Source organism: Benincasa hispida, chromosome 1, assembly GCF_009727055.1.
Source record: "Benincasa hispida cultivar B227 chromosome 1, ASM972705v1, whole genome shotgun sequence".
Classification (NCBI taxonomy): Eukaryota; Viridiplantae; Streptophyta; class Magnoliopsida; order Cucurbitales; family Cucurbitaceae; genus Benincasa; species Benincasa hispida.
The window spans coordinates 60,926,289-61,070,467 of record NC_052349.1 but is presented as its reverse complement, the minus strand read 5'-3'; the positions used below and the strand labels follow the sequence as shown (position 1 = coordinate 61,070,467).

Here is a 144,179-nt window from a genome sequence, read left to right as displayed (position 1 = left end):
TTTATACCCTAAAACTCATAGATAGTAAATATTATTAATTGACCATCATCAATAAAGAGTTATAGATGTTAATTCAATAAATGTTATTGTTTGTGTTGTTTATCTATTTTTGTCTTAATAACCCTAAATCCAATAAACTAACATCCAAGGTTGCCTTATGAGTCTTGAACTATATGTGGAGATATACAAGGATCAATGTTAAAGTTACAACTTGAAGGGTCTATAGTATAGGGATAAGGTTGGGTACCTTATCCTTGTAACATTATGTACGACCCACTTTGTATTTTATATAAATATAATGATCCAACGTGTTCGTGTAGTTGACATGCGAGTGGAGGTATCCTATGCAATGAGTTTGTATAAGACTACCGCAAAATAGTAACCACTAGATGTAACACCGTTAACTAGTTAGATTCTTATTTCAATAGGATGATCTAAACAACTTAGTTTTAATCTTGAGTATATTTTGAACTCCTATTCACGAGAGATTGTCTTTTGATTTGTATGGGTAAGGGTAGCCAGTTAGCCGACCCAATATGCCTACTATTTTGGGAACAAGACCGAGGTGGAAGTTGGGAATATAATAATACAAGATGGAATTCACTCATTTCTGTCTTAAGGGTAAGTAGATGAGTGTTCCTCAAGTGGTGTCTTCGGGACTTGAACAAAAAGTCCTACCCATTTATTGGTTCGAGAAGGGTTTCTGTTTATTGGTTGGACCATAAACAAGTTGTTCATTAGAGGAGCATTAATACATAAGGAGTTAGAGGTAACCCAAGGGTAAAACAGTAATTTGACCTAGTTGGAGTTACGAACACTTGTGAAGGACTAACTTGTTATTGGTCAATATCCGTGGATACAAAAATATATTCGTATTGAGAAGAGTACAGTCGTGGGTCTTTAGTGGAGTATACCCACAATTAACAAATATTGATTAACTTGGTTAATGAGTTTAGCCAATTAATCTCATATCGTTTGAGTTTTTGATCTACAGGTCCACCAAGTCCCCTGTTAGCTCACTAGAGGATATTTAAGAGGGATGATTTGAATTGTTCAAGTTAATTTGAGAAAATCATATATTAATGTGATTAATATTTGATTATGAATATGATCTATAATTCAAATTAAATTGGAAAGTAATATTTGAATAAGATTCAGTTAATTAATTCAAGTGAATTAGTTTCACAAAGAATTAATAATAGAGGTATTGCACATATACATATGGTGTTTATGATAATTAAATATATACACATTAAATAAAAATAAATTTATAAATAGTAATTTAATTAATGTGCAAATTAAATTAAATAAATATTATTTAATTGTGCTAATTAATTAAATATGTGGAAAAAGGAAATAGGAAAATGATTAGGAAAAGGGCTTAGCCCTTTTCCATATAAAAACCTCTCAGTGGCCCCTTTGGGAGACACAAACATTGACAATACACAACACATAAGTGTTATTATTCAAAATTTTTCCTAAGCCACAAACAGAATCCTCTATACTCTCCAAAACCGTTTTCTCCTCCCCTTCTCTCTCTCCTAATAGTTGGATACTACCTATCCCTCTATTGGAATCCTAGAGAATAATATGGTTACTCTCGTTGTAGTGTTCGAGGTTGTTCAAGAAATCATTCGTCATCAAGATCGTTGGAGGAGTCGTTCGTTGGAACTTAAAGAGGATTGTTCGTGAAGTTTGGGAATCTACAAAGGTAAGAATGATTCTAATCTTTTTCCCTAAAGCATGCTATATTACATGTTTATATTCTATTTTAGTATACTGAATTTGTTTACGTAAAAATCGAATTGGTATGCAAAGTGTTCACAATGCTTCTGCTGCGGGATTCGATCACTTCAATTGTATCATGAGGTTACTAGAGAAAACTTCTCTTCAATTGGATCAATTATCCGAAGGGTAGACACAACTTCAAGATTTGGTAAATCCCACCCAAATAATTAAAGTCGAAAGGAATCTTGTTGATCAAGAACGACAACAGAATACCTACCAACCTCAAATATTTCCAAGAAACATCCAAGAACCTATTATACATGTTCAATAAAAATCAAGATTAAATGTTCATCAGAGAAGACAAGGAAAAGTTGAAGAATTATCCAACAATGAAGAGAATAGGGAGTGGAACATGGATGGAAGAGCTCGTAGACCACAATTTCAAGGAGAAGAATACAATGATTACAAAACTATTTTCAAATTGGAGCTTGCGTGACTCAAATTGGAAAGAAAATTGATGTCCAAAATGGAGAAAATGTTGGATTTGGTATTCTAAATCTCATATATCTTGTAGTTTGTAAACACAAATTATATATATTTAATAGAATAAGAGGTATTTTATTAACATTTAGACTACATTAATTCAATGCAATAAACTAAGATCCAAGGTTATATTATATAACTTAAACATTATATGGAGACATACAAGTAATAACCTAAATGGTCTATAGTTGATGGATAAGGTCGGGTACCTTATCCTCGTGACACTATTAATATGACCCACTTTGTAGTTATTACAACTATTGTAGAGTGCTGCAAATTATCTGATCCTAATTATTCATGTGAAGACATGTGAGCGGAGGTATCCTATACAAAGAGTTTGTATAAGATCGGACCATGAAATGAATAGTCTCTCTTTATAATACTGTTACTAGAAAGGAGCTTACATTTCACCAAGATGACTATAGGTGACTTGACCTGAATCTTGAGTAAGTTATGAACTTCTGCCTATAAGCGTGGTCCTTTGATTTGCATTGGTGAGAGTGCCCAGTTTCGCCGACTTAATATGCTTACCAATTTGGGGATTCGTCTAATTAGGGAGCTAGGGACGCAAATATACAAGAAGAAATTTACTCATTCCCGACCTTAGGAAAAGTACATAAATTGCTCCCTTAACAGCTAATTTCGAATCTTGAACAATGAGAACTCAACCTCTCACTAGCTTGAGAGGTGTTAGTTTATAGTTGGACTATAAATCGATTGTTCATTAAAGGAACTAGTGGTACTTAAGGAGTTAGATGTAACTATAGGGATAAAATGGTAATTTGACCCAACTATAATTATGAGTAATTTGTGAAGGGTCAACTCATTATGGAGCGTCCGATAGTTAATGAATATTGATTAATTTAATTAAAGAATTTAAGTAATTAATCTCATATCATTGGAGCTTCTAATTTGCAGGTCCATAAGGTCCCCTGTTAGCTCGTTAAGGATAGTAATGATGAATGATTTTAATTATTCAAATTACTTAGAGGAATTTCATATTAATATGATTAGTATATAGTGTATGCTGATACATTATAGAATATGATTAATTATAGATATGATCTATGATCCAACTATATAAGAGAGATATATTTGGAATGAGATTCGAATATTAAATTCATATGAATTGGATTCATATAGAATTACAGTATTAGAGAGATATATCTGAATGAGATTAGAAAATTAAATTCATATGAATCAGATTCATATAGAATTATAGTATTAGAGAGATGTATTTGAATGAGATTCAAATATTAGATTTATATGAATTGGATTCATAAAGAGATGTATGCATATAAATATGTGATATTTATATGTTAATTAATTAATATTATATTAAATATGAGTTATTATATAGTTATTTATTAATTTATATGTTAATTGATTAATTAATCAATAAATGATGGAGAATAGAGGCTAGTATGAATATATGATATTTATGTTAATTAATTAACTATATATTAAATATGATTTAATATATAGTTATTTAATTTATATGTTAATTAATTAATTAGTAGTTAATTAATCAATTAACAAATGATGAAAAGTGGGAAGACTTGGAGAGGGGTTACCCTCTCCCTATAAATGTACCATTTTAACCCTTTTAGGTAAGGGATTTTGTGAAAAATTGTCCCAGCCTCCATTCTTATATTCTCTCTACTCTACTCTCTCAAGAACATTCCTTCTACCTTCATTCCCTCTTCTAAGGTGTTAAAGCTCACACATCTAGCTCATTGGAATCCTAGAGCATAACAGGGAAGCTTGTGTGGTGGTGTCTTTGTTCGTTGAGAGGTTTGAATTTGTTCGTGTGAAAAGGAGAGGAAATCGTGAAGAAAGGAGAATCTTTAAGGGTGAGTTTTCTTCTTCTCTTTCTTTTCTTCTTCTTCATTATAAGCATACTTAGGTTTATTTAATGTTTACCTTATTTTATGTGAATTATGTTTTTAAATCGATTTTCAAATGGCATGGCGATTATAGGCTTCCGCGGGAATCTGATTCCCTTCAGAAAAGTGACTCGACCCAATAATCTCACCACAACATATGAAATGTTGAAATCCAAGCCCTTGGAGAGGTAGAAGAAGAGAATACCTGTGGGCAGACTTAAGAAACTTGAAAACCTAATCAAGTCGATTGAGAAGTAACGTGGGAGATGACATGTCTGGGATCGAAAAAAATGTTGGTATTCTGATGAAATCGCCAGCAAGGCTGAGGTGGTTAAATTGATTGAACCGACAGACCTGATGAAGAAAGAAGAAGAAGAAGAAGATTGTGTGGTTGATGAAGGAGATCATTCGAGGTTGGTTGACATCCCATTCACAGTTGTTTACGAGAAAGAAGAAGATGAAGCAACATGAGGTGAATTATTTTGCAATTTTTCCCACCGGCATTATTTTTGTAAAATTGACCCAAATTCTTTTTTCGAACTGGCCCATTACCAATACTTTTATTTTAATGATCTTGGAGATTGTGTAATGCTTACTCTCAAACTATTTGTTTATACAATAGTAATATTCTTTTTTTCTTCATTTTCGAATTCCTATCTAATGACCCGGGACGTAACGCGGGGCATGAAGAATAAAAAAAAAATCAGATTTTTTTCCTTGCTTGATTTTGACTTTGAAACTAAGATTTTTTTTAGACTTGGTTATGCGGCAATGGATCTCTTGAACAACTTAATTCTTGGATTAATCCATGAGTATTTTGCTGAAGAATTTAGTCTATTTCAAACGACAAGTCATAGCTCAACTTGTGCAATTTGGATGTCCTTGATATTAGTTTTTCAGAGTTTTTTTACTTGCTAAAGTGGCTTACCTTTTTATTTTTACCTTCATTTTCATTTCAAAACTCGATGACGAGTTGTTTTTTTTTTTTTTTTTGAGGGATTGAATGATGTAGGAGGATTAGGGTCTTATGATCAAATCCTTAATTTATTAGGATTAGGATTAGTTTCTTTGATTTATTAGGATTAGGATTAGTTTCTTTGATTTATTAGGATTGAGATTAGTTTTCTTTTCAATTATAAATAGAGTACTTTCTTGTATTCACAACTTTTGATCATTAATAAAATTCTCTCTTTTGATATACACAATTTTTTTTCTAAATAATAATAATAATTACTATTATTATGATTGTTTTTATATAATTTTTATAAACTTATAGAACCAGTAGAAATAATATTTGAATGAATACTTTCTGTATTAATTTGAGATTTCCATAAGCAATTTATACAAAAAGAACTATGAACTAATTTCTTAATCTAAAGCCTAAATATATGCATAATACATAATTTAAGGCATAAATATCTCAACACCCTCCCTCAAATTCAAGGTGGTAGAGACAACTTGAGATTATGAATGGATAATCTGAAGCAATTGCATGACAAATTGAAGCAATTCTGAATCAAATCACAATAGATTTGGGCATGAAACAAAAACCCATGAACAACTAGAACACAAAGAACTTTTGGACTACGAACAGGAACTCACGAACTTCTAGGTTGGAAAAAAAGACCTATATAAAGATATAAAACAAAACTCATGAACTTTTGAGCTGAAAACAGAGATCTACGCAAAGATTGTTATTAAATCCTCTCATTGCATTTACCTCTTGCTTGAAGTTTGGGTAGACATCAGCAATATAGCCAACCATTGAACAAATCTAGCACGTCACCATTGATTAATTCTTCTCCAACATCATCTGTTTCACAATAGCAACGAAGTCAGAAATTTGATTTTTTAAATTAACTTACCTCATTTGAAGATTTAATATTGACTGAAGATTTTGTTCCGACTTGCTGAGTATTTTCAATCATCTATGAAGCACAAATACTTCACGTGAGGCAAGGAATCAGTATCAGACACGTATCGGATACTGATACTTCCAGATACTTCCCAGATACGTAGCGATTTGACGTATCTATTTCTATGTGAACTTTTTTTTGAAAGAAAAAAGACAAGCAACTCATCTAATCTTTCAAAATCTAAAATTAGGCAACCTGTTTAAAAAACTTACTACTCGAGTCCAAAACTAAGAGAAAAAAAAAAATAACAGACCAAACCCTAGACTAGAATTATCTAATCTCCATCTTCACATTTGAGTCCCCACAAAGTCTACCAAAATATAAATCATATGAATATCTTCAACAATTCAATGAAGAAGTTCTTCGTTTATCGTCATACTTCTCCCTCTAATCTTCTTATTCTTTTTCTTTGCACTATGAGTCATTTTTCTATTGCATTTTATTAACTATTGTACCTTAACATCTTAGATGTTAGTTTTTTTTGCATTGTAGTTCAGTGTTTGTATTCTATTTTATGCTATTGTTATTAACTTGTATGCTAAATTTATCTATAACCTAGACTTTTTAAAGAAAAAGAAAATGTATATTCAACGTATCAGTATCCTCGTATTAGGAATATATTAATATATATATATATATATATATATATATTAAAAAATATATATAAAAAATGACGCATACTTAGACGTATCCATCTGTATCTTAGTTTTTTAGAAATTGATGAATCGCCATATCCAATTGTATTCATATCGTGTAGTCGTATCTGTGTCTGTACTTCATAGGCAGCCATAGTAGAAATGAGCTTCTTTGCCTCAGATGGAGTTTCGTTTACCAAAGCTCCTCCTACTGCAGCATCAACATTACTCTTATCTTGTTGCAACAACCCTACATAGAAGTACTGAATGAGCATTTGATAAAAAATCTAATGATGAGGAAAACTCCCATAGATTCTCTTGAATCTCTCCTAGTACTCATAAAGTGACTCCCCTTGGACTTGCACAATTGAATAAATCTGCTTTCTGATACTTACAGCACGAGAAGTTGGGAAAATTTTCTCTACAAACTGCTTCTTCATGTCAACAAATGTTGTAATGCTACCGAATGGTAAATAATATAATCAGTCATTTGCTTCATCCTTCAATGAAAAGAAGAATGCCCTCAAATTAATCTGCTCTTCAATGACTCCATATGGTCGCATCTTATCACATACTATGTGGAACTCCTGGAGATTCTTATGCAAATCCTCTCCTGCACGACCATGAAAAGTTGGAAGTAAAGGAATTCTTATCAAAGAGAACCCATGAGCAGAAGCAAGATTTTTCCAAGCCCATTGTGACAGAATTAAAGGCATTTACAAACATACAAACTAGTTATGCATCTTCTAACAAATTACAACATGCTTTCAAAATTAAATGCAAAAGGGACGAGAGACATACCTTCAAAGAACTCTTCTTCTACTGATCTCTCGCTCTCGTGAATACTTGGAACAACAATCTCTCGCTCTCGCCCAAATCACCTACCCAATCGTCTAGTGGTCACAAACAATCTTCTCCACGAACAAACACCCTCTTAGACACCAACACTCGGTAACCTTGGTATTATCGGAGTGAGAATCCAAGAGGTGTGGGCTCTGTTGGATTTGGTACAGAGATGGAGGAAACAACGATCGAACTATACGATCAAGCAAGTGGGAGAATAAACTGTCTATCGTATAGACTTTGTGTGCTTGATCGTTTAGTAAAATTTAACAGGTACACGATCGTTTAGAAAAATAGGCTTGATCATTTAGAGAATCTTGCATGCCACGCGGTCGCTTAGTAAATCGCTTTACACGATCGTCTAGTAAATGGCGCTAGTACACAATCGTTTACAAAATCACTTGAAAGCTATCATATAGTCTCTCGTGAGCTAAACGATAAGTCATGCTCTTAATGAAGCGATTCTTTTCAAAATGAAATTTTTTTTCATTTTATCCTTCAGTTATGAAAACTGAACATAAACTCTTACTTTCACGCACAGTTAAAGCTGTCTCTTATACACATCTAGATGTGTATAAGAGACAGCTTCAAACTTACCCAAAAACTGATTCTCAACTTGAATTCATTGAGCTACTAAGAGGACCTTATAGACCTGTAGCTTGAAGCTCCAACGGTACGTGAATAGCTGACTAAACTCTTTAATCACAAGATCCACCACACGTTAACTGTCGAGCACTCCACTAAAGACCGACAGCTGCACTCTTCTCACTACAGATATATTTTTGTGTCATCGGATATAAGTAGTCAACAATATAATAACACTTCACAGATCGCTCGTAAGTACAGCTGGGCCAATTTACCATTTTGCGCATGTAGTTATATCTAACTTCTTAAGTACCACGGATCTCTCTAATGAACAATACATCATAGCCCTACTATGAGTGGACACCTCTTGGGCCATGGGAAGGTATGTGGCGCCACATTCTTCAAGTCCCAGTATCAGCCCTTAAAAGAGCAATCTATCTACTTACTCCTGCTTCGGGGAAGAAGTGAATTAGGTCTTGTGTAGCTGAGTTCCCAACTCCTCAATCAGATGAATCTCCAAAGTGGTAGGTTGAGTCGGAAATCTGGCCACTCGCACCCATGCAAATCAAATCACCGCCCTCATAGGCAGGAGTTCCCAACTCACTTAGGATTAAGGTCATGTAACCTATGGTCATCATAGTGAAACGAAATTCTCTATCATGAACAGCGTTATATAACGAGACTAAACACTTCGTGGTCCGGTCTTATACAAACTCCTTCGTATAGGACACCTCTGCTCACATGTCTCCACATGAATGATCAGGATCAGACCATCTATAGCACGTCACAACACTTGTAACTATTTACAAAGAGAGTCGTATTCGTAGTATCACCAGGATAAGGTTTCCCTCCTATATCCATATACTACAGACCATTTAGGTTATCACTTAAGACATGATCCACTTGTATGTCTCCACATACATGTTTAAGTTACAACGACAACCAGGGATCTTAGTTTATTGGTTTGTGGTAAATGAAAATAAAATATCTCATATTTCATAGACAACAGTGAAGAAAATATCTCATATTTTTACATCACAAACGTTTGTTCATACATGTATTTACAAACTACAGAACTCTCTGAGAGTTTAAAGCATCAATCCCAACAGGGAGTAAATGAATTAAACCTGTTTTCAACTCAAACATACCTGTAGTTTCAGGATATATTATGTACAGAGGTTGACGAGTTGTATTAGGAGTTGCTAGCTCTCTCATAGTGCGTTCAGGTTGCTCAGCAATTTCAATCTCTTGTGCAACCTCCTCTAAATCCTCTTCCAAATTTTCTTCAATCTCTTGTGTGTCTTCTACGCTAATTTGATCAATTTGTGTAGCTCGCACTTTTTCTTCTCTTTGAATTCACCTTTCCTCTCTTTTTATATCTTCAAATATAACAAACTAGAGTTTCCAGAGAAACGAGTCATATACAACAAGGAAAAAACAACAATTTTTTCAAGGGAAAAATATCAAGGTTCCCAGGCAATGGCGTCAATTTGACGAGCTGAAAGTTTTTTAGGCTTATGAGTCGATTAAATAATTGTTCGATTGACTACTCTAATTTCGTAGTATGAAGGTAGTAACGGGTCGATCCACAAAAATTAGATGTTGATTGGATTAACATTATCAATGAAACAAAACCTAACCCAGGATAAATTGGGATTATTCTTAATTTTCTACTCAATTATCGATTAGTTACATAAGTACCATGCAATATTATTGATTTAAACTTAACCAATCACTTCTTGAAAAGCTAGAAGGATGTCCAATTAATCAAAGAAATTTTTGTGTCTAGAGGAAAAGCCTCCTAAACATGCGAACTAGTTAGCATTAAGATCTAGGGCAATTTCTAAGATAGACAAAATAATTAGGAAAATCCTAATTAAGTATTTAATGTGAATTTCTCCTAAGTTAGATGAATATTATTTGATTGGAAAAAGTCAAATCAACATACAACTCTAACTTAATTCTTGTTACTTGCGGATCTAAGAACCTAATGATTACGTATTAAGCGTAGATCTATAATGATAATTAAACATGCATGAATAATTTGTCTAATATTCTCAAACACTTTTGATCTTTGAATAAGAATGAGGAGAAAATTCAATAATCCATAAAATAGCAAGAGTACAATAGTTCATAATCTCATGAGTTCACAAATTAAGAAGTAAAACCCTAAATCTTGTCTTTGATAATAGTACCTTAGCCTTGATATATGCTCAAATCCACAAAAAAAAAAAATGATTAAGAGAGGTTTTAATTTAGTGGGGAAGATGGAATTCAGAGGAGAGAAGAAAAGAATAGGGAGAGATTTGTATAATTTTCGTGTTAAAAAATGCAGGTGACTAAGGCAATTTAAAGAAATTCGCGATAGCGCCACGACACTTGGAAGCAGCACTGGAATGCTCCATGTATAGCGTGCCTTGGATCTCCATTGAATTTCTATAACACTGCGTTGCCATAAGGCAGCGCCGCGACACTGCACCAAAATTGTAACTATTGGTAAAAGCGTCAGGCATTGGTATCGCAGCGCTATGCTACTATGCCTTTAGGAGCATTTTCGTCACTTTTGCTACTTTAAAACCCAAGTTGACCTCTTCAACTTCCAAATCTGCTTTTTTATTCCGAAATTGATGCCAAGGGTCGAATCTACCTAAAGTATGCTCAATGCCTACAAAATCATGAATAATCATGTGAAATATGAGAACAATCCCGAATTAAGAAGAATGAGATAACATGTACTCTATATAATGGGGGAGGGGGGTGTAGATAGGCGCTATCAATTCTTCAAAAGATCTATCTGAGCTCTAAATGATTTGATCAACAACTATTTGATTCTTTTTTCAACTTAGAGATATTAAAATCGATTCATAATAAAATTCGTTCACTTTAATATATCAGTTTTTATATATAAATAAATAAATAATAGAGATTTGAGTAGTAATGCCAGAGGAATCATTATCATAGGGGCACAGAGGGGGTTCATAAGTGTTTATATCGTAAAATTGATTTTCAACAAAATGAAAAAAAAAACATATATGGTAGAATTGTAACCATAAATACAACCCTAGTCGACATGTATGTGTTTGTCTCATACATTATGGGCTGTTGGTAAAAGATATATTTTACATCCCAGAAGGACTATTGTGATGCCACAGGCCCAGGATTCAAAATTTAGATTCGGTACCTAATGACTTCGGCTTTCTCCTGCATCCTCTACAACCTGGAAAGGTCATCCTTATTTATCTTAAGTTGCTTCCACGAGTGAAGACTATCCCCACAAACCAACACGAATCCTTTTAACATGCTTTGTCCTCACTCACATACTTCCTAGAAAAATTCCCAATGCTCAAAGCTAAGTGTCACAGTCCTACTTCTCCAACCGTGCAGCACCATGATTCACCTGTGATCATAGTCAGCCTTAAGGGATGTTCAAGTCCTAATTCACTTTTTGCTCGACTCTTTGAAGCTTCATCGGACCTTAGGCGATGTTATTCCATCCTCAACCGAACTTTACTCATGCAGAACTGAACTTCATTCAGCCATACATGTCGCTCATACGTGTATTTCCCCTTATGTGCGACTCTAGCCGACTTGACCTTACCCATATATGAGGCTAAGGTCATCACAATGAAACGTCACATCTCTCTTCGTTATCTTGGTTACAACACGTCCCTCATACTTCAACATCGCTTTGGAACTTCACCGAGATGAGTTTTGACCCTTTATTGGGCCAAAACAGACTTATAAATCTATATTAGGGCTTACCGGGTGATTCAGACACTTTTGAGGCTTTTCGGGATATAACAATGCTTATTGTACTTTATCGACCTACTTTAACACCTACCAGGTTTCTATCGGCCTAATGATCGCCTACTGGGTTTTACCGAGCCACTACAATACTTATCGGGACAACTCGAGCAAGTATCAGGCCAACCAAGAACTATCAAGTCCCACTGATGCTTTAAGATGTCACATCGAGTGTCGGGATATCATCGGCTTTCTCTCTCCTATTCAGCCATGCTTAAAGAGAACCATCATCAACTGATCCATGAGCAATAATTCAACTTGGGACTTCTCGGACATCTATCCATCCAAACATAATTGAGATTTAGGCCCTTCTAAGCCCTTGTCGAATCAAAACGGCATATCGGGTGCTACATCAAACCTCTGGTCCATGGGAAGTGGCGCAATGTCGGCACACCCGCCGTCCGACACTGTCCATGTGATCCCATTCTCGATGGAAGATGCCCAAGACACTTGTCTTGTAATGCTCGCCCACACCATGACACACGCATGTGCCATGGGGTAGCTCACTTAGACCATAGGGCCCAAGGGTGGTGGAGAGCTGACACCATGCCTCCCTCTATAGTGCATTCTGTACATTTTTCTTTTTACCACCCATGCATATCAAATGTGGCGAACTGTCACTCACCAACGTAGAGCGCCCATCTAAACTCCGATTGACATGAAATTCGACGTGATTGCATATCTTATCAATATGCATCTAACTCTAGAGTTGCTCGTCCAAACTCGCGATGAAATCCCACCTTCCGAGGTCATGGCTCGGGGCTAGAGGAGCTTGTTACTGACACCACCGATGACATGGTTGCTTGTCTTTCTGCTTAATGTTCAACATGGCATGCTTGCCCACTTATCTTGGTGTGTTGGATGATGCACCGTTCTCCTCAGTCGCATCATGGCACTTCTCTTGGACCTCTGTCTTTGCCAGATATGTCGGTACTCACGTGTCGCCACTGCACTGTCTGCACAAATGGGTTCAAAATCTATTATCTCAAAGTTAGATTATGACACTAAGCACACTTTAATTTGGAGTTCCTATGATTAAGCCGCCTAAAAGTAAGGTGCATCACACTACAGGAAATCTGAATTCTCCCGACGTCACATTTCATCGAGAAGGTGTGGAAATCTTCGAAATGTTAAAAAATTCAAATAATATTTTAATGGGTATAATATTGATGGGCATGATTTGTACAAAAATTTCAGAAAATTAACAAAAGCGAATATGATATTTAACACATTTTAATGGGCATTTCACATGATTTAAATAAATATACAAGATAAAATAAAATGAAAAAATTATCGGCGAGGAGATGACGGCAGCGAAGGGCAGTTAATTGCAGCGGCAGCGGCAGCAAAAATTGATTGAAGAAAAGGGAGAAATGGAAGAAAAAATTTATGGGAAAAATAGAAAGTGTAAAAGGATGGAAGAAAAGGGAGAAATGGAAGAAAAAATTGATTGAAAAAATGGAAGAAAAGTTGGATGGAAAAAATGGAGAAAATGGGAGTTAAAGTGTAAAATGATGAGAAAATAGGGAAAGGGAGGAAGAATGGTGAAGAAAAAGGAGGAAAATGGGAGAAAGAGAGAAAATTTTGAGAGGGAGAGGAAGAAAATAGGGGTGACAACGGTGGGGGCTTAGGGTTTTTTGAGAGGGAGAGAAATAAAAAATAGGGGGAGTGGGAAAGAATGAGGGGTCTGGTTTAAACCAGACCCCTCTCCCGACGTCACCCGACGGGCGTTGGAAGATCCGTCGGGAGTTCACGGTTAACACCCGACGTCGGGAGTTCTCCGGCCACTCCAGACGTCGTTTTAATGCGTCGGGAGTTCTCGAAGGAACTCCTGACACCAGTTTGGATGGGTCGGGAGTTCCCCGAGAACTCCCGACAAAACTTTACGGTGTCAGGAGTGCCCGGGGAACTCCCGGCGGTCCTTTACTTCGTCGGGAGAAACTGTCTCTTCCGACGACCTAACTCCCGACGCTCTATTTAGGTGTCGGGAGAACTCCTTTTTCTTGTAGTGTCATGTTGGTATAGGTAGTAACCTTCAGTTCTTTTTAAGCATTTATTAACCATACTTTCGTACCATTAAAATCCTTCTCATTCAAATGGGATCTTGGTTCATTCATTCCCCCTCCTAAAGTCGGGGTGTTACAACTATAATTGGAGATATTATTGTTTCTAATATAGAAGTTCCTATAAAAATGGAAAATCCTCTACTTATAAGTATGGTTTGAACTATTGATTTATGTAATTGAAAGTAATAAATTAGGTTTACGAGAAACCTAGAAATCTCTTATTAATCCAATTTGTGCCTCCACAAGATAGACTTCAATAGAAAACTGAAGAGTAGGGACAGAACATATCAATTATTAAATATCGGATGATCTATTATTAACCACTTCTTTTCAATTCTTCATTGTAAAAGAATACCATATTTTATATTTCCAACTAGCTCAACCAAGACAAAGAAATAAAGATAAAATTGTTTAGAGATATTATAATATGTTCCAATATGGTAATTAGGTTAATGAATCATGGTCAACAAACACGAGCTACAAAGTACATTAGTCAAGATTTCATCATTACTTTCAAAAGATAAAAAGTACACCTCATTTGAAAGAAGTGGACACAATTCCAAAGCATAAAATGACACTATTCCAAACTGTTTGGACATGTTTTTAAAACTTTATGTCACACCAAGGGTAATGGAAACCTTTTTACTTTTAGTGTTGGCCATCTTCCCAATTCGATTAATGTATATATCAATACTAAAATGAATAATATTTAGATGCATTTTAGGTTGTACATATCTTTGTGTATTTTATTAAATTGTTAGATCTTGATATGTTACATGACAAATCTTTTACTTCATTTTTTAAAAATATTTTAATTCATTATTCATATGTGTGATGAAAATGAGATGCATAAAATTGAAATATATCCAAATATTGCCATCTTCTAAAACTAATAATATGCAAAAGGTGGAATTTGATCATGGACCACACTTTATTTGTCTTCTTCACTCAAATTATTGGTGGCATTTTGTGGTGTTAAATCATGTAAGCCCATTCCATTCTTGGGTAGTCCCACACTTTAACGAGCCTCAACCTCAACTGTTGGAATTTCATAATCAAACACAAAAAAGGTGATAGTGATTGCAATTCAAACTTTTAATCTTCTAATTACTGAAATATGTATTAATCAATTGAACTAAATACAGATTGGTTTAATCACTTGACTAGTCTCATCTTCATCAGTTATATATATTTAATCATTAAATTATAATGTCACCATTTTGTATCATTATTACACGAGTAGCTTTCAAATACTCTATCAAAGTATTTTCTTTCAAAACGTGAATGCTTAAATATGAGGTGTATATGAAACCAAAGAAGACTGCTAGAGTAAGACAAGCGACAAGTGGATTTTTTATTTATTTATTTTTTTAATACTTTCTAGCTAGGTGTGTCTAGCTCTTAAGAATATAGTTTAATTCCTTCAAAAGAAGAGAAAGAAAAGGGTTATATCCGATTTTGTGAACAACCCCTTCTTGTGAAAAAGCATCCATTGCTAGCTAAGATTTCTTTATCCTGATGGATAAAAGTAAATTTATTTAGATATGATAACGGGTGAGAATGACACTTATCCATGTTAAACTAAGTTAAAGTTTATGTTTAAGAAAATTGTTCCATTTTGTTTAGTTTTTTTTTTTTTTTTTTTTTTTTTTTTTTTTTTAGTTATCAAATATATCTTTAAACTATGGTCAATATCAATTACATCCAAATTTTGAAAAGATTCATTTTTCATTATTTTTTATGGGTCGATTTTAAAAAGTTCTATTTTAATCCTAAGGCTTTTATCGTTATATTCATGGAAGAAAAGATTTATTCTCTAAGGATTAAAATGAAAATTTGCAAATATACAGTGGTAGAATTAAAACCAACTCGGGTATTTTAGAAATGTCGTCTTTAGCGTTGCTTTACCAAAAACATTAAAATCTAATTTATTTTAATATATATAATTCCATTACAAACATAGCTTGACAAGATTAAGCAGCTTCCCCAAGCCATGAATACAAAAAGAGGGCTTAAAGAAAAGAAAAAGAGGAAAAAGGAGCAAACAGAAACTAATTGCATATTTTCACAAACTTATAGAAAACCAAATTCTATCAAACTCAAACGCTTTTAGACTTCACTTGTATTCCAAAATCATGTTGTTCTCAGGTGCCAACCCAACACAAGCTCTCATTATATTCTCCAGCATCGCACGCTGCTTCGATAAAGCGTTCACCACAGGCGTGCCTGGTGGTACCTGTTTTTGCAATTAACCGTTTCTCGATTCAGACATAAGTTCAAATCATCGAATGAAAATTCAAAATTCAGAAAAGACAATGAGGTTGTAATGAAAAACTTACAAGAGGAGCCTTTGTAAGGTAACTGAGGATGGTGGCCACAGGGTGGAAAGAGTGGAATTTTCCCTACAAAACACAAAATTTCACTTCGATTTTAGATTGATTCATTTCAAAATGGAAAACAGAATATATGTTTTTCTTAGGTGACACTAATCAAACCAACCTCTCCTTCAGCCTTGAACTGAATGCGAGTGCTGAGTTCAGCAAGAAGAACCAAATCAAGTATGATTGGAGCGGCCAAGAGAGAGTCCTCACATGTGTTGTGCAACACTATGGTGCTTTTCCCACCCATGAATATCTCCGAAGTGTACTCATCCATGGCCCTCTTACTGTCCCCCACGTAAGGAACATACTGAAATTTTCCATTTCAATAGCAGGGAGGATTTAACAAAGTTTCAGTTCACAACATAATCAGATGTATATAGTTTTCTCTATCATACAATATTTTGGCATTAGACAGTTCATATCCAAGGTATTCGAATTTCGTCTTCGATGAAGTATAGTTTCAAATTCAACAAGCTTTAATGATTATACCTTGATGACCACCACATGGTCAGGATGCTCGCCAGGCTCATAGAGAATGCCATTACTAGAGACCATGTCATCGACAACATTACTCTTTGAGATCTCCTTGGATCTGAAGGTTTGAGGAGCTGAGAGGTTCATTCCATCATTGTTTCCCAGATGGTTGTAACTCACTATTGATGTTGGCTGGCGTCAAAGTCCACAACATATTTTAGAACACCAAAAATTTCAAAAGACTAGGAATAGATCTCAACGTTTAATTAACAGAGTGGGGTACCTTAATACCAGCACCAACAAGAAAGTCTACCAGAACAGATTTCATCTTGGTTTGACCACTCTTAAAATCATCCCCACCAATCAAACTATTTCTATGAATGGCCAAGTCAATCAACCCTATAAACAAGGTCCCACAAATATGAGTAAATTCTAAGGTAAAAATTAGCCAGTTTGGCAGTTTTATGAGGATAAGAAAGGTACCTGGGACAAAAGTGTTCTGTGGGCTACCATTGATGAAAGGGACATTTTCAAGGACACAAGCAATTGCATACAGTGTAGAAGGAGATATCTCCGACTCGTTTTTGTCCACAGAAGCCAGAAGATTTTCCATTGTGTCATTTAGCCCCACAATCACATTACTATACCTCTCTGTGTTGGCAGTCCACAGCACTACAATTTTGTCCACCTTACTCTTCTCCTTAAATTCCCTAATAAATTACAACATAATAATTTTCAAAATTGTAAAACTGGACTTCTCACTACCATACATATTGTCCTAATTAAAGATATTTTGAAAGGATAAAAAGACAAAAAGTACAGCAGCTGCCCCCCATATGATTCAGAGTGAATTTTGTCAAGATATTAGGTGGTGAAGAAAAGCAACACACATCATTAGTACTCCAGAAGTTATTTAAAGAAAAAGTACAACTCCAAATCATCTCAAACACTCACTTTTAGAAGTCATTACATGGTCTTATTCAGATTTTTTTTCCTTAAAAAAAAAAGGAATTAATATGCAGTCAAATATAATGGGAAACTTTAAAATAATAATTTTTGAACTGACATATACTGAAAAAGTATATACCTGATATCTTTAATAATTTGCTGAAGTTGCTCTTTCTTGGTTCCTTTGATAACGTTATTGGCTCGTGAGCCCTGATTAGCAGCAACAAAATCAGGATCGAAGATTCCAGGAAGCGGGACCATGGATTCCATGTAAGGTCTCAATTGCTTTTGTAGATCAATATCAAGGACCTTAGCTCTGGCCATGGCGTCAGCCAAGTTCATATCACTTATGTCCCACCCGCCAAACACAATATCATCAGGATTGACCTAGGAGAAGAGATTTAAATCATTTTGCTAAGCTCAAAATCATAATATAATCACTATATCACAAACCCATCAATCTCCAATTAACTAAAAACAGATATTTACTGTTCTGATATAATTATTACCATTGGAAGGAGGCTCTTAAATGGAGCATAGATCTCCTCACCATCAATAGAGCCAACCCTGATGGAAGATGCTTGAGTTAAGGACCCAAAATAATTAGCTTGTTGAACTTTATCCTTGGTTGCCCAAGAAATCCCTCTGAAAAACAATACCCATCATCCAAATATAAGAAACTATATATCATTATTATATTACATAAATTAGAATACAACAAGAAGATATGGTTATGGGCAGAATTAAAAAGTTGTTTATATCCGAAAGAAAAACTTACTCTCGGTTGGCTATGATACCTCCAGTGAGAGTACAGCCATTATTTCCACCCCATCCAACAAGCATCATCCTATGAAATTCAAAAGTTAGGGTTAAAGAAAGAAAATGGAAGGAGGGGAATTGAGAAAAAAAGAGAACGAACCCTAATTTGGGAACACGAATATCAGTCTTGAATTCATATTGAACGGATTTGGGTTTGACAATCCACTGATAAGTTCCATTTCTGTTCTCATGAAGGAGCTCTGTAGTGTCGTAATTGTAGATGGAATGAATCTCATGATCGGAGTATGTAACATTGGGGGATTCAACCTTAAAACTGTCGATGAACATTTTTAAATTTTTTGACGAAAGAAACAAAATCCAGGGAAGGGAGAAGAAGGAAGAAGAAGAAGAAGAAGGCGCAAAAATAGAAAGATGTTCCCTGGATTTGGTGTTTCTGAAACTCTCTCAAGTGGGTATGGAGAATGTTGGTGCGGTGCTCACCGCTAAGAACGGGAACTCCGAATTTATAGACGAAAAGGGAAGGGGGAAATCGACACGCGTCGCAAGATGTGTAGGTGGTGAAGAGACCCCACTGTTGATGTTGATGATCTTCTTCTTCGCCCTCCATGAAAACAGAACAGAGCGTGAAATGGAAGAAGATAGCTGTAAAAAGATACCGTCTTTTTGTATGGGTTTACATTACACGTCTAACAGGAACGTCGAGAAGATGACATTTTTGACGAGGTGGTCCTCCAAGCTACCCAAACAATAAACAAATGTTTGTAAAAGTTTGGTTAAGAGTCCATTTGTTCCGAATATACTTTGGGTTATGAGACATTTAGGACAAGAATTATCATCAACATATAATAACCATCTCTTACTACTGTCAAAATTATTTCAAAACTTCTAATTAACTACCATCAATGCTATTTCAAAACCTCCATTTGCTACAACATTTACTATTTACTACAATTTTTACTATTTTACCTTCATCATTATTTTATTATTTGTTACTTTGTTTTCTTCTCAAACTCAATTAATTTTTGTACTTCAAACACATTCTATTATAATGCAAACTAAAATAATCTATACCCAAACGCAAACTATCATAATCCATCATTGTCTCAAATGTCTCCTAACTTATTATTATAGGTGGTGGTTATTATATTGAGTATTTTTAGATAAATTATATTTACAGATGTAGCTATTCTTGTCAAAGTCAAAAATATCATGATAGTTAGATCTGTTTTTATATGGAGAATATTTTTTTCTTATTTGTTGCAAATTTCTGGCAGTATCTTTTCCTTTTTGTTTCAGACTTTTAGTAAAGTTTTTCTTTCTTTGGAGTTGTTTTCTTTTGTTGCATATATTTATTTGTAGCCCGAGTGATTTCTAAAATTAGTCCATTCTTTTATTTAATGAGTGATTTGTAAATGTGAGATATTATCTTCAATATTAGGGTGTGAACTTCTCTATGTCGTCTGCCATTGGAGTTCGACTCAGGAATTCTTTCTTGTTTCTACTTCAGTGAAAAAGGTGATATTTTGGTACATACTTAAAGGATCTAAGTTCGATTATGTTGGGGTTGATATCCAAAATCTCGTGGGTCCGATAGTTTGTAATTGCAATGTACAAATGATTTATTTATTTAATAAAATATGGGATTTTTTTTCGATATTTAATAGTATTAACTCACAAAACCAATAAACTAATATCTAAGGTTATCTTATGTAGTTTAAACATGTATGTAAAGACATACATGTGGATCATGTTTAAGTAATAATCTAAATGGTCTATAGTAAATAGATAAGGTTGGATATCTTATCCTTGTGACATTACGAATATGGCCCGTTTTGTAGATATTACAATTGTTGTAAAGTGCTACAAATGATATGATCCTGATCATTCATGTAAAGACATGTGAGCGAGAGTATTCTATAAAAAAGGGTTTGTATAAGACCAGACCACAAAATGAATAATTTCTTTATATAACGTCGTCAATATTAGAGACTTACATTTCATCAGGATGACCATAGGTGACATGACTTGAATCTTGAGTGAGTTATGAACTCCTGCCTATAAAGGCGGTCCTTTGATTTGTATGTGTGAGAATGGCCAGATCGCCGATTCAATAAGCCTACAATTTTGGGGATTCATCTAATTGGGGAGCTGGGAACACAGTTACACAAGACGGAATTCACTTCTTCCTTAATGTCAGGGTAAATAGATAAATGGCTCCCTTAAGGGTCGATTCCGGAGCTTGAATAATGTAGCGCCACACTTTCTCTTGGCTCAAGAGTGATTTGGTCATAGTTGGGCTATGAGTTATTGTTCATTAAAGGGATTAGTGGTACTTAAGAAGTTAGATGTAACTAGAGGGGAAAACGGTATGGCCCAACTGTACTTACGAGTAATTTGTGAAGGGTCATCGCACTGTTGATCGGTTATATTCAATATACACAAAAATATATCGGTAGTGTGAAGAGTGCAGTTATCAGTCTTTAATGGAGTGACTGGTAGTTAATGGATGTTGAATAATTTAATTGAAGGAGTTTAATTAATTATTCAAGTACCATTGGAGCTTCAATCTACAGATCCATAAAGTGTTGAGGTTGATGCCTTAAATCTCGTAGGGTTCTGTAGTTTGTAAACATTTGTATGAACAAACATTTTGTTATTTATGATATATGATATTTTATTCAATTCTGTCTATAAAATATTTGATATTTTAGTTACATTAACCACAAACCAATAAACTAAGATCCATGGTTATTATTGTAACTTAAACATGTATGTGAAGACATACAAGTGGATTGTGTTTTAAGTGATAACCTAAATGGTCTGTAGTATATGGATAAGGTTGGATACCTTATCCTGGTGACATTACGAGTATGACTTGCTTTGTAGGTGTTACAAATGTTGTAAAATGCTACAAATGATCTGATCCTTATCATTCATGTATTAGACATGAAAGTAGAGATATTCTATACAAAGGAGTTTTTATAAGACCGACCACGAAATGTTTAGTCTCGTTATATAACATTGTTCATAATTGAGACTTTCATTTCACTAGAATGACCATAGATAACATGACCTTAATCCCTAGTGAGTTGTGAACTCTTGCTTATGAGGGTGGTCCTTTGATTTGTATGGGTGAGAGTGGCCAGATCGCCAACTCAACAAGCCTACCATTTTGGGGATTCGTCTGATTGGGGAGCTGGGAACTCAACTACACAATATGGAATTTACTCCTTCCCCAAAGCAGGGGTAAGTAGATAAATTGCTCCCTTAAGGGTTGATTCCAAGTCTTGAACAATGTGGCGTCACATCCTTTCTTGGCCCGAGAGGGGTTTGGTCATAGTGGGACTATGATCTATTGTTCATTAGAGGGATCAGTGGTACTTAAGGAGTTAGATGTAACTACAGGGGTAAAACGGTAATTTGGTCCAGTTGTACTTACGAGCGATTTGTGAAGGGTCATCATACTATTGATTGGTTATATCCAATGGACACAACAATATATTTGTAGTGTGAAAAGTGCAGCTGTTGGTCTTTAGTGGAGTGTCTGGCAGTTAACGGATGGTGGATAATGTGATTAAATAGTTTAGTCAGTTATTCACGTATCATTGGAGCTTCAAGCTACAGGTCCATAAGATCTCCTTGTTAACTCAATGGATTCAAGTTGAGAATCAGTTTTTTGGTTAATTTGAAATGTTCAAATTAATAAAAGTGAATTTGATTATATATGTGATATAATTAAATTAATTAAATTATATATGATATAATTGATATAATATATTTGATACATTATTGTTATGTTTGGAGGAATTAATATTTGAATATGATTCAAATATAATTTCCATGAATTAGATTCATAATCATTAAATTTAATATAAATATGATTTATATCAAATGCCATAAAATAAAGAAAACGAACTATGGTTTATATATTGTATATGATGCAATATTAAAACTATAGATTATATAGATATAATATGATAAGTTAGTTATCATATTTATTAATTATTTGATAATTAAAAATCGTTTTCACAATAACCACACTTAGTGGGTAATTGCACGGTTTTATGGAAAGTTTGGGATAAAATGAAATTTAATTTCAAAATCTCACGACGTCTCATATTATTAGCAATCGAGTAAAAACGTTTTACTACACGATCACTTCAAAGACTAAATGATTGAGTTGCCTGTCTATGCGATAGACTTTCATCTACACGATAGTGTTATCGTTTACTCGATCGTCTTCTTCACTCTAAATCTTCCCTCAAACCAAAATAAGCCAGAGTCTACCACTCCTGGATTCTTACACCGAGAATACCAAGGTAATCTTGTGGTTGTGTCTGGTTTGTTCAAAGATTGAGTTTCTGCTCATTGCTATTCGAGGGACATTTTCTTGCTCGTTACGTTCGTGTTTGATCGAGGGATATACTTGAAGAAAGGTTCTTCAGATGTATAGTTTCTTGATCTTTTGTTTTTATTTCAAGAAGCATGTTGTAATATAAGTTATGTGCATAACCTGTTCTGTTCAATTGTAAATGTATGAGTTCTTTCACAATGGAGTTTGGACGATCCGCTTCCACTCAAAGATCCTCTGTAATTAGAGTTCCTTCAATTGGTATCAGAGCCAGGTTTTTCTGATTTCCAAATTTCATTGCCATATTGACTTTCGCTTATAGTATTGGTGGGTTTTAAGTATTCTGCAATGCATTTAAGTGTTAAGTGTTTTGTAGATGTTGTTAATGGCTGTTTTCGGGATAATTGTCTTTGTTTAAAGTTTTCCTTTACTTTTACAAAAGTTAATTTGTAGGGCCCCTGCGTTTTTGGGCATAATAACTTGCAATGGAGTCTGTATTCTTTTTAGTTTTTTGAGTCGTTCGTGAATAAGCTTCAGAAACAAGAAGTTGTTGTTCGCTTCGAGGGAGAAGACGAAATGATGGTCGCATGTGTAGCTCAAGCTAAACGATCGTTTAGATTTGGCTATGCGATCGTGTAGAAATGTTCTACTCGAGCGTGTAGTATTTGTTAAACGATCGCATAGCTAATATTACGCGATTATGTAAAGAGTTTACTCGATCGTGTTGCGTTTGTTACATGATCGCATAGACGCTCGGGGGTAAACGATCACATACTATTTAATACTCGACGTAAGGCATGTATGCTAAATGATCGTATAGGCTATCATGCTCATCATATAGTCATTAGCTACACGATCATAGAGTAAACAATACTCAGCACTTGCTACTCGATCGTGTAGGCTATCATGCTCATCGCATAGTCGTTAGCTACACGATCACAAGGCATGTGTTACTCGAAGTGCGATTCAAGACCCGGTTCACCTGTTCGAACCGGTTGACTCCAATCTTTTGTAATAGTTTAGCTTTTATTTCTGGTTTTGAGGCATATTATCCCGGTCCATCAACTTTTATTAAATGTACATGTGATGTATGTTTAGTTTATATGCCACAATGTATGTCACATAGTTTTAAAACCCATCATAGGTTAAGCATTTTTTCATGCATCATCTTTATATTATAAGCGTTATAATGTAGTAGTTTGCATGATTAAATTACATTAAAGCATGTTCATGCATCATATAATATAAGAGTTATAATATATGCATGCATTAAAGCATATCCATTCATCATTTATATTATAATACTTATAATATAAGGTTATATGTTAGCATGGAATGTATGCTTAGTTCATTACTTGTTATATAAAAGTTATATATTAGTAATGAATAAACATTGCATGAAGCATGACACTTAGATTTATTTATAAAAGTTATAAATACATTGTGAATGACTAGCTAAGCAATGTGGATGGTTTTAATTGTTTCATTCTTTATAAGAGTTATAATTAATGAAATTAGAATTAAAATTAATAATAAAGAGTTGCATGCACACCTTAGGTTTTAATCATGTTTTAAAAGTGTTTTAAAATTTGATTTAAATAGACCTAGGATCACATTTCTAATAAGATTAGAAACCTAGTTTAATCTTTTAATTACGTTTAATAGGATTAAATTGACTAATAAAAGATTAAATATGTAACAAGTGTATTTATTAGAGACCTTTTGGCTAAGGCTCATTCTGGCTAGGCTGGGGTACTTAAGTCAATGGTAACGTTGTGCCCCTACCACCTGGAAAGATGAATTAGATAGATTTATTACATGCATGCAAATTGGATGAAAGTCTGTTAAAGTGTTTAATAAGATTTGAATCAAACTTGTTTAATCATCAAAAGCAAGTGTTGTTTTTTAGCAAATTAAACAAACCACTTAGTTAAAATTAGTAGTCAAATTTTCTAAGTTAATGAATCCCTAGGTAGAACATTTAGTGGGAGATAATTAGGGTATATAATACTTCACTTTACCTCTACACGTTTCTCTCTAAAAATTTCACATCGTGAGATCTATCCTCGGCCTTGAGGCACCCTGTAAGTATCTTCCTAAAGGATGGCATTTGGTAGGTCAATACCAAGGTGAATAGAGAGAATGTTCATACTAAGTGGGAGGGGGACGTGTGACAACATATCCCTCGATCTCTCTCATTAGATTGGATAAATTTTTAGTGCATCGCCTCGAGGCACCTTGGGAGTGTCCCCCTAAAGGATGGTTGTATTTGCACAACTCTTTATCTGATCTCTAGAGATGGATAGGGTTGCTTTAGTCTCTTGTCCTAATCTGCTTTTCTCTACGGTTGGTGCATTAGGGCGGGACTTTTGGGCCTAAATGAGGGGTTACACTTACACAGAATTGTCAAGGATGTTAACAAATTCTGGACCAAACAATGGTGACTGTTAGATTCAATTACAAGAAGTTGTTTCTGTCTAATGGTTGAAATTGTCTCATTCCAGTGAAAGGGCACTTGATCACCCTATGGTGACTTTTGTCCTACCTCACTGGAGCATCATTGCAAAATAGATGTCATTTAGGGTACAATGTAACTATTTTGCTAAAACTTAATTGGTGTTAAAAATGGTTTAATGCAAGTAGACTTATTAAGTTTATTCTTTTTTCAGCAACTTTTAAATTATGGCTATCACTACTCTTTCACTTCTGGTCGTAGATAAATTGATTGGCGAGAATTACGTTAGTTGAAAAAATCCCATCAACATGATACTTATCATCAGTGACTTAAGGTTCGTTCTTATGGAGAAGTGTCCTCCTATTCCACCTCCTAACACCGCTCGAAACGTTCGAGACGCCTACGAACGATGGACACGGGCTAACGAAAAGGTTCGAGCATATATTTTGGCCAGCCTTAAAGAATTTTGGCCAAGAAGCAAGAACCCATGATCACTGCACGTGAGATCATGGAATCCCTGAAGGGAATGTTCGGACAACCGTCTACGCAACTCAGGCACAACGCTCTTAAGTACATCTTCAACTCACAGATGAAGAAGGGGATATCTATTCAGAAACATGTTCTCTATATGATGGTCCACTTCAACGTGGTGAAGATGAATGGGTCGAGTATCGATGAGGCCAGCCAGGTTAGCATTATTCTGAAGTCGTTACCAGAAAGTCTCCTTCACTTCGTAAGAAACAATATTCTGAACAGGGTTGATTACAACCTTACAACTCTACTCAACAAGTTGCAGACTTTTCAATCTTTGCTGAAAAGCAAGGAAAAGAAGATTGGCAAGGCAAATGTTGTTTCATCTTCCAAAAAAATTATACAAAGGTTCAACCTCTGGAACTAAGTATGCACCTTCTACTTCCAGCACCAGCAAGTGGAAGAAGAAGAAGGGACGTAAGGGGAAGACACCTACTAACCCACAACCTCCTGCTCCGCGGGGTAGGCAACCTATGTGGGTTGACAAGGGAAAGTGTTTCTACTGCAACCAAGATGCGCACTGGAAGCGGAACTGCCCACATTATTTGGCTGAGAAGAAGAAAACCAAACAAGGTAAATACAATTTACTGGTTTTGAAAACTTGTTTAGGGAGAATAATGATTTTTCCTGGATTATTGACTCTGTGGCCACTAACCATGTTTGTCCTTCATTTCAGGGAATTAGATCCTGGCAGCAGCTTGGTGCTGGTGAGATGACGAAACAAGTTGGAACTGGGCATGTCGTCTCAGTTATGGCATTGAGAGGTCTCCAGTTGACTTTACAGAATATTTTATCATTTTGAATGATGTTTATGTTGTTCTCGAGGTAAAGAGGAACTTAATTTCTGTAAAGTCTTTGCTTGAATATAATTATACACTAAATTTTTCTATTTTAGATCCTTACAGGATACACTGACTCTGATTTTCAGATTGATAAGGATTCTCGAAAATCAACTTCAGGATCAGTGTTCACTCTTAACAGAGGAGTTGTAGTTTGGTGAAGAACCAAGTAAGGGTGCATAGGGGACTCCACGATGGAGACCAAATATATAGCGACTTGTGAAGCTGCTAAGGAGGCCGTTTGACTTAGAAAATTCCTGACTGATCTGAAAGTTGTTCCAGACATATCTAACTCCACCACCTTTTATTGTGATAATAGTGGTGCTATGGCGAATTTCCGTGCCTTGGAGTCATAAATACGGCAAGCACATTGAGCGAAAATAAAAGAGAATTAAAAAAATTGTAAAAAAAAATAAAAATAAAATTTGACCAAACAATCAATTTTTTTTAAAAAAAGAAAAGGAGAGGAAAAAAATTAAAAATATGCTTTTGTAAGCTTCCATTTAGAGATTAAGATATATATTTCTCTTGCGTTTTAATTTTCAATCTCCACGTTTCTATTTAACTTTTTTTTTTATTTATTAATCCAATGGCCTAAACTAATATCTAATTTTTACCCTATTTTCTTCTCTTTTTAAACTTCATCTTCCCAAAATTTTCAAGAACTTTTTTCACAATTTTACAATCCTCAAAAATTTCAAAAGGCCATCATTGTTGCTCTGTCTCTAAGCTCTTAAATTTATTTTTTTTTCATCTTATTCTAGAGAGATATCTTTATTGTATTATGAAGATTAAATATCGTGAGCTCAAATTTATATATCTACTCTTTTTAAAGAGTTTTATTGAGTGTTTTAAAGCTTCAAGAATATTGTACAACTGGATCCTAACCCGTGGAAAGGATCGAGTTTGCTCTTAAAACCATAAAATGAGTAAGGTAGCAGTTTTGCTCTCATCCATCGTAAGAGTTAAAGGAGATTTTAAATTAAAATCTCAAAAGGTACTTGGAAAAGTAGATGTAGGTCGAGTTTGACCAAACCACTATAAAAATTACGTGCCTTTTTCTCTAACTCTTTCCTAATTATTTTTGCATTTAATTTTAATTGTATGCTTTTGTTAGTTGAGAATGATTGAGTATATTGTTACATAATTTTTATCAATCTTGTTATTTAGTATAATTAGAGTTTTTATTAATTTAATTTTAAAATATTCAATTAGTTTAAATTGAGCATATTTAGGAAAATTTTTAATTAAACCCTATTCATCTCCTCTAGGGTTGCCATACCGGTCCAATAGTGGATACCCTAAGACAATATATATAACTTGAGTTAATGTTATCACATCACTTCACTTTGTCCTAACCATTTTCCTTGTTGAGTATATGTTGTTACCTTGTTAAGTTAAATTGACCATTTAATTTTAGCATGTTAATTGTGTCTTAATGCTGAGAAGGTTAAAATAAAAATGAATTTCACAAAGGAAGATGTGACTAAGAACCTAGACATAAGTTGTCATGTAATCTTAGACATAAAGTACACAATAGGACTTAGAAATCGCACGAATCTGAATTTTAGTTAGTCATAAAAAATATAGGACTAGCTACGTAGACTTCTAAAGGAACTCATGAACAAGATTGACTAGGAGTAGTTTTCTATCCATTATTGGGTTGATGTTGACTTGATTTAGCCACATAGCTCAAAGTATAAAGTATGAAGATTTAAAGTTGATTGTTAATCCATGTTGTCATCTACTGTTTAATTTAATATTCAACACACCACCAAAAATCTCACTTTATATTGAGTTGTAAGGAAAGATTTCGATTTTTGAACTTCGTATGGAACATTATGGGATTCTATACTTTAACTAAAAGTTTTGAATCTTGTTTGGTTTTGTTGAGAAAATTGGTCTAAGGAATTAATAAATAAAGGGGGGAAATGAGAATATATGCATATGACTATATTAACGGTCCAAATATTTTTATACTTTTGACTATATTTGACTATATTAACGATGCAAATATTCTTAAGGGCTAGTTGCCTAAATGGTATTCAAGCCCAAAATAATAGAATATGTAGTACAAGGATAAAATAATTGCATATATAGAACAACAAAATGGTAAACGATTAAAAAGCCCAAGTCCAGCCACCATTTTATGAGCTTCTTTCCAATTTTCTCAAATTAAAAGCTATCACTGATAGTAGCTACCAATGTAGCCACTGATAGCTACTATCACTGATAGATTTCAATTCGAGAAATATTATTACAACCTTAAAATATTAGCTTTCAATTTGTTATCAATTATTAGTGGTTATCATTGATACACTGTAAATAATCAAGGTATTTTGATTAATCTGTCGATATATGTAGTATGTTTGTATGTTACTGATGCATAAAGGTATAAAATGATATCCTTCTACATTGATAGCCATAAAAGATGTCATTGATAGCTATTGTTAGTGATATCTTCTATTGCCATCAACTTTCAAAGATTAACACTTAAAGCTATCTGTGATAGAAGTGTTGGGGTTGATGCCCTAAACCTCACAGGGTCCTATAGTTTGTAAATGTATTGAACAAACTCATTGTCTATTTAATAAAATATATGATATTGTATTTCATATTTTAGTTGCATTAACCACAAACCAATAAACTAATATCCAAGGTTATCTTGTAACTTAAACATATATATAAAGACATATGGCTGGATCATGTTTAAGTGATAACCTAAATGATCTGTAGTAGATGGATAAGGCTGGGTACCTTATCTTGGTGACACTACGAGTATGGCCCGGTTTGTAGGTGTTACAATTGTTGTAAAATGCTACAAATGATCTGATCATGATAATTCATATATAGACATGTGAGGGGAGATATTCTATACAAAGAAGTTTGTATAAGATTGAACCACAAAATGTTTAGTCTCATTATATAACACCGTTCATAATAGAGACTTACATTTCACCAAGATGACCATATGTAACATGACCTAAATCTTGAGTGAGTTATGAACTCCTGCCTATGAAGACGATCCTTTGATTTGTATAGGTGAGAGTGGCCAGATCACCGACTCAACAAGCCTACCATTTTGGGGATTCTTCTGATTGGGGAGCTAAGAACACAACTACACAAGAAGGAATTCATTCCTTCCCCAAGGTCGGGGTAAATAGATAAATTGCTCCCTTTAGGGCTGATTCCAAGACTTGAACAATGTGGTGCCACACCTTCTCCTTGCTCGTGAAGGTTTAGTCATAGTTGGACTATGATCTATTATTCATTAAAGAGATCAGTGGTACTTAAAGAGTTAGATGTAACTACAAGGGAAAAATGGTAATTTTGGCCTAGCTGTACTTACGAGCAATTTATGAAGGGTCATCGTACTGTTGATTAGTTATATCCAATTGACACAGAAATATATCTGTAGTGCGAAGAGTGTAGCTTCGGTTTTTAGTGGAGTACCTGACAGTTAAAGGATGGTGAATAATTTAATTAAATAGTTAATTATTAATGTACCATTGGAGCTTCAAGCTACAGGTCCATGAGGTTCCCTCGGTAGCTCAATAGGATTAATTGAGAATCGGTTTTTGGATTAATTTGAATTGTTCAAATTAGTAGAGGGATTTAATTATATATGATATAATTAAGTTATTTAATTATATGTGATATAATTATTATAATGTATTTGATACATTATAACTTTAATGAGAGGAAATAAATATTTGAATAAGATTCAAAGATTATTTCTATGAATTGGATTCATAGTTGTTAAATTTAATATAAATGTAATTTATATTAAATGTCATATAAGAGAGAAAAGAAACTATAGGTTATATTGTATGTGATAAAATATTAAAACTATAGGTTATATGTTATATTTGATATAACATATAATTTAATATATATATATATATATATATATAAATGTTGTTTTTTAAAAAAATAAGGAACTCCCTTCCTCCTCTTTTCTCTCCACCCACATAAGTGGGTAGTTGTTATATTTGGAATGTTGAAAAATGAAAAGTTTCTTCTTGTTTTTTGGTTGATCAATCTTGATTGAAGAGATTGGAAAAACAACAGAAGAATTATGTGTGTGAGTTTGAGTTGTTGGTGAATAATTTCAAACTTCCATCTTACTATTAAAATTCCCTCAATCCAAAATAGCCAAAGCCTACTACTCATGGGTTCTCTACCTGAGAATACCAAGAAAGCCATTGTGGTAGTGTTCATGCTCTTGATCAAAATTTTCTTTAATAAAGTCTTCAAGACGTTCATGTGTTGTTCAAGGGATACTTGAAGAAAAGTCTTCAAAGGTAAGGTTTCTAAAACCTTTTTAATAGCATGTTGTAATTTATATAAATGCATATCTTGTTCTTTATGTACCATAAAAATTTACATTTAATGAAAAATGGATTTGGGTCGATCTTGCTTCCGCTCACAGATCTCTTCAATACGAGTTCCTTCAAGAAGACTATCAATAAAAGTCTACACATAATTATTATTGATATCTACTTAAGTCATACCACTAATATTGTTAATATCTACCTAGTTATATTGTTGGGATATTTTAAAATGAGGTATTAAGGCATATAGTATCAATAAATGTTTTTTTTTAACTTTTCTTTTTTGTAAAGTTTCAACATATGATTCATGTTGGAGATTTGGTATGTTGGCTTTATAATTTTCTCTAAGGTAGTGGTTCTGCAGATATCTCAAATTAAGTATTTGTTGAAGTTGATGCCCTAAATCTCGTGGATTCTATAGTTTGTAACTGTAATGTACAAAAAGTTTATTTATTTAATAAAATATGAGGTATTTTATTCGACATTTAGTAGCATTAACCCATAAAACAAATAAACTAACATCCAATGTTATCTTCTGTAGCTTAAACATATATGTAGAGACATACATGTGGATCATGTTTAAGTGATAACCTAAATGGCCTATAGTAGATGGATAAGATTGAGTACCTTATCTTGGTGACACTATGAATACGACCCGCTTTGTAGATATTACAATTGTTGTAAAGTGCTACAAATGATCTGATCCTGATAATCATTTAGAGACATATGAGCGGGGTATTCTATACAAAGAAGTTTGTATAAGTCTTGACCACAAAATGATTAGTCTCATTATATAACACTGTTAATAATAGAAACTTACATATCACCAGGATGACCATAGGTGACATGACCTGAATCCTGAGTGAGTTGTGAACTCCTATATGAAGGCGGTCATTTGATTTGCATGGGTGAGAGTGACCAGATCGCCGACTCAATATACCTATCATTTTGGAGATTCGTCCGATTGGGGAGTTGAGAATACAGTTACACAAGATGAAATTCACTTCTTCTCAAATGTTGAAGTAAGTAGATATTGCTCCCTTAAGGGTTGATTTCGGGCTTGAACAATATGGCGTCACATCCTCTCTTGGCCCGAGAGGGGTTTGGTCATAGTTCAGTAAAGAAATTGATGATACTTAAGGAGTTAGATGTAACTATAGGGGCAATACTGTAATTTTGGCACAACTATACTTACGAGCAATTTGTGAAGGGTCATCGCACTGTTGACTAGTTATATTGGGCATAGAAATATATTGAGTGTGAAAAGTGCAGCTGTCAGTCTTAATGGAGTGAACGGAAACTAATGAATATTGAGTAATTTAATTAAACTTCTTTAATTAAAGAAATTTAAATTAATTATTCAAGTATCATTGGAGCTTCAATCTACAGGTCCATAAGATCTCCTTTGTACCTCAACTTGGATTATTGAGAATTAATTTTAGATTAATTTGAATTACTCAAACTAATTGATGATATAATTAATTAATATAATGTATTTGATACATTATAATATAAATTTTATTTTTAGAGGAATTAAATATTTGAATATAATTCAAAATACTAATTATATGGATTGGATTCATATAATTAAATTTAATATAAATTTGACTTATATTAAATATCATGATTATTTGAGAGAATTTAAACTATAGATTATATTGTATTTGATAAAATATAAAAACTATAGGTTATGTGTTATATTCGATATAATATATAGTTTAATATGATAAGTTGGTTATTATATATATATATAACTTTTATTAAATTACATTTTGAATTTAACTTAGGAGCGAGTTATAACTCCCCCCTTTATTTTTTCTCCTTACTCAATCGTAGAAATGGGAGTTGGGTTTTTACGTTTTCTTCATCTTCTTTGCAGAAGATTTACAAACTGTCTGTGTGTGAAAAATCTCTCCCAACGTAATTCTCCTAAAAAATTCTCCTCTTAGAAAAATTCTTCCTCTCTCATCCAAAATCAACAGAGCCCACAACTCCTGTAATTCTCAACCCCTAAGGAGAATAAAGAAGGCTCACGGGTGGTGGTGTCCAACCAAATAGTGATTTGGTTTTGCTGTGGTTTTTGGTTCTGTTCGTTTTTTAAGAGTTCATGATCAGATCGAAGAGGATTAACGTGAAGAATTGATTCTTCAAAGTTTAGTATAAATCTAAACCCTAATCTCTCGGTTTAATTCTAAAAGCATGTTGTAAAATTGTTTGATATGCATAATATGTTCTTTGCAATTTTAATTCACTGTGAAAATTGAAATTGGGACACGATCCACACTTCCGCATCAGACATCAAAGTCCTTGAATATTAACATCCAATTGTGACATTAGAGTATTTTCCTACAAAATACTTTCCATATCTGGAAATATCTGTTTATGATATTTAGTCCGATATGTTCCTTTGTGATGCGCAACTTTTTATTCCCAATGAGGACTTATTTTCTTTATTGGATTCGTTTATTTAAAGTGAGTGTTGCAGACCAAGAACATTTAGGGTTGCCGCATTTGTGTAATTGAGCAAGACATTGTTCTCTACTCTGGTCGAACTATTCAATATCGTGTTCTTGGTTGTTTGCTCACTATTCTGTTGTGCATGTTCTTCATTCATTGAATGCAACACTTTGAAGAGTTTCAAGATCTTACGAAGAACCTAAGTCATTGCTGCCAGAGAAGGGATTCTAAGTCTTAGGGGGAGCCTAAGACTCAGCTTCAGAGAAAGAGTTCTCTGTCTTAAGGGACCTAAGAGTTGTCGGTGAAGGGAGTTTATGAAGGAAATCAGATTCGCGATTTTCATGAGCAGCAGAAGAAAGATAATTCCAAATCACAATCATGAATGAACATAACATTTACAGTCGACTTTAAATAAACGGTTATACAATTCATACAGAAATTATAACATAAAAAACTCAAATGAATAGAGAGCAAACTCTACGTACATTTGAAGATGCGTCTCCACGCTCCGTTGCGCGACCGCTCGAATAACAGCAACCTCGAACACTCGATCTACATGGCCACAACACAGCAACACGAACACCGCGCTCGTCCTCAGCGATCGCCTCGGTCATGAACTCCTCCGCAACAGCACAAACGGCCTCTAGAAAACCTCGACAGTGTCGAATTGAGTATGACACCACCAACAAGGCTATCTTGGTATTCTTGGTGAGAGAATCCAGAGGGTAGGCTGTATTCGGACTTGGATTGAGGCAGACGAAGGAGAAAACACCGATTTCTTATACAAATGAGAAAGTGGGAGGGGGCGGAGACCTATCGTATAGGTCGATGCCCAATCGTTTAGATAAAGCTAAGTGATCGTCTAGCAAAAGCTATGTGATCGTTTAGCTCATCGTTTAGCTTGGTCTGTTGCCTACTGACTCTACACGATCGTTTATTTTGGGCAAGTGATCGTCTAGCAAAACTATGCGATCGTTTGGTAAAAACTTTGTGATCGTTTAGCTCGCCACTGCACAATCGTTTAGCTCGCCCTAGTCTTCGTTTAGTAAATCCGTATTTACTTGATGACTACGTGAGTTTCTTTTGTACGAAAGAGAAAACTCAAAAAACTTTTTACCATGTAAATATTCTTTTCAAAATAGGAAAATTACTTTCCTTTTAAACTCACGGTTACCATGAATCCAATAACCACCCACTCATTTGGTTATTAAAGGAAAATAATTAATTATCCAATAATTAATATTATTATAAATATAAATGATAACCAACTTATCGTACTATATTTATAACCTATAGTTTTAATATTTCATCTCATGAAACATACAAACCATAGTTCTTTTTCTATTCCATGGTACTTAATGTAAATCTCATTTACATCAATCCTCCACTAGATGTATCTCATACATCATACCGATTATATCATATATAATCAAAATACCTCTTTTCAATTTGAACATTTCAAATCAACACCAAGAACTGATCCTCAACTGAATCCATTGAGCTACCAAGGGGACCTCATGGACCTGTAGCTCAAAGCTCCAATGGTACGTGAATAACTGACTAAACTTTTTAGTCTCGGGATCCACCATCTGTTAACTGCCAGGCACTCTACTAAAGACCGACAGCGAAACTCTCCTTACCACAGATATATTATATGTCTATCTTAACCAATCAGCAGTGTGACAACCCTTCATAGATCGCTCGTAAGTATAGCTGAGCTAATAATCGTTATATCTCTGTAGTTATATCTGTCTCCTTAAATACCACTGATCCCTTTAATGAACATAAGTATAGTCTTACTATGACTGAGTCTCCTCTTCTAAAGAGAAGTTGTGGCCACTATGTTCAAGCTCCGGAATCAGCTCTTAAGGAAACAATCTCTCTACTTATCCCTGCTTTGGGAAAGGAGTGAATTTCATCTTTTGGATTGAGTTCCCAGCTCCCAGATGAGAAAAGTCCCCAAAAAGGTAAGCATGTTGAGTTGACAATCTGGCCACTCTCACCCATACTAATCAAAGAACCGCCCTCAAAGGCAGGAGTTCTCAAAACACTCAGGATTGAGGTCGTGTCACCTATGGTCGTTTAGGTGAGATGCAAGTCTCTATTATCAATGGCGTTATATACAGAGTCTAGTCATCTCGTGGTCCAAGTCTTATACAAACTCTTTGTATAAGACAGCCCACTCGCACGTGTCCACATGAATGGTCAGGATCTACCATCTGTAGTAGTTGACAACACTTGCAAACCTTTACAAAGCGGATCGTATCCGCAATGTCACCTGGATCAAGTATCCCACCTTAATCCTTATAGTACATACCTATTTAGGTTATCACTTAAGCCATGATCCACTTGTATATCACATATACATGCTTAAGTTCACATAAGATAACTAAGGAGCTTTATTTATTGGATATGAGTAAATGCTAGAATTAAATAACATTTATTTTATTCATTAAACAATGTGTATCTTTACAAAACAACGAGACTCAAGGAGAATTAGGACACCAATCCTAACAGTTTACTGATCCAAGAGGAAGATAATCAAGTTTAGAGGAGTCTCACACACCATTGCATGTCGAAACGTCAGATGCTAATATTAACATACTTAAGAGAGTCTAAGTTTAGTTGAGAAGGAGTCTCACATCTAAGAGAAGCCTAGGTGCAGCATGAGTTAAGCTCTATGTGAGCCATTGTAGTAGTTGGTATATTACAGATAAGTACTACATTGTAAATTTCTTAACTCTTTAATATCATTGGATTATCTTTCCTGAGTTTTCTACCCCCCAAACGTAGGTGTTTATCACCAAACTAGGTTACCAAATGTTTTGTGCCTTTACTTGTTATTGGTATTATTGTTGTTACAATTGTTGTCAGTGCTTTCTGTTTAGCATCCGTATATCGAATGGCGAGTCATCTTACCGCTTTTTCAATTGATATAGAGCATGTCACCTTTATCTTAGGTGCTTCCATCATGGAAGGAAACAAGGAAGGAGGCTCTACCACTTGTCCACCTATTCTTGATGGAACAAACTATTTTTACTGGAAAGCTCGAATGACTGCCTTTTTGAAGTTGATTGATAACAAAACTTGGAAGGCTGTTATATCCTTATGGATGCATCCTACATCAAAATTTGTGATGGAAATGATATTTTAAAGTCAGAATCTCAGTGGTCTGGAGAAGAGATAAAGCCTCTTTGAGAAATTCTCGTGCCTTGAATGTCATATTCAATGGTGTAGATCACAACATATTCAGATTAACTAACACTTGTGTCTCAACTAATGAGGCATGAGACATATTCTTTGTTGCACATGAGGAAATGTCTAAAGTAAAAATGTCCAACTGCAGTTGATGACCTCAAAGTTTGAACATCTTAGAATGCACGAAAAAGAATCCATTGCTGAATTCAATGTATGTTTGCTAGATATTGCAAATGAGTCATTTACTCCCAAAGAGAGGATTTCAGAAGAAAAAATTGTTAGGAAGGTACCTAGTGTTGGATTGGTGTCCTAATTCTCTTGGTAGTCTTGTAGTTTGTAAACATTCTATAAACATATTGTTATTAATAAAATAAATGTTATTTTATAAGTATTTACTCAATCCAATAAATTAAGATCCAAGGTTATTTTATGTAACTTAAGCATGTATATGAAGACATACATGTGAATCATGCCTTAAGTAATAACCTAAATAGTCTGTAGTATAAAGATAAATGAGGGATACTTTATCCTAGTGACATTACGGATAGATCCTGCTTTGTAGATGTTACAAGTGTTGTAAAGTGCTACAAATGGTCTGATCCTGACCATTCATGTGGAGATATGTGAGCGGGGGTATCCTATACAAAGAGTTTGTATAAGACCAGACCACGAAATGATCCGTCTCTTTATGTAACATCGTTCATAATTGAGACTTACATTTCACTAGGATGACCATAGGTGACATGACCTTAATCCTAAATGAGTTGGGGACTTCTGCTTATGAGAGCAGCCCTTTGATTTGTATGGGTGAGAGTGGCCAGATTGCCAACTCAACAAGCCTACCATTTTGGGGATTCGTCTGATTAGGGAGTTGGGAACTCAGCTACACAAGACGAAATTCACTTCTTCCCTGAGCAGGGTAAGTAGATAAATTGCTCTCATAAGAGCTGATTTCGGGTCTTGAACATAGTGACCAACATCCTCTCTTGGGAAGAGATGACTCAATCATAATAGGACTATGACTTATTGTTCATTAGAGATATCAGTGGTACTTATGGAGTTAGATGTAATTACAGGGGCAAAATGGTAAATTAGTCTAGCTGTACTTACGAGTGATTTGTGAAGGGTCATCGTATTATTGATTGGTTATATCCAATGACACAAAAATATATCTGTAGTGCGAAGAGTGCAACTATCGGTCTTTAGTGAGTGACCAGTAGTTAATGGATTGTGGATCTTGTGATTAAGAGTTTAGTTAGTTATTCATGTACGTTGGAGTTTTCAACCTACAAGTCCATAAGGTCCTCCTTGGTAGCTCAATGGATTCGAGTTGAGATCAGATTTTTGGGTTAGTTTGAAGTATTCAAATTAACAAGAGGAAATTTGATTATATATGATATAATTAAATTGATCCAATTATATGTGATATAATTGATATGATATATTTGATACATTATTAATTGGAGGAATTAATACAAATGTGATTTATATTAAATGCCATAAAAGAGAAAAATAACTATGGCTTATTGTTGCATATGATGCAATATTGAAACTATAGATTTAAATATAATATGAAAAGTTAGTTATTATATTTATTTATAATATATTAATTATATAATAATTAATTATTCTTTTTCTTTCATAACCGACTTGAGTGGGAGGTTATGCACGAACTGTGAGATAAAAAGAAAAATGGTTTTCCAAATCAGAAGATTCATTATTTTATCGCTTCACAAAAAGAAAAACTATTGAGTAAAAGAGTTTTACTAAACGATACTATCTCACAGCCTAAACAATCAAGTATCGAGATTACTATATGATAGTTACTCGTTGCTACACGATCAGTAGCAAGTCTATACGATAGGCTTCTTCTTACTACACGATCGAGTATCAAGTCTATATAATAGATTTCTTCCTTCTCCCACTTACTCGATCATCTACTCGATCGTTTACCTCCTCCATTCATCTAACCAAAGTCATATAGAGCCCACAACTCCTGAATTCTCACATTGAGAATACCAAGGTAACTCTTGTGCTGGTGTTTTTGTTCCGTTCAAGGGTCGAGGATCGAGTTGCACTCGTTAGTGATTGAGGATTCTTCAGTTCGTGCTCTTGGTTGATCTTATCGTTGCGTTCGAGTTCGTGCTATTGAACGAGTTGCTGAACAATCGAGGGATACTTAAAGAAAGATTTCTTCAAAGGTTTGCATACTCTATCTCTTATTTAACTAAAGAAGCATGTTGTAATTTACTCGTTGTGCATAATCTCTTCTTTCAGATTGTAATTGTTTATGTTCTTCCTCAATGAAATTTGAAACAATCCGCTTCCACTCACTGGTTCTCTATTTAGAGTTCCTTCATTTAGATCTCTAACCAAGAGATTTGACATAAAAGTCACATCCAAGGAAGCTGAAGATATAACAAAGTTGAGAGTAGACCAATTATTTGGCTTCTTACTCACTTTTGAAATGTCCCTAGATGGGAAAGTCGAAAAGAAAAATAAGGGAATTGCCCTTCAAACTTCGGTTAAAAAAGTGTTGGTGAGTGACAATAGAGAATCGGAAGATTCTCTTACTGAATCGATTGCTTTGCTTTCAAAAAAGTTTAACCGTGTGCTAAAACGTTTCAGTAAGAGGTCTGACTCTTATAATAATAACAAGTCTGATGGTTATACTCCTCCCAATCAATTCAGATCTCAAAATAGTAAAAGGGAATCTGATAAGTCAGGCAATCTACTTTCGCACAAGGAAAAGAATTTCAAACATCGAGAATGTGGTTTCAAATGTCGAGAGTGTGATGGATTCGATCATATACAAGCTGAATTTCCCATTTTTCTGAAGAGATGGAGCAAAGGATATGTATTAATTTTGTCTAACACTGAATCCGAAGATGGCAGTGACTCAAAGCATGATGTCAAAGAACTTGTTAGTAACATCTCCTCGAGCACCTCATCATATGATATTTCTAAATATGATGTGTATGCAAAGATCGATCATGATAATGAAGAAATTGAGTCTACAGATCCCTTTTATCATACTCTTTTTCTGAAATGGCAAGATGATAAAAAAGCTCTTGATGGGCAGAAAGTAAGAATTGAGACTATGATAGCTGATATTCATAGATTTATTTCTACTATTGTAGATTTTGAAGCATGAACTCTCTCAAGCTAAAGCTGAAAATGATTAAATATGCAAGAATATCATAATGTTGAATACTGAAATTGAGTTTTTGGAAAAACTTTTGACAAAAGGAAAATTTACTTATGATAAATCTAGGCTTAGATTTTCTAAAAGAGGAAGTCAACATTAGAACCAGTCAAAACAAAGAGGAAAGCAAAAGATTGAATTTGTTAGAGATGAAGATCTCGAGTCTTACGGCTTTATAGGTACATCTACCAACAACACTGTATTGAAAGATAATCCCTTGACTAGAACAAGGTGGGTTTGTCATGATTGTGGAAATGTGGGCCACAAACGTCCTTTTTGCTATCAATTATTGAAGATTCTCTACAGACCTACCTATTTTAGAAGTGCTCCCTACTTCTCACAGAACCATTATAGAAACTAGACAAGAGTTCAACAGGTATGGAGAGAGAAAAATATTTAAAAAAAAATGTAATGTGGTTCTAGCTTCGCTCAGATCCTCTGCTAAAGGTGATCGATATTTTGATAGTGGAAGCTCTAGACACATGACTGGTGAAAAGAGTTATTTGTCCAATCTCAAATCTGTTAATTTCGTAAAGGTCACTTTTGGTGATGGAGCTTGTGGAAAAATTATTGGGAAAGGAAAACTAAATTATCCGGATCTTCCTCCACTGAAAGATGTAATGTTGGTTGAAGGACTCACTGTCAATCTTATTAGCATCAGTCAGTTGTGTGACCAAGGACTGAATGTGAGCTTTACCAAAGACGAATGTGTTGTCACAGACAATGTCAAAGCTCTCGTTATGATAAGTTTACATTCTTCTGATAATTACTATCTATGGAGTCTTGATCATTTTTCACAGGCTTGTCATTTCTATAGACAAGATGAAGCAAGTCTATGGCATAAATGTCTTGAGTATAAAAGCATGAAATCTATTCATAAGGCTCTTGAAACTAATGATATAACTGATCTCCCCTTTTTATCAGTGTCTCTTGGAATTATTTGTGAAGATTGCCTATCTGGTAAACAAACTCATGCCTCTCATAAGCAATCAGGTCAACTCATGCCTCTCATAAGCAATCAGGCCACTCAAGCTCTTCTCATATTCTTGAACTTCTTCATATGGTTCTAGGATCCAATCTAAGAGTCTAGGAGGAAAACGATATGTTCTATTTGTTGTTGATGACTTCTCTAGATACATCTGGATGCGTTTTTTTTGTAAAAAAAAAAATTAGACATTTTTTTTATGTTTTTCGTGCTCTTTATCTCAACTACAACGTGAGAAAAATATGAATGTGATATGTATTCGAAGTGATCATGATAGGGAGTTGGAGAACACTCAATTCACTGAGTTTTGTTGTTAGTCTATTGGGATTCACCATGAATTTTCAGCACTTATTACATCACAATAGAATGGGATTATGGAAAGGAAAAGCAGAACCCTTCAGTAGATGGTTCGTGCGATGATACATACAAAACATCTGCAATTTCACTTATGGGTGGAAGCTTTAAACATAACTTGTCATATACATAATAGAGTGGTCTTACGACCAGGAACTTCAAACATTATTTATGAAATATGGAGAGGTAGAAAACCTAATGTGAAATATTTTCATGTATTTGGAAGTGTATGTTACATTCTTGTTGATAGAGAGACTAGAAGAAAATGAGATTCCAAGTTTGATGAAGGGATATTTCTTAGATATTTCCCAAATAGTCGAGCTTACCATGTCTACAACAAACAAACTCATATTCTAATGGAGTATATTACTATTATAATTGATGATGATGTTGCTTCCCCTGGTTCTCCTCCTATTGAAGAAGATCTCAATATCACTTCTATTGTTCATACTAATGTGCCTAACATCTCGTCTGACATGTGTTCATATGTGAATTTTGAAAATCTAGTAGAGATTAACCAGAATATCTCAGAGCAGGCAGAAGCTAGTAACAAACAACCTTCCAGCAGGGTTCGTAAAAATCATCCTTCTAGTAATATTATTGGGAACTTGGAAGAAGGAGTGACGACCAACGAAATGATAAAATTAATTATCTTGACATGACCAACAATATTTGCTTCACTTCCCTTGTTGAACCAAAAAATATCAAAGAAGCTCCTTTAAATGAATGTTGGATAAATGCCATGCAAGAAGAGCTTGAGCAATTCGTGAGGAATGACATCTCCACTCTTGTCCTCAAGTCTCAATATGTGGATGTTATTGGCACAAAGTGGATTTTAAAAAACAAGACTAATGAGAATGGAAACATGACCGAAAATAAAGCAAGACTATTGGCTCAAGGATACACACAAGTTGAAGGTGTAGATTTTGATGAATTGAAGGTGTGGATTTTGATGAAACCTTCGCTCCTGTTGCAAGATTAGAAGCCATCAGACTCTTGCTCGATATTGTTTGTCTTTTGAAGTTTAAATTACATTAGATGGATGCGAAAAGTGCCTTCTTGAACGAAATTCTAAATGAGGAAGTGTATGTTGCTCAACCCAAAGGATTTGTAGATCCTTCTTACCCCGAGCATATGTATACACTCAACAAGGCCTTCTATGGCCTCAAACAGGCTCCCAGAACATGGTATGAGCGTCTGACCCAATTTCTTATTAACAATGTATACAGACAATGGGGAGTTGATAAAACTCTCTGTGTAAAGAGCTCTCGTGAAAAATTTGTGATTGTTCAAATATATGTTGATGGCATTGTTTTCAAAGGAACGTCTCAAGAGATGGTTGAACTCTTTATGAAATAGATATAGGATGAATTTGAAATGAGTATGGTAGGAGAACTATCCTATTTTCTAGGATTTCAAATCAAGCAACTTAATGAGGGAATCTTTATCTCACAAAGCAAATAAACTAAGAATTTAATGAAGAAATTTGGCCTTGAAAGTGCCTGTACTAAAAGAACTCCTGCTCCAACTCATGTAAAAATGTCAAAAGATTCTAGTGGAGTTAATGTTGATGAGTGTCCCTTTAGGAGCATCATTGGAAGTTTGCTTTATTTGACTAACAGTAGACCTGACATTGCCTTTGTTGTTGATGTATGTGTTAGATATCAATCATTCCTAAAAAAAGTTATTTACTCAATGCAAAGAGAATCATCAAATACATAAATGGATGGCTTATTATACACCTTTGATACCAATAGCACTCTAGTAGTAGATAATAAAGTTTAGAGGAGTCTCACACACTTTTAGGGTGCCGAAGTGTTAGATGCTAATATTAACATACTTAGAGGATCCTATGCTTACTTGAGTGGGACTTTCACATCTAGGGGAAACCTAGGTGCAATGTGAGTTAAGCTCTACATGAGCCACTGTAGTAGTTGGTGTATTATAGATAAGTACTGCAATGTAAATTGCTTAACTCTTTAATATTAGTGGATTATTTTTCCTAGGCTTTCTGCCCCCAGACGTAGGTGTTTATCACCGAACTGGGTTACCAACTGTTGTGTGCCTTTACTTCTTTACTTGTTATTGGTATTTTTGTTGTTACAATTACTGTCGGTGCTTTTTGTTTAACATCCGCATATCGAGTGGTGAGTCACCTTAGCTCCTTTTCAATTGAAAATTTTGAAAGTTTAAGAGTATTTCTAAAACAAAGTAACTTTGGAGTTAAAGTAGACAATTAATAAAAAATGACGTAACATCTATAAGGTTTCAAATTTTAAACGACGTGGCAAATTCTTTTTTATTCTATATTACTTTATTTATGTAAAAGTGTTTTATTCCTTTTTTTTCTCTTGTCTTTCCCTTCCCTTCTACTGTTCATTGCCTTGTCCTCTACTAGCTCAATATTGTCATTAACAATTCTTGACTAGATAATTAGGACTGTCATAGATGTCTCAATCACTCTCTTCCATCTCCCTTAGGGTTGGCAACGAGGCAAGGAAAGTTTGGGGTAGGGGGAAGTGAGCTCCCCATCCCTATCTTCACGGGTTATCACTGTTATTCTTAGAGGTAGGGATGGGGTCGAAGAATTGGATCCTCATCTTTATGAATTTTTTTATTAATACTTTTTAATTTGAGCTCAATTTTTTTCAATATAAATTACACTTCTATTGTGAAAGAAGAGAATTTAATCGAACAAATGCATACAATTAAAAAAAATACAAATAATAAAAGTTTTTAAAGTTAGGACATTTTTTTTATAAAGAGAAATGAAAGAAAACTTAAATTTAATTATTTTCTCCATCTCCATCTTCTAGCTTCTCCTTCTTCCTCTCCTCCTCCTCCTTCTTCTTCTTTTCTATTTATAGGTTTGTTGCTAGTTCAAAAATGTTCACTAGAATAACAATGATATACAATGGAAAGCTAAATTATAGACCAAGTGATAACAATTTTGGTAGTTTTGCTGCTAGTTCCAAAATAGTAATTAGAATGATAATCATAGACAATGGACAGGTGATAGACAAGTGATAGACTATTATCAATTGGCTATCAATAAATAATCATTTTATTGTTGCTAGTTGGTATTTTGTTGCTTTTAAATAGTCTATGATACATGCACTAGACATTGTTATTGAAAATTTTGTTGTTTTTAGATAGTTGTGATAGACATTATTATCAAAGTCTATCAGCGTCAATGATAGACACCAATAGAAGTTTATGAGTGTTTATCAGTGATAGAAACTGTTGATAGAGGTTGATAAAAGTCTATTAGTGTCTATCAGTAATAGAAATTGATAGAAGTCTATCATTGATACTATTAGTAATAGAAACTGATACAAGTCTATTATTAATAGAGGTCGATAGAAGTCTATCAGTATTTATCAATATTTTTTTTATTATTTCTATAAATAGTTTGCTATTTTTTCTATATGTAAAAATTTCTCAGACATATATTATATATTTTTTTAATACGGGAATTCCCCACCCCAACCTAGTAGCACAATTTTTTTGGGTCAACCTTAGTTAATCTCTCCTCTTTTCCTTCTCTTTCAAAAAAAAAAAAAGAAAAGAAAAGAAAATATTTCTCCAAATTTTTAAAAGTGCATATGACGATTAAATGGGTTCTCAAAGATGAAAAACAATGTGAAGGGAACCAGATAAGGGACTGACGGTGTAATGTGCTGGAAATAATAAGAAGGGGTGAAATTTGCTATTTTTAATCTCAAAAAGTTTTCATCTTATAAAACTAACCTTTTTTTTAAGAAAAAAATTATTTTTTTTACATCTTTTTTACTTTTTTGAGATTTTAAGTGGAGAATTCTGTCCAGTAAAAATATCATTTTGTCTATCATTCAAGTGTTATTTTATCATTTTTTATTATAACTTTTCAAACTCAACTTCAATTTTAGACCTTACTAAAAAAATTTCGTTGGAATTTCTTGTAAAGATTGAAACATTTATGTGAAAAAATTCTTACGTGAAATTGAAAAGATTGGGGAAAATTCCATAAATTTCAGTTGTTACGAAAAATTTGTAAAGTTTTTTTTTTTAAATTCAGAACTAAGAATGATAAATAAAAAAAAAATTAAAAACTAAAAAAAATTATCCTCTAACTAAAATTCCGGTAAATTAAAATTTAAAATTACTATTTAAACTTACCGGAAGAAATTGGAAATTGGAATTTGTTAATATTTTTAAAAAAAGGGGAATTGGTCTAAGTTAAGTTTAATTAATTAGTTTAAAATATATGATTGAAATAAAAAACATACACACAATATTTGTCGGGAAATTCAATTTTTCGGTAAGAAACCTACCAGGAAGAAAATGTAAAGGTTTTTTTTTTTTTTTTAATATTAATTATCATTTAAGAAAACACAACATTTCTTATTTATTAGGAAGAAAAAGTAATTTTTTTTAAATATTAATTTCTGTTTATATTAAATTTTTTTTTTTTAAAAAAAAAACTTGTCCAATTTTCCAGTAAATCTTACAGGAAATTTAACTTCCCGTTAAATGACTTAATGGGAAGACTTGTTTTTTCTTTCTTTTATTTTTTTAATATGAAAAAACCCTTATGTATGTGCTTCCCAGTAAATCACTTACCAGGAAGTTCAATTTCCCGATAAGACACTGGGAAATGGACATTTTTAAATTCTAATATAAACAGCAATTAATATCTTTTTTTTAAAAAAAAAAGCTTTTACATTTTCTTTTGGATAAGTGAAGAATGTTGTGTTTTTAAATAATAATTAATATTTTAAAAAAAAAACTTTGACATATCCTTCATAAGTTTCTTACCAGAAAATTGAATTTCACCATAAATGTTGTTGTTATTTATTTATTTATTTATTATTTTTTTTAATTTTATCTTATTTAAATCACGTTTTTTAATTACTTAATTAAACTTATGTTAAACCAATTCCATCTTTTTTTTTGTAAGGAAAATTAACGATTTCTAATTTCCGTAGATTTTAATTTAATTCTTTTTAGCAATTCCAGTTCCATTTTTTTTTCCAGTAAGTTTAGATGAGTTATTTTAAACTTAAATTTTTGAGAATTTTTGTAAGAGGATATTACTTTTTTTAATTCTATTTTTTTTTAATTTATCATTCTCAATTTTGAATTTTTCATAAGAATTGGAATTTATAAAATTTCCCTCAATTTTCTTAATTCTTAAGGAAAATTTCACGTAAGAACTTTTTTTTTTACCATAAATTTTCTAATCCTTACAATAAATCAGAACAATTGTTTTTTTTTATGTATAGTCTAAAATCGAAGGTGGGTTTGAAAAGTTTAATAGAAAAAAAGGACAAAATGATATTTTCGCCATGTGAGGCTCTCCACTTAAAATCTCAAAAAGATAAAAAAGAGGTTGAAATGTAGGTTTTAAAAAAAGAAGTTAGCTTTGTAAGTGAAAACTTTTTTTTGGTTAAAAATAACCATTTTCCAAAAGTTGTTGGGGGCAATACAACTCTCTCATAGACAAAAGAAGAGAAAATTGAGATATTTAAAATTGAATACATCAACAATGTCACATCATTTTTGTTTGTTGACTAACCGTCAATTTTAACTCAGTGATCACTTAGAATTAATAATAACAGTTAAAATGTACATTTTAAAATTTCATTGACCAAATAAATATTAACGTCAAACCTTTGGAACCAATAATGTGATTTTTTATTAAATTTTGAATCTAACACGACATTAAACTTCCAATTTTTTGTCCTACAGATTCACAAAATTTAAAAAATACTAAATATGTTAATAACCTATTTGACATATAATTAAAAGTTGAACAATCGATTGGAGTTCAAAGACTTTCTTCTAACAATCTTGAAAGTTTATAGCTAAACTTGTACTCTAACTTTTCTTAAAATTTTTTTTATATATCTAAAAATCAAAATAAATTTTAAGAAAATCATTTTTTATTGACTTTATGCTTCAATTAAATCTCACTATACTTTCGATTTGGTTTTATAGTTAGGCCAGAAGTTGCAATTTGATTGAATTTTGGCTAATTCATTTATTGATTATAACCTATATATATATATAAATGTTCATAATCCCATTAGTTTCCGATCAAAGGTCCATTTGATTGATTAGAGAAAAAAAAATTTAAAAGTTCATTTTTATAAAAATTCTTTTGGTAAAACTATTTAAAATATACTTCGAAAGTGTTTCGAAAATTATTTTGAGTAGTTATCAAATATTTCAAATTTTCCAAAATGACTAATTTTCAAAATTAAACTCTCGAAAGTTAAACCAAATACACTCTAAATCAAGTTTGACAGAAAAGTAAGTTTAACACATGTAATTTAATCATTAAATTATATCTGCCAAAACTCACAATTTTCAACAAAAATTGATCTCTGATATCAAATTTTCTACAAAATTGTTATATACATGTGTTTTATAATTCATCGAATAACTCTTCATATAACTTATGAAAGACGTGCAACTAATGGATAGTTAATTCTCCATATTCTATTTTTATTAATAATATGTAAACTTTATAAGTCATGTTCATATAATTTAGGCAAAAATAATTATCATTCTGAATAATGATAATAACGTATAAAATACCATTAGATCTTGATTATCAATTTACATCTCATCTAAGTTAAATTTGATTATTTAGAAATGATCAAATACTTAACAATGATAGGTTTGATATAATTAAAGTTTCATTTTTCATTGAAAAGGCTAAAGATTTAGCATAGACCTAAGAAGATATTTATTTTACCCACATTCGTGGGTGTGACGATGCTTTGACCCATAACCTTACAGTAAATGCCTTGAACAAAAGTGTTTCTGTTACTTAAACTTTTTCCTTTCCTAAACTCTTTGCATTACTTATATCTTGTGATGTAGTTCTTTAATATTTTTGTGCTCGTTAAAAGAAAAAAAGTATGTGAGGCCCATCCCAAAATGGAAATAAGAAAGACCCTTTATTTTATACCTTTTTTTTTTTTTAAATAATTAATAGGCTCCATCACCAATGGAATCTTGACACTGTTACTAAAAAGTTCTAAAATTGAAATAAGAAAAACGTTTCTTTTATATAATTTTAATAATTAGTAGGCTCCATTCCCAATGACAATTTTGACACTATTTCTATCTTTTTAGTCTGAAAAACAGTTAGGTGGCACCTATCTTGATTCTACTGTCTAGTAGGTATTCCAATCCAACTAATAATAATATTATTTTTATAGCTTAGTTAGTCAAAGTCCTATTTATTTCTTTTTTGCTGATGACTTTCATGATTCGCACTATGATTTAAATACTTTTTCTTTATCCTTTTTGTTTATTTTTATTTGTGAAAATACTCGTTCTTATTTTCATAACTCAAGTTAACTAACTCTCTCTCACTCAAAGGAAACTAACCTTTAAACTTAAGTATTTTATTTACTGAATGACTAACACTTTTTTATCGGTCTCATTTAGAATCTATTTCAATTCTTCATATGATATCGTCTAGTTTAGTTATTCTAACAATTTTGAAAATTTTTTTACTTTGTATTAGGATCCGTTATCTTGGTCTTGAATCATTGAATTTAGACATTATTTCGATGATATTTAATCATGTATGCAAGTCCTATATATTATGTTGGATTTTGAAAACTAAATAAATAAAACCATGATTGAAAGTACACCTTTGAGAAGTAGTATAAGATGGACAAAGTCCAATTATCGCATCCCAAGACAATATAGTATAACCATTCAATTAAATACAAGAAGGCCTCCTCGATAATTAAGAAAAGTGATTGAAGTTGTTGTGTACTTTGGAAATAAAGAAAATAAAATGCTGGAAAACAAAGTAAAATAATAGAATAAAAAGATCATCCATGAAAAGTGAGATTCAAAATTATTTCAATTTTTAAGACCAACTATACCTACTTTAGATTTACAATTACTTTGCTCAATAAGATCCAAACATAATCTAGAATGCAATAAGATATGCTCGCAATTAAATTGCACCCACAATCTATCCTAACCGAAACTTAACAACATGAATTAAATTCACCATCTAATCGACTCTTTTTAAAAATTTGGGCCTAAGCAATTGAAACATATTTATGTGACTAATTTAAAACTTAGATAAATGAGCATGGGTACTAGTGATTCTACACATATTAACATATTTCTAGGGGTCAAATAAAATCCTATCTTTATGTTCTTCTCCTATATTGCTTTTATGACAACGGTATATTATCTAGCTCTTTCGATATTAAATTCAACCTAGTATGCTAATCTAGGTGAACAAGCTAGTTTAATAATACAAAATGAAATCAGTAAAAGCAAATGAATACAACCAGTGTTTATTAAAAAAATACAACCAGTGCTTCTAGATCAATGAAAGTAAAAAAGTAGTTAAAAAAAAATTGTCTTTTTAGTATAATTAGGGGGTGGGAGTTTTTTTTTGCTTTTCTTTTTAGAAAAACTAAATATTATAGTTTCCAGTAATGCTATTTCACATTCACAATTCACATCACACATTAATAGAACATAGGCATTTTAGAGAAGTCAAATCGCAAATGCAAAGATTGAATAAAATTTTGGAGACCCAAAGTTTGAATTTTGGAATTGTAAAAATCTTATACTTCAAAAACAATATCAAAATCAATCAAGAATGAGATGTTTTTTAAATGCATTTCTTCAAGTGTTTAATTTAAAAAATAAGTAAATTTTGAAATAAATTGGAATGTTTGACAACCATTCAAAAATAACTTTTCAAATATGTATTTTAATAAGTTTTATTAAAATTGTTTAAATAAAAATGAGTTTTTTTTTAAAAAATACTTTTTTTTATCAACTCAATTCAAATTCATCTTAGGAATAGGTATTAGTTTCGAATTTTTTTTTTTTATTTGGATATTCATGTTGGAAACTTGAAATAGAATTCGAAATATCTGTCACCAAAAAAATCCATTTCAAATATATTAATTAAACATATTATATGTATTATGTGAAGTTCTTCAAAGAAACTGGATCAGAAGTTAAATATATCAATTAAATATATCCTTAGCAACATTTCGTTTACGCTTCTGCAATCTGACCTTAGAAATTTTCAGTATTATGGAAAACTTTTCATACCGCATCGGTTCATTGATTCTCATAAAAATAATATTTAAAAATTACGTGAATCTAAAAAATAAATTAATAAATCATTTATGAAACTTAAATAAATATCAATAGATTATCATGTTTATTTTGTAGAAATATTTTTACATATCTATGAGAACATTTTGACAATTACGTTTGTTTCAAAGAATTTTTATTTAGGAATATCTTAAATTTACATAATGTTTCAAGAATGTTCTTATAACTATTTATTAATTTATAATTAATTTGATATAATTTGAACTTTAACGTATTGGTTTTTATCGATTTGAATTTCTTTTGAAATTAATACTATTTATATTAACAAAATAATGTATCATAATTTAAGATTTTTTTATAAAATAAATCTTAATTTGAATTTGAATTTAAATATCTAGCTAAAAATAATAAGAATTATGATATAATAAAAAAATACGATATATATGGTTGACAGTATTTATAACAAAATTTCACTATCTATAGGTCGTAGATTTTGATAGTTCACGATAGACATCTATCAATGATAGTTATAGAAGTCTCTATAAATGATAGATAATGACATTTTAGTACATACGAAATTATTTTCAACAATTTTATCATTTAAAATAATTGAACAAAATAATTTAATATATGATCATATATATTTCTTTGGGTTGTTATTAAATAACAAATTGGTAATTTCCATATATGCACCCAAACAATGAAGTTATCAACTGGGTTATGCCACTCCCTTTCAACTTCAAGTGGTCACACCCCATTGTCCTGATTTGTCTTTTTAACATAATGGCTTCAAGTGGACTTCCCATGAACCTAATTATTTAATATTGAGGCCTTCTATTCTACTACTTGTTCATTGGCAATTCGTGGGAGGGTCTTATTCATCTACAATTTATGGTGGTGTTTAATTCATCAATATCATATACAAATCAAAATTGAAGAGGATCACTCTTCGAATCTAAACATATATTTTCTTTTCTTTTCATGTTTCCCCAATTTTTTTTTATAGAGAAGTAAGCTCATTCATTTTGTCCCAATTAATTTCTAATCTTTTATGTTAGACTTGTAATCTTTTTTTTTAATATCTCATTCACGTATATGTAAATATATAAAAACAATCTTTAAAAGTCAAAATGAATATAGTTCAACTAATATATAAGACTTAATTAACTACACGATTTGCGGTTTGAATCTCCCTATTCATATTATTAAAAGGAAAAAAAAACAATCTTTGAGAACGTAAATATTCCAGAGAGAGTGAGTGTGTTGTCAATCTAATCGTTAAAATTGTTGAAAAACAAAACAAGAAAAATAAATAAAATATTAAATATACTCTAATTTACTTATTCGATTAGAAAACTCAAACGATCTCAGAAAATTACACGTTTTTTGTTTTTGTTTCTTATAGTTACGGGTTGTGTCACAATGAAACTTTGGAAAATGAAAAAAAAAAAAAAAATTGTTTTAGACAAAGAAGAAGTATTGTGTTATATATCTTTATGTATCTTAATACGTTAACATATGTACATAATATATATTATTGTGTTACAAATGGTTGGATGCTTGAGAAGGGTTAATTCACATTTATTACAAATCGTATTAAAAAGAAAGAAATCTAAATAACTATTTCTATTTTCTAGATAGGAGAGAAAATCTTTGCTTTTTATATTTTACCTAATTTTACGTGCATGGGGCGTGGTAATACAAAATTTCGAACTCTGTGCAATTCTCCACAAAAGATGTTCACTTCAATATAAGACATTAAATAAGATACATAGTTAAAATTTTATATTATGAGTACTTTTTTCATTGATAATTAGTTGTTTTTAAAAGTGTTAAACTTATAAATACTTTTAAAAACCAAGCAAGTTTTGGAAAAAAAAAAAAAAAAGTAGTTTTTTAATTCCGGTTTTGATAACCATTTAATTTTAATTGCTTTTAAAATTTTGTTCTTATTTTTAGAATTAGGTTAAGGATTTAATTATTTACCTAGAAAAGATGAAAACGATGATTAAAAATTTATGAGAAAACGAATAAAATTTTCAAAAATCAAAATTAAAAAAAAAAAATCAAATAATTATTAAAAGAGACGTTAAAATTTTGTTTTCACGACTAGAAATTTAAGTGTTAAAGAAACGTAAAATCGAAAATAAGAAAATTAAAAAGAAATAAGTATAAATTTAAAAAACATAAAACTAAAAACAAAAGACCCATTTGCTTACAATTTTTTTTTTAATTTTCTATTTTTGAAATTCATGTTTATTTCCTTTCAATTTTCTTACGATAGTTTTTATATTCCTTAAATAAATGTTTAATTCATAATCAGATTTAAAAACACAAAACTAAACAAGTTTTTAAAAACTATTTTTCTTAATTCCAAAATTTGGCTTTATTGTTAAGAACATTAATAGCGAGTGTATAACAAAATAAACGTATAGATGAGAGCAGTGTTTATAAGTTTAACCTTAAAAGATAAACAACTAAAAACAAAATAATAATCAAATGAGTCCAAAATTATTATCGTTATGAGTGAATTTTGACCTAAAATAGGTCAAACCTCCAGAAAAAATCAGGAAAGATAAATCTAAAGATAAAGTGGACTTAAGATCAAATAAATGCAGGTGATGTAATCAGATCAACGTAGGATAAAGAAAGATCAATCTCATCCTAATCTTTAGAGGAAAAGTAAACTTCAGGATCAAATAAGTTCGTATATAATTTTTTAATATTTGTGTCATTATTTATTTTCTATATTATAAAATAATCATTGGTGTCACGTAAAAGTCAGTTAGGTTTTTCACTCCAAACAAGACCTAAGGGGGTTACTATGAAACAGTGACTTGATGTAATTAAAGAGAATGAGAAAGTTGGGGAAGCATCTCGAGAGAGAGAGAGAGAGAGGGAGTGATGGAAAAGACTGAAGAGGACCTGGCAGGCAGCGATGAGTAGAATGGGATTGCGAATAATTGGCGGACTAAAATGGAAAATGGCCCACCAATTGCGTTTGTAGCAAACACTCACTGCCATGTCTTTGAGTGGCCATCAACCAACTATTCATTTCCAAATCCACACCATTCTTTCTCATCACTACCTCTAATTTCTTTCTTTTTATTTTTCTAACCCTTCCTATTTTCTTCATGTCATTTTGTTTCTTTTGCTTTATTTTAATTTCAATGGCAGAAAACAACAACAAACTTTATTAGGATAAAGATTAAAGCGTTTTATTTTGTAGCCTTTTCATTATTTTCTTGGTTTCAATCATATTACATGCTTTGAAACCAACCAACTTTTAATCCATTTATGTGATACTTTCAGTGTTTTCAATTATCTATATACTCTAAAATTTCAAAAAGTGGTTATCATGCCTTTTTGAATCATGCAAATTTGCTAACAAAAAATTAAAGTTATGATCAAAAAGTAAGGTTATTGAAAAGAAAAATGTTAAGTGATAAATGGTTACGACATCGACAAGCGAACGGATTAGAAACCAATAAACAACATTGGATTAGTACTGTAGTGGTCCAACGGTCAAATTTTGGATAGTATGTGGCACCCAACGGTCAAAAGTGAGGACAATATCATGTGCATTCTTGATGATAGTCGGATCAGAATTTTTTTTGTCAGTCACTAATGGCCACATTATTATTTTTAAGTTAATTACAAAATTACATATTTACTATTTATTAATTGACATGCATGCAAAATTAAATAAAATTAAAATAAAACTGATAACTCTTAATTCCACCGGCCTTCATTAGTTTCATTTAATCATGTGGGTCTAGTTATTGAGAAAAAAACCTCACACTTCTATGGAGAAATTACAAAAAAATAAAAATAAAAATAAAAACCGGAAACACAAAACTTTACGTGAAAAACGATCCACTAGAAAGAAATCTATTAAGTAAAAAATGCACCATTTTCCCACTCTCAAACTAGAAAATATGTAAAGGGGATTTAATTAGAGTTAGCATACTCAAACTTAAAGTGTTTCTAACTGGGGTAACTTGAAACTTTTATGCTATGTGTCACAATCGCTCTTTCGGAAGCTTCTCTTAGCGATTGTGCGGCACTTGTTCCCGCTCACGAACAAGCCAGCCAACTCGATTACGGACTGCCGATGGCACACCGAGTGCCTCTTGCAACCTCCACCCCCGTTTTAGGGAAAACGGTTTTAGAAAACGGGTTTGGAGAAAAGGTTTTCGTAAGAAGATTTGTGAGTGTGAATAAAGAAAGAAAGATTGTAGTAGACTAGAAAGCAATAAGCAACAACAACGGCTTTATAGAGTACTACTCCGGGTATGAGGAAATGATGGTTAGTCTTATCCCCATATAGTGCATTCTGAACAAAAAGCCAACTGGCGCCCTTGCATATGCAAAAGGGCGAGTGGTCACTTACAATGAAAATGTAAAGAAAGCAAGCTAACTAAACTAATACAATATAGGACATGAAAACATGCTAGAAGGGGGTTGGATTGGGCATGCGGCCATGGGCAACAGGCCCTGGACAAGCATGACCGTTACACTATGCACCATTTTCCCACTCTCAAACTAGAAAATACGTAAAAGGGATTTAATTAGAGTTAGCATACTCAAACTTTTATGCTATGCACCATTTTCCCACTCTCAAACTAGAAAATACATAAAGGGGTAAAGGGGATTTAATTAGAGTTAGCACACTCAAACTTAAAGTGTTTCTAACTGGGGTAACTTAAAACCAAGGGCATGAACTCTTCTTATAGGTTTGGAGCCCATCTCCATTCTTTAATTTAAACGATGTGGGACAAACTGCACTTCTAATATTTTGTCAAAAACTCGAAAAATTCTACCTTGACAAGATAAAAACTCGAAAAATTCTACCTTGACAAAATATTTGAAGAATCCACAACTTCTACTACATTCATTGTCTTCACTAACAATCATAATTCTCAAGTTAGAGAACTATAACCTACTCCATAGTGAAAAGTAGATCACTTGGAATACCACCTCTAAGATTTTCCTTTTTTTGTCACATGCTAATAAACCTTGCTGATATTTATGGTGCAACTTCCACCTTGCCATCGACATAACTTTCACCATATACCTTGCATAACCGCCAAGCTAATGCCTTGTGTGCAAACTTGTGGAACCGCTAATATTACATCTTCTATCAAGGTAAAACAGACATACAACAAGGATGATTTTCGTCTTCTTCAAAGGAAATCACCGTCTCCCTTGATGTGAAAAATACCGTTAGCATATGATCTAGAGCCATTTTACGAAGTTGCTCTACTTTTCATGTGCTCAGACTATATGCATCCCCAGCAGTCTATCTTCTACTCGAAGACTCACTTCTTTGAACCTCTGCTGGAATCACTTCGGAACTACACTAGAATATCATTACCGCTTAACTTACACTTGTGTAAATCATTTTGTATCTGCACATCCTTGACTTGCACTTTCCACAAGCCAAAGTTGATCATTCTATCAAATTTCTCCACATCAAACTTTACTGGACTCATAAAGCTTGATACACATTTGCTTCAATCCTAGCAAATCAGCAAATAGTGAACATCTCACATTATTCACAAAACATTGCAACTTGTTTCAAGATTTTTTTAATGATGTAGAAGCTCAGATAAAGCTGCAACCACAAAACATAGTCAGAAATTTAATAAACTATGAACCTGACGCTCTGATACCATTTGTTGGGAAAAAAAACATCCCATTCCTACTGTAGGAATAGACAAAAAAAAAAATAATAGAGAAATTACAAGAAATCAATAAAATCTGAAAACACAAGAATTTACGTGGAAAACTCCCAACTCGGAGAAAAATCACAACCCACCATAAAGAAATCCACTATGTAAAAAATTGTTACAATCACGCAGAACAATTCTCTCTTGATCCCTATTACAAGGACACTCTCTCAAAACTTTTATACTACTCACACCATTTTCCCACTCTCAAACTAGAGAATACATAAAGACTATTTAAGCACAAATCATACTAGTCAGCTTTGGTCTAAACCAAAAAGAAATCTCATAAGCACTCAAATCTTAAGCAAAACAACTTTATTAGATCCAAGATGGCGAAAAGCGGCAAAAAAAATAAAGAAATTGAACATACCAGGATACCAGGCGAGAGAGATTCAACGACTGAATGTTGAAAAGATTTTGTGCCATTAATGAAGAAGAGAGGTTATGACCAGAGAGATCGACCACCATCGTAGTGAGAATGGTGAAGAAACACGTGCCCTAGTAAAAGTGCTGAAAGAGGCATGAGGGAGAGTAAAATGAGGCCTTGGATATTAAGTGAAAAAAACCCTAGTAAAAAAATTGTATCTTTAATAACGCATAGTAAACTTTTAGTGGTGCAATTTATTGTCACTGAAAATTATCACATCCAGTGACAAGAGCATAACGCCACTGAAAGTTTTAGTAACATCAACCACTACATTGTCACTCATTATTACTTTTTTTGTGATACTTCCTTTAAATGTCACTAAAAGTTAAACTTTAGAGACAATTATGTCACACGCAAAACTTTGCCACTAAATATCAAATTTCTTGTAGTGAGGGAAGAATAACTTTTTACAGAAGAATTTTATGTAAAAAAAAAAACTTTCGAGAGAGAGAGAATTTGTATTATAGAGAGGAAATTGTGAGATCCATCCTCATTCTTTAAACTCACATAACCATTTTATAAAAAAGAAAAAAAATAAGTGAGGGGAGATAACTCCCCTAAATCTCATGTTAACTCCCTTGTTAATTCTGGAGAATTAATTTTTATATTTAATTTAATATTAACATGAATCTTATTTAATTTAATTTAATAAATATTAATAATCTAATTAATTAAATATCATATATTTAATTAATGTCACATTTGAATCATATTCAAACGTATTTCCTTCCATATGAATCTCATTCATATTAAACTGAACCTATAGTTTTAACATGAATCTCATTCATATTAAATTTAACCTATAGTTATACATTTGAATCATATTCATATTAATTTTAACTTATAGTTTTATATGAATCTCATTCATATAAATAATATTTGAATCTTATTCAAATATTTATTCTTTTCATATAACAAAATATAATTTTGAATCTCATTCAAAATCAACTTTATATTATAATGTATCTATGTATATTATTAAATTAATTGTATCTTATACAATTAATTTTCTTATTTAATTTGAACAATTCAAAGTAATTAAAAAATGAATTAATTCTTGTTTTACCCTTAGTGAGCTAGTAAGGGGACTTTATGGACTTACAGATTAAAAGCTCAAATGACACGAGATTAATTAATTAAACTCTTTAACTAATTAATCAACATTCATTAGCCACAGGTCACTCCACTAAAGACCCATAGCTGCACTCTTCACACTATAGATATATTTCTGTGTCCATGAATAAAATCAATAGTAAGTCGACTCTTTACGAATCACTCGTAATTATAGTTGGATCAAATTACCGTTTATCCCTGTAGTTACATTTAACTTCTTAAGTACCATTGATCCCTCTAATGAACAATTAGTTATAGTCCAACCATAAACTAGTCCCCTATCTGACCAGTGAGAAGGTGAGGACCCTCATTGTTCAAGACCTGGAATCAACCTTTGAAGGAGCAATTCATCTACTTACCTTAGAACTGATGGATGAATTTCATCTTGTGTAGCTATGTTCCCAAATCCCTACCCAGACAAATCTCCAAAATGGTAGGCATATTGAGTCGTCGAATATGACCACTCTCTCTCATATAAATCAAAGGATTGCCCTCATAGACAGAAGTTCACAACTCACTCAGGATTAAAGTCAAGTCATCTATGGTCATCCTATTGAAATGTTAATCTCTTCAAGTAACGGTGTCATAAAGAGAGACTAATCATTTCACGGTTCGGTCTTATAGAAACTCTTTGTATAGGATACCTCCACTCACATGTCTTCACATGAATGATTAGGATCAAATTGTTTATAATGCTTTACAACTTTTGTAACAATTACAATGTGGGTAGTATCCATAGTGTTATCAAAATAAGACACTTAACCTTATCCATATACTATAGACCATTTAAGTTATTACTTAAACATGATATGTCAACCACATACATGTTTAAGTTACATAAAATAACGTTGGATATTTCTTTAATAGATTATTGCATATAAAATAATCAACCATTATTTCAAATAACATATAACTACGAGGTTTTAGAGCATACATCCAACAAGATTAAATATGCTCACATAGCACAAACAATCGTTAGATAAGATTCAACAAGTCAAAAGTCTACCCCCAAAAATCGAATAATCGAGCTAGAAATCGGTCTAGAAGATCAACAAGTTAAGGATTGATACATAAGATAAAAAAACCAATAGTTGATCATTAGAACAAGAAGTTAAAGACCAATCAAATAAGATTAATAAGATGAGATGAGAAAGGGTCAATCTAAAAGACCAACAAATCATGAATCGATCCATAAGATCAACGGGCTAGAGTTTGATGTATGAGATAAATAGCTTCACAAGATTAACAAGTCAAGGACAAATCTTTGATGAACAAGCCAATGGTGGTCCAATATGATCTACAAGTCTACTCGTGAACACTGCATTACACCAACCCTATTTAATTTTACATTTGAAACAAAGACTTAAAAGGATCATTCACCAAAAAGATTTTTAGCCATTGACATAACTTCCACCAGACACACCTTGCACATGCCAAGTTAGCCAATGACAATTCCTTTTTACGTGTCTAGTATGTTTACATTCCCAACAACCTATCTTCTGCATTCTAGAATAGAATTTCTGCTAGAACTATACTTGAATTCAATCAAATAAATTGGTAAAAAAATCTTTCCAAATTAAGAAAGGAAACTCACAGGACCAAATTGCACAGTTGGAAGCTTCCACATTCTTCAGACAAAATAAGAATTATTAGTATCAATCCCTTGTTGCAAATGTTACTTTAAGTGAGAATAATCTTCAAAGCACAAAATTTACCTCTTGTAGTCGATCTTAATTTTCAAGATTTTTTTCCAAGTTTATGTTGAATGGGAAAGCATTAAGGGAAGGAGCTAAAAGGAATATGGATTGTATCTTGATCTATCTAAGAGTCATTGTCAATAATAATGTGTAGTCAGTAGGAGCAAGCCATGTAAAAACATTTCGAGAAGTTTGTGTGAAATAGATTCAACTTTAAAGTATATTTTCTAAAATATCTCAAATAAGTTTACTTTTTATTCACAGGGTTCATTAATTTTTCCATAATTTGAGATTACCAAACTATCCTTATAACAATTTTTTTTTCTTTTTAATTATAAATTTAGAAGTTTCAACCTCTATATTATTATTATTATTTGAATTTGGCAGTTTTCCGTTTGAGAAAGCAGCCTATAAGGAATTTAAAGAAAAAAAATTGATGGAAATTTTCAATTTGGCAAGTTTGAGAAATTTGCTACAAGGAATGTTTTTTTTTAAAAAAAAAATGGTGAAAATTTCAAACTAATTATTTCCTTTTTGTTGGGAAATTTTAAACAAATTGTCTTGTATGAAAGAAGTTGTAAGCAAATAATGTGTAATTAATGTTGCCAATTTTCATTAAGTTTTACATCAATCATGAATTTTATTTTTATTTCAAATTTGTCAAAACTGTAAAATTCATCATATTTTTCATATTTTTGCAATTTTTTCTTAATTAGTAGTTTCATTTCTTCAATTATCGAATTGTTCTTAACTTTTATATCCTGTTAAATCGATGTACACACTTGTTAAAGAAATGAGTACGGATGTCTCTATTTTAAATTTTTATCCTTTTAAGTATTTACTATATTTATTTTTTTCAAACCTCACTTTCGGCTTACTGCCCATTTTTTTTACTATTTTTCAGCATTTTTTTTGTTAATTTATTCTCACCTATGCCTTTTATGTTCTGTTGATGCCAAATTTTGGATGGGAAAAACACACCTAGTCTTCATGTGACAACAACAATAAATTTGTAATTTAAGGAAGAGACTGCCTACAAAATAAAGAGAAAGAGCGTTGATGCCAAAGGCGGTATGAGAACTAGATAATAAAGAAGAAATCAGAAGTCATAATAGTGTATTTATAGAGGATTTGATCTAGGGCTAACTTAACCCTATTAGGATTAGAATATGAGTTTTTTCTATTCTCAGACAAGGTAGATCAAATCTTATCTTATCTTGATTTTTTGTCTTATTTTTTAAGGGATCGAATCCCATGAGGAAGCGTGTGAGGTATACAAACAAAAGAGTTTAAACATATTTTAATTAAGCATGTTTTACTGTGAAGAAATTCAAGGAAAAAGAAAATACCTTTGAAGACTTTCTTCAATATTTTCTCCAAATCTTCGTTGTGATCACGATCTCAACAACTCTTCTTCGATCTCGAACAGGACACCACCACCTAGATATTCACCGTTATTATCCAACAAGAAAAAGGTTTATGGGAACCTTTTTGGAAGATCGGGAAGAAGTTTATTGAGAAACCTTTTCTCTGTGATTTTGAGTAATGAAAGATTGAGAGAGAGCTGAATGTGAGAGTGAGTTCCAAGAAGAATAATTTTTCTCTGTCTCTTTCTCATTCAAATTGAAAAACCATTTTGCAAATCAAGTGAGAGGGGAGATAAATCCCCACACTCTCATGTTAACTCCCTTGTAACTGTAGATCGGGAGTTAACATTTAATTAAATTAAATAATATTACATTAAGTTAAATCAAATTAATATTAATTAATCTAATTAGTTAAATATCATATATTTAATTAATATTACATTTGAAACATATTTGAATGCATTTTCCTTTCATAAACTATAATTTAAATATGAATCTCATTTATATTAAATTTAACCTATAATTTTAATATGAATCTCCTTCATATTAAATTTAACTTATAGTTATAATGTGAATCTCATTTATATCATATTTGAATTTTATTCAAATATATTATTCCCTCATATTATATAGTTCAATTTTGAATCTCATTCAAAATTACTTTATAATACATTGTATCTATATACATTATATTAATTATATCATATACAATCAATTTAAATTTTCTTAAAATTTGAAGAATTCAAAATCTTCCAAAACTATATATTCCTTGTGTTTACCCTTATTGAGCTAGCAGGGAGACATAATAGACCTATAGATTAGAAGCTCCATTGATATGAGATTAATTAATTAAAATCTCTAATTAAATTAATCAACATTCATTAACTGTGGGTCACTCCACTAAAGACCCATAGTCGCATTTTTGCACCGTAGAATATTTTTGTGTCCATGGATATTACCAATTATCAATAAGTCAACCCATCATGAATTGTTCGTAACTATAATTGGGTCAAATTACCGTTTTACCTCTATAGGTACCTCTTACTCTTTAGGTCCTATTGATCCTCTAATAAACAATATATTTATGGTCCTACCATAAACAAAACCCTCTCGGGCCAGTGAAAGGGAGGGGCCCTATTGTTTAAAACTTGGAATCAAACTTAAGAGAGCAATTCAACTACTTACCCTAAAGACTGGAAGGAGTGAATTTCATCTTGTGTAAATATGTTCTCAGCATCCTACTCAGATAAATACAAAAAATGGTAGGCTTATTGGGTCAGCGGGTCAGTCCACTCTCACCCATACAAATTAAAGAACTGCCCTTATAAGCATGAGTTCAAAAATCACTCAAGATTGAGGTCAAGTTACCTATGATCATCCCAATCCTACGAAATGTTAACCTATTCAACAATGTTATAAAGAGAGATCAATCATTTCACGGTCCAATCTTATATAAACTTTTTCTAGAATACCTCCACTCGCATTTCTCCATAGGAACGATTTGGATAAAATCAGTTTTAACACTAATAACTCTTGTAATACTTGCAAAGTGGATTGTATCTGTAGTGTCACCAGAATAAGACACCTAACCTTACCCATATACTACAAACAATTTAGGTTATTACTTGAACATGATCCACCTGTATGTATTTCACATATTGTTCAAGTTACATAAAATAACCTTGGATCTTTTCTTAATAGATAATTGCATATATTATCAACCATTATTTCAAATAACTTATTAACAACAAGGCTTTAGGGCATACATCATAACAATCTCCCACTTGCACTAAAGTTAGTGAGACATAAGCTGGTAAGACATGTATCCTAGGACACACTCTGTAGCCAACATGCCCTCCCACTTGTCCTAGTGCACTAGAGACATGTTTCGTAGGCCTAGACATTCTAGAAGATCCTCTCACACTTTAGCCTAGAGAATCCTGTTATATAATTCAAACTGTTATGTCAATAACTACCATCTGGTCATTACCATGATGTTTCTCTCGCAATCTATTTTTAATCCTACAATTTAGTGTTTACAGATAAATACCTACTTTTCATTTTCTTGTCTGTATGAGAACATTTTCATTGTTCAAAGTCATGGATTATGATATTATGTCAAACCCTTATACTAAAAGATCCTAATTGTGAAATTTATTTCTCAAATGAACATCACAGTTTTACAAACCTTTTGCAATTTTGAAATTTTTATTAATTTTGTGGATGCATTGAACTTCTTTTCATAAAATAATTAATTCAATTTTACATATCTCATAAGCAACAATGAATCAAATAATACATAAAAATTCTATCAAAGCAACAAGTAAGAAAATTGACTCACAGTCTAATTTCCTTACCAGTTGCGGTGCTAGTTCTCACCGTTCGCCAAGAGTCTCATTTTGAAGATCCGTGTCTTCAAATTCTACGCTTTTATGTCTCCTTTTGTAGATTCATTCATATCAAAGTTTTACCCATCAAGAAAATGTACAAAAGAAGACTGAGATTAAGTACATATATTTGATCTCAAGTTTTATGATTTTGACATAATGTCTTTTGTCAACACTTCTTTAATTTTTGTCATCCAGTATGACAACTTTGACTTTCAATCAATCATTGTAAAGGTTGAGTCATTTCATTACTCTCCCATTACTTTTGATGATTATAAGTTTTCATCTTGTCATTTAATATGACAATGTAGACTTCAAGTAAGCCTTTATATAGGTTGAGTTATCTTATAACTCTCCCACTACGATGAAGACTTATTTGGTTGACCATTAGAATTTGACTTTTAAATGAAAATAAATGGTTAACAACACTTATTAACTAGTAAGTGGTCTTACTTAAAACTAGTTCATCAACACAACTTAACCTTTTTACAGGTTCATAACCTTTCATTTGACATTCCTAATAAAGCCAGTATTTGTCACACAAATACATTCTTTTATTTTGGATTGTACAAAAGACTATTTTATAACTACTCAAGAAGAACCTATATTTAGATGTATTTTCGAACATTTATTTCGGCAAGCAAATTTGTTAAGGGTTCGTTTTGACACAAGTATCTCAACTTACCCAAATACTGAAAAGCCGTAAACCAGTTTTACAACACTTTCATAATCCAAAATTGTTTCTCAAATATTTTGAAGGAAATAATGTTCAAAATTACAATCTCTATTGCACATCCTTAGTGGAGTCTAACATCGGTGTAACTTTCAAAATATTAGGATTATATTTAACAAAGTATTCAATATATACTAAGTTTAACAAAGCCACATTTCTCTTGTTGCCAACTAGTAGAAGTTATTCTACTAATTTAAGTATTTGCCAAGAAACATAATTCAATTGTAATGAAGAAAAAATTCTGATAGTGAATCTTTATTTAACAGATGTGAATCTTTCTTCCTTTTTAAGATATTTCTAAAATGTCTCATCGTCTGACATTTCAAACTTCTTTGGAAACGTTTTCCTTATTGGCTTTAGTCACAGAAATTTTTCTTGAACTCAGATAATATATAACTTTTGAGGTCACTTAGCTTCCCATGATTTGAACATACAATATGTTTTTATCATGATTTTATCTTCTAATTCAAACACATTATATGTTATCTAGAGATAAAAGTAAGTTATTTCTTCATTTATAATTCATGAACATTTCATGAATTAGCAACAACCTTTTGAGAACATTTTCTAAATAAAAAAAAAATTTAAAAATACACTGTCATTATAAGTGTTGATGACATTTTTTCAAGCAACTTATTTATAAAAACTTTTCACTGATATCAATAATTAAAAACTAAAACTCCTAAGAGAAATTGACATACCCTTGAAATATATAAAACGTGTTATTTAAGACTATATGCATTCTTTTATCCATTCTAATTTAGCATATAGATTAAAAAGAACCTAAAATAAGAATCTTATTCATATTAATTTAAATTTCTATTGCTATGATACTCTAGTGATCTAGAATAAGTGCTACCATAGGGTCAATTACTCTTTCACTAAAATGAGACATTCTCAACCAAATATTACACCAAAATAACTTTTATTCCTATAATATTTAATTTCCATTATTTTGGTCAGAATATCACTAACTACCTTAATGAATTTTTGTAAGTGCAACCCATCATTTTGGAAATTATAATTTTATCGCAATAAACCTGTCATAGGGAAGAACAATATTGAGAACAAAAAATATAACATTATCTCTTCAAGAGTTAACTCTGTTATCAATCCATGCAAACACCTTTCGTAGGGGGACACATCAAAGGTGCCTCAAAATCAAGCATGAATCTCACGTTGTCAACTAATGATGGAGACGGCGGGATATGTTGACACACATCCCTCTCCCAATTACTATGAATACTTTCTCTAGTTCACCTTGATATTGATCCATGCAAATATCATTTGTAGGGGGATGCTCCTATGGGTACCACGTGGCCAAGCATGAATCTCACGGTGTGAATTACCCGAAAACATAGGAGAACAGACATATCATATATATCATTTTCTCCCACTAAGTATTTTGAAATTGAGGGTTCAAAACTTAGGTAAATTAGGCTAAAAAGTTTATTTAAGTTTTGTTAAATTTGCCCAATATAATATTTATATTGGATAGTTTAACAATATGTGATTAATATTTATTAAATATTTTAATAAATTTAATCATATCATTGCGTGCTAATAAAAATTTGACTAATTCAACTCCTAGGTTGGTTTCCAGGTAGGGGTATTCCCTTACGGTCAACTTAAATACCCAAGCCCTAGGTAGAACCTTCATTAGACAGAGTCCTTTTATAGTCAATATTTTATTTTCACATTTTAATTATATTAAAACAAAATAAAAGATTTGTTTTAAATCTAATCTCACTAGAAATAAAATTGAAGATTAACTAATCAAATTTTAAACCATTTAAAATAAATTAATTAATCTGATTCTAATCGCATTAGGTTAGCATGCAATCTTATGAGATGCATCTCATGATATTATTAACTGAATATAACAATTACAGACTAATTAATAAAACCATATTCCATGCATATCAAATTTCATTAACATACATGATATAACTTTTATATTAATGTTAATGAAAAACTATATAGTAGACATGCTTTTAATCATATATTAAAACATATAATATAACACTTATATTATTACCATGCAAACTATATAGTATGATCATGCAGATACATATTTTAGGAATTAAACTAAACTTTAAATTTGAAATTTATATTTAATATGATGCATGATCATGTTTTTTCATTAATTAATATAACTTTTATTAATACTAATGAAAACAATGAGCATGCTATCATATAATATAACACTTAGGGGTTGTTTCAGACGCTGAGTTGAGATAGGATGTCTGAAATTCATATGCTTGTGGAGTTCATATGTCTATGTTTGGAGTGTAGAGTTATTTAGTCTGAGTTCAAATGTATGTGTTTAGAATGTAGAGTTGAGTTCATATGTTCTAGATATCTAATGTAGTTTTTTGAACTCTAAATAATATGCTTTTATGATTACTATTTTTGTTTTGAAACTTTTTTATTCAATAATTCTACCCATATTTGTTTGAAGAAAATATGGTTTGTAATTTTTTTTTTTAATTTTTAAAGTTTTTCTTTCTTTCCTTCTTTTTTGAGCAATGAACTGAAAGAACGTGAAGTTCTGCAGCAGAAGCAGGGATCGTTCCCAATTTTTGATTTTATATAGAATTGAAATTTACATAACCAAATTATGCATTAACACAAAAAAATTTACAGTATGCATGAGAGAGGGAAAAAGATTAGGGTTAGGAGAAATACGTACCCTTGAAGAACCGTTCTTCACAAATCATCTTCTTTGAATTGATCACGAACACGTCAGTGAGGATACCACCACAAGAGTTGCCTCTGTATTCTCTTTAGGATGGGAATTCTCAGGAGTTGTATGAGCTATAAGATTTTGGAAGAGGGAGAATATTTTTAGAGAGGAAAAAACTTTATATGAGAGCTTGATAAAAAACCAAGTGATCGTTCTCAATGAAACTAGAAGAAGAAGAAGATAAAAACTTCTCCAACCCCCGCAACACATGTTTGTCAAAATTAATTCTCAATAAACCCTGTTGGGCTACAAAAGGGACCTTATGGACATGTAGATTGAAGCTTTAATGGTACTTGAATAATTAATTAAACTCTTTTAATTAAATTATTCAACATCTATTAACTGCCAGTCACTCTACTAAATATCAATAACTGTACTCTTCACACTACGTATATATTTCTTTGTCCATTGGATATAACCAGTCAATAGTGCGATGCCCCTTCACAAATTACTCGTAAGTGCAGCTGGGCCAAAATTACCATTTTGCCCCAATAGTTACATCTCACTCCTTAAGTACCCCTCAAATGAACAATAAGTCATAGTTCAACTAAGACCAAACCCCTTTCGGGCCAAGAGAGGGTGTGGCGCCACATTGTTTAAGCCCCAGAATCAATCTTTAAAAGATTAATTTATCTACTTATCCAAACGTTGGGAAGGAGTGAATTTCGTCTTGTGTAGCTGTGTTCCCAATTCCCCAATTAGAAGAATCTCCAAAATGGCAGGCTTATTGAGTTGGAAATCTGGTCACTCTCACCCACAAATCAAAGGACCGCCTTCATAGGCGGGAGTTCACAACTCATTCAGGATTCAGGTCATGTCACCTATGGTCATTTTGGTGAAATGTAAGTCTCTATTCGTGATTCAGTCTTATACAAACGCCTTTGTATATAATACACTTGCCCATATCTCCACATGAATGATCAGGATCAAATCATTTGTAGCACTTTAAAACAATTGTAACATCTACAAAGCGGGTCGTGTTCGTACTGTCACCAGATTAAGGTATCCAATCTTACCCATCTACTACAGACTATTTAGGTTATCACTTAAACATGATCCACTTGTGTGTCTCTACATACATGTTTAAACTATAGAAGATAACTTTGGATGTTAGTTTATTGGTTTGTGGGTTAATGCTATTAAATTTTGAATAAAACATCTCATATTTTATTAAATAAACAAAATTGTGTGTATATTAAAATTACAAACTACAAGACCCACGAGATTTAGTGCATCAACCTCAACAATCTCTCATTTGTCCTAAAGCTAGTGGGGTGTACATCATAAAAGTCATAGCCATACTAATATAAAAGTGCAAAAAACAGTAAACTAGGACATAATATGCACCTAGTACAAAAAATCCCACTTGTCGTAGACTAGATCTGACTTGTCCCATAGACCCACACTTTACAGGTGACCCTCAAACACCTTAGCCAATAAGGCCTTTGTAAATGGATCAACAATATTGTGCTTCAAAACTATCTGCATGACAATCATGTCCCCTCGATGCATAATCTCCCGAATGAGATGATACTTCCGCTCTATGTGCTTCTCATGCTTATGACTCCTAGGCTCTCGGGAATTAGCCACAGTACAACAATTATCACAATAAAGAGTGATGAGCTTTGATATGTCTGGAACCACTTCCAAATCAGACAGGAATTTCTTGAGCCACACAACTTCCTTAGCAGCTTCATAAGCCACTACGTACTCAACCTCCATAGTGGAGTCAACAATGCACCCCTGCTTAATACTCCTCCAAACTACTGCCCCTCTATTAAGAGTGAACACTAATCCTGATATGGATTTCCTAGAATCCTTATCAGTTTGAAAATCAGAGTTCATGTATCCTGTAAGGATCAAATCCTTAGAACCATACATGAGCATATAGTTTTTCGTTCTCTATAGATACTTCAGGATATTCTTAACGGCGATCTAGTGGTTAAATCCTGGATTAGACTGATATCTACTGACTATCCCCACTGCATAGCAGACATCAGGTCTAGCATTAAACATTGCATATATCAGCCATCAGGCTACCAATAACCGATGCATAGGGGATCCATCACATTTTCTCAACTTCTTGAGGTGTCTTAGGACATTGTTCCTTAGACAATATAACTCCATGCCTGAAAGGGAGTAAACCCTCTTGGAGTTCTGCATCGAAAACTTGATAAGCATCTTATCAATGTATGATGCCTAAGACAAGGCCAGGTTTTTGTTCTTTCAATCTCTAAAGATCTGAATGCCTAGAATAAACTGCGCTTCTCCCAAATCTTTCATTTGGAATTGGGTCGCTACCCAATTCTATATTTCAGTCAGTAGACCTACCTCATTCCTAATTAGTAGGATATGTCTACATACAACACTTGAAAAACTACTAAACTGTTATGATTTTCTTATAGACACAAGGCTCATTGACATTCTGATCAAAGTCATAAGATTTGATCGAAGTATAAAATCTTATATTCCAAGATCGAGAAGCTTGCTTCAATCTATAAATGGACTGATTAAGCTTGCAAACTTTTTGCTCTTGACCTTGGGTAATGAATCCCTCAGATTGCTCCATATATATGGTCTCCTCAAGATTGCCATTTAGAAATGCAGTCTTAATGTTCATTTGTCAAATCTCATAGTCATAAGATGAGACAATGAACAAGAGTATCCAGATAGACTTCAATATGGAAATAGGTGAGGAAGTCTCCTCATTGTCAACTCCTTCAACTTGGGTATAACCCTTTGCCACAAGTCTAGCTTTGAAGGTTTGCACCTTCCTATTAGCACCTCGTTTTCTCTTGTAGATCCACTTGTAACCTATAGGTTTTACCCCATCAAGTTGATCCATAAAATCCCAAATAGAATTGAAGTACATAGACTCCAATTTGAAATCTATAGCTTTAATCTACTCATCTTTGTCAACATCCTTCATTACTTTATTGTAAGACAATGGATCCTTAACATCTCTGTTAACTACGATAGCTAGGGTTTCTATTAAACTCATATAACCCGCAACCCTCCTACTATGTCAAGGTTCCCTCAACATTTGAGATGTATTTGACCTACTAGATGATCCAACTTCAACAACTCTTATTGAGATATTATGTTCTTCAACAACTCTTATTGAAGGTTCAGTAGTTTCACTGGAAAATTCATTCAACACAATCTTACTTCGGGGTTTGTGTTCCCTTATGTGGTTCTTTTCTAAAAAGGTAGCATTTGTAGACACAAACACTTTATTATCCTTGGGATCATAGAAGTAACCACCTCTCGTTCCTATAGGGTAATCTACAAATAGGTACAATTTTGAACGAGGTTCCAATTTCTTAGAATTTTCCTCAAGCACATGTGTTGGACAACCCAGATTTTGAAATAGCATAAACTACCTTTATGACCATTCTGTAATTCCAAAGGTATTTTAATAACACTCTTGGATGGAACAAAATTCAAAATGTAAGTTGCAGTCTATACTATATAACTCCAAAACGAGTTAGGTAGAGAAATATAACTCAACATAGACCGAACATGTTCAAGAGGGTTTGATTTCTCCTTTCTGATATATCATTCTATTGAGGTGTATCAGGTGTTAAAAGTTTGGATACAATTCCATGTTCTATTATAGTCTTGGAATTTTAGATCCATATACTCTCTACCTCGATCAGATCTAAATGTTTTAATGGTTTTATTTAATACGTTTTCAACTTCAACCTTGTACTCCTTGAATTTTTCAAGAACTTCAGACTTATGATGCATTAAATAAACATACCTATACCTAGAATAATCATCAATAAAAGTGAAGAAATATTCAAACCCTCATCTTGCCCTAAAATTCATCGAACCACAGAGATCTGAATGTATAAGTTCTAAGGGTCCTTTGGCCTTGTGACCCTTTCCAATAAAAGATCTTTTAGTCATTTTTCCTTCAAGGTATGACTCACATACATGTAAAGAATTTTCTTCTAACTCGCTTAGCAGTCCATTCTTGTTCAGTCTTTCAATCCTATTGAGATTTATGTGTCTTAATCTTAGACACTAAAGATGGGCATTTTCCTTAGGAGAAATTTTAAGTCTTTTATTCTGAGTTATCGTAGTTTCAAAGAGTTCAGTATTTAGGAGGGCTTTAGTTGCTAACGGTCTTAGCAAATAAATATTATCTTCGAGATTTTCAGAACAAATATATACACCATTTTTGTAAACAAACATTTTATTTACATCAAATGAAAGAGAATATTTTTGTTCTAATAGGCACTTTATAGAAATAAGGTTCCTTTTCAAACTTGAAACCACATATACATTATCTAGTATAATATATGATTTTTGTAAACAAAGTCAAAGTACTCCCACTGTTGTAGTTGAGACGACGTGTCCAGTTCCAACATGCATCGTCATCTCTCCAGCCTCCAGTTGCCGCCAAGAACTAAATCCCTGAAATGAAGAACAAACATGATTAGTGGTGTCTTGAATCTATTATCCAGGCTGAATCATCATTCTCCACTAAACAAGAGTCCAAAACAAGTAAATCACATTTACCTTACTTGGTCCTTTTCTTTTCTATTAAGTATTTGGAACAATTCACTACAAAAAAAAAAGGCCTTTTTATAGCCTTTGGGAATAACTCTTTTCAAAATAGGCTATGAAATAAAATAAAAATAAAGAAAAATAAAAGAAAAGAAAAGAAAGGAAAAAATTTATAAAAGGAAATGGAAAACACGCGAGAGGGAAATGTGTGGCGCCCGAAAATTCACGTGAGAGAGAGGGAAAAATAATGGTCGTTCATCGCCTATTGTTCATTGACGCGAGGGAAAAATAATCGATTCCTTCAAACTCTGATTGTTCATCCTATTAGTGTTCATCCTATCATCGTTCATCCTATCGTTCATCCGATCGTTCAAACTGATCATTCATCCTATCGTTCAAATGAATCGTTTTCGACTCCTTTGCAGATCTCGCTTCGACTTATTCAAACTCGCTTCGACTCCTCGTCCAGACTTGCCCTAGCGCAGATCTGAGATCCTTCGACTCCTTCGACTTCTCCTTCGTTCAAACTCATTGACCTAGCGCAGATCTCCTTCTGCGGTGAGTACTTACATGATCTCTTCCAATTCTTTAATATATTTCTGCTTATCTTAACCTAGATTTGATCTCTAAAACTAACCATGTTGCTTCATTTCTTCTTGTTTTTGGTCATTGTTGGTTTTTCTCTTTTCTTCAACCCAGCTTACTTGTGACTATTGATGTTGGTACAAAAAATGAAGAGTTGGTGAATGAATAGTTTTACATTAGGCTCAGGCAAAAGAGAGCTATCGGGTAGGTTTGTGACCCATTCTCTCACACTCTCTCTCTCTACTCGATGTATCATTTCTATTTCAATACGAAAAGTCATACTTATTGTATTGCAAGCTTTGTCTATCTTATTGTTTATCATTAGGCTTATGTACTCTGTTGGAAACTTAGAAGTTGCTGTTACTATTCTTTTTCTACAACTTGCTGTTAAGGTATGTTTGATCACTTAAAAGTTATGTTTTTTGTGGAATTCTTTTTTATATATAATTTTGTTCTTGGAAGAACAACCTGGCAACCAATAATGTTCCCTCATATTCAATTAGGAAATAGGATAAAGTTCGGTATTCACTCTCTAGACCAAACGAGAGTTAGTCCCTCTAAGTCGATATATATTAAAATTTTATGCGGTCTTTTATGTTTGAGCTTAGTCTCTGGGGGCATTTTCTTTTTAAGAATGGTGAGGAAACATATATATCATTGGTGTAAGAAATATTACCCAAGAAAAAAGGGGTGAAAACCACGAACTAGTCTACTATGAAAGTCATTACAAACTTACCGTTTATAATCCATATTTACATATGCAACATGTGATGTTCTTTACAGCCCTACCTTCTCAGCTTTAGTCACCAATTTCCCCTAGAGGATTTTGTCTCTCTTATGGAGACATTATATGTTATATGAGTTGTATGTACATTCATCTCTTCCTGACGTGTTTTAGGAGAATGGACTCATCTCTTTCTCAGTCAAGCAAGTGTAATTGAACTTTCTTTAACTCTTAATTCAGGTATTTATGTTATTTTAATGTTTTCCAACTATTTAGTAGATTGAAAACATGGCAACCAAGCACAGTCTCCAACACCAACGGTCTTCTTCAAAATGGAAACCTATAAAGGTAAATTTGCATTCATACTATAACAAATTATTTTCATTCAAACATAAGATCTCCTTCGTTCACAAGACGAAGCTCGCCATTACCAAAGGTAAATTTCAATTACTTCTTCTTTTTGGGGGGATTTTGTGTTCTTTCTTTTTCTTTCAAGTTAAATTTTAATTAATTCTTTTTTTTTTGGGATTTTATGTTCTTTTGAATGGTTTGTGTAATTCTTTTCAAGGTTTCATTTTGCAGAAAGGTCTAGAACACAAGTTAATAAGAATTTATATTATGGGGAAAAGGAAAGCAGATTCATTTGGGTTTCTTCGTTGGCCATTGATATAAGTTTTTTTAGCTTGAAAAAAAGCTCTTTATTTATTTATGTATTATTATTCTTCTTTTGACTATTTTCTTTTCTTGGATTCCAATATATATATATGGTCTATTTTTTTTCTGGATACAAAGTTACCAAGTGTACTGCATTGAAAGAGACCATGGAGAATTTTAACTTGGGCATTATTTGTTGTTACGTTATTACACTTAGTGTAATATATTGAAGAAACTAGTTAAAAGAATTGTATTGATTATTGTGGTACATGTTAATATGAGATATTTCAACTAGTTAGGACATGAGGTCGAGGGTAAACATTTCAAAGTCTCTCAATACCCTATATGTTATTGAACTTTAAAGAAAAGAAGAAAACTATTTTTGTTACCAAACGTTAAATTTCAATTACTTCTTCTTTTTGGGAGGATTTTGTGTTCTTTTGAATGTTGTGAGATAGCTCATAAGGATTCTATATATGGGTGTTTCGTTGGATTTGAATAATTGTTTTTAAAATTATTTTTGTTACCAAACGGTTGATTTTCAAGCTAATTCAATTCACAACCAGGCATCCCACTAAAAAATTTTGATTGTTTCATTTCATGTGCTCTCAATTGTGTAATTAGAACTAGACACTAATACTTTTGAAAAATATCCAATCAAAACCTCTGTGGCCGCTACCACAATTTAAAGATAGATCTACATTTCATTGGAGGGAGGTTTTCATCCAGTCATTTTACATGAGACGTTATATGATGTACTCTTCATGTTTTTGTTTATTGAGAATTTTGTATTTATGTTGGGTAGTTAAAGTTGATTTTGTAATCATAGTTTTAAGTAGTTTTTAAGGTATTTTGCCGTGTCTTTAGTGATTAACCTAAATAAGACCTTGTCAAAAGTTCCATAGCGGCTGACCCATATCTCTCCTACAAAAAAATGCAGTAACATTGTAACATTTGTTAATTTGAGAAACAAGTATTCTTTTTTTTTCTTAAAGATATAAACAAGTCTTCTTCTTTAATAATTAGCCCATTGCTAATGAACAAATTTTACAAAAGGCTTCCAAATCACTCGGGTGAACAACCATCCTTACAATGAGTAAAAAACAATATACAAGAATGAAGGATACGGGATAGATACCCTTGAAGCACTAGGATGAACGACTATCCTTATAACATGTGCACTAGGATATATTGTTAGATTTTTCTTCCATTTTCCCCCTTCTGAATGTTTTTTGAATGTCTTGTGACTGTAAAACTAGTATATATGTAAAAGTTTGATTTGGAAGGTTGTGGTTGTATTAAGTTTTGTTATTATTTTTTGTTATTTTTTATTTTGCTTTCTATCTATATTTTTCACTGATTTCCTTTCTCTTTACTCTTTTTTTTCTATGTCTCTTTTCATATTTATTTTTTAGAAGTATGCCATCAAAAAAGTTTATTGAAAAATTAGACATAAGAGCAAAGTAGTCGTTGATTTCAAATTCTCACCATCTTCAGAGACACAACATATTTGAGAGTTGTAAGGTGAACACCTTTCACATACTCTTCTCTCTTATTAATTTGAAAATTTTTGTCCTCCTTTGTTTCCTTTATGTCCAATTTCAATCTATTTTGAGTTAAATGAGTTGAGCTCATAGAGAGAGGGGATTAGAAACCCAAAGGGCAGAGGCATTATTGTTGCATATAGAGGGAATTAGGTGTTGTATCTCAGAAGGTTGCACATGGAGTTTGGATCTATTGCCCTGTTTTGCCACAATTATGTATGAGTTTGGTTCGAAGGTTTCATTGGGGAATTTCATGTTATGGGTGTGAGGGAATAAATGCCCACTGCCTTACTTTTTTCATTCTAATTTATGGGGTTTTCTAATTTTAGCCTTTGAGGCCTTTATTGTATAGTGGTTTTGTTTTGAGATTTGTGAATGAAGGCTCTTGTTGTTGCTCCCCAAAACACTCCTATAGACAATTAGGATTTGAAGTAGCAAGTATCCCCAGGACCAAAAACTAACTCTAGTGGAAAGTACTTTTATAGTCAATTAGGAGTGTTCACCAACTCATGCAACACTTGTCAAACAATGAATTTGATTACATTGTCTAGGTCCACCTTTGTCTTTTATAATTAATATATTTGGATTCCGTCACAATTTTGAACGTTTAATTCTTTGTTACTTCATCATCCCAGAAATAGGATGCAAGGCCTATGAATTTCACAGGTTAGCTTATTGAAAACTGATATTATCTTTTCTCAAATAGGGCTTGGTGACCAAGTCATTGGCGATTGAACTAATCATCCAAAGAGATTACCAACACCTTGAAAATGTTCAGCAAAGATTGGGTGCATCTAAATCGGTATAAAAGTAACTAACTATTAGTTTTGAATTAATCTTTTGATGTATACTTAACAAAATTGACTTTGTCCAATAGTGCTAGTAATGAATATATGAAAGGAGCATGGAACTTTCTACAAGAAGTGAAGAAAAGGAAGTCAAATGCCAATAAAGTTTTGTGCCCATGTAAAGAATGTAGAAATATGAGACATTGTGATTTTGAAATCATATAAGAGCACTTGGTCATTAAGGGAATTGACCCTACATATAATATTCGGTATCATCATGGAGAAGTATGTGAAGGGGATGAAGTCCATAATGAAGTGGATGATAGTTTTATGTTTGAAGTAATAAACTTCTATGAGAGCACATATATGGGAGAAGAGGACAACATTAATGACCATTCTACATCAAGGAAGGAAAACAATTTTTCTCAAAAGGTTCAAGAGGCAAATACTCCATTGTATGCAAGTTGTACAAAGTATACAAAAATGTCAGCAACTGTAGCATTATATAAACTGAAAACCTTTAATGGTTGGTCAGATACAAACTTCATCAACCTTTTAGGGCTTTTGCATGACATGCTCCCAATGGACAATGTTATTCCAAGATCTATTTATGAAATTAGAAAAATTTTCAAGGAATTTGATTTAGGATTGTTGCCTATTTAGAAATGAGAATGAAAAGTTAGAAAGTTGTCCGTATTGTGAGACTTCAAGATGGAATATTGATGAATGAACAAACCAAATCAAACAAGGTGTTCATGCGAAGATATTGAGATACTTTCCTATCATTCCACGACTTAAATGGATGTTTAAAATAAATGAAGTTAGTGAAAATTTACGTTGGCATTGGAACCATAAAAGTACTGATGGGAAAATTTGACAACCAGTTGACTATGTTGCATGGGAAACAATTGATAAAAAGTGGCCTGAGTTTTCAATGGATCCACGTAATCTAAGGTTAGGCTTTGCTACAAATGGGTTTGACCCATTCTCCAATTTGAGTAGTCGGTATAATTGTTGACTAGTCATGCTTGTTACTTACAACTTTCCTCCTTGGTTATGCATGAAAAAGGAAAATATAATGTTGATATTGTTGATTCCTGACCCTAGACAACTAGGAAATGATATTGATGTTTATTTACAACCTCTGGTGGAAGATTTACAACAACTATGAAAAGGAGTACAAGTTTATGATATTGTAAGTAACACGCATTTCAATTTGAGATCAATTCTTATGTGGACTATAAATCATTTTCCTGAAGGATCTCTTTCCGAAAGTCCCATGAGCGTGCTCGGATCGCTCCGATCTCACAGTGACCGAAATACAACATTATACATTCAACACATATAGTTATGCAAACAAACTCTAATTAACGGCATGCTACGAACAACATATTAACAAAGAGACAGAGTTCCATACCAGTTGAAGACAATCTTCACACTTCGAAACTCCAATGCAGTGGAAAACCTCCACGAGATCTACCAACGCCTAGCAGAAGCATTGACTACAGCAGCACGAACAACGCGAACTCACGACCGCAATGGGACGACACCACCACTAAAGAGTCCTGGTTATTCTCGGAGTGACAACCCAAAGGGTGGGCTTTGATGAATTTGGTAGAGGATGGAGGTAACACGAATCGTGTAGTCGATAAGCAAGCAAGAGAGAAGAAAATGTTATCGCATAGCAGAAATGCTTATCGTTTAAGAGGAGCTACACGATCGTGTAGGATTTACTGAACGGTCGTTTAGGAAAAGGTACACGATCGTTTAATAAAACCGACACACTATACGATCGTTTAAAGAAGCTATTCAATCGTGTAGGATATAACGTGTGATCGTTTAGCGCGAGGTGGACGATCGTTTAGGCGGAGAAGAGCTATCGTATAGTCTCTCAAGCGATCGTTTTGATCAACACCAGCGCACTCTCACTTTTCTCTTCGGGCGATTGAACGATGAGTGATCAAAATGAAAACCTTTTTCATCTTAATTCATCGGTTACATTAACCGACGCTCCCCATTAACCCACGTCCGAACGTGAAAAATGGATTAATTATCATATAATTAATCAACTAATTAATTAATAAATATAATCATATTATATTTTTTACCCTATAGTTTGATCACATATCTACTATAGTATTTTCTCCTCTACTTGATATAAATCATATTTATATCTAATTTCCTCCAAAATAATGTATCTCATACATTTGCCAATTATATCATATATAATTAACTAGTCCAATTATATCATATATAATCGAACTTCCTCTTGTCAATTTGAACATTTCAAATTAACCCAAATACTGGTTCTCGACTTTATCCAAGCTACCCAGGGGACCTAATGGACCTGTGGCTCGAAGCTTCAACGGTACATGAATAGCTGACTAAACTCTTTAGCCACGAGATCCACTATCCGTTAACTGTCAGGCATTCCACTAGAGACCAACAGCTGAACTCTTCTTACCACAAATATATTACTGTGTCTATTGGATATAACTAATCATGAGTATGATGATCCTTCACAGATGCTCGTAAGTACAACTAGACAAAATTATCGGTATGCCCCTATAGTTATATCTCACTCCTTAAGTACCATTGATTCCTCTAATGAACAATACAACATAGTCCAACTATGTGTGAACACCTTTCGGGCCAAGAGAAGGTGTGCGGCGCCACATCGTTCAAGCCCCAGAATCAGCCCTTAAGGGAGCTATCTATCTACTTACCCACCTCGGGGAAGGAGTGAATTCCATCATGTGCAGCTGAATTCCCAGCTCCCAAATCAGATGAATCCCCAAAATGGTAGGTTTGAATCGGCGACCTAGCCACTCGCATCCATACAAATCAAAGGACCGCCCTCAATGGCAGGAGTTTCCAACTCACTCAGGATTGAGGTCATGTTACCTATGGTCATCCTAATGAAGTGAAGTCTCTATCATGAATGGTGTTATATAACGAGACGTTAACACTTCGTGGTCAGGTCTTATACAAACTCTTTGTATAGGACGCCCTCGCTCGCATGTCCTCAACACGAATGATCAGGATCAGACCATATGTGACAAGTCACAACACTTGTGACCATTCCACAAAGCGGGTCACATCTGTAGTGTTACCAGGATAAGGTTTCCCTTGTATATCCATATACTACAGACCATTTTGGTTATCACTCAAGTCATGATCCACTGTATGTTACTACATACATGCTTAAGTCACATACAAATAACCAGAGATTTTATGTTTATTGGTTTGTGGTAAAGCAAATAAAACAAGTAACTGAGGAAAAATACAAGATGTGAAGTAAATATCATATACTAACAACACAAGCATTCGTAAGCTATTTACAAACTATAGGACACGAGACTTTAGAGCATCAATCCCAACATTCCAAGCATATGGAAATCTTATCGAATGCACCACAAAAGGTAAAACGTTGGGATTAGTGTCCTAATTCTCCTAGAATCTCGTAGTTTGTAAACTTTTTACACATTGTTATTAGTAAAATAAGAGTTATTTTATTTGTATTTACTCATATCCAATAAACAAATATTCATGGTTATTTTATGTAAACTTAAGCATGTATATGAGATATACAAGTGGATCATGCCTTAAGTAATAACCTAAATGGTCTGTAGTATAAGGATAAAGGAGGGATACCTTATCCTTGTGACACTACGGATACCACCCACTTTGTAGAGGTTTACAAGTGTTATGAACTACTACAGATGGTAGATCCGAACCATTCATGTAGAGACATACGAGTGAGGGTGTCCTATATAAAGAGTTTGTACAAGACCGGACCACGAGATGATTAGTCTCTTTATATAACGCCGTTGATAATTGAGACTTATAGCTCACTAAAATGACCATAGGTGACATGACCTTAATCCTGAGTGTTTTGGGAACTCTTGCCTTTGAGGGTTGTCATTTGATTAGTATGGGTGAGAGTAGCTAGATTGCCAACTCAACAAGACTACCTTCTTGAGGATTTGTTTGATTAAGGAGCTGAGAACTCAGTTACACAAGATGGAATTCACTCCTTCCCCAAAGCAGGGGTAAGTAGATAGATTGCTCCCTTAAGGGCTGATTCCGGGTTTTGAACATAGTGGCCACACCCTCTCTTTGGAAGAGAGGACCTAGTCATAGTAGGACTATGACTTATTATTCATTAGAGGAATCGGTAGTACTTAAGGAGTTAGATGTAACTACAGGGGCAAAATGGTAAATTGTCCCAACTGTACTTACGAGCGATACTGTGAAGGGTTATCGCACTGTTGATTGGTTGATATGGACACAGAAATATATTTGTTGTTAGAAGAGTGCGGCTATTAGTCTTTAGTGGAATGTCTGGTAGTTAACGGATGGTTGATCTCATGACTACAGAGTTTAATCAGCTATTCACGTACCTTTGGAGCTTCAATCTATAGGTCTATAAGGTCCCCTTGGTAGCTCTATGGATTCAAGTTGAGAATCAGATTTTGGGATTGATTTAAAGTGTTCAAATTAACAAGAGAAAATTCAATTATATATGTTATAATTGGTGTGATGTATGAGATACATCAAGTGGGGGAATTACTGTAAATATGATTTACATTAAGTACCATAAAATAGAAAAAGAACTATAGTTTGTATGTTTCATGAGATGAAATATTAAAACTATAGATTAAAAATATAATATGGTAAGTTGGTTATCATATTTATTTATAATATATTAATTATTTGATACTTAATTCTTTTTCTCTAATAACCAATTGAGTGAGAGGTTATTGGTGGTTTTATGGTAACCTGAGATAAAAGGAAATTTTTTTCCTAATTTTAAAAGTTGCTTCATTCGGAAAGACTCACGGAGACAAGCTATCAAATGAAAGTGTTTCACTAAGCGATAGTGTTGAGAGACTACACGATCAACTAAGCGATCGCTTACCTTTGACTATACAATAGTTAATCAATTGATCGTAGCTAAATGATCGGATGGCTAAGTCTATACGATAGGTTGCCGTTTACTAAATGATCGAGCACATTATCTATACGATAGACAAGCTTCCTATCTCCCACTTGCTCGATCGTAGACCTCTAGTCTCTTCCTCAAGCTAAGATCATACAGAGCTCAAAACTCCTGAATTCTCACACCGAGAATACCAAGGTAACCATTGTTGTGGTATCCTCACTCTGTTCGTGGATCGATTTAGACTCGATTGGGTTCAAGGAGTCGTTGGTTGTTCGTTGTGTTCGTGTTTGTTGGCTGTATCGATCGTTGTGTTCGAGTGTGCTGTTCTTGGATTCCTCTATCCCTTGTATCATCATTTAGCATGCTGTAATTTCTATATTTGCATGACCTGTTAGTTTCCGTTTATGACTGTAATTATTTATGTTCAATTCGAATGGAATTTGGAACAATCCTTTCCACTGCTCATGGAAATCCTCATGTTTGATTTTCTTCAAAATATGCATGCTCAACTTATGAAGATAATACTCATTCTTATTGGTTGAAACATAGTAAAAAAAAATTGCATATATGGCTCATAGACGATTCTTATCAAGGGCTTATCCGTATCGGAGAAAAAAGGCATGGTTTGACGGGAAAATAAAATAAGAGTTACCTCCCAAAATTGCAACAAGTAGTGCAATTTATGCTCAACTTGAAGATTTTGATAATTATTGGGGGAAAGGTGAAAAGAGAAAAAGCAAGAGTCATAAAGAATCGTCAAATCAAAGGTGGATGAAGTGATCAATTTTCTTCGATTTACCATATTGGAAGGTTAACGAACTCTAAGTTTATGGTGTATTTTATTGAGTTTCAAATTATTGAGGTTCAAACTAGACCATTAACGATTTGAAACTTTGATTGTGTAGGAGTTACCAATATGCCACAATTTGGATGTCATGCACATGAAGAAGAATGTGTATGAGAGTATTATAGGTACATTATTAGATATAAATGGAAAGATAAAAGATGGAATTAATGCAAGAAAAGATTTACAACTTTTGAAAATTCACCCTGACCTGCATCCTCAAGAACGAGGAGGGAGAACTTACCTACCTCCATCTCCACACACATTGTCGAAGTCTGAGAAGAAATTATTTTGTTCAGGGTTGTACAAACTAAAATTGCCAGATGGATACAGTTTAAACATTTCAAAATGCGTATCATTAGATGAATGCAAAGTGATGGGGTTGAAGTCTCATGATTATCATGTGTTGATGCAACTTTTATCTGTGGTGCTTAGAGGCTTGCTTCCAAAAGGTCCAAGACATGCAATATACAGGCTATGTTCATATTTCAATAGACTTTGCCAACGTATAATTGACAGAGAGGTTATGTTAGAGCTTGAAAAAGAAGTGGTGGACATTTTATGTCTTCTTAAAAGGTACTTTCCACCTTCATTTTTTGATATAATGACACATTTGGTTATTCATTTAGGTCGTGAAGCTTGTATATGCGGACCTGTTCAATTTCGTTGGATGTACCCATTTGAAAGGTAACTATTTTACTTTTGATATATTGATAACTGTGGTCTTCCTTATACTAATAACAACTAATCTAGATATATGAAGATATTGAAAGGTTATGTACAAAACAAAGCACGACCAGAAGGGTGTATTGCAGCATGTTACTTAGCTGATGAATGTGTCGACTTTTCAAACAAGTATTTTAAACAGTCAGTTGTGGTAGTGAATAAACAATAACAGAATGAAGATTACCAGAATGATGTCATAGTAGAGGGTCGCTCTATATCTTCTGGAACTCCAATTGTATTATCTGATTATGTACTGAAGAAAGGACATCGATATATCCTATTCAATACAGCAGAGGTGGAACCATTTATCGAGTGAGTTATTTTGTGTAACAATATTACTTAGTTTAATTTAAGACTATTATTTAATGACAACTTATCTGAGTAGGATGCATATGAATGAACTCATGATCTTAGATAAAAAACTAGCAAAAGATTCTAATCTACTTCGGAAGATTCATACAAAACAATTTTCATCATGGTTGAAATCCAAGGTAATACTAACTATTTAATAACAAATGAAAATTTAAAACCATAATATACTTTCACTAACAAGTAGGTATGTTTATTCTTACCAGATTGAATTAGATTCATTTGTTGAAAGTTACTCTAACTTGTTAAAATGGCTTGCAAATGGGCCCAAAAAAAAATGGTATGTCTTATACTGGATACATCATAAATAGGAAACGATTTCATATAAAGAGTGTTGAAAAATCAACCCAAAATAGTGGTGTTATTGTACATGCTAGAACATTGTGTAGATCCAGTGCAAAAGATCAATCTCAAGTTGTGAACCTAGTTCTTTATTATGGGGTGTTATAAGAAATCATCTTATTAGATAATTATGTTTACCAACTTCCAATCCTTCGATGCGACTAGGAAAATGTTCGTAATGGAGTAAAAGTCGAGGAAGGATTCACTCTTGTTAATTTACATCAAAGTCAAAGCATATTTGTACGGGAGCCTTTCATCTTTGCATCGCAAGTCAAACAAGTGTTTTATGTTAGAGAACATGACACCTTAAGTTGGTATGCCTTATTAAAAGCATCACCAAGAGGATTTCATGACTTGGAGATGTACGATGAGAATTATGATGGTATTGTGGTTAGTAATGAACAAATTCATAGTGTAGAAATTGACGTTGACGAAAGTGATGAGCTTACTTATGCAAGACAAGATTGTGAGGGTGTTTTGATTTGAGGAGCAGTTTGATGCATTGTCTAAATGCTTGTTTGTGATTGTTATACTTTATAATATTTATTTTGTAAAGGTGTTTTGATTACATGATCTAACCTTTGTTTTGTAAAGATTTTTTAACCACTTTGGCAAATATGATATATTGATGTAAGTTATTTACTATTAATTAACTTTCTTCATAAATACTTCTTCATAACTTTGTATCAATATCGATGTGTATGTCATTGGATAAGCCACCTTCACAATAGTGAGATCACGAATGATGGTAAATATTTATATTTTAAAAAGAGTTCATTATTTTTTTTTAACATATGACCCCTATTGATTATTTATTAATGATGCTTTTAGGTTGAGATGGATGAAAACAAGCTACCATCTCATACTATACAAGATACTTTGAAACTAAAAGTCAAAGGAAAAAAGGTCTCTACGAAGGAATATTTTTAGTGATGAAATGTTGCATGACCACCAACTAGAAGAGGTAAGGGTCCAGAGGAAAAAATAAAATGCGTCTAACCATGATAATGATAGTTTGCCTCTTCCGAATGACCACTCTGAATATTTCTCACCCAATCCTAATGATAAGACAACTAAAGATAATCCTACTTCAATTACTACATTAGACTCTCCGACTGCTCGAACAAGATTAGTAATTTGTAGGCAAACAACAACTTCTAATGTAAACAAACTTGAAAATGAAGATCATATAGTCAGTGAACCCCCATCTGAAACAATGGCTTTGCCAAAAAGAACAAGGGGCCCTACAAAGATGAAGACAATAGCCATTGATAAACAATCTAGAGTGAACCTTATTTTTAATGAATATGGACAACACATTGGGGATAAATCGGTAGGATTAGCTTCATTTCTTGGTCCACTAGTGAGAGAGGTTGTACCAATGAATTTAGAGAATTGGAAGAAACTACATATGAGGTTGAAAATAGTCTTATGGAAATCTATCCAATTATAAAGTTACTTTATTTCATTTATATAATTCAAATTGAACGCACATATAATTATGATTTACTACTAACTATTCATAACTTTAGTCAAGGTACAATGTAGATAAAGATTGACAAAAAAAAAAAAAAAAATTCCAAAAGATGGGTAGATTATGGAGGGCAGGAAAATCTCGTCTAGTGAAACAAATTCGAGATGCCCCAACAAAGGATGCACTTTTGAAGCTAATTCCCAACAATTTGCAATCTATAGAAAACTGGATGGTCTTTATGACTGAAAAGGCTAGTCATGGTATGAAATTTTTTACTTCAGAGCGAGTACATTTACTTTTTCCTATTATTACTTTGATAAAATTATTGAATGTCTTCTATTTGAGTAGATGAAAAGTGAAAAATACAAAGCCATGAAGAAAAAACAGTCTTCCACATACATGTAGTAGGAAAGGGTATGCCCATTTGGCTGAAGAGATGGTAAACATCATTGTTACTATATTTCAATTTCGCTTTCATATTGTATGTGAGTTCATTTTTTTAATCTTATTTTGTAAGGAAAAAAAGTAGTTTAAATCCAAGTTCAGTCACGAGGATTGCATTATGGACTAAAACACACAAAAAGAAGGACGGACAATCGGTGAATGCACAAGTTGCTGAGACACTCGTATGTTTTCTTACTTACCTTTTTAGCTATAGTGGGAAGGGGGGGGGGGGGTGGCGAGGATATTATTGTTTATAGAGATATGTGAATTGTTTGAAGTAACATTATATGTTCTTTTTAAATGTTGTGATAGTCTTTGTTGGTATGATTATTATGGAATTTGGTGAACTTCTATTGAAGAAATGATTTGAGTTGAAGTGTATTTTGTTTTTTTTTTTTTTTTTTTTTTTTTTTGGGGGGGGGGGGGGGGGGGGGGGGGAGGGGTGGTAGGAAGGAGGGCTTGAAAAAGTTTATGAAGAACCATTATTGGACTTTGATGGGATTTTGTGCTTATAGAGAGTATTTGAAATTTGTTTGAGAGTAACATTACTATGGTCTTTTTCTTAAAATGTTGTTAAGAATAATCTTTGTTGGTATAATTAGCTTATGGAGTTTGTGAACTTCTATTGAAGAATGATTTGATTGAAGTTTATTATATTTTGAGGAGGGGGGGAGAAAGGCTTGGAAAAGATTAGGAGCATTGACTTTGTTGGGATATTGTGCTTATAGAGTATGTGAAATTTGTTTGAAAGTAACATTACTGTGTTCTTATGGAGTTTGTATTATATAATTTCGCATATACTTGTTAGGAGCACATTGAACAAACTAAGGCTGAGACAACTTCAACAACTAACGTGGTTGATGATGCTTTAAGTAAAGTTATTGGCCCTGACCGTGGTCATGTAAGAGGATTTGGGCTTGGTGTGACTTGTACAAAACTATCTCTCTTATCTCAACAAGATAACAAGTACAAGGTCCTTGAAAAAGAATATTTGAAGACGGAGGAAGAAATGATAGAAATGAAAGCAATTATATCATGTTTTATAAAGAAACAGGTAATCTTTTTTCTTTAAATCACTTACATTCATTTTTTTTTCTTATAATTAGTTAACTTTTTTGTTTCATATGAAATTATCATAGGTTGATCCAAGTGAGGAACTTTCAAATGCTCTGCAAGTGTACCTAAGGCAACAAATATTCCTTCAACTTTTCTAATATCATCTTCATTGGTAAATTTATTTGTAATGTGATGAGAATTATTCTTGATTTTATTATTATATTATTCTAATATCTCATATTTTCCTTTCGATAGAGTATCAATAAAAATAGTCAAATTAAGTGCAAATTATTAGATTGGTATGGCTCAAGAGAGATTGTTGCAAAAGGACGATGGTCTTCTAATGATCCAGCTGCTCTTGTTCATCACATTCCTATTGGTCCACATGCAGTGAGAGTATGAGTTGATGTATCAAAGAAACCTGATGCATATTTGTGGAGGCCTATGTCTGAGATGACATGTATTGAAGAAGCTTTGGGTAGTGTAGTTGCATGGCCATCTGATAAAGTGATTATTGGTATGTTATTTTCTATTCTTATTTATCTACATTTATTAAAAGATTTACTATGTCTATTGAATATTCACTATTTTTGGCGTATACAAAATCGTACATTGATATAGATTTTATAAATTTATGTAGGTGAATGACCAAAGGAAAAGAGAACCAACGATGACAGCTCAACTACGATTTTTGAACACTTGGTGAATTTTGAACACTTTGTATTTTGAGGGCAACTTATGTTGTTGGTGTGGTCACTAAATACTTTATCTACCTTGTATTATTTAGACACAACTTTATTCTAGGAAATTATTGGATATTCTATTTTATAATGTTAATAGATTATGAATGAAGTTATTAGTATTTATTATGTTATGAAGTATATTATGTGTATATATTTTCACTAAAATTGAGTACTTGAGCTAAAATTTATCAAAATCTAATTAAATTAAATATTATTTTTGAAAAAAAAGGTTACCTCTTTTATACCCATGAGTTAAAGCTATAGAAAGATTTATATAGCAAGAACGAAATGCTATCAACAAGTCATTATAATAATAATAATAATTGGAAAGAATTAAATAACATTACTATAGCATACAATTACAGTTATAAATACTATATTATAGCGTTGGAAAAAGGCTATTATATGTTAAAGATACCACATTATTTTAGCTATACAAACATATTATAGCTTTAATAAAAAAACGCTATCAAATGTTTTTATAGCATCGTATATAAGTTGTATCTTCGTACTTTATAATAGCATCCAATATAGCTCTATAAAAACGCTAGAAAAGGTCCCAGACTTTTAATAACATGGGCTGTCAGGACCTTCGAAAAAGGCTATACAAAAAGGCTATAAAAGGTCTTGTATAGCTTTTTTCGTTAGCTATCATATCCTTTATTTCTTGTAGGGATTGCTCTTTCAGTGTCTCTTTTGGTTGCAATGGAAACAGATTCTCTTTGTAGCTTTGGCCTTCTTGTCATTCTGGGTAGCAGTTGGTGGGTTAGCTTTTTCCTTTCCACCTTTCTTCTTCTTCCACTTTTTGGTATCGGAAGAAGAAGGCACAAACTTAGTTCCAGAGGTGAAACCTCTGTAGAACTTCTTAGAGGACTAGGCAACATTTACCTGAACCTTCCGTTTCTTGGATTTCATAAAAGATTGGAAAGTCTATAGCTCGTTGAGCAAGATGGTTAGGTTGTAATCAATTCTGTTCATAACAACATTGCTATGGAATTATAGGAAACTTTCAGGTAAAGATTCGAGGAAGCTAATCTGACTAGCCTCATCGATGACAGACCCATTCATCTCTACCATGTTGAAGTGGACCATTATGTTGAGAACGTGTTCTCTAACAAATGCCCCTTCTTGTATACATGCATTCAAGATGTTTTTCGAAGCACCATGTCTGAGTTGTGCGGACGGTTGTTCGAACATCCCCCACAGGGACTCCATGATCTCACGGGTAGTGATCATCGACTCATGCTTCTTGGCCAAGACTTCAGAAAGGCTTGCCAAGATATATGCTCGGGCCTTCTCATTTGCCCATATCCAGCACTTATATGCCTCCTGAACGTTTCAATGAGCATTTTGAGCAGAAACAAGAAGACAATCCTCCATTAGGACAAATCTCAGGTCATCAATGATTAATATTATGTTGATTATGTTTTTCTATGTAGCGTAATTTTCGCCAGTAAGTTTGTCAGCGGCAAGTAAATTTAGTGTCGCGAAAGTCATTATGAAATTTGCTAAAACATACAATTTATTTATATTAGTATTCAAGCATTACCCATTTGGAAAGAAACAATCAAATTTAGCAAAATAATTTAATGCACTCTATGTGACATCTATTTTGCAATGATGTTTCAGTGAGGCAAGGTAAAAGCCACTGTAGGGTGATCAGGTACCCTTTCACTAAAATGGGACCATCTCAACCAATATACATAACAACTTCTTGTTATTGTAAATATCAGTCAACATTGTTCGGTCCAGAAACTGTTAACTAACTTAACATTTTCTTGTAAGTGTAAACTCTCATTTTAGATTTTAGGGTTCCACCTCAATGAGCCACCGTAGGGAAAAACTTATTGGAGCAAAAACTAAAGCAATCTTATCCATTTTCTGAATTTGAGTAAAAATTCATGTAAATGTCATCTGTAGGGGGGACACAAACAAAAGTGCCTAGGCCGAGCATGAAAATTTACTACAAACTAATGAGAGAGACCGAGTGATGTGTTAACACACGTCCCACTCCCACTTACTATAAATACTCTCTCCATTCACCTTGGTATTAACCTATATAAACACCACCCGTAAGGAGACATAAGCAAAGGTGCCTCAAGACCAAATATAGATCTCACGGTGTGAACTTTGAGAGAGAAACGTGAAAGGAAAAAATGAAGTATCATATACCTCATTTTTCTCCCACTGAGTGTTTTACCTAGGGTTATTTAACTAAGAAAAATACAGCTACTTATTTTTACTAAGTGATTGGTTAAATTTTCTCAAAAGTAACACCTACTTTGGATAGTTAAACAACTTTGATTAATGCTTATTAAACATTTTAACAAACCTTAATAAAAAAATTGCATGCTTGTAGCAAATCTATCTAATTCACCTTTCCAGGTCAGTTTCCAGGTAGGGGTGTTTTGTTATCGTCAACTTAAATACCCCAGCTTAGACAAAACTAACCATAGACAAAAAGTCCCTTATAAATACATTTGCTAAAAATTTAATTTTTTAATTAAAACCAATTTAGTCTTATTAAACTGATTAAAAGATTAAACTTATTTCTAATCTCATTAGAAATGTGAACTTAGGTCCATGTGAATCATGTTTTAAAACTATTTTTAAAAATGATTTTAACTTAAGGTTTGCATGCAATTCTGAATTATTGATTTTAATTTCTAATTTCATTTAATTATAACCTTTATAAAAGAAATGAAAAAAAAAAAAAAAACCAATCATTACATGTGAAAGCATATTTAACTAAATTATAACAACTATAAAATAATCTAAATTAGTGTTGTGCTTCATGCAATTCTATTTCATTACTTAACATACATAACACTTATATAATAAAGTAATGAAATAATTAATAACATACATTCATACATACATCCAACTATATATTATTACACTCATAATATAAATGATGCATGACTATGTTATTAATGCATGCAAACATATATTATAACACTTATATTATCTGATGCATGAGCATGTTATAAAATTAAATCATGCAACTATATATTATAACATTTATAATATAAATGATGCCTAAAAAATGCATAACCTATGGTGGGATTTTACTATATGACATACAATATGAAATATATAAATAAAATTAAATCATACATCAAATCCATAATTTAAACAACAATTATTGGACTTCCAAGCAATTAACTAAATTAATATAACACTTATATTAATTTATTAATTAAAAACAACTAACTATTACATAATAAAAGCCAAATCGGTTCAAAACATATGAATTGGGTCTTGAATTGCACGAACCAGATCGCTCAGCACCCGAATCGCCCTCGGACCGCTTGAACGACTCGAACCGGATGTGAACAAGATAAATCTAAAACCGAACCACGCGTGAACTGAAAACAAAATTTCCATCTCAGAGCGTTGTAATGTTGTGACCTAGCGTTGCAACACTATAGAAAATTCTTCTATTCTGCCATTCGCAGCGTTGCAACACTAGAGCACAACGTCGCAATGCTACTATACAGTAGCCACTATACTGTTGTGAATTCCATCGATCCTTCTCCGATTTGGGCATCGTTTTATCTAGAAAATCACTAAAATGTTGACGAACTACTAAAAACTTTCAAATTACAGACTCTATCGCAATTTATGCAAAAAAACGAAGGGCCTTTACAAACAAATCTATAAAATAAAGCGATAAATCTAAAAAGCCAATCCCGAAGTATTTGTATGGTTCAATATCAAAGTGAATAGGGGAAGTAGTTCATAGTGTTGGGATTGGTGTTCTATTTTCCTAGAGTCTCATTGTTTGTAATTATATACATTGTTTATGAATAAAATAAGAGTTATTTATTCTAACATTTACTCATATCCAATAAACAAAGCTCCATGGTTATTGTATGTAAACTTAAGCATGTATATGAGATATACAAGTGGATCATGCCTTAAGTGATAATCAAAATAGGTCTGTAGTATAAGGATTAATGAGGGATTTCTAATCCTGTTGACACTTTGGATACGACCCGCTTTGTAGAGGTTTGCAAGTATTGTGAACTACAACAGATGATAGATCCTGACCATTCATGTGAAGACATACGAGCGGGGGTGTCTTATACAAATAGTTTGTATAAGATCGGACCACAAGATGTTTCGTCTCTGTATATAACACCATTGATACTGGAGACTTACATCTCACCTAAACGACCATAGGTGACATGACCTCAATTCTGAATTTTTTGGGAACTCCTGCCTTTGAGGTTGGTCCTTTGATTAATATGAGTGAAAGTTGCTAGATCGCCAACTCAACATGCCTACCTTTTTAGGGACTTGTCTGATTTGGGAGCTGGGAACTCAGTTCCACAAGATGGAATTCAATCCTTCTCCGAAGCAAGGGTAAGTAGATAGATTTCTCCCTTAAGGGCTGATTCTGGGGCTTGAACATAGTGGCCATAGCTTCTCTTTAGAAGAGAGGACTCAGTCATAGTAGGATTATGACTTATGTTCATTAAAGGGATCGGTGGTACTTAAGGAGTTAGATGTAACTACAGGGGCATAATGATTATTGGTCAAGTTGTACTTACGAGCGATCTATGAAGGGTTTTCGCACTTTTGATTGGATAAGATGGACACATAATATATCTGTAGTAAGAAGAGTTCAGCTGTCGGTCTTTAGTGAAGTGGTTGGCAATTAACGGATGGTGGATCATGTGACTTAAGAGGTAAGTTAGTTATTCACGTACCGTTGGAGCTTCGAGCTACAGGTCCATAAGGTCCCCTTGGTAGCTCAATGGATTCAAGTTAAGGATCAGTTCTTGGCGTTGATTTGAAATGTTTAAATTGACAAGAGGAAATTCAATTATATATGATATGATTCATATGGTATATGAGATACATCTAGTGGAGGGTTAATGTAAATGAGATTTATATTAAGAACTATAAATAGAAAAAGAGTTATGATTTATATGTTTCATGAGATGAAATATTAAAACTATAGGTTATAAATATAGTCTGGTAAGTTGGTTATCATTTATATTTATAATAATATTAATTATTGAATAATTATCTCTTTTTCTCTAATAACCAATTGAGTGGGAGGTTATTAGTGGTTTCATGGTAACCATAACCGTGAGATAAAAGGAAAAATGTTTTCCTAAATTTAGAAGGTTTTGAATTGAGATTTCTATTCTCGAAAAGTTCTCACGGAAAGGTTGTCAAGTAATGATTTACTAAACGATAGCTTGGAGAGAATAGACGATCGTGGAGTGTTTCTATTTGATAGACACTTAGCTGGCCGATGAGCTAAACGATCGCATCGCTTTTGTTAAATGATTGGGCATCGTCTATACGATAGACATTGTCATCTCCCACTTGTTCAATCGTTTACACGATTGTTCTCCTCCGATCTCGTCCTCTAACTAAGTCCATACAGAGCTTACACTTTTGGATTCTCACACCGAGAATACCAAGGTAACCTTTGTGGCGAGTCATACACAACTCGACACTAGTCGCGGTTCTGTGGAGGTCGTTCATTGCGTTCGCTGTGTTCGTGATCCGGGTGATCGTTGTGTTCGAGATNACACTCTGGATTTTCACACCGAGAATACCAAGGTAATCTTTGTGGTGTTGTCATACACAACTCGACACTAGTCGCGGTTCTGTGGAGGTCGTTCATTGCGTTCGCTGTGTTCGTGATCCGGGTGATCGTTGTGTTCGAGATTGTTGTGGATCATGCAGTGTAGAGGTCGAAGTGTTCGAGCGTTCGTGTTGCAGTCTTGATGGTTGTTCGAGCATTCGTGATCAAGGCTGTTGAAGATGAGTCTTTAAAGGTATGTTAGTTCTTCCCTTGATCTTTAGAAAAGCATGTTGTAATTTCGCTTTATGCATGACTGTATATTTCCGTTTCATGACTGTAATTGTGTATGTTTGAATACGATTGAAATTTGGAACGATCGTTCCGCTGCTCATGGAAATCCTCATGTCTGATTTCCTTCACATAATAAGTGGGTGAAGGATATGTATCAACGTATCATATGGTGTCTTTCGTTTGTTTGAACTGTGAGATTCCTATGTTGTGCTTGCTTTTCGTCTTTAAGTCGGCCTCGCTAGTCGTTTTTTTACGGCTATCCTCTCGGAGGGTTGTAACATAGGATTTGAAACAACTCAAACTCAAGAAATGAATAGGATTTCTTAGGTCGTTTTCAGCTTTGAATTTCCAATTTCGGTAGCATCATTGAGGCCGACATCTGAGGTCTAAAAATGGAGGATTACACTTATGGAATTACTAAAGTTTTAGTAATTTCTGACAAAAAACGGTAACTAAATGACTATCGAAATATGAGTTATTTTGGGGATAGTATTTAGTTAAGAATATCGTGTTATAGTATCGTTGCTAAATAATCTTGGGTACATCATTACTTTGCTAAAACTTGATTGGATTTAAAAATCAATTCACTGATAAAATTTATTTATATTTTTCAGAATGACGAGTTCTTTATAAAATTGTTGGCATTTGATAAACTTACTAGGGATAACTATGCCAATGGAAAACAAAATTAAATACTATACTTGTGATAGATGACCTGCGGTTTGTTTTAATAGAGGAATGTCCTTCCAACTTTTGCTCAAATGCAAACCAAAATGTTTGGGATGCATACGACAGATGGATCTGGGCTAACGAGAAGGGTCGTGCCTATATTCTTGCTAGCATATCTGATGTATTGGCTAAGAAACATGAGAGCATCAATATTACCGGCAGATCATGGAGTCTCTGCGTGGGATGTTTGGACAACCGTCTTTCTCCCTAAGGCATGATGCTATCAAATACGTTTACAACTACTGTATGAAAGAAGGGGTCTCTGTTTGAGAACATGTCTTGGACATGATGGTCCATTTCAACGTAGTAGAAGTAAACGATGTTGTCGTTGATGAGAAGAGTCAAGTTGGTTTTATTCTTGACTCTCTTCCGAAGTGTTTTTTGCAGTTCTGTATGAACGCATTGATGAATAAAATAGAATATAACTTGACTACGCTTCTCAATGAGCTACAAGCTTACCAAACCATGATGAGGGCTAAAGGACTAGAACTAGAAGTAAATGTTACTATTGCTGAGAAAAGAGGATCGTCCTCTAAGAAGCCTAATATTGCTTCTGCTTCATAGAATAAAAGTATTCCAGTAAAGAAGAACAAAGGGAAAGGAAAAATGAAACCTACTGGTAGAAAAGGCAAGGCAAATGCTGCAGATAAAGGAAAATGTTTCTATCACAATGAAGAAAGGACTGGAAGAGAAACTGTCCACAATACCTTGCATAGAAAAGAACAGAGAAAGCAAAACAGGGAAACTAGTTCCTGAGGATTGCTTACTTTGAGATAGTACTCCAGATTATGAATATAGGAGCATATCTCAAAATGACCAGTGGGAGATGTTGCAGTTGTTGTCAAAAGATAATCTTATCTACTTTTTGTTATTGTAATGAAAGTAATTTTATCTTGTTGTAAAGAACAAATTGTATAAACTTTTTGTTATAAATGAAATGTTCATTAGCAAAAGTTATGTTTGTTCTATTACAAAGCAACTTCTGTTAGAACCAACCTAGTTAAAAAGCCATTTGCAAATATTTAGATATTTAAAAACGGCTAGCAAACAATAAAGGCAAATAGTTATTTAACCTAAATTATAAGTTCAGAACATTTGAAAGGTTCAAAATATATAAAACTTGTTAGGTAAAATAAGGAATACTTCAATTGGATCAAAGTAAGGAATATATAAAGTATGAGGTTTCTAGGGCTATTCTGATAGAACATGAAATCAAGTGAAAACTTTCTACACCAAGTTGCCTTAGTTGTTTTGAACAAATGTTCCATAAAAGCAAATATATCAATAAAGAGTTATTGATCAAAATTACTCAAAGAGTTGAGAGTACCTCGATGTAGTGGGACGAATATATGACTTCCTAGCTATTATTAAGAAACAAAAGTGTTTGAGAATCTCCTAGTAAGACTAGGACTACAAGGTATATAACCTAGGACAAGTGGGAGAAAAACCCATGGGTATATGATACCTAAAGGCGAACCATGGGTATGTAATACCTTAGTTTATTATATTTCTCCGTAAAACTCAAAAGCTCAATATTATATGTTACCACTGGAGTTTTAGTCCAAGTGGGAGTTTGATAGGTTTTATGTCCTAAAACTCGTGGTTTGTAAACAAAAAACTTATTTATGAAAATTCAATAAGTTGTTATTGAATATATGTATTGCTTATTTTTTTTTAGAAATAAATCCAATAAACTAAAAGATCCATGACTATTAAATGAGTACTTGAACTTTATGTGGAGACATAAAAGTGGATCAGGTTCGAGTTTATTCAATTAATCTCAGATCGTTGAAACTCATGATCTGTAGGTCCACGAGGTCCCCCTACTAGTTCACAAACAAATTAGTGTTAGAATAGCGTGATAAGTTAATTTGAAATGTTCAAATTAGAATTAAGGAAATTAGTAATTATATGTGATATAATTACACGTTTAATTTTGGAATTAAACGGAATTAGAGAATTAATTAATATTGTCTTAAGGAGACGACGTAAAGTCGTTAGACTCATGTTCTCTCACATTTAAAAGGTTATGTATTTTCTCATATTTTTGTGAAATTATTCCTATAACAATACTCATGCCCCTTAACAGAAACATATACAATATATACTCTTACCATAACATATACAAATATATTATGGACAATATTTTTTCAAATATACTAATTTTACACCAATTCCTGAAACATACAACACTCGGTATTTTTGCTTACAAAATTTGTAACAACTAAAATACTTGAAAGATCCTCAACATTCCTTCGTTTTTTTTTTTTTTTTTTTTTTTTGCTTAGAAATAAAATTGATACCATTTTATTAAGAAAAAAAAAATAGTAAATAGAATCTGAAGCCATCGGCAAAACACACATAAATGATAAAACAACGAACCAAAAAGACATATTGAGGGAAGCCTTTAATTAATACCAAAAATAGAAGCAAATTTCGTACCAAAATAATCACTTGCCGCACACGAAAAATGGGCGGCGTTTTCTTAAGGTTCGGTAACTATTTTAATTTTTTTTATTTTTAAAAACTAAGTTTATATATACTATTTTTATTTTTAAATTTTTTTTCTTTATTATTTACTTTTCACCAACAATTTAAAAAGCTAAATCAAATTTTGAGAACTAAAAAAAGTAGCTTTAAAAAAGTTGTTTTTGTTTTTAGAATTTAGCTAAGAATTCAACCATTGTAATTAAGAAAGATGCAAATCATGATAAGAAATGGACATGAAATATGCTTAATTTTTTTTAAAAAAAACCAAATGGTTACCAAACGGGACCTAACCATTTTGTTTCTAGTTTTTAGTTTTTGAAAATTAAGCATATTTACTCCCTAATTTCTTACCGTGATTTGTATATTTTTCAAGTACGATGGAGCCAAATCTTAAAAATAAAAACAAGTTTTTAAATTTTTTTTTTTTTTTAGTTTTCAAAATATGGTTTGATTTTTAAATAATTGTTAATAAGTAGATAATAAAGGAAGAAATTCATCTATAGACTTAATTTCTAAAAACAAAACTAAAAAATCAAATAGTTAACCAATAGGACTGAAAAGATTTAAGAGATTTTGAGAGGGAAAGCCGGTGGTTTTAGGAAAAATGCACGACTTAAGGAAGAATTTTAAAATTAGAGAATTGTGGACAATCTTTTCCTTTTCTCTTTTTTTGTTTTTTTTTTTTAATTTTTTCCCAAAAAACATGTCAAAGGGTTGTGCTGGGAGGTTAGTTTGGTAATTGTAATATCTATGATACATCCTCTATATGTATATTAGTTCCTACAAAATTGTAAAATTTGAAGCCAGTTGAATATTTGTGAAATATTGGGTCTAATAATGGATGCTGGGTTGGACTGGTAACCATCTCAAAGCCCACTAAGCCACCCAACATCTTCCCGGCCCAAACCAAAGCCCACTAACCATGTTATGAAACTTGTCTACTTGAAGGAAAAAAAAGTAACAAAACTTTGAACAAAAAAAAAAAAGGAAAAGAAATTAGGTATCATTAGTCACTGAATTTTAGTTACATTTTTTTATAGTTATTATTTACAATATTATATAATTTATAATACATTGTACAATACATATTTTAATTATTTAATAAAATGAGTTGAATTTATAATCTGGAATGCTATATTTCAAAATGTTTTTTTTTATATATATATAAAGAATTTTGCATTTTAGAATTTAAAATTCAAAATTTTGGTACACTTCAAATATAAAATAGTTGTTTTCAAATTTTGCATGGTTTAGATTATAGAACCCAAACATTGTTTTAAAAAATAAAATCTAGATTATCTGTCTAACACTTGTTTGTTGAAGCCAATCAATCTAAAAATATACAACAAAATCTAAACTACTAACTCATACAAATTCTTAACCATGTGAACCTTACATTTTGATGGATCTCTAAATTTTAGTTTCTATACTTCCAATTTTATATATAACATAATTTATCCTTGAACCTTAATACGTAATAAATTAGTTTATATATTTTAAAATTTGTAAAGATTCAGTCTCTTGTAAATTTTTTTTGTTAAGATTTTATGAGATTTTGTTTATATATAGATCAATAAAACGAAGGAACCAATATATCTAGAAAATAGAATGATAAATCCACACAATAAAATTTTGACAAATTTTTTCACATAAAGATTTAATTGTTACAAATTTTAAAATAGAGAAAATAAATTGTACATGTTTGTTAAGGATTAAACTTCCATTTCATAATAATTTCGTTTTTATTTTTTTAATTCAATTTATGTTTGTTTCTTCTCAATTTTTGTTATTCGTTTTAAGTTTATTAAATAAAATTTTTAAATTGTTTGTCGAATTCCAATATATATATAGCAAACTCAATTCAAAAAACATAATAATAATAATAATAATAATAATAATAATAATAATAATAATAATTTATGAAAATTTGATTCACTCCTCATGTTGATGTCAAACCCGTGAAAATATAGAAATATCAATAAAAATATAGACATGTTGATAGAAACTTAATACTATGGATACAATTAAATAAAATGACACTTCTGCATCTCATGTTATTTTGTTTTCATGGTGATATGTGAACTATGGCATTAGTAGTAGCTACTGTCCTGTCAAAATGGAAAGCCCTCCAACTTTTTCCTAAGAATATTATCATTCGGATCATTTTATTATTTTCTTTTTCTATGTGTTTACATATACCAAATCTTCCACATTAGTTTGTGTATACACTATTCAGTTTAATTTTAAATAGTACACACAATTTCTTAAATTTAAAAGTTCATTCCTTTTTGAAGCGGATAGAGGATTCTTCACTTCTTTCTCTCATTCAAAACCTATAAAGTAAGTTTTAGTGATGAGCAATAATTTTCCCTAGTTGTAGTGAGGTTTGCTTTATAGTGACGAGCAATAATTTTTCCCAATTGTAGACAGGTTTTTAGGAGTAATTGCTTCAAGCCTCATGATTTGACCTTTCTTTTCATCAATCTATTAGAAATTAAAATTTTGCATTTCTTTGGACGTAAAACTAAAGGGGTAAAATATTTTATCATTTAAACTATAAAATCAGGATTATTATTATCTTCATAGTTGGGCTGCATTTGAGTTCATCCAAACATCTTGTGTTCATCGATATAATATTTCAATATAGTCTTTTCCTCATCCAAAAATTCAATCTAATATGTTGATTGATGTCAATGTTTTACTTTTGAAGCAATTATTTATTGATCATGTACATAATCGCTTTAATTTAAAAGCATAATAATTAAGCTTTGAAATTTTTTAAAAATGATTCGTAATTGCATATGACCTAACTTGGAAGGAGAGAACAAATAAATTTCTTAGTTGTTAGAACTATGCTTCCAATGACATATGACCTAACTTTTCATGTGATTGAAAAATTATCTTCCAAGTTTAATAATGGTATAGTAAACACGATCTCATATTAAAAAAGATGAGAAAGTCTCACCATCTTTATAAGATATATGGATTAATTCTCTATTGAAATTCCATATTTACTTAATGTGAGACAAATTAGGTTATAATATGCTCGTATTAAACCTGAAAATTTTGTTTAATTGATTATAAGTTTATAACAAGTATCTCTACTCAATTAAAAAGTTAAGAGGTTAGAATTTAGTACAAACAAAAAAGAAATATAATATATATTGATTTTTATATTTGTAAGACATTAATTTCGTTTTATCCTACCATTTATTTTTATTTATAAAAATTATATTGGCCCGTTTGGTTCATGGGAATAAGAGGTGAGAATGGGAAATGATATTTTATCACATGTTTGTTACAAGTTTTCAATCTTAGGAATGAGAATATCTTATTCAAAGGCATTTCGATAGAATTCTCATAACTACTCAAATAGGTGAGTTTTTTCAATTTCCATTGGTTTTTATCTCCTACTTTTTATCTTTTCATTTTATTTGTTTTACTTCTTTTTTGATATTGTTTAATTTATTTAATTTTTATAAGTAAGTTTAAATTAAATTTATAATGGATCTATATAATTGATTTTATTAATAATAATGCTCATATAATAATTTATTCTGTTATTATAAATTAATAAGAAAAACCACCATCTTTTAAAAGAAATATGAATAACCATAATTATATTTTCTGAAGTCTCTTTTATTATAATATATATTGACATCATAAATTATTTATTAATCTTTAAAAAATATTAATTAATTAACTAATAATAAAATGAGTTAATTTCTTCAAATAAACAATTTTGTACCCTTGTAACTCTAGTTTTAATCTATAATTATAGTTATTTTTTTAAAACTAAAAACATTGTTTGATGATTTAAAATCAATTAGTTCATATCAACTTCTTTTGTATATATATAAGGCTTATAATTAACATTAAACAATTAGCTAGTTAACTCTTAATTAACAAAACTACAAAAGAAAAAGAAAGAAAATAGATATTAAATTAATGACCAATATTTTTAATAAAAAATTGATAATATAAATGTACAATATAAAAATTTTAATTGATAATAAATATTAAATTGCAAGGTAAAATTAATTAAATTTTAATGGCTTAAAATTAATTTAATAACTTAATGTAATAAAGATTAATTAACAAAAAAAAAAATTAATTATGGTTAATTTTATATTTTATAATTGCATAAAATATAACATATCCTGAGACATCTTATTCCCATTTTCATACATAACCAAAGATAACCATCTTTCATGCTCAGATATTTTATTTTCAGATATATTATTTCCAGGTATACTTTATTTTCAGGCATTTATAAAATCTTGAACCAAACGGTCCTATATGTGTAACTATGTAATAACCAAGATTTTAATTAACTATTAAAAAAAAAAAATTTCAAATCTTACTATTTGTTTGTCATTAGAAATTTAAAAACGATTTTAACCATCTTCATACTTTTGGAAATAAGAAATTTTATGTGAATATACTTTTGAACTTGAAATTAACAGAGTGATCGAAGCTCCACGCCTTAATTTCATCAAGAAAAACCAGCAAGGCTGCAACAAACACAAAAAAATATTCTAAATATTTTATTAAAATAACTCAAAATTTATGCATTGCATAAACATTTACCTTGTAGTAAAAAAATAATAATAATAACTATCAGTTTTCCTATGAGTAAACCCAACAAAAATACTATACTTACAAAACAGCTAAAATCTTCATCACAATTCAAATTTGCTACACATCTTTCACTAAAAAAAAGCTTAAATCTTTATTGGACCCAGTCACTTAATACTGTGTTCAAAACTACCTGCTTACAAATAAAATCCAAGGATATTTGAAGAACAAACTTTGGCTATGTACAAAACTTGCTATGAAAAATGCAGAAAACATAGATTAAATAAATATTCAACATTCTTGGATCGGTAATTTAGAAATTTTGAAGTAGGATAATTATTTTAAATGACAAAACTACTTAAAATATTTTTAAATATAGAAAAATATCACAATCTATTAGTGTCTGTCACGGATAGATGGTGATATTTGTTATATTTATAAATAAATTGGTCTATTTTCTTATATCTGAAAACAGTCCTATAACTTATAATATTTTTCCTCAGTAGGATTTACTCCTCTGAATTTCACAAAATAATAAAACAATTGCACTTACTTCAAATCTACAATACCCACATATTTGTTCCATTCTAAAAACAATAGCTAAAGCCGTGTTTGGTAGCTATTTCGGTTTTTTTTATGGTTTTTGAAAATTAATTATATTTTTTTTCATCTTCTTGCAATGATTTACATTTTTATTAAGTAAAAAGATTGAATTCTTAACCAAATTCAAATCTCCAAAAACAAACTTTTAATTGTTGTTTTTTTGTTTTCTAAATTTAACTTTGTTTTTTAAAATGTTCATATAAAATAAATAACAAAAGAAGAAATTTGGATATGAAATGAGTATTTATAAACTTAATTTCAAAAAAAAGAAAATAAATAAATAAATAAAAACCAGCAAACAAACTATTATCAAAAGGGTCTCAATCTTTTTACTCAATCTTTTCATCTTATGATATATATGCAAATAAATTTGAAACGGTGATGCGATGCAATCTCCTTTTTTTCTTTATTTTTTCGGAAATATCGATAAAATCGATATCAAAGGAAATTTCTATATTTTTCTATCTTTTATGATAAAATAAAAGTGTTGATTCATACTTTATATCTGTGTCGATATTATATACAACATAAAAATATGGATAGAAATATCGATATTATTAAAAAAAAAAAAAAAAATGTTAATGTCACATTGCTTTCCTGTCTATTTCCCATTTCATCTGAGGGTAGGTCAACTTGTCACGTAGGATTCCACGTTTGTGGGAACCGTAAGTTCCAACTATTCACTTTTTCCCATCCATCGTCATAACCCACTTTTATTTAATTGGTAATTAATACTAAATTTTATGTTTTTTTTTACATAATGTTCTTTTAATAAATAATGGCAAAAATAGGGTTGGGGAAGTATTTTCGAAAATAAGTGTTTTGAGAAAGTATTGACAGATTTAGGGTAGTGAAATCGTGTATCCGATACACGATTTTCATGTGGCATACTCGGATATCGGGTACACGAGTACCATTTAATCCAGTCAGCTGACCACGTTAGCTGACTGATTGACCGGTCAAGCGAACTCGCGTACCAGTACAACGAGTTCGCTTATAATTTTTTTTTTTTTTTAAGTTAATTGTTAAAACTTAATTCCTTCATTGTTGCTTAATAATTTTTTTTAATTGTTAAACTTAATTCTTTCATTATTAAACTTAATTATATATTTAATCTACAATGAAAACATCTTGCACTCATATTAAAAAAAAAAACCATGATATTAAATAATATTTACAATTAGTTCTTTTGAGATTTGCAATTTGAAAATGATACCATGTGGGATTTAAAAACGATCCCCCTGTCCCTTACTCCTCATGAGGGTTGTCTTCGTGTCCCTCTAAATTAGGTTCACCCCGTTGTCGCTGTCGTCTACGACGAATACGTCTTCGATCGGTGACAGCAACATTGAGTCGTCTTATTTGTTGAATAATACTTTCTACGTTCATCAATGTTTGCTGACATATTGAACCCAATTCTGGTAGGTTGTTCTGCACTGAATATTGTTGAACATTGCCGATAAAATTATTCTTTAGAATAAAAAAAAATATTGAACAATATTCATATTATATATATGGAAAATGTCTGATTTGAAATCTCTTACCATGCAGTAATAGTAAGCGTCGTCTGATGAGATAAATCGCCTTATGATCGAATTGTACCAGGGAAAGTAGTCGTCTGATACAGCTGGCCCATCTGTTAATTCTCCGTGCACAACGATCACGTCTCCTGCACAACGATCACGTCTCCATGCCAGTAGGATAAATACTCCGTATGGATTCGACCCCAGTCTTGGTCGTGCTTACCTCTTAAATCGATCTGATGTAGTTCTGGGAGTGTATAGGACAATGAAGGTATCGTTTGCCACATCCCGAACTGTCTTAGCACACGATCTGGATGATGTCACTCTACTATATGGAAGCATATAAGAGGGCTAACAGTCAACCAAATGTCTTCACCATCACGACAATAATCAGGTAAGGATGACCAAATTTGTGAGTATGACGCCCAAATAACCTGACAAAAAAAAAAGTATACATATAAAATTTTTTAAATATTCATTTATATACATATTTACTACCTGATTGGGCGTCAGTATGTCAAATATTTTTCTGTATACGAGCAACATATTTGCTGACTGTTCAGAGGTAGCTAATACACCACTCCATCTAAATTTATAAAAAATACAATTAATTTATATTCTTACATAAAATGGTAACGAAATAAATATATAAATAAAATAATACCTGGCACTAAATGGCCGATGATTTGGGGCATGTAGTTGGACTTGTGGTGCTACAATTGGAAATCGATTATAAGCCCACACTTGTAATAGTATCAGTGACCCCACTATTTCCAACGCTTGTGCATTGGAAGCCCGACAAAGTTCTATGTACAACCATGTAAGACATGCACCACCCCACAAGTACATACCAGCGTGCTCGAAATCAGACAATAATGGGAGGAACATGAGATGCACCAGAGTATTTGACTTGTTGGCAAATAAAAATCCTCCAATAAGCTGCCGGATGTATGCTCGTGCGTACCTAATTTTTAAGTTTTCTAAGTTTAAATCAATCATATATAAACTATACATATAAGATTTCTAAGTTTAAACTAAATCATACATAAACTAAATAATACATAAACTAAATCATACACAAACTATATATAAACTAAATCATACACAAAACTATACAACATAAACTATACATAAACTATACAACATAAACTATACATAAACTATACATAAATTATACATACATAAACTATAAATAAATTATACATACATAAACAATACATATATAAATTATACATACATAAACTATACATACATAAACTATATATAAACTATACAAAAATGTAGGAATATACCAAGCAAAATTCAGCCCAAAAACATGCAAAAACATACATATAAATACAGATCAGCCCAACTAGAGAAAGAAATATACTAAATAAAATTCGGCAGCAAAAAATGTAGGAAAATCGAGCAACACGACCACTACAATGGAGGATTCGGTGAGATCAAATGGAGGACTGAAAGTCGAGCAAAATCGAAATTTTGGAAGATTTCGGTGAAATAGAGGCTTCGGTGAGGGAAAACGGCAGTAGGGAATAACAATGGACGTTTTGGTGAGGAAGAAGAAGGGTTGGGCAGAGGTTTTAATGCAAGGGAATCGTGTACCTGGTACACGACTTAGGGTAATCGTGTACCTTGTACACGATTCCCTAAGTCAAACCTGCATGACTGCCACGCCAGACTGGGCGTGCCAGGTGGACAGGGAATCGTGTACCCGGTACACGATTTAGACCTTATCGTGTACCCAGTACAAGATTTAGGCCTTATCGTGTAATATTTAAACACCTATTTTTTGGAATACTTTCCCCCAATCTTATTTTTGTCATTATTTATTAAAAAATATTATTTTAAAAAAAATCAAAATTTATTTTCATATTTAACATTAATATTCTATCTTATAAAATTTAGAAAGAGCAACTCTTCTCAAAATCTCAAAAGGTAGAATGCAATAGAAACAAAGACACAGGGATTGAATTGGTCAAAATATGCGGAATTTCTGACTTTTCGGCATCCCAATTCGATTGAATGGGATGACAGTTTTTCTATCTTATAAAATTTAGTATCCATATTTTTATATGTGTCTTATATGCCTTAGTAATTAAGTTAAAAGAAAATGGAGGTTCAATTATAAATTTAATTTTTATTATTTAGAAAAAAATTAAAATTTAATCCCTCTAATTTATTATTAAAATTTATTGAAAAAACTTTCTTAAATAGTTCCTATCATAAAGATCAAATTTATAATTTAATTAAAAATTAATTAGTACTTTATGGTTTGATTCACCCGTCCGCTTAAGATTAGTATGCGGACGTCAAAGGTAATTATAGAATAATCTTTTCTTTTTATTTTTTTCCACATCTCTATTTCATCCTCTACAATGAAATTTTAATTGATTAAATTTTTTATAACAACTATTTTCCCTAAACTTTTATTAAATAATTTAGATTAAATAAATAATTTGCAATTCAAATTATGGGTTACGTTAAAAAATAATGTATTTTTCTAAAGTAGTGACAAAAATAGGGTACATTGGAAAGAAATTACAAAAATAAGTTGAAAGAGAAAAGTATTGACAATATCGGATATACGATTAGTGTTAAATAAGTCGTGACCTCCATGTCAACGTATGACTTGGTCAATGAAGACCAAACTCGTGGACTTATTTTCATATTTTTATTTAAAAAAACAAACTATTAAATTTGAACAAAAAAATTGATTAGATGGTTGATGTGGTAAACCCCTCTCTTCTTCCTTTCTCCCCTTCGTCCTCTTTTTTTCACTTTCTCCTTAAAATGCCAACCTTTATGTAACATGCTGCCATTTTAAACCTTAATAGAAGCATTGAATGCCAAAGGAAAATCTTAATAAACAAATAGAATTCAAGTGAGTTGTTAGACATTTTTGCCTTGTCCCTTGTCTCGAGCTCGACCCGGTGGCATCTTGACACTGATGATGAAGTCATCATCGGAAGGACTTTCCACTTTGACTATTGACGAATTGACTACAAGAGGGTAATTGTAACCAATTCCATAGTTCATGGGTGTGGTTTTTGCAATTTTTCCTTCATTTCTGTGTTTTGTCCTGTGAAGTTACTTCACGTGACAAACTTACAACATTATGAAAAAAACAAATACGTCTCATGAAGATAAATAGATTGTATTGTGAAGTAACTTCATGAGATGTCTCGTGAAGATGAATAGATTGTCCCATGAAGTAACTTGACGAGATAAACTTATAACTTCACGAGACAAACTTGTGAAGTTACTTTTCAACATATCGATAACATGTAGCTAGGAACTCGTGGACCCCATCCATGATTAAGCCTTAAATCGTGAATCGGATATACAATTTATCTGTTCACTTGATGCTCGTGGGCCCCGTCCACGATTTCGCAACTCTATATTTGTCAATCACAACTCTATATTTGTCAATACTTTCAAACCAATCCTGTTTTTATCAATAAATATTAAAAAAATATTATTTAAAAAAAAAACTCAAATTATAAAATAGATATTAAATATCGATATAAAGACAATATATCAACTTTAGTCAAATAACAACAATTTAGTATTATTTTATCAGGCATTCAATTTTGTAATTTGAAATTTATAGAACAGTAATTTACTCCATGTTACACAAGACTTTTCAAGATTAGACACCTTTTTGAATAGAAAGCTATGCCTTTTATTATTTGATACAAACATAAATTTGTATGCAACCTTTAACGTGAATTTATTTTTTAGATTAGAACTGACCCTCCTATTTTTGAACTATGTTTAACTCACTTTTGATTAACCCTTAGAATTAAATGAGACACACTAATAGAATGATGCTTTCATTGAAATATTAACGATTTAGAAATAAAATCAGACCCATTAAGATGAATATTGTAAAAGAAGAAAGAGAAATTGGCTAAGCGAAGACCACTGTGGTGTTCCAGTGGGAACATAAAACACAACATTTCAACGCATCTGCACACTAAATATAATAATAATATTCACTACAAAATAATCATTAACTAAATATCCACGACCTTGTATTAGTGGATATGGACCCATAATTAGCTTTTGCAAATTCCATCATGAGTGAATTCTGTTGGGAAAAACGGCACACTAATAAGCACAAAAATAGTAAAGAAATTACAAGAAAATAGTAAAATCGAAAATACAAGAATTTAAGTAAAAAAACTTCAAATCAGAGCAAAAATTACGAAATAGAAAAAATCAACTATGTAAAAAATTATTACAAGTATATAGAAATCTCTCTCCAATCCTATTATAAAATTACTCTCTCAAAACTTTTGATACTCACACATTTTTATCCACTCCCAAACTAGAGAATATAAAAGAGAATTAAACTAGAGTTAGTACATCTAAGCTTAAAGTATTTCTTACTAAGAAAATTAGAAACTAAATGCATAGACTCCTTTTATAGGGCTTAGAGTTCATGACTTCTTTGAACTTTTCTTATGTGAGACAACTGCACTTTCCAATATTTGCCAAAAACTCAAATAATTCCACCTTGACAAGATATTATTTGAAAAATCCACAGTTTCTACAACATTCATCTTCACCTACAATCATAATTCTCAACTCAATGAATTATAACCTACTCCATCATAAAAAGTAGATCATTTGGAATACCACGGTCCAAGATTTTCTTTTTTCGTTACATGTTGATAAACCTTGTGATCAGTCTAGAGACTTGTCGCAAACACACTCCCAAGATCAAATAAACTTATAAAACTCCACTCTAACTACTTACACTACTACATAGTATAAGTGGTAAGAACGAGATTGTCCTCATAGAATCTCTGGATATATTTAACCTAATCTTGAATCCTATTAGTAAACCAAGGAGAGATTTTATTGTAAAATTGTTGCAAGAATGTAAAAGCAAGAATTTAAATGTATGATTGAAAAGATGTTAACTTGATTTTAAAAGAATCAAATCTAGGTACAAGGAATCCTCTTAACTTTCTTAGTTATTCATTGACCTAAAACAAGTTAAATGCTTGCTAATTTATTGACTTAGCCTATGCAACCTAAAAGTCTAGAATTGCATACCCTATTTTCATGATTAATCACTCAATCAATCCTAAATGCTTCAATTAATTGGGTTTGATCAAGCATTTGCATTAAGAAAAAGTATAAACTTCGCTAAGTTGAATTAATAGTTCGAAAAGTCTAGGTTATTAATTCAATTGTTCTTGAAATCAACTAATCATTCAATATTGTGAAAAGATTATCCTAAATAACCTAAATTCATGCATAAGCATGCTTTAGTTTTTGCTCTTTGAGATTAAACACATAGACATGTCAACAATCCCTAGAAATCAAAGAATTAAAGAGAATTGGCAAAAAACCATAGAATTCGATGGATAGAAGTTCAATTACCATTCAAGAATGAAATTACAACTAGAAATCATCAAGAAATTCAAAAAATTAGTCTCATAACAAAGAAAAATTAAGATCCAATCATAATCTAGACTAGAAATGCTTACCTTTAACCTTGCATTTTTTCAAGATTCATTAAGAGATTACAAGCAAGAATAAAAGGTATGAAAATGAATGAAAGAAAAGTGCAGAAATTGTGAGAATTGAGAGAAAAATCGAGTTGAATTGGTTTTCTTTGCACAAAAATCTGAAATTTCTATTTATATTAGAACTAAAGCGCTCCTACGCTAGGGTAGAGCATAGCGGCACTTTGGCTTTTCTTGCCGCAGCGCATCCTTTGAGCACAGAGGCACTCACCTAGGTGTTCATCCCTCATTCGTCTACGTGTGCCTTACACTAGTTCTCCATCAAAATCCATGGTGCAGCTACTCTACAGTGTAGCGTTGATACGCTGCTCTATTTGATGCTCTCGGGTCTTTTTTGGCCTTGAGCGTTGAGCACAACGCATACTTTGCACCGTTGCACTCTTCATCGGGGCATTTTTGTAATTTTGCTGTCTTTTACTTGGTTGATGCTTCCAAGCTCCAATTTAGCTTCATTTGATCCCCTTTTTTCTCCAAATGACAATTTTACCCCCTATGGATGATTTACCTACAAAAATATCATAACAACATGCAAAATCCATAAAATCAACATATATTAAGCTAAGAAAAATAACACTTTTAAGGTGCTATCAAACACCTCAACTTAATTCTTGATCGTCCCAAGTAAGGTAAAAACATACATCATGATGAAATATTTTGTTCACTCAATTACACGGATCAAATCTCAAGTTTTAACAGTCTTCAAGTCATACTAGCAATCACCTTAGATAATCCAGATTCAAACAATCAATTGAGATGCATTGAAAAAGACTTTTCAAGCTAGATCATGAACGAATGAGTACAAAGCTTCGTAATTTTAAAATCAAAGAATGCCCAAATTTTTTTTTATCCAACTCCTATTTCATTTTCACTCTACTCTAGCTCAGTTATCAGTTTTAGACATTCCAAACTTGTGAAAAAGGGTAACACTTAGACAAGGGGGCCTAACACACACATACACAAAAAGTGGAGGGCATTTGTTTTACTTAAAGGATTAGCTTAACACCCATTACAGGGAACCATACCCACTCTTTTCTTGCGATGTCCTAACTAAACACAACAGGAGTATCTCCTTTCACCTTTATCCATGCACACACACACTTTTTCTAGCTAACTTTGCTTTGCTTTTTTTTTTTTTTTCTCAATTTATTTTATCAGCAACTATTTGGCTTCTTTTTTTTCCCTTAATCTCACACATAGGCTCAAAACTTTATCGACTTTGTCTAATAGTACTCTAAAACAAGAAAGGTTACTCTTAAAGAAAAGGTGGGCCTTCCGAGGTGACAACAAAAACTCGAGAAAGATAATCCATTTATAAGAATCTAAAGATTAAAAAATTACTCAGCATAGTACTCAAATATGCATGAAATGACAAGAAAATTTTTAAAAATGGGCTCAAAATCATGAGTGAATTCTTCATACTAAGATCATACATGCATATACTTGAAAAGTGTATCATCAACTTTCATTAAAAAGAAATGAAAAATTGAGCAAACATGCCATGCATTGTATCAACCAATCATACATTCATTTAGAACAAAATGTCTTTTCTAAATCAGCAAAACAAAAATCCCGAGCTCAGATGCCCAAGGGTTATCCATATATGCATCAAGAATATAGAATATCTATGAATAAATTTTTTTGCATCAACATAACTAGATATCAAGCCAGACCAAAACAACATACATGCAAAAACAAACAAATAAGCTTCGCACCCACCCCCAACTTTCAAACTATACATTGTCCTCAATGTATAAAACTAAAAAATAAGTACAAGAACAATGAAAGGTAGGGAACAGAAAACTCCCCTGGATTTGGGCGCATGCAAAGATTTAAGCATGATGAATATTGATGCTTTATTTTATTAAATGTGAAAGTGGATGAAATGCGTTGGTGGAATTACGTTGTGCACTCAAGTTTCCCCAACAGAATTCAAGTGTAAATTCTCCTGAGTTTCTTGGTAAGTCTAGGGTCGATCACAGGGACTTGTGAAAATAGCACCGTTATTACGTAGTGCACTCAAGTTTCCTAGTAAGTCCAACGTTGATTTGCCCACCTTGCGGTGTTGGGCTGCTGATTGTCATTCCTTGAATCAAATTCATCATTGCGATCATTTGGTTCTACAATGAAACAATAACACCATTATTTGCGTCAAAATATTTGGGTCTTAATCTCTAGTCGCTCTCCCTCCAGTCTTCATGATTATTGGAGATGCGATCTAGGATATTCTTTGCCTCATCATAAGTCTTGTCAAGCAGACCACCAGCTGCTACCACATTGGCAGCAGTCTGCGAAGCAGGATTAAAACCGTAGAAAATTTCCATTTGAAGGCAGTCTGGTAGCCCATTATGCAGACAATCTCAGACCAACCTCTTAAACCTCGCCCAAGCATCGCTGAGCGATTCATCCATGTTTTGTTCAAAATTAGTAATAAGCTTTCTTCGTCTCGTGTTCTCTGTAGGTGGGAAATAATTCTTCATAAATTTCTCCACCACCTGCTCCCAAGAAGTGATCTCTCCTGGTTCGAGCGAATAAGCCCATTTCCTAGCCTGATCATAAGAGAAAATGGAAACAACGTTAGTCGAACCTCCTCAGCAGAGATATTCGAGAACACAAAAGTATTGCAGATTTCAATAAAACTTCAGAGGTGGGCGTGCGGGTCCTCGACACGCCTTCCTCCGAATAGACCTGCAACCTAGATCATCTGTAGCATCACCAGTTTCATTTCAAATCTACTTCCGTCTAAGGCAGGCCTCATGATTCCCGGAGAGAAATCATAGAGGTTTGGTGATGCATAGTCCCTAATGAGCCTATTGCGATCGTTGGCCAACAGAATTGGATTTGCAATGACATTATTGTTGTTTGGTGCTTCATTCCTAGGCTGCTCTACCATCTCTTCTTTATCGGATTGTGGTTGCTCTTGGCGGTTCCTCAGTCTCCTCCTAAAAGTCCTCTCGATCTCCGGGTCGTAATTCGCCAGAGATTGAGAGTCCTGCAAAGAAATAAAAAAAAATACTGTTAACAAACTATTTTGCCGAAGTCCCTGGCAACGGCGCCAAAAACTTGATACTTTATTTTATTAAATGTGAAAGTGGATGAAATGCATTGGTGGAATTACGTTGTGCACTCAAGTTTCCCCAACAGAATTCAAGTGTAAATTCTCCTGAGTTTCCTGGTAAGTCCAGGGTCGATCACAGGGATTTGTGAAAATAGTTTGCGTTGATAATTTTCTTATGAAAACTTTGCGATAACTGGGTAAATAAATGAAGTGGTTGGTTTGTTGTTGTGTTGATAAAAAGAAATAAATAAATGCGGCGGATTTGAGAAACAAAGTTGTGTTGATAGATGCAGTGAGTATGCGATGAACGAGTTGAGAAGATCTTTAGTTAGTGTTACTTGGGAATGCGTCAGACTATGCGATTATGTTACTACCATGCACAGCAAGTCATTTTCCAATGTAAATGCAATGCTCCTAAATCTAGGATGCAAGTGTTGCATGCAAAATGTCCACAGAGCTTATTCCTAAGTCTCTACTCTTTTCCTATGCGTTGATGCAAAATGCAAGAAAGCAAGGTGACCGCATACAATCATATCTTATTGCTAAGATGCATGCGATGCGTTGATAACAAATAGTGCTTATCCCTAAGCACCTATCTCTCGTTTATGCGTTCTAATCTAGTTCTTCCAAACCTAGATTTTGACCTGACATTCCCAAGTCTAGATTCTGTCCTTAGACTACCCTCTCGAGTATCTCTAATAGATAAATAAAGCATACATAAACAAGATAATCACAAAGAATGAAAATTCCCTCGTTGTGCTAGCTAAATGCTTCCTAACCCATTCAACTAATTTAGTTACTCATGTGTGAATCACAGAGAGTGAACAGATATAGAGAAAGAAATTCCATTCTTATATATAAGTTAAGTACAAAATGCTAATGGAAGTTAAGGTAGAGAGCCCGGTAGAAATTCGTTGTTGACCGAGGCTTTTTACACTGGAATCTCTATTCTGAACTAAAGATATTCCCATTTCCGCAGGAGTCGGCCCTCTCTCCGTCTTAGTAGCTTCGAGTGCTTTCCCAAGCTTACCGGAACAATCTATCGGCACAACTTCTTCCTCGCATCCGCCTTAAAAAAGTGAAAGAAAACTATGGATAGAGGCGTGAACTAAAAATTGTGAACTAATCAACTACTTAACCCCTTCTCTGAAGAATGCACTTGGTATTTATAGGGCATCAAAAGGTGAAAGGCGGCTTCTCTTTCCTGGTTGTATAGATGGAACAGCTTTAATTCCTGACTGATGCGCCGGATAATTGTCACCGATAAAGCTGGATGTACTTACGAGCATCTGTGAAGGATCATCGTACTCATGATTGGTTATATCCGATGGACACAGAAATATATCTGGGGTAAGAAGAGTTCAATTATTGGTATATAGTGGAATGCCTGATAGTTAACGGATGGTGGATCTCGTGGCTAAAGAGTTTAGTCAGCTATTCACGTACCGTTGGAGCTTCGAGCCACAGGTCCATTAGGTCCCCTGGGTAGCTTGGATAAAGTCGGGAACCAGTATTTGGATTAATTTGAAATGTTCAAATTGACAAGAGGAAGTTCGATTATATATGATATGATTGGACTGGTTAATTATATATGATATAATTGGCTAAATGTATGAGATACATTATTATGGAGGAAATTAGATATAAATATGATTTATATCAAGTAAAGGAGAAAATACACTGGAAGAGGAACTGTCCTCAGTATCTAAAAGAGAAGAAAGCAGCCAAGGATAAGGCCAAGGCCGATAAAGGTAAATGTGATTTACTTGTGCTTAAAACTTGTTTAGTGGAGAATGATGATTCTGCTTGGATAATTGATTCAGACGTCACTAATCATGTTTGTTCTTCTTTTCAGGGGATTAGATCTTGGCGAACGCTGGAGGCTAGTGAGATGACACTGCTCATGACAGAGACTTCACTTCACTTGGATGACCATAGATAACATGACCTCAATCCTGGGTGAGTTGGGAACTCCTGCCATTGAGAGCGGTTCTTTGATTTGTATGGGTGCGAGTGGCCAGGTCGCCAATTCAAACTTACCATTTTGGGGATTCGTCTGATTTGGGAGTTGGGAACTCAGCTGCATAAGATGGAATTCACTCCTTCCCCGAGGTAGGGGTAAGTAGATAGATGGCTCCTTTAAGTGCTAATTCCAGGGCTTGAACGATGTAGCACCACACACCTTCTCTTGGCCCGAGAGGTGTTCACACATAGTTGGACTATGTTGTATTATTCATCATAGGAATCAGTGGTACTTAAGGAGTGAGATGTAACTATAGGGGCATAACGGTAATTTGGCCCAGTTGTACTTACGAGCATCTGTGAAGGATCATCATACTCATGATTGGTTATATCCGATGGACACAGAATATATTTGTGGTAAGAAGAGTTCAACTGTTGGTCTTTAGTGGAATGCCTGACAGTTAACAAATGGTGGATCTCGTGGCTAAAGAGTTTAGTAAGCTATTCACGTACCGTTGGAGCTTCGAGCCACAGGTCCATTAGGTCCCCTGGGTAGCTTGTTTAAAGTCGGGAACCAGTATTTGGGTTAATTTGAAATGTTCAAATTGACAAGAGGAAGTTCGATTATATATGATATAATTGGACTGGTTAATTATATATGATATAATTGGCTAAATATATGAGATGCATTATGTTTGATTTTATGTGCTAAAACTCGTAGTTTGTAAATTAATAAACATATTTTGTTTTATTTTTCAACAAAGTTGTTATTGAAATTGTAATCTTGAATTGAGGCTATTTAATGTAGTTTGAACTTTATGTAGTGACATAAATGTGGATCAAGTTCAAATATATAACCAAAATGGTCTATAGTATATGAATAATGTTAGGCACTTTATTCTGGGGACACTATGGATGCGACCTACTTTGTAATTAGTACAAATGATGTGATCCTGAATCGTTCATGTGGAGACATGAAAGTGAGGGCATCCTATGTAAAGAGTTTACATAAGACTAAACCATGAAATAGTCACTTCTTACGTTCTAAATGTCGTTTAATGTATAAAATTGACTATTTCGTTAATTGATGACATAGGTAACTTAATCTTAATCTTGAGCTAACTATGAACTCCTATTCACTCAGAATTATCCTTAGATCTGCATAGGTGAGGGCAGCTCATCATCGCTGGCCCAATACGCCTCCCATTTCAGGGGTAAGATCTGGTGGATAGCTGGAACATAGGGTGCAAGACGGAATTCATTCCTACCCGTTATAGGGATAGTAGATAGGTTGTTCCCTTTAGTACTGAATCCAGGTCTTGAACAAGGGGCCCCACCCTCTCCTTGGCCCGAGAGGGGTTCGGTTTATAGGTTGAACCTTAAACAAATTGTTCATTCGAGGATCAGTAGAACTTAAGGAACAAGATGTAGTCTTGCGGGTAAAACGGTTTTTATGACCCAGCTGAGATTACGAACAACCTGTGAAGGATTAACTTACTAATCATGGTTATATCAGATGGATAGAAATATATCTACAGTGAGGGGAGTGCAACTACGGGACTTTAGTGGAATGACCCGTTAGTTAACAAATGTAGGTTAAAGGGTTTTACCGGTTAATCTCGGATTGTTAGAGCCCATGATCTGTAGGTCCATTAGGTTCCCTTACTAGCTCATATGGAAAAAACTTAGAACTGTATGATAGAATGATTTGAATTGTTCGAATTAGGTGGAAAGAGAGAAACCGACAAGTATATGTGATATAGTGGTCGGGTTTTTCAGTTTAGAGATATAGTGGTCGGGTTTTTCAGTTTAGTGAAATAATGGAAATGGTCAAAGATGTAAAAAGTCAAAGAGTTGACTTTTTAACTTTGAAAAGTCAAACTTTGACCGACCTTATATTCAAATGTGATTTGAATTTCGAGAAAATGAATGCGGATTCATGCTCAGGAGGTCAAAATTAGTCAACACGGAAAAAATCATAAAAAGTAAAAATGTTGACTTTTTGGTCAAAGTTTGACTTTGACAAATGACTATTTTACCCTTTGACTAAAGTTAGTGGGAAAATCCAAACTTTTGTTGGATAATTCCACTAACAAAATAGTGGGCTAGGTGTTGGCTTATAGTGGAGACATTAAGGCCACTTAGATAGTGGATTCTAGGTGTTAGGTTTTTATGGATTTGTTTCATGCAATTGTTGCATGACTTTTTTCTATAAATTGGGCTTTTGAATTTGGGTTTAAGACTTTTGTAATTTTGTTAAATTTAGTTTTTCAAAATTGGGCTAAAAAAAAGGAAAAACCCAAAACCAAAATTCCATCTTATTTTTTTCCATCTTTTTCTCTCTCTCAGTTTTCTTTATCCACCAGCTCCCACAACCCGATTCTGAGTCTAGAGGATAGTAGGTCAACTCTAGTGGTCGTTCGTTCGTGTTCGGGTCGATATTTAACGAGGAAAAGCGGGTTTCGGAAGCTACAAATGTAATTTTAATTTACTGTTTTTCCTACAAATTGCATTCTAATTTCCTTATGATTAAAAACAATTAGAGTGTAATTAGGTCCTTTTTTCGCTGCGTATGTCTCGTGTTCCATCACATTATTATGGAGGAAATTAGATATAAATATAATTTATATCAAGTAGAGGAGAAAATACTATAGTAGATATGTGATATCAAACTATAGGATATAAATATAATATGATTATATTAATTAATTAATTATATGATAATTAATACTTTTTCCACGTTCGGACGTGGGTTAGTGGGCAACGTCAGTTATGGTAACCGATGGGTTAAAATGAAAATAGTTTTCATTTTTGAATCGTCAATCGCCCAAAAGATTTCGTGAAGCGCACGTGGGTGAATGAAAATGATCGCTCAAGAGCCTATACGATAGTTGCTTCTCTACCTAAACGATCGTCCATCACGCGCTAAACGATCGCACACTCTCGCCTACATGATCAATAGCTTCTCTAAACGATCGTATAGTGTGCTGATTTAACTAAACGATCGTATACCTTTTCCTAAAAGATCGTTCAACAAATCCTACACGATCGTGTAGCTCCTTTAGACGATAAGCATTTCTGCTATGCGATAGCGACCTTCACCTTCCCACTTGCTTATCACCTACACGATTCGTTTTTCCTTCATCCTCTACCAAATTCACCAAAGCCCACCCTTTGAATTTTCACTCTGAGAATACCCGGGGCTCATTAGTGGTGGTGTCGTCCCCATTGTAGTCGTGAGTTCGTGATGATCATGCTGCTGCAGTTGACGTTTCCGCTGGGCGTTGGTAGATCACTTGGAGGGTTTCCGCTGCGTTGGAGTTCTAAAGTTTGAAGATAGTCTTCAACTGGTATGAAACTTTATCCCTTATGATTTTTTTTGTTTGTAGCATGCTATTAATTAAGTTTTGATTGCATAAGTTTATGTGTTGTATGTATAACGTTATATTTCGGTCATTGTGAGATTGGAGTGATCCGAACGCACTCATGGAACTCTCGGTATGAGATCCTTCAATTGGTATCAGAGCCAGGTTAGCATAATCCTACATTCTTTGCTAGAGAGCTTCCTGCACTTTGTTAGTAATGTGATACTTAACAAAGTGAAGTATAACCTTATAACTCTCCACAACGAGTTGCAGACATACCAATCTTTACTAAAAAGTAAGGAGAGACAAAAGGGTGAGGCAAATGTTTCTTTATCCTCAAGGATGTTCCATAGAGGTTCAACCTCAGGAACAAAGTCTGCACCTTCTACTTCTAACTCTACAAATAGAAAGAAGAAGAAGGGTGGTAAGGGAAAAGGGAAGGCACCTGCTAACCCACCGCCTATCGCCCCAAGGAGGCATCCACAAGTTGCTAAAGAAAAGTGTTTCTACCGTAACCAAGATGGACACTGGAAGAGGAATTGTCCTTGGTATCTGAAAGAGAATAAAGCAGCCAAGGCTAAGGCCAAGGCCGATAAAGAGAAATGTGATTTATTTGTCTTGAAACTTGTTTAGTGGAGAATGATGATTCTGCCTGGATAATTGATTCAGGCCCCACTAATCATGTTTGTTCTTCTTTTCAGGGGATTAGAACTTGGCGACAGCTGGAGGCTGGTGAGGTGGCGATGCGAGTAGGCACCGGGCACATCGTCTCAACTGTGGTAGTGGGTGGACTCCAGTTAGCTTTACACAATAGGTTTCTTGTTTTAAATGATGTATATATTGTTCCTGAACTAAAAAGGAACCTTATTTCTGCAAAGTGTTTATTGCAATGTAAATATACTGTCTCTTTTATTGTGAATAAAGCGTTTATTCATAAAGATGGTGTTCTTATATGCACAGCAAATCTAGAATCAAATTTATATGTGCTAAGGCCGTCAGCCATTAATTTCCTCCATAATACTGAAATGTTCAGAACTACCGTAACTCAATCAAAACGTCGACAAATTTCTCCAAAAGAAAATGCTCAACTTTGGCATCTACATTTAGGGCACATCAATCTCAATAGGATTGAGAGATTGGTGAAGAATAGACTTCTAAGTGAGTTAGAAGAAAATTCTTCGCCAGTGTGCGAATCTTACCTTGAGGGTAAGATGACTAAACGACCTTTTACTGGAAAAGGTTATAGAGCCAAGGAGCCTCTTGAGTTAGTACATTCTGACCTTTGTGGTCCTATGAATGTGCGAGCCCGAGGTTGCTATGAGTATTTTATCAGCTTTACTGATGATTACTCCAGGTACATCTATGTTTATCTTATGCAACGGAAGTCTGAATCCTTTTAAAAGTTCAAAGAGTTCAAGGCTAAAGTTGGAAACGCATTAGATAGACGGATTAAACACTTCGATCGGATCGAGGTAGAGAGTTTTTGGACTCGACATTCCAGGACTATTTGATAGAACATGGAATCGTTTTCCAACACTCATCGCCGGGTACACCTCAGCATAATGGTGTGGCGGGGAGGAGAAATAGAACCTTGTTGACATGATTCGCTCGTGATGAGTTTACGATCCTTACTGGACTTGTTTTGGGGTTTCGTAGTGGAGACTGCGGTGTACATACTCAATTGTGTTCCCTCCAAGAGTATTGCAAGGACACCTCTGGAGTTGTGGAACGGGCGTAAAGCTAGTTTATGTCACTTTTGCATTTGGGGTTGCCTTGCACATATGCTTGGGGCTAATCCCAAGAAGTTGGAACCACGGTCGAGGTTGTGCCTTTTTGTAGGCTACCCTAAAGGTACATGAGGGGGTTATTTTTATGATCCAATGGAAAATAGGGTGTTTGTTTCAACAAACGCTATTTTCCTGGAGAAGGATCATATAAGGGAGCACAGTCCACGAAGCAAAGTCGTGTTGCATGAGCTTTCCAATAAAACTATTGAAACTTCAACAAAAGTTGTTGAAGAGTCTGCTACATCAACGAGAGTTATTGATGGGAGTTCATCCAGTAGATCAGTTCCACCTCAAGAGTTGAGGGAACCTCAACGTAATGGGAGGGTTGTGAACCCACCCGTTCTTTTACCTCAAGTGAATTAAATGGCGTGATTCCATTCACTATTGTAGTAAATTGTTGAGCATTCTCTGCCATTCTTGAGATTAACTCTCTTGCTTCAGAAGGTGTTTTATCAGCTAGGGTACTATCAGCTGCGACATATATCAAGCTCCGATCATTAGAGAGAAGTCCAAAATAAAAGTAGTAGATAAGTAGTGGATCAAAAATCTGATGATGTGGAAATTGTGCATACAATTACTTTAACCTTTCCCAATAGTCATACAATGTCTTTCCAACTTCCTAAGTTATCCCGTAGATTTATTTTCTTATGCTAATTTGTCTTTGAAGATGTAAAGTACTTACTCAAAAAAATCTTTTGAAGATCATCCCTTATAGTAATTAATCCCAACGATTGATTGTAGAGCCAATCATTGGCATCTTTTGTCAGGGAAAACGGGAATGCCCTAAGATTCAATTGTTCTTCTGTGATTTTGTGGGGTCTCATTCCAATGAAAACTACATGGAAATATTTCAAATGCTTATGAGGAACTTTCCCTACTCATCCATTAAACTGGGGCAATAAGTGGACTAGCCCCGACTTCAATTTAAATGGCACGATGGTAGGAGGATCTATAATGCACAGCGTGCTGAGTCATGTTGGGATAAGCAAGCTCCCTTAAGATCTTTTCTCTTGCTTCTTCTCCTATCTCCACTTCTCGATTCAAGTCCTTTGATTCTCTTCTTTTTCTAAGTCTTCTCTTAAAAATTTATTCAATTTAAAGCTCACTTTCTCCTTGTCTCTTTCTCCAATCTTGTTGTAGTCTCTGTTCTTCTCCTCTTATATATGCTAAATATTGAAGTCTAGGATCTTGAAAATAATTGGTTAAAAACAACCAGAGACACAACACACTTATTTGGATTAAAAAATCAACTAAACAATTGCCAAGACTCTCAATGGCACCAATTTGATTGGTCTAGAGACGTGTCGTCGTAAACACACTCCTAGGATCAAATAAATTTGTAAAAATCCACTCTAACTGACTACACTACTACGTGGTATAAGTAATAAGAATGGGATCGTCCTCAGGGAATCTCTGGATATTTAGCCTAATCTTGAATCGAATTGGTAATCAAAGGGATTTTATTGTAAAACTGTTGCCAGACTGTAAAAGCAAGAATTTAAATGCGTAATTGAAAAGATATTAACTCGACTTTATAAGAATCTAGTCTAGGTATAAGGAATCCTCTTAACTTTCTTGGTTATTCATTGACCTAAAACTTGAAATGCTTGCTAATTATTGACTTAGCCTATACAACCTAATCACCTAGAATTACATGCCCTATTTTCAGGATTGATCACTCAATCAATCCTAAATGCCTCAATTAATTGGGTTTGATAATGTCCATATCAATCAAGCATTTAAATTAAGAAAAGGTAAACTTGGCTAAGTTGAATTCATAGTTCGAAAAGTCTAGGTTATTAATTCAATTGTTCTTGAAATCAATTAATCATTCAATATTGTGAAAAGATTAACCTAAATAACCTAAATTCATACATTGCTTTAGTTCTTGCTCTTTGAGATTAAACACATTGACATGTCAACAATCCCTAGCAATCAAAGAATTAAAGAGAATTGGCCAAAACCCGTAAATTTGATGCATAGAAGTTCAATCACCATTCAAGAATGAAATTGCAACACGAAATAATGAAGAAATTCATAAATTCAGCCTCATAACTAAGAAAAGTTAAGATTCAATCCTAACCTAAACTAGAAATACTTTCCTTTAGCCTTACATTACTTCAAGATTCATCAAGAAATTACAAGCATGGATAAAAGGTACAAAAATGGGAGAAAGAAAAGTACAGAAATTGTGAGAATTGAGAGAAAAACGAGTTGAATTGGTTATTTTTGCATAAAAATATGAAATTTCTATTTATACTAGGGTTGGAGCGCTGCTACGCTAGGGTAGAGCATAGCTGTGCTTAGGATTTTCTTTCCGCCACGCATCTCTTGAGCGCAGAGGCGCTCCTCCCTCGTTCGTCCGGGTACACATTGCACCAGTTCTCCTTAAAAGTTCGTAGTGCAGTTATGCTACAGGACAACACCGCTTCACTATTCTGTTTGATGCTCTCATGTCTTTTTGGCCTTGAGCACCGAGCACAGCGCATACCTTGTGTCACTGTGCTTCTTATCAAGATTATTTTTGTAATTTTGCCGTCTTTTGCTTGGTTGATGCTTATAAGCTTGAATTTAGCTTCTTTTGATCTCAATTTTGCTCTAAATGACAATTTTACCCTCTAGGGATGATTTACCTATAAAAAATATCATAATAACTTGTAAAATTCACAAAAATGAACCTAATTAAGCTAAGAAAAATAACACTCTTAAGGTGCTATCACTCTGCTAAAATTATGGTGCAACTTTCACCTACTTGGCTCACTTAGAAATCCTTTAGCCATCGACATGATCCTGTATAATCGCCAAGTAAATGTCCTGTGTGCAAACTTATGGAACTACTAGCATCATATTCTCTATCATTGTAAAGCGAACATACTACGAGGATGAATTTCGTCTTTCTTTAAAAGAACGGAATGTCATCTTCCATGGCAATGGAGATGAAATTAGCATTCATCTCAGAGCTTTTGATGAACCTATTCCGTTAGGAAAATTCCTTTTCATGTGTTCAGAATGTCCATATTCCTAGCAACCACTTTTATGCATAACTATTTTTTTCTTCTTCTATTTGCTAGCTACTAGCACTGAATCTTCATGTGAAGTATGCCCTTCATTCTTCATTCTTCTTTCCTCTAATAAAAGTTTATTGAGAGTCTCAGCAAAATCTATAGTTTCCTTCCTATACATCAAGATTGAATTCATGTGTTCATAAGAAGTGGGAAGTAACAAAATGAGTATGAGAGCCTTATCTTCATCATCTATCTTCATTTAGATCACCTTCAACTTAGGAACAATAATGCCATTGAGAATACTCAGATGATAAGAGATTTTTGTACCTTTCACCATCTGCAACATGTGAAACTGCTCATTCAGGTACAACCAATTTGATGTTAGAGTTGACATTCAATATGCAGAAAAGATTTGGATCTTAAGCACTCTAATTATATTAATTTTAGTAAATAAGCATTCAAGGTCACACATAGCAAATTAGGGTTAGAATGTACAACCTTTGTAGAACTCAAAAATGATATAATCCCTCTTTGTTTTCTGATCACGAATGGTTCGTAGACAATCACAAGAGTCTTCCTTGCTATTCTAAGGCCTTAGAACGGATTATGGGATCCAAATTGTGAAGAAATTGAAGGAAATTTTAGGATTGAAGAGATTTTAATGTTATAATTTGAAGGAACAAAATTCTTTCAAAAAACAAATTTGCATGTACTTTTTTCTCCACCAATTTTCTTCTATTTATAGTATAATTATATGCAAAGAGACTTAATCTAAAGTTGACACTTAATTTTGTATGCATTAAGTAGAATTTGAGGTGTTTTAGTTAGTGAAAAAAGTGGAATAATTCCACTCACTATGAATTTAGGATAATTCCACTCACTTGAAAAATTCATTTAATCTTTTTAATTTCAAAATACTCAATTTAAATGAATTTTACTATTAAATAAAATTAATTCAAATAATTAATTTTCAATAAAATTCATTTCTTTAAAACTAATTTTAAATAAAATTAATTCTAATAAGTAATTTTAAATAATTAATTAAACAATTTAATAAATCAAATTAATTTAATATCAAATATTTTTAATTAATAAAACACTAATCCTAAACGTGAATCCCCATTCACCTGTATAATTTTAAAATCAAATTTAAATAATTACAACTCTCCAATTTCGTTTAATTCAACAATTAAACTATATAATTACGCTAATCATACCATATATAATTAACGATTATTCCCTAAATCGAATTTGTCCTAAGGTTTAGTCCGATATGAGCTAGTAGAGGACCTAATAGACCTACAGTTCATGAGCTCTAGTGATTCTAGATTAACCGGCTAAACTCTTAACATATTTAACCAACATTTGTTAACTGTCGAAACCCAGTAGCTACACTCTCCTCGTAGATATATTTCTATTCACATGATTTAACCATGATTAGTAAGTCGATGCTTGACAGGTTGTTCGTAATTACAGTTGGGTCAAAATCACCATTTTACCCTTATAAATACATATTGTTCCTTAAGTTCCACTGATCCTCTAATGAACGATTGGTTTGTGGTCCAACCATTAAACTGAGTCCCTCTCAGGCCAATGAGAGGATGGAGCCCCTTATTCTAGACTCGGAGTTAGCAGTTAAGAGAACAACCTATCTACTATCCTTGTAATCGAATAGGAGTAAGTTTCAGCTTGCAGGACTATATCCCCAACTATCTACCTAATCTTACCCCTAAAATGGACGACATATTGAGTCGGTGATGTTGAGCCACTCTCACCCATGTAAATTAAAGGATAATCCCGAATAAACCGGAGTTCATAGTTAGCTCAGGATTAAGATCGAGTTACATAGGTTATCAAATTGAAAGAGTTAGTCTTAATAGTAAGTGGCATTATAAAGAAAAATGACTATTTCGTGGTCCAGTCTTATACAAACATCTTTTGCATAGGATGTTTCCAATCGTATGTTTCTACATGAACGATTTCAGGATCACATTGTTTATATTAAATACAAAGCAGATCGCGTCCATAGTGTCCCCAGGATAAGGTACCCAATCCTGTCCTTATACTTATAGACTTTTTGGGCTATATACTCAAACTTGATCCACTTTTATGTTGCCATATAAAGTTTAAGTATTCATGCTATAGCTAGGGGTTTATTAGTTTATTGGATTTAGGCTTTAACATGTGCAATTTACATATTCAATAATAACTTTAATGAATAAACCTTAATAGCATCTTTATTGTAAATAGAATATGTTTAATGTTTACAAACTGTGAGCTTTAGATCATATAACCCAACATTTGAGATGTTCTTACCTTATACATTGCTTCAAACTTCACCCAAAACTCTTTAGTTGTCCCAATTTCATGCACATTTGCAAGGACGTTCTTAGAAAAATTTAGCCTGTTACACTTGCAACTCTCAAATATATATCCTTCTAATATTCATTGCTCATACTGGACTTCATAGAAACTTTACTGGACTCTCCGGGACTACCATTACTGCTTAACTCTTTAGAAGTACCACTATTTGGTCTTCCTTTCAAGGCTTTGTGTAACCTAGATTGTATCGGCACAACTTGACTTGCACTTGCCACAAGCTGAAGTTGATCTTTCCATTAAATTTCTCCATATCAAATTTTACTAGACTTATAAACCTTGACATATCTACTTCACTTCTTGGAAAAATAGTAAATAGTGAATAACTCACACTATTCACAAACATTAGACTCGTTTCAAGAATTCTTTTATGACTTGGAAGTTCAAATAATGCTACAACCACAAAACATACTCAGAAATTCAAAAAACTACGAACTTAAAGCTCTGATACCACTTGTTGGGAAAAACCTACCACTTCTAACGTAGGAATAAGTAGAAAAATAATAGAGAAATTGAAAGAAAAATAAAATAGAAAAACTCCAAACCACAGAAAAAGCCACATACCAGAAAAAAATCTATTATGTGAAAAATTATTACAATCACACAGAAATCTCTCCTTGACCCTAATTATAAAAGGAAATTTAACTAGAGTTAGCACACATAAGCTTGAAGTATTTTTAACTGGGATAAGTTGAAATTAAATGCATAGGCTCTTTTCAAAGTGTTTGGAACCTATGACTTCCTTGAACTTTTTCGATGTGAGACAACTACACTTCTAATATTTTACCAAAAATTAACAAAGTTGGGGATGGATTTCAAAATTTTATATGTGAGCTTTTGATAACTATTATTCTCTCACAGTTATATTATAATGTTTCTCATATTTCTTAACAAACCATATGAATTTATGATCGGATCTAAAAACAAAAATGAAATTGTACTTATTTCATGTAAATGCCTATTAAGAATATCATTTGTTAATTAATAACAATTACTATTAAAATGAGTTTAGCCTTACAGTAGTTAATAGGATAATCAAATAAACAACAATAAATTATTTACCGATGCTTTGGAGAATAAATATAAATATTTCTATTTTGATTTGATTCAACCTCCATTTTCGTAGTGTAAGATGATAAAAAGAGTTTTAATTTTATAAGAGATATCAAAACTTCAAATAGAATGAAAAATAAATTTTACATAAGGCAAAGATGCATGAAACTTACATTCTAGATTGGAGAGGTAACATTGTTATCATCAAATCTTGAAATTTTCTATCATTTGGATTGAGAGTAAACAAATATTTTTTTTATTTACTACTTTATATCGACATCGTTGTTAATTCGTATATTTATTTTTAGGCATACGAAATATTCATGCAATCTTAAAATTTTAAATGTAATTTATTGTTGTAGATCAATAANAGTTAGATTTTGATCCTTTGTTTTAAATCAATCGTTTTTCTCAAATAAAAATAAATATTTATGTTATTGAAATTTAACTATCCTTTGTTATTGACCAATAAATTCATTTCCAATCATAAAAATATTCATGGTGATATATTATTACTAATTTTTTAAATCTATTTTAGTTGATCAATAGTTTATTCTTTTTAAATAATCATTAACTTCTATTTCAATTTGAACCATTTTCAGACTATTTTCGATATGTTTACTTACTACTTTTACTGTTAAAGTGAAAAGATTGTTTTTGTACACACAATCACATAATCCTGTCTTTCTATTTTAATATATTTATATTATCATTATTTCATTAATTTTTTTACATATATGATTTGATTTTCATGGTTTGGGTTATATGCACTTTAATTCTTCTCTTTCTTGTTATAGTAATGTTTAATAAATAATTCTTATGAAATATATTTACTTTTTTCCCTCTACAAATCTCTCACTTCCAATAACCTCCCAATAATGGTACATGAAATAGTAATTATTTTTCTCCACTGCTTTAAATTATTTTATTAAATTGAAAGTTAAACAAATGTTTCTCTATTTGTTGCTTTATAGAATTACTATTGCATGTATATCTTCTTCCCTTCTTCCCAACAGTAATTATAATACCGTTTAAGTTATTCCTTTCTTGTGGAAGTAATTTTTAGAAACCAATTTTTAAAATATATTTACTTTCTTATCTAATTCACTCTCTTCCAAGAACCACCCGATAATGATATGTAGCTAAGGTAATTAACAATCTTATTATGTCACTCCTATATAAACTTTATATCAAATATCTATTATTGTTACTCAATGATCAATATATTCACTCATAATTTATGTCACATATTTATTCAAAAGATTTTCAACCACATGCAACTTATTTTATGCCCATCGTGAAATTTCTTAAAATATTATATAAAATTTTAGGCCCTATCTCTTTCTTTATTTATTATTTTAATGTCTGGTATTTATTATTTGAACGCAATAAAAATTAGATACATTTGTGTATTTAAATTTCACTATAAAAATGTATATAATAAATACTTTTAATTACGTATGATGTATGTTTGAATAATCTTGTCTTGGGAGTTGGCGCTTACAATCCTCGTGATACTAAATTTGTAGTAATTTCATCTTCAAAATTGATATTAAATTTTACTTCTTGAGTCTTAAGTGTTAGTATGTCGATAATATTAAGAGAAGTTGGTAGGAATGACCAAATAAATATCTTGTTTCGAAAAATAAACAGAAATAAAAATCAATGACATATGTCTGATTTGAGATTCTGTTTTGTGATTGTCTGCAAAGTTCATTTTTTACCCTTTCATTGCACGATACACACTCCCTATTTCTATGTTACTTCCTAATTCTATGCAACTAATTCGTTTAGTTATTTTTTTCGTATATCTTGTTTAATTTTTAAATTTTAATCTAAGATTGTTAATTTTTATCTTTTCAACTTTTTTTAAACGCAAAGCATTACATTAAAAGGAAGAAACGCCACAAGGGCTAAGCCTCTCGAGGAGAAAAGACCCAATTTTAATGGTTTATATAGCCTACTCACCACAAGCCAAGGAATGGAATGCCCCATCCATAGCCTAGTCACCTGCTCCCCAGGCCTCCCAATCGTAGCCTCTTTAACATAATTATCCAGCCACTGGCACTTAACATCGACCTCCGAAAGCTTCCCCGAATTCTGACAGTATTTTCATCATTCCAAAGCCCCTGAAAATCAGAAACAAGAGGAACCAAACTGCACACTTTTAGGACTTAACGAGCCCAAGTCTCCCTTGCACAACTGCCATCAACTTAAGTATGGAAAACTGTCTCAGGCTTCTTTCAACAAAGGGCACAAATCGTCGAAACATCCATGGCACGCTCAGCCAATCGGGTCATCATAGGTAAGCAATTATGGAAAGTCATCCGCATAAATTTTTTTACCTTAACAGGAGCAATACTCTTCCATAATTTGTCCCAAAACTTCTTCAATATTAAACCATCCGAGCACCCCACCTCACATTTTCGCCACATTCATTGATCGGATGTATGAGCAACAAAATGTTATGGATAAGTGAGGTCTTAGTGCAAGCACATACTATTGATGAAGTAATAAACTTGAAGTATTTCAAGTATCGAATCTCACAGGACTAAGTTGACTTTTAGTTTAGTTATGGCTATGAATCAATTAAATCAAGATAACTTCAGAAGAGTTTTTATTATGATGAATGAGAGAAAGCTTTGAAAAATAGTAGACAATGATAATTAAATAGGGGACAAATAATGTACCTTTCAGGGGTTGTGCCTTAAGTGATGCGGCCATATCATACCTTAACAATGAATTACATATGAACAGAAAACTACACTTTTTCGGTCTTGTGTCAAGTTCCTTTAGGAAGTCTAAGTAGCTAATGCCTAATGTTTCCATGGTTCGTTGGATCTTAGATTAATTCAAGTTCAGTTTCTTTATCCTATGGTGCCCCTTTATTTGTAAGGTGACATGACAGTCCTATTTCTTGGCTCTAAGTCTCACTTTCTTTTACGACATTCATTTACACCTCAATATTAGAGCTATGCTAGATTGTTAAATTAAGTGGCCAGTTCAACTTAGTGATTTTATCTTTAAAATCAACAAAGAGAATGTGTAAAACAAAGTGGTATGAAGTGCAACATAACTTAAGTCATAACAACCCCAGGGCACCACATTACTAGACCCCTATGAAGATTTAGCCCATGACTAATAATAAAAGAATAAAATTTTTTGAATCATAAATCATATCTACATTATGGAGTTCGATATTCAAAGAAAGTAAGAGAACTACAAGAAATAAATGAATATAAATGTTGGAAAATACAACTCAAGAGATCTTAGGATAAGTCCTCGAATTCTTAGTCTTTTCCTAGGTTGATTCCCCTATTTTAAAGGAAGAATTATTCCTCACCACACGCTTTCACGGGATGAGATGACCTAGAGCCGTTAAAACTCAGAGGAACTTTCGTTCTTGAGATTAAGAAGTTGAGAAAATGTCCAGGAGGACTGATGAAAATGGCAGAATTTGTGAAGGAAGAGTGATGAATTCGGAGGTGGAGAGTTGTATCTCGAAATTAAGGGTTTCTACTCCTTATGTACACCTCAAATCGGTTGAAGAGGGCCGAATCCATGCTCTGAGGGTTTACCAATTGACATCGGAGCTGCGCAACAACTTGGAACATGAAAATTACAACCATCTTTGACTGGGTTAAGTTCTAGAAAATTAGGGCTCACTGATGCAACCGCAATGAATTTATGCAGCCGCATCAGCAAAAAATCTACAATATGACTTAAATCACCTGCAAAAATCCACAAAGTCATCTCTAAATTAGTAAATAATATCTTTTAAGCTCAATCAGGCCTTCATAAGCTCATTTTAACTATTCAAGACTAAATTAATGGAAAACACATGCAAAAGTCCAATTTTTCAAGTAAAAGTGCACAAATAAAGGCTAAAATACATGCATTTCATGATGTTCATAGTCAAACATCAGCCGCATCAACACCAAATGTAACTCAGGTAAAAAACATGCAATTCATGACATTCACAGTCAAACATGCATTTCTCCTACAACACCACCAAATGTAACTCGAGTAGATCCTAGGTTCGCTAGATAGAGATAAAGTTCCCAACTAAAGGGTTCACAGTCAAACATCCATACTTGAAGGAAGAGAATGTTTAAAGGTAAAGAGTCCAGAGATCCAAGGATCGCCATAAAATAATGTTTATTGATCATTACCAATGTGGTGGCCCAGTCTCAATCTTAACAACTCCCTCCCCCATAAAAAACTTGTCAGACAAAGGAATCAAAGTGGGAGCGTGTAGCCTCTAACACGAGAACTCTAAGAAGTAGCAACCTCAAAGAACCTTAGTGTTCAAGTGAAGGATGAATTAGAACCCTCCATACTTGTGTAATGATCAGAGCTTTATTAAAGCCTTCCAAGTCATGAAAATTTTAGACCTCTCTTATCCTTTGGTAAATACATAAATCTCCTTTTTTTTTCCAATGAATCTTGTGGGATTCCGCCGTTAAGCTCAAACAAAAGAGATTAATATCATAGACCATTCATTATAGAACCCCTTCTGCAACCAAAAACAACTCATCGTGGAAGCTAGAATGGCATGGCAACACTCTTAATCAACACTTCCTTCCCCCACTCGAAAGAGCGAGCACATCCAATCTTGTACCACTTGATGCACCCTCTCTTTCAACCTCCTGAGTTCTCATCCCTCTTTGGGGAAGCACAAATAGGTGCCCCAAATACAAGCCAAGATCAACAACAAAATTCACTCCTAGAATATCACACATAAACCTAATTCAGTCATCATAAATATTCGGCAAATCACACAACCCAGATTTACAAAAGTTCACACATTGACCCAAAGCTAATTGATGGAGGGAAAGTTGTCGAACCTTTCTACCTATCAAATAATATTTATTTTCACAATCCAACACTTCAACTAACAAGTAGTCTTAGTGACAAGTTCGGGTCAAACAACAAGGAGACTAAGATAAAACCTCTCTAAGTTAAATTAATCTTTGAAAACAGTAAAAACAGAGGGTTTTGAGATTGAGTTGACATGAAAAATAAATTGCATGAATTAAAAGTGTAAAAAAATAAAATAGGAGGAGAGAGAGATATATGAGATTACTTTCGCCGATTTAGAGGCTGTTGGACTTTTTATGGATTAATTCATTGATTTATCATACAAGGTTCATGGGTTATCTAATTATGAAGCCTAATCATGTTGGGTTTTATGCCCTAAAACTCGTAGATAATATATGCTATTAATTGACTGTCATTAATAAAGAGTCATGGATGTTATTGCTTGTATTGTTGTCTATTTTATCTTAATAACCCTTAATCCAATAAACTAACATCCTCTTAATAATTCTAAATCCAATAAACTAACATCCAAGGCTATCTTATAAGTCTTGAACTATATGTAGAGACATATAGGGATCAATGTTCAAGATACATCCTAAAGGGTCTGTAGTATAGGGATAAGGTTGGATATCTTATCTTGGTAACACTATGGTCGATACAAACGTAAAGATCCAACGCATTCGTGTAGATGACACGTGAGTGGAGGTATCTTATGCAATGAGTTTGCATAAATCTGGACCGCAAAATAGTAACCAGTAGATGTAACACTGTTAACTAGTCAGGTTTCTATTTCAATAGGATGATCTGGGCGACTTAATCCTAATCCTGAGTATATTATGAACTCTTGTTCACGAGCGATTGTCCTTTGATTTGCATGGATGAGGGTGGCAAGGTCACCGACCCAATATGCCTACTATTTTGGGGACAAGACTGAGCAGGGAGCTTGGAACATAATAATACAAGATGGAATTCACTCATTCTCTCCTTAAGGGTAAGTAGATGAGTGTTTCCTTAAGTTGTGTCTATAGAACTTGAACAAAGAACCCTACTCTCTCGTTAGCCTGAGAGGGGTTCTGTTTATTGGTTGAACCATAAACAGGTTATTCATTAGATGAGCACTGGTACTTAAAGAGTCAGAGGTTACCCAAAGTTAAAATGGTAATTTGACCAACTTAGAATTACAGACACTCGTGAAGGACTAACTTGCTGATATTGGTCTATGTCCATGGATTCAGAAATATATCTGTAGTGAGAAGAGTGCAACTGTGGGTCTTTAGTGGAGTGTACCCATATTTAATGATTGTTGATTAACTTGGTTAATGAGTTTAGCTAATTAATCTCATATCGTTGGAGTTTCTGATCTACAGGTTCACCAGGTTCCTTCGTTAGCTCACTAGAGAATATTTAAAAGGGATCATTTGAATTCTTCAAATTAATTTGAGAAAACTATATATTCCTGATCTACAGGTTCACCAGGTCTCTTTTTTACAGGGAATTAGTTCCTTCCAGCAACTAGAAGATATTGAAATGATGCTCAATGTTGGAATGGGAAACGCCATTTCAGCTTATGCAATGGGAGTTGCTAAGTTTTCTTTTGGAAATAGATTTTTGTTTTTAGACAACTTATACATTATTCCCAAGATGAAGATGAATCTTGTTTCTTTTTCTTTTTTAATTGAACAACCATATTCTGTTTCTTTTAATTAAAATGAAGCGTTCATTATGAAAATGGTGTGATTATTTGTTTAGCTAAACTAGAAGACAACTTATATATATGTGTGTGAAGACCAACTGAATCAAAAGCACTTTTAAATCATGAGATGTTTAAAACTACTAATACTCAAACTAAAGGGCGAATAATTTCTCCAAGTAACAATGATACGTACTTTTGACTTTTGAGATTAGGCCACATAAATCTCGATAGGATCGGGAGATTGGTAAAGAATGGACTTCTTGTTGGGGTTGATGCCTTAAATCTCGTAGGGTCTTATAGTTTGTAAACTTTGTATGAACAAACATTTCTGTGATTAATAATATTTGATATTTTATTCACTTTGTCTATAAAATATATGATATTTTAGTTGCATTAACCACAAACCGATAAACTAACATCCAAGGTTATCGTTGTAACTTAAACATGTATGTGGAGACATACATGTGAATCATGTTTAAGTGATAACCTAAATGGTCTGTAGTATATGGATAAGGCTGGGTATCTTATCCTGGTGACACTACGAGTATGACCCAATTTATAGGTGTTACAAATGTTGTAATGTGCTATAAATGATCTGATCCTGATCATTCATGCATTAGACATACGAGTAGGGATGTTCTATGCAAAGAAGTTTGTATAAGACCGGACCACGAAATGTTTAGTCTCATTATATAACGCCGTTCATAACAGAGACTTTCATTTCACTAGGATGACCATAGGTAACATGACCTTAATCTTGAGTGAGTTATGAACTCCTGCCTATGAGGGCGATCCTTTGATTTATATGGGTGAGACTGGCCAGATCACTGACTTAACAAGCCTACCATTTTTTAGATTCATCTGATTGAGGAGCTGGGAACTTAGCTACACAAGATGGAATTCACTCCTTCCCCGAAGCAGGGGTAAGTAGATAAATTGCTCCCTTAAGAGCTGATTCCAAGTCTTGAACAATGTGGCGCCGCACTCTCTCTTGGCCCGAGAGGGGTTTAGTTATAGTGGGACTATGATCTATTGTTCATTAGAGGAATCGGTAGTACTTAAGGAGTTAGATGTAACTATAGGGGCAAAACGGTAATTTGGCCTAGCTGTACTTACGAGCAATTTGTTAAGGGTCATCGTACTGTTGGTTGGTTATATCCAATGGACACAGAAATATATCTGTAGTGTGAAGAGTGCAATAGTCAGTCTTTAGTGAAGTGCCCAACAGTTAACATATGGTGGATAATGTAATTAAAGAGTTTAATTAATTATCCATGTACCGTTGGAGCTTCAAGCTACAGGTTCATAAGGTCCCCTTGGTAGATCAAAAGGATTTAGTTGAGAATCAGTTTTTGGGTCAATTTTTAATTGTTCAAATTAATAAGAGGGAATTTAATTATATATGATATAATTAAATAGATTCAATTATATATGATATAATTGGCATAATGTATACGATACATTATAGTTTAATTGGAGGAACAAATATTTGAATATAATTCAAATATATTTTCTATGAATAAGATTCATAGTTGTTAAATTTAATATAAATATAATTTATGCTAAATGTTATAAAATAGAGAAAAATAACTATAGTTTATATTGTATATGATGCAATATTAAAACTATATGCTATAAATATAATACGATAAGTTGGTTATCATATTTCTTTATATTATTAATTATTTGATAATTATCCATTTTTTCTCTCTAACCACCTTATGGGAAGTTAAGTATTTTTATGGCTATTGGGATAAATAAAATAAGATTTTATTTTTCCTAACTAATCTACACAACTTGGAAGACAAGAGATTACACGATTTTATCAGAGTCTATACGATAGACTTGGTTCTCTAAACGATTGAGAGTTTTCCTATGCGATAGAGAGTTTCTTCCTCAATCGTCTTCCTCCTCTAACTCCTAAACTCACTCCTAACAAAAATATCAAGAGCCCACCACTCCTAGGTTCTCATCCCGAGAATACCAAAGTCACCAAGTGGTAGTGTCCTTCTTCCTCTTTTGGTTCGAGATCTTGTTGTTGTTTGGAGTGTTCGTGACTATATGTGGTATTCGTGATAGTAAGAGGGATTTACTTGAAGAAGAGTTCTTCAAAGGTATAATCTCTAAACATTTTTATAGTTTCGAAAGCATGTTGTAGTTTATGTTATTATGCATAATTTGTACTGTTTTACTGTAAATGTTTCTTTCAATCAAAATGTGAGATTTGGACGATCCACTTTTGCTCATAGATTCTCTTTAAAACGAGTTTCTTCACTTCCAAACAAGTTAGAAGATGAGTCATTACCTCTATGTGAATTTTGTCTCAAAGAAAAAATGACTAAAAGATCTTTGAGTGGAAAAGGTTCTAGAGCCAAAGAGTTCTTAGAGCTCGTATATTCGGATCTTTATGGTCCGATGAATGTAAAGGCTAGAGAAGGGTATGAATACTTCATCTCTTTTATAGATGATTATTCGAAGTATGATTACTTATATCTAATGAAACATAAATCTGAAGCCTTTGAAAAATTCAAATGGTAAAATGTTGAAGTTGAAAACCTATTAGGTAAAAATTAAAACACTTTGATCTGATCAAGGTGGAGAGTACATGGATTTAGACTTTTAGGACTATTTTATAGAACATGGAATACAATCTCAACTCTTAGCACCTGGTACACCTCAACAGAACGGTGTATCAGAAAGGAGAAATAGAACCTTATTAGATATGGTTCGTTCTATGATGAGCTATGCTCAAATTCCTAACTCGTTATCAAGGTATGCAATGGAGACTGTAGTTCACATCTTAAACAATGTTCCCTCGAGAGTGTTTCTAAGACACCTTTTGAGTTATGTAGGGACTAAAACGAGTTTAATTTACTTTGGAATCTAGGGTTTTCTTGCACGTATGTTAGTGACAAATCCTAAGAAGTTGGAACCTCGTTCAAGATTGTGCCAATTTGTTGGTTACCCTACGGAGACGAAAGGTGGTCTATTCTATGACCCTCAAGAAGATAAAATGTTTGTATGAAGAAAATGCTACATTTTTAGAGGAATACCACATGAGATATCATCAACCACGTATCAAAGTAGTATTAAGTGAAGCTATTAAAGAATCAACAGGGGTTATTGATGAAACTGGCCCTTCATCAAGAGTTAATGAAGGAGCTAGCACTTTAGGTTAGTCTTGCCCTTCTCAATCGTTGAAAGTGCCTCAACGTAGTGGGAGGGTTATGATACAACCTAACTATTACTTGGGTTTAACTGAAACTCAGATTTTCATACCAGATGATGGTGTTGAGGATCCATTATCCTATAAACAAGCGATGAATGACGTAGACCAGGACCAATGGATCAAAGCCATGGATCTTGAAATGGAGTCCACGTACTCTAATTCAGTATGAGAGCTTGTAGATTTACCTAAAAGGGTCAAACCCATAAGATGTAAATAGATCTATAAAAGAAAGGGAGATGTAGTTAGAAAGGTTACCTTCAAAGCTAGACTTGTAGAAAAAGATTATATCCAAAGGGAAAAGGTTGACTATGAGGAAACTTTTTCCCTTATTGTTATGTTTAAGTCTATAAGAATTCTCTTGTCCATAGCCACATATTATGACTATGAGATATGACAAATGGATGTCAAGACTGATTTTCTGAATGACAATCTTGAGGATAATATCTTTATGTCTCAGCAAATCCAAAGATCAAGAGCAAAAAGTTTGCAAGCTGAATCAATCCATTTATGGATTGAAACAGATATCCAAATCTTGGAACATTAGATTTGATACAACAATCAAATCTTTTGGTTTTGATCAAAATGTTAATGAACCTTGTATCTATAAGAAAATCATCAATGATAATGTAGCTTTCCTAATACTTTATGTGGACGATATTTTACTCATTGGGAATAATGTAGAGTACCTTACTGACATTAAGGAATGGTTTACAGCTCAATTCCAAATGAAAGATTTGGGAGAGGCACAGTATGTACTTGGGATCCAAATCATATGGGATTCCAAGAACAGAATGCTAGGTTTGTCTCAAGCAACTTATATCGACAAAATGTTGACTGAATATTCGATGCAAAACTCTAAGAAGGGTTTATTACCTTTCAGGCACGGGGTTCACTTGTCAAAGGAACAATGTCCTAAGACACCTCAAGAAGTTGAGAATATGAGACACATTCCCTATGCCTCAGTTGTGGGCAGCTTAATGTATGCTATACTCTGCACTAGATCAGACATTTATTATGCAGTGGGAATTGTCAGTAGGTACCAGTGCAATCAAGGGTTAGACTGTTGGATAGCGGTTAAGAACATTTTCAAGTATCTTAGGAGAACGAGGGACTACAAGTTGGTGTCTGGAGCTAAAGATTTGATTCTTACAAGATATACTGACTTTGATTTCCAAACTGACAAGGATTCTAGGAATGATGCATTGCAGATTCCAATATGAAAGTTGAGTATGTAGTTGCTTGTAAAGTATCAAAGGAAACAGTTTGACTAAGTTCCTAAGTGATTTGGAAGTAGTTCTAAATATGAATATGCCCATCACCTTATACTGTGACAACATGGGTAGTAGCCAACTCTAAAAAACTTTGTAGTCACAAACGAGCAAAGCATATTGAGAGGAAATATCACCTGATAGGAAAGACTGTGCAAAGTGGAGATGTGATCGTCACAAAGATTACCTTAGAGCATAACATTGTTGATCCATTTACATGTACATTATACAATCTAGGACAAGTGGGAGATGTGTAATGGATATATGGATGACCTAGTTTATTGTATTTAACATTATCCCGCATTATGAATTGTGACAACCTACTAGCTAGAGTTTTAGTTCAAGGGGAAGTTTGTTGGGTTTAATGCCCTAACACTTGTTGTTGGGATAATTTAAAGACGCATTTTGTTTTGTTTTATTTTTAAGGACGAATGGGGTTGTACATTAAATCATGCATTAGACATGACTTATGCGTTTGCACCCATGCGTCTGAGGTCATGCATCGGAATGAAGATGCGTTAATCTTAGCATGCAATAACCACACGTTCCTATCAGAGATTTTCTTACGCTTGCGCCAAGTATAACAAAAACGCAAGTTTCTCGGGTAATTTGAGGTCGAACACGGGGACTTGTCACTTAATAATATTTGTGAATTAATGCGTTTGAGGCGATGAATAAGAATAAAAATAAAGCGAAGAAGGTTTAAATGTTTTACACACTACTTCTACTCCTAACTAAACAGATTGAGCAATAGAAGACTTGCAATGAGAATAGGTAGAGACACAACAACCATTAACGCTTAGTAACATTTACTATCTTAAATCGCTCGAGTAATCCCAGCTCGTTGCACTAACGTATCACACCTCTAGGTGGTCAGCCGCATGGCTATATCTCTATAGTGCAAGGTTGTGTCGAGCATAAGATTGTGCCTATCTCTAGGAACAATATGAAACTTTCTTAGTGCGTTCCATCTCTCACCTTCTCAAGCAGTTAGACGCGGCTACTTAACTTATAGACAAGCAATGCAACATCCCATAGATAGGCGTTGCCACAGCTTTTCACCAAGCAAAGAGGATTAACTCACTGTACTTTGCACAACGCACACCTCTCGATAGGTTGCTACATGCGTCCTATATCTAGACTACACAATTAAGCATGCGATTGACTTTGATAAATAAACGCTGAAGAAAAACTATGATAAAGATGAAGATGATGAAGAAGACGGTAATGAAGGAGTAATATTTGCTTTGATCACAAAATATCTTAATATCTCAAGCTAAAATGTAATACAATACAGAGATTAGAAGGGAGATGAAGGACTCTGCGTCAAGGCTGCCGGTGGTGCCATGGTTGAATGGTGGAGATGTCTCTCTCGAGCTTTATCTTCAGTGAATGCTCCGATCGTCACTCGATTTGGGCTGTGAAGATGAAGAATTCTCACTGGAAATCTCTTTGAAGCTCTTATATGTGATCACAAACTTCTGCCTTGAGGCAGAAGCTCGGATGTCTTGAAATAAAGGTCCAAAAGGCTATTTATAAAGTTTACACACCGACAGCTATAATGATTGTGTTTTGGCTCATTGATGCTTTTGTCATGGTATGGGCAATGTCACATCGCCTTATCTTGTTGATACTCCTAAGATATGCGTCCGAGCTTGATTCGGCTGAAATTATCAACGCGTTCTACCCATCTTGCGATCTTCTATTATGGCTGTCACTCTGTGGCCGTAATCTCTATTTTTTCACCGCGTTCTACATGCGTTGGACGCTTGCATTTACCTCAACTTCCATGCGTTGGACACATGAGGTTGTCGTCTGCGTTTGTCTGTGATTGCTTATTACAAACGCATGTGTTTGATTCCTGTGATAGCTACAAAAATAGACACTTTGGCACGGAATAACGCATAATATTGGATCAGTGAGGATCTAGGTGCTAATTGATGCAAAACTCATTTTTTCGCAAATTCTAAGTATTATCACTGCATTTTCTACTTATTAGTTCTCATGATTCTAAATAAAAGACTTATAATAATTGACATTTCTGCCAGTTATCACTTGTAGATAATAAATGTAATTAATTGGACATCATCAATAAAGACTTATGGATGTTATTTCTTGTATTATTGTTTATTTTGTCTTATAACCCTAAATCCAATAAACTAACATTCAAGGCTATCTTATGAGTCTTGAACTGTATATGGAGACATATAGGGATCAATATTCAAGATACAACCTAAAGTGTTTATAGTATAAGGATAAGGTTGGGTGCCTTATCCTGGTAACACTATAGGTACGACCCACTTTGTATTTGATACAAACGTAACGATCCAACATGTTTATGTAGGTGACATGCAAGTGGAGGTATCCTATGCAATGAATTTGCATAAGACTGGACCACGAAAAAATAACCACTAGTTGCGTAACACTGTTAACTAGTCAGGTTTCTATTTCAATAGAATGACCTAGGCGACTTAGTCTTAGTCCTGAGTACATTATGAACTCTTGTTCATGAGGGATTATCTTTGATTTACATGGGTGAGAGTGGCCAGGTCACCAACTCAATATGCCTACCATTTTGGGGACAAGACCGAGTGGGGAGCTAGGAACATAATAATACAAGATGGAATTCACCCATTCCCTCCTTAAGGGTAAGTAAATGAGTGTTCCTTTAAGTGATGTCTCTGGGAATTGAACAAAGGGCCTACCCTCTCGTTGGCCCGAGAGGAGTTTCTTTTTATTGGTTGGAAGATAAACAGGTTGTTCATTAGAGGAACAATGGTACTTAAGGAGTTAGAGGTAACCCAAGGGTAAAATGATAATTTGACCTAGTTAGAGTCAAGGACACTCGTGAAGGACTAATTTTCTGGTATTGTTCTATATCTGTGGATGCAAAAATATATTTGTAATGAAAAGAGTGCAGTTGTGGGTCTTTAGTAGAGTGTACCCACAGTTAATGATTATTGATTAACTTGGTTAATGAGTTTGGCTAATTAATCTCATATCATTGGAGTTTCTGATGTACAGGCTTACCAGGTCTCTTCGTTAGCTCACTAGAGGATACTTAAAAGGGATAATTTGAATTGTTCAAATTAATTTGAGGAAACTATATATTAATATGATTAATATATAATTATGGATATGATTTATAATTAAATTCGAAAGTAATATTTGAATAAGATTCAAATTAATTAATTCAAGTGAATTAGATTCACAAAGAATTAGTTAATAGAGAGGTGTTTCATATATACATGTGATGTATATGATAATTAAATATACACATTACATTGAGTTTAATATATAAATGGTTATTTAATTACTGTGCAAATTAAAACTAAATAAGTGTTATTTAAATGTACAAATTAAATAAATGTTATTTAATTGAGTTAATTATTTAAATAAGCGTTATTTAATTAAATGGGCTAATTAATTAAGTAAATGTTATTTAATTAATTATAGAAAAGGGAAAATATATTAGGAAAAGGGCTTGTCCATTCTTTATATAAAGACCTCCCTATGACTCTTTGCAAACAGACATTCTCAGACAGTCTCATTGCAGAGAAACTCTGACAATACACAACCTAGTGCTATTGTGCACAATTTTCTCTGAGCCTCTATACCTTCCAAAAATCCTATTATGCTTTCCCTCTCCTAATAGTTTGATACCACCTATCCTCTATTATAATCCTAAGAGAATAATGATGTTACACTTGTGGCAGTGTTCAAGATTGCTCAAGGAGTTGTTTGTGATCAAGACTGTTTCGAGATTTGTTCGTTGGAACCTTGGAGAGGCTTATTCGTGACATTAGGGAATCTACAAAGATAAGAACCATTTTAATCATTTCCCTAAAAAGCATACTAATTTACATGTTTATTTATTACGTTTAGTACAATGATTTAGTTTATTGTAAAAATTGAATTGTGGGATGCAAGGTGTTCTAACGAGAATGTTTTTGCTGCGGGATTTGATTCCTTCAAATCAAATGTTTAAAAACACCAAACAAACTCTCTAAGGAAAACCAACACGGACATCAATTCCTAAATTAACTAAATGTTGTCACACAAACCTATTCACATAATTAATCGGATTAAGCATATGGATTGCTTAGAACATTAGATTAAATTGGCCAAGTCTAACCTTACGCATTTTTATTCCCTAGGTTTCATTATCTTTTGTTACTGGGTGATCCTGGAAAAGCTAGCAATCAAAATCATAACTATAATTTAAACCTATTGCTACTCAAATTAAGCATGTTATTGATACAATTATAGATACCTACAACATGCATAGCATGGGGCGAACGAACATACAAGTATTAATGATTTAGTTCAATTAAATCTACAAGCATGTTCTTCCTAGAAATTAAATCAAGGAATAGAAATCAAACATAAAAAGAGAACTTAAGAACATTACAAGTAAAATCTCATTAAACCATAGGAAATGTCCAACAGATTTCAAAATGATGTTTGGCCTTTAGCCGTTCAACAATACATGAATCTCGATGCCAAAATAAAGATTACAGAGCAAAACGTGAAGAAATCTCATGGGTTTTGGCCAAGAATGTCCAAAATTGAGCCTAACGGTGTAAAAGTCGGCTAATCTTTCCTCCCTTGATCTAAATTTAAAGAAAAGTATTTATAGATAGGGCGTAGCATCGTAACGCTGAAGGACAGTGTTGGAACGCTGGCTTTTTCATGCCGTAGTGTAACGTCTCAATGTTGCGACATTGAGCTTCACGCTCTTGTCAACACACGCGTCTTCTTGTCTGTCAATATCCGTAGTATAGCTACGTTGAGTCTAGCATTGATACACTATCCTAATATGCAACATTTTGTCTTGCAGTGTAAAAAGACCATAGTAAAACTGTGGGTGATGAATTGCTTCAATCTTTGGGTGTAGTCTACGTTTGGTGGAGAGTAGTTATGCTGGCTCTAGGGGCATTCTGGTAATTTATCTCCTTTGAAGCCCGAATGCTCAAATTGACTCCAAATTGCTTCAAATTAACCTCGACTGACTCCAAATGGCCAATTCTACTTCCTGAGTGCTCAATACCTACAAAATAAGATAATAAACATATAAAATTCTAGAATAATCTCGAATTAAGTGGAGCTAAATAGCACATTTTTTGTATTATCAGACACCCCAACTTAATTCTTGATCATCATCGAGCAAGGTAGAATAAAACACGTGGTCATATAAATGATATGCTCACTGAAATTTCTTGGTTCGTTACCAAACCTCAACAGTCTCCTAAGATTTAATATACACCCAACAACAAAATAAAATTATAATAAATCAATGGAGCGCAAGTTAAAATTAGTTCTAGACTTATTCATGCAAGGGTGAGTTCAAAGCCCATCTAATTAAGTCCTAACAACTTTTTTTCTCTACACTGGCTCATGTACCAACTATCAAGCACCAAAACAATCAAGACAGTAAGCTAAGGTGCCTGAAATTTAACTTTAGGGCTCTAAACTCTTGCATTTATTTTACCTAGGCACATTAGCTTTCACACAAAACTGTAGAGAACTATACCCACTCTTTTCTTGTGAGTGTCCTAACTAATCACAGCAAGGTAACTCTTTCTCCATCTAGTCATGTATTTACATGTTCATTTTTTTTCATGATATTTTCTTTTAAGTGAAAATATATATAAGCTAATGTTTTTAACAGACATATAAATAATTTTTTTCACCTTTCAGTATTATATTACAACCCATTTTGCAAGACACTCTCTAATCAGTGTGGCCTATCGGAGTGACAAGAAATATATAGGTTAAGTAATATGATTCTAAGCATGCAAAGCTTAATGTAGGAAAACAAAGAACTTAAACGTGCATGAGAAGTAAGAATTTTTTTTTAAAATGGCTAAAAATCATGATAATTCATACAAATTAAAATCACAAGGGGTGCGTCATAAACTAATCGTTATAACAAATCATTTAATATAAGCAAATATGCATATAAGTACACAAATAAAATAACCCAAGCTCAGATGCTCAAAGGCTCTAGCCAGAACACAAACATAACCTACCCCCTACTTAAAATATAACATTGTCCCCAATGTGATAAAGAAAAGAAAAACATGGGAAAAAATAAAAGAGAACCAAAAAACTTCCCCTGATAACGTTTATGTGTATGGGTGGTGGTAAGAGAGCATGCAGATTCATATGATATTCCTTCTCTTCTAGGCAAGGGAGGGGCCTACAAAAGAAAAACCAAAAGCTAAGCTAAAAAGTAATAAAGGAAAAGAAAACAATAAAAAGTTTATCACCTGATTACCCCCAGGAAGCTCAAATTTTTAACGTATTTGGTTGCTCGACTTTGTTTTTCTGTTAGGGTACATAGAAATTTTCATATTTCTATGTGTAGGGCTAGTTGCATAAATAGAATTCAAGCCCAAAATAATAGAATATGCAGTACAAGGATAAAATAATTGCATATATAAATCAAAAAATGGTAAAAGACTAAAAAACCCATGCCTAGCCACCATTTTGTTCGCTTCTTCCCGGTTTTCTCAAATTAAAAGCTATCATTGATAGCAGCTATCAGCGATAACCACTGATAGCTGCTATCAGCTACTATCGCTGATAGCTTCTGTCAATTGCTATCGATGATAGTTGCTATCAACGATAGCTTTCAATTTGAGAAAAATTAATACAGTATTGAAATATTAGCTTTTAATTTGCTATCAATTATTAGTAGCTATCATTGATTCACTTTCATAAATTGGAATCAACATTGAAATATTACTACTTAAGGCTATCAGTGGCTATCAATGATAGATTTATAAATAGTGATCAACTTTGAAAGAAGACCAACAACTTTGATTACCGTAGTAGTTATCACTATAATCTTTTATCATGGCTATCACAGATAGCAGCTATCAGTTGTTATTAGTGATAGACTTTCATCAATTAGAATCAACCTTAAAATATTAATACTTAAGGCTATCAATGATAGACTTCTATAACTGGCTATCACCTTTGAAAAAAACTCGATATATAGATATCACCTAAGTTTTATCACTAATTAGTGATAGCTTCTTTCACTGATAACATCACTAATAAGATGCTATCAATGATCTCACTGATATCATGCTATCAGTGATAGTTCTCTATCACCAATAACGTGTTATCAGTGGTAGCTTCTATCACCGATAACGTGTTATCAGATAACTTCTATCATTGATAACATGCTATTAGTATTAACTTCTATCGTTGGTAACATGCTATCAGTAGTAGCTTCTATCGTTTTTTCCTCTTTTCGAATGGTAAATATTTCTCAGAACATGGAGTGTGAATCAAACCCATGTTTGAATTGAAATTGAGAAATTCCTTCGAGTGCCTTTTGTTGTGGATACAGACGAGCTCACTTCTCTTACAACATTCTTCCAGTTGGGGCCATAACGAGCGTCGGTGTTAAGAGGCTGCTTTGTCAAAATACGAAATAAGGATAAACCCTTCAATCATAACTAATGAACACCTTTTTGCCCCTTTCTTGTCCTTCCCAAACATTTATAAGCCTCTTTTCTTTTCGATGATAGCTTCTATCACTGATAAATATACTATTAGTGATAACTTCTAGGCATTCCACTTACATTTTAGTTCGAGATTCAACTTTATTAATTAAATTCACTAAGTTGACTATCAATGATAGATTTCTACAAGTGGCTATTAACTACGAAAATATAATCAAAGATTAAGCTATCAATGATAGAAAATATTAGTGACTATCACTGATAAACTTTCATTTGCTATTTATATTTATTATTTATTATAATAATCAAACTTGATGATTGACTTGTTGGTGTTAAGTCACTTATGAATTGAATACTTTCAAGTCATGCGTATGGAACTCAGCCTCATAATTCTTGTGAAAAAAGGGGGAAGAAGAAAAAATTCAAATAAAGGAAAGAAAAATTTTTAAAAAAGAGAAAGAGAAGAAGCAAAAACTGAAGAAAAGGAAAGAAAATTAAATAGAAAAAAGAAAGACAAGAAGCAAAAAATCGGAGAAAAACGAAAAAATAAAATAATAATAAAAAAAGATAAGGGAAGAAGCAAAAATCGGAGAAAGTGAAGAAAATAAAAATTAAAAAAAGGAATAAGTAAGAGCTGAAGAAAGAAAATAAAAAAAAGGAATAATAAAAAATTGAAGAAAGAAAAGAAAATTAAAAAAAAAAAAAAGAAAAAAAGAAAGGAAGAAAGAAGGAAATGAAAGAAAATAAAAAAAAAAAATAAAGGAAAGAGGCAAAAATCGGATAAAGGAAAGAATAAAATAAAATAAAAAAAGAGAAGAAGCAAAAACTAAGAAAGAAAATAAAATGAAAAAATGAAAATAGGGAGGGAAGAAGCAAAAATCAAAGAAGAGAAATAAAATAAAAAGACTAAAAAAAAGTTAGTACAACAAAATAAGACAAGGGAGAGTGAAATTGGAAATTAAAAAAAAAATAATCAAAGATTGACTAGTTAACTCATCCATATTTGCAAATATTTAAAAATTTTAATATATTTTTAGATTTTTTCTCTTAATCTACTATGCATTACAAATATCCAATTTTTTTAGCAGACATATAAATAATTTTTTTCACCCTTCAGTATTATATTAACACTCATCTTGCAAGACACTCTCTAATCAGTGTGGCCTATCGGAGTGACAAGAAATATATAGGGTAAGTAATATGATTTTAGGAATGGAAGGCCTAATGTAGGCAAACAAAGAACTTAAGCGTGCATGAGAAGTAAGAATTTTTTTAAAAAATGGCTAAAAATCATGATAATTCATACAAATTAAAATCACAAGGGAGTGCATCATAAACTAATCGTTATAACAAATCACTTAATATAAGCATACAAATAAAATAGCCCAAGCTCAGATGCTCAAGGGCTCCAACCAGAACACAAACATACC

The 144,179-nt window shown here is 32.9% G+C and overlaps 1 protein-coding gene across 1 annotated transcript; it reads right to left on the bottom strand.

Moving 5' to 3' along the window:
* Window positions 1-15,909: 15,909 nt before the first annotated feature.
* On the bottom strand, window positions 15,910-19,079 carry LOC120090718 (inositol-3-phosphate synthase-like). The gene is made up of 10 exons (XM_039048438.1): window positions 18,729-19,079; window positions 18,588-18,656; window positions 18,319-18,454; window positions 17,949-18,196; window positions 17,345-17,571; window positions 17,145-17,260; window positions 16,877-17,053; window positions 16,506-16,694; window positions 16,346-16,408; window positions 15,910-16,242 (listed from the first exon to the last, which is right to left on the bottom strand). Exons 1-10 carry the CDS (start codon window positions 18,914-18,916, stop codon window positions 16,123-16,125), a joined length of 1,533 nt encoding a protein of 510 aa, XP_038904366.1. The 5' UTR covers window positions 18,917-19,079; the 3' UTR covers window positions 15,910-16,122.
* Between the last annotated feature and the right edge of the window lie 125,100 nt (window positions 19,080-144,179).

Excerpts from the sequence above, each read along its gene's own strand:
- LOC120090718 (XM_039048438.1), bottom strand. The coding sequence starts at position 18,916 with ATGTTCATCGACAGTTTTAAGGTTGAATCCCCCAATGTTACATACTCC. Across the intron at positions 17,572-17,948 it reads CAAATTATTAAAGATATCAG|GGAATTTAAGGAGAAGAGTA; the intron begins GTATATACTTTT and ends GTAATTTATTAG. Across the intron at positions 16,695-16,876 it reads ACCATGTGGTGGTCATCAAG|TATGTTCCTTACGTGGGGGA; the intron begins GTATAATCATTA and ends GGAAAATTTCAG.